Source organism: Equus przewalskii, chromosome 13 (genome assembly GCF_037783145.1).
Source record: "Equus przewalskii isolate Varuska chromosome 13, EquPr2, whole genome shotgun sequence".
Lineage (NCBI taxonomy): Eukaryota > Metazoa > Chordata > Mammalia > Perissodactyla > Equidae > Equus > Equus przewalskii.
Genome location: NC_091843.1, coordinates 5037822 through 5180148, shown reverse-complemented (window position 1 = coordinate 5180148; position 142327 = coordinate 5037822). Strand labels below are relative to the sequence as shown.

The 142327-nt window shown below is 51.7% G+C and overlaps 1 protein-coding gene and 2 long non-coding RNA genes across 5 annotated transcripts; 1 reads left to right on the top strand and 2 right to left on the bottom strand.

The window, feature by feature from the left end:
• Positions 1-5173: 5173 nt before the first annotated feature.
• LOC139075024 (uncharacterized) lies at positions 5174-16960 on the bottom strand. Its single transcript, XR_011525021.1, has 3 exons — positions 16837-16960; positions 5584-5693; positions 5174-5301 (listed from the first exon to the last, which is right to left on the bottom strand). It is a non-coding gene; the product is annotated as an uncharacterized lncRNA (long non-coding RNA).
• An 18844-nt stretch (positions 16961-35804) lies between these two features.
• Positions 35805-116374, top strand: CPLX2 (complexin 2). 3 transcript variants are annotated; one of them, XM_070570324.1, is made up of 6 exons: positions 35831-36170; positions 47183-47263; positions 47524-47585; positions 110966-111084; positions 111234-111409; positions 112176-116374. In XM_070570324.1, exons 4-6 carry the CDS (start codon positions 111054-111056, stop codon positions 112371-112373), a joined length of 405 nt encoding a protein of 134 aa, XP_070426425.1. In that variant the 5' UTR covers positions 35831-36170; positions 47183-47263; positions 47524-47585; positions 110966-111053; the 3' UTR covers positions 112374-116374. The 3 variants fall into 3 exon arrangements, with proteins under 3 accessions (XP_070426424.1, XP_070426425.1, XP_070426423.1); XM_070570323.1 differs by lacking the exon at positions 47524-47585 and having other exon boundaries at positions 35805-36170; XM_070570322.1 differs by lacking the exons at positions 35831-36170; positions 47183-47263; positions 47524-47585 and adding an exon at positions 103622-103981.
• Positions 97930-98621, bottom strand: LOC139075250 (uncharacterized). The gene is made up of 2 exons (XR_011525450.1): positions 98553-98621; positions 97930-98159 (listed from the first exon to the last, which is right to left on the bottom strand). It is a non-coding gene; the product is annotated as an uncharacterized lncRNA (long non-coding RNA).
• Positions 116375-142327: the final 25953 nt, after the last annotated feature.

Genomic DNA, 142327 nt, shown 5'->3' with positions numbered 1-142327 from the left:
CTGCCCTGTCCCCTGCAGGGAAAGTGGGACATATGACACCAGGGGACACAGCCATGGACGAGGGTCTAGAGGGGTCTGGCCCCTTGAAAAGACCAAGTAGGAAGACTGGAGTGTCCAGATACGGCACCGATGCGGCCTCCCTGCCGGAGGACTATCTGTTATTGGCAGAGCCTTATCAACATTTTCTTAGTGCTGTTATTAAGGGAGCCAGCTTGCCCCAAGCTGATGAATTTTAAAAGAAGCATAAAATAATTTTTTTAAAAACACCTTGAAGCCGAAAGAGTAATGAATGTTTAAAAACTTGGCTCGTTTGAAGCTTCTCTCTGCAACAGATTAACCCATTCAGTGGTTACTGGCTCCAAAAAGATGATTATTAGCAGATTCCAAAAACCATGTTAGACATTAAAATATCTCTGTCCGCTTAAATCTTAGAAGAACCCTGTGAGGCAGGAATTGCTGTCACACCCCCAACTCGGCCATAACCAGGGGAGCTGGACCCACACCCGGGCCCAAGAGCCTGTGCGGCTCCTACTCAGCTCTTCACGTGGGGCCCAGCCACGTTCTGGTCCTCCACCGCGGTCCAGGTCCTGGTGGCCCCAAGGGCACAGCTAGACACTTCAAAGAGGAAGCCCACGCAGAGGCAAGTCTGAGCTCCATAGAGGATCAGCTTCTAGCAGAGCTGTCCAACCAGGAAGGAGTGAGTCTCCTGTCCCTAGAGGTATGCAAGCAGAGGCTAAACTCCCACCTTCCAGGAAGACAGTATGAAGAACACCAGCCTCAGGTCATCTCCGTACTCAATGGCATCGAGATGACCCTCATTCCAAGAGAACTTACCACAAGCAGCATCATGTCAGCAGGCACGAGCACCGCTCTGCCAGGCCCTGCTCCAGGGGCCCGTCCAATCCCAACACCTCCGCAGGTGAGGCCATCAGCCCCATTCACAGATGCTCAGAGAAGGTAAGTGGCTTGTCCAAGGTCACACAGCCTGGCCCGCATCCAGCTGTCACCCACACTGTAGGTTTGCCACTCTGCATCCTGCTTGAAGTCAATTCCATTTGTGGAAAGCAATCTTCCCATAGGCTGGGGGATCTTGTCTCCACAATACTGAAAATCACTGCTATTTATTGAAACTGTGCTTCACGCCAGGCACTCTTCTACGTACATTGCAGATATGTGGGCATTGGCTCCCCTTGTTTCTTTATGATACCTCCTGTGCAGGCAGGGGGCAAGCCCAGCCCAAGGCACGTGGAAAAGAGGAGGGAGTGGGGATGGCCTGGGCAGCATGTGAGAGAGCAGAGCTCACAGCGCTGATGGGAGGCTGGGAGCACCCCCAGCAATGGCGCCTGGCTGCAGAACGGGGTAGGCTGCCCACGCTCAGGTGGTTTATATGGCTGGCTGTGTAGCCTTAGTCAAGTCATTGCCCCTCTCTGAGCTTGGGATAGTCCGTGGTTTAAAGCAGAGCTCCAAGCTCTGGATGACAGGGATGAGAGGACAATTTGGGAAACTGAGGCAATCAGGCAGAGTTATAAAACCCACGATTCCGTAAGCCCAGCACCTCCCAGGCCCACTCACCAGTTTCCCTGCTGGGAATGTTAATCTACCCTCCCTGCCTGGGGGATTTGGGAAGGGAGATCCCACCACTTGCAAAGTATTAGGTCCCGACGATTAAGAGCAGGAGGTAGCGGTCCTTGGAAGCTGCCGTCTCGGTCCCATTTGCACACTCAGATTCCATTTGCACACTTGGCCTTCTTCCAACCAGGACCTCCAAGGGGCCCAGTTTCCAGCCCATTTCCAGGGAGTTGATCCTCCACGTCCCTTCATCCATTGTTTCTTCATTCAACAAACATTTACTGGGCACCAGCAATGTACCCATCCCGGAGCTCAAGCACTTTCAGGTCCACGTACCCTTGCTACTCTGGGATGGTGCTAATTACCCACCATGGGCCTGGAGAGAGGACACAATCCAGCCACGGTCACATGGCTAGGAAGGGGCAGGGTCTGTACTCAAGCCCAATGCTTTGCTGCCAACCAGCCAGCCCTGACCCTCTGTGGCTGAGATAAACCCACAGCCCAGGGCCTGCCACCTGAGCCATGTGCATTCACGTCTGAAGGTCCTGGATTTCCCACCGTCCTGGCACCTGTCACAGTTTAGCAGGTTACCATGGTATCGCTCCCCAGCACCCTGGGCAGCGGGGACCACCATCTGTTTACACGGCTGTCAGAGGAATTGATGTCATGCGAAATTGTCAGCTCAGCAGGGTGGGAGGAGGAAGAGTGGGCGGCTCTGAAAGCTTCCAAGCCATCAAAACTCATCTGGATCAAATCCCTGAGCAAGTGGCTGCTCCCCTGTGGGGAGCGGAGGGGAAGGGGGTGGAGAGAAAAACAACCCTGAGGGAAGAAGCCGGGAGCAATAGTAATGGTTAGTATTATTCTTTCCATTTTCACAACCATTTACAGGTCACAAGCTCATTTCAGCCTCCCACAGCCCTGAGAGGTGAGCATCACCATTAGCTCCATTTTACAGATGTTCCAAAATAGAAAACTGAGGCTCAAAGATGGGAAGAGCCTGCTCGAGGTCATAGCAAACCCGACAGCAGGCCCAGTAGGAAACAGCCCCCTGCTCCTCAGCCTAAGAGGCTGGGAGTTGCTTTTGCCAAGAGGAGAGGCAGGCCTGCCCCAGGAGGTCCTGCCCAGGGACACACAAGCCAGTTTGAAAAGAGGGGGGGAAAGGACGTGAAGAGCACTGGGCTGAGGGCCGGGAGTCCCGGGTTCTAATTACAGCTCTGACATAAGCAATGCTGCAATAAGGAACAGAGCAGCTGGCAGCTGCCCAGGGCCCACTAAGACACCTGAATATCCTTGGCAATAGAACCAGAGAGTAGAAATCTGTTACCTGCCTACTCAGCAGCCATCCCCCTTCTTCAGTAACAGCCTACTGCTTCTCCTCTGGGAGCCCAGCTCCTCTAGTCTCACTCCTCTGCGGTTTGGGAGAGGCTGACCCACACCCAGATGACCTGGCGCTAATCCAACCAGTATATCTGAACTCCGGGCCATGGTGATTGGCTCAGGCCCAGGCACATGACCCAAAATGAGCCAATGAGAGTCAGAAAAGAGAGTATCTCCCTTCTGCTGGCCTGATAAAAGGAGACAATGCAGGCCAGAACTAGGTCTCCATCTTGCACCACAGGGGCAGAGCCCGTCCAAGAAGGGAGCCAACATCAGGGAAAGCAAGACCAGGGAGGGGAGAACCACAGATTTCCCCTGGATCCAACCGACCCTGAAGGAGAATGTATTGGACTTACATGGACCAATAACTTTCCCTTTTTGCTGAGATAAGTGAGCTGGGTTTTCTGTCACTTGCACCTGAAATAGTCCTGGTTGGTTCATCCCAACTCATCTCAGGAAAGAACCCTGTGGGATCGGGATGAGTCTCTGAAGCAGCAGTGTGGAGGAAGAATGAGACTCCCAGGGCAAACCGAATAATGAAAGGAGCTTGCTAAACCGCCGTCAGAGGAGAGTGTGCAGGCGACCGCAGGTTTCGGTCTGCTGGGTGCGTTATGCAAGTTGGAACCGACTGGAATTTCGAGAGTGGAGGACAGGCTGAGCTGCCACCAGAGTCCCCTTTCTACACCCTTCCCCGTGCAGCACCCACCTCACCTCTAAATAGATGTCCACCAAGTATTTAGAAAATGAAGGGACCTGAAGTATTAGCCTCCTTAGGTGGCCCACTTGTCTCCAGCTAGCCCAAGTCTATGAAGTCTGGGAATCTTGGACAAATCTCCTTTCCTCTCTGGTCTCAGTTTTCCCATCTGCAAAGTGAAGACTCTGCTTTGCATTCCGCTGGTGAGAAGAAGGCAGCAGCGAGGGGCGGGCCTGATTGACGTGCAGTGCGGAAGGGCCAGGCAGAGCTTGGAATCGCCCATCCCTCACTGTGGGGTCTTCCATTCCAAATAAGCACAAGGTTTTCAATTGGGAAACATTTCTTCCTTTAAAAATATATCTCTCCTTACTTCTTAAAGACACAAACTAAAATATTTATGGATGAAATGATACGATATCTGGGATTTGCTTCAAGATCCTATGGAAGAGAGGGTGGGTGGAGGTATAGATTAAATGAGCTCGGCCAGGAGCTGTTGAAACTGGGGTGATGGATGCACAAAAGTTTGCCTTCTCTACTTCTGTATAAGTTTGATATTTCTATAATAAAACATTAAAAAATAAAAATAAGACCTCTGGCCTTCTATCAGCGTGGGCTGCTCCAACACGATTCAACATGCTGCACCCAGAACCTGGGACAGGCCCAGCCGGAGGGAGGTGCAGAGAAGCGGTCCAGGATGATTGACGGAGACAATCATTCAAGCTTTGCGCTTCCTGTGTTTTCTCCCTTCCTGCATCTCAGACAAGTTGGCGGCTTTGTGCTCCCTGACTTGCAGGGGGGCTGAGGCAGGGCAGGAAGGCAAGGGTGCTTGAGTCTTCAGTGACGAGCAGGGAAAAGTTCACTGAAGGTGGCAGGAGAGGGGTGGGAGAGGCTCCCCCAACATGGGAAAGGGTCTCACCTTGGCAAAGCTGCTTCAGTCTTGAGAGTAGCGTAGAAAGCACAGAACCATCAGTTCTGCTGGAACCAAGACAGGGGACGTCTCCATGGTGATCAATGGGCCCCACCAACGCCCCATGCCAGACCGGACCTCTCAGAGCCTTTGGCAAGGCCTAAGAATTCGTGACCTTTGCCTTAAACCGGGGGGTAGCCTGCTCCCATAATGGCTGACCCTGACCTTCTGATCTGTCGGGCGGGATGGGGATTTGGATTTTAATTTAAGCCAATTTAAAGAAAATGAAGAACTATATACTGGTGGGCACATGACAGGGATGGGAAAAATAAGCAGCAGGCTCTGGAGTCTGAAGAACAGGATTCTGATCTGGGTTGTGCTGGTTACAAGTTTTGGGACCCTGGGCAAGTCATTTCACCTCCCAAGATTCAGCTTCTCCATTGTAAGAGGAGGATGACAGAACCTACATGATGGGCTTGCTGGGAGGAGGACTATGAGGGCAATGCCCGGCACAGCGCGCGGCACTTTCCACTTTCTTCTCTCTCTCTGTTCTCCACCCCCACCACCACCCTACATTCAGGAAAAAGTCCTTTAAATGGAACTGTAATTGATATGCAGTCAGCAAAGCCTAATTAAGAATTTATTTTTGTTCCTTGATTAAATGACAGTTTAAAGTCTGGTTTCTCACTTTCTTGCTTGGCTACACAGAGTGCCCTGGAGTCTTCTGCACACAGCGAGGAGGCCTCAGTTAAATCTACAAACAGAAATAGGTCATCTCGGAGCCAACAGCCAGTCCCTGATCCTCCTGCCCTCCAGCCCCCATGCTGCAGAAAGCATGAAACTCGCACTGACAACTCTTGACCTCCTCCAGACTCGCTCCTCTCCTAGTCTACTCTATCTCAGGAAACAGAACCCCAGCCGCCCTGGAATCCTTCTCGATTGTCTCTGTTCCCCACATCTCCCATCCCACCCATCACCGAGGCTGCGCTCCACCCTGCCCCCGCCACCTGCCCGTTTGTCCCCGTTTCCACCTCACCTCCCAATTCAGGCCACCATCTTCTATCATCCAGAGCTTCCTCACGGGTCTCGCTTCTGCCTGTTGCCCTCCGCCTCCTCCCTCCACATGACAGCCTGAGTGTGCCAAATCTAAAGCATAATATTTAAAATATTAATCAAAATCCTTCAATGGCTTTGTGCTGGGCTTAGAGCAGAAATTGGCTCCTTCTCCTAGCATGCACACCAGCGTCATCCAGCCCGGGGCCTGCCTCTGCCCTCGTCTCATTGATCATGGCCCCATCTTTGCTCACGCAGCTCCAGCTCCCTTGCTCTCTCTCTGTCTCTTGAGTACATACGCTTTCCTACCTCCTACTGTTGTCTTCCCACCGCTGCCTCCTCATTCCTCAGGTGTCAGCGCAAGTGTCACCTCTTCAGAGATGCTCTCCCTGACTGCCCCATGTAAAGTAGTCCTCTTACCACCGCCCCCCCCCCCGTAACTCTTTGTTATATAAATTAGCCAAGGATGGCCCCTGTATTTTGGCCCTTAGGTCATTTCTTCACAGCAGATTGAGACCCGTTGGTGCAAAAGCCCACCAGTGCCACACTCAGATTTTACACATTCAATTGTTTTAAAAGCAGCCCAGACAAGCTGATTTTTAGCCCCCGAGGGCCTGCCTACTTTGCCTATGACACAAAAGTACACCCAACCTCTGCTGGCCCCTGAGGAGATGGAGCCTGTGGTTATAAGAACCCCAGCCGCTACTGCTCTTCAGAGTTCTCTGCCCCAGAGGCTCACCCCACCGCCCCGTGCAGCTGAGCGAGACCAGCCAGATGTGGAAGCCTCGTTCTGCCCCGTCTCCCAGGAGTCCCCTCCTGGATGTGGCTCCTTCTCCAGAAGCCTCTGGACAGACTCTGCTGTGAGGGACTTTCCCCTCACGCAACCCTGTCCAAGCACCCCTCAATAAAGCTTCTGTGGTACCGCCTCTTGTGGTCATCTCTTCTTCCTTGACGAGCCCCAGAACCCCTTGAGCCCCCAGGACTCTTATTCATGACGCCGTTTTATTGTCTTCATCATATTTCTCGCTCTCTGAAATCACCTGGCTACCCGGCTTGCTTTTTGTCTCTCTCCCTCATTAGAACGCAAGGTCCATGTAATCAGTCAAGAAGTCCACAAAAAGGATATTTACCTTGCTAGTAATCAAAGAACTTGCAGAGTAAAATAATGAGATGCTATTTTCTCACCCACGTGGGTAAAATGTTACAGGGTTGACAAAGGTGTGTACTCAAGAGTGTGAGGGGGAAAGGCACGCTCACGCCCTGCTGGTGGCAGTGTAAGTGGGCACAGCATCCTGGAGGGTGTTTCAAAACACACACAGCTGATGACCAAGCAGCTCCACTTCTCAGTGTCTACCCTACAAAAGCATCCTCATGTCTGCACAAGGAGGGATGTTAAGAAATAAATCAATGTAAGAGGACTTGCTCTCCCAGGAAGATGGAGCAGACGTACTTTCCCCCGTTCCTCCTGCCAAATACAACTAAAACTCCTGGATGTTATATCAAGACAAACATTAAAAGATTCTGAAAGGCAGAGAGAAGGCGGCAGACTGGGGGGGGACATCAGGACCTAAGGAACAACACAATGGTGAGTCCCTGGGCTTTCTTTATGCCTCATACATCCCAGACTTGGAGCTAAAGAAGCCAGCAACCAAGAAACGCCAGAAGCACGGACAAAAAAAGGCCCAACAAAAGCCTGCTTTCTCTAGCCAAAGGACCAGGAAATGGGTAACCTAGAAAGGCAGAAAATTTTTAAACAATTACCACCCTACTCCAGAAAAACCATAGTCCCACCCTCACCCACACCAGTAAAAACCAAATGGGGAGCCCAGAACTCCATCCTCACCAGGCTATAAGAAGGTGCCCCAACCCCCACAGCATCCACCAGTTGACGTCAAAGAAGGCCAATCAGGGAGCAGAAATGATTGCCTCCTCTCCCTATGAAGTCAGTGGAGGCCACACAGGGAGCTGGAACCCCCACAGCCACCCAGCAGTAACAAGGAGTTCCCCCCGCTTCGGGCGTCAGAGAAGACTCCATGGGCCATCTGGACTTCCACTCCCATCTGGCAATAATAAGGCAGCATCCACTTTCCCTTCCCGGGGATGTTTCAGAAGAATCCAGCTAAAACAGAAGCCTTAAATAAGATGCAGAGTCTCATAACATAATACCCCAAAATGTCCAGGTTTTAATCAAGTCACTGTCATACCAAGAATGAGGAGGACCTCAAACTGAATGAGAAAAAGCATCAACAGATGCCAACACCAATGTGACATAGATATTAGAGCTATATGACAAGGATTTTAAAGCAACCATCCTAAAAATGCCTCAACAAGCAATCATGAACGTGCTTGAAACAAATGAAAAAATAGAGGGCCTCAGCAAAGAGATAGAAAAGCATAGAAAGAGAATCAAATGGAAATTTTAGAACTAAAAACATACAGCTGAAATTTTTCAAAAACTCAATGAATGGGCTCAGCAATAGAACGCGGAGGACAGAGGAGTCAGCGAACTAGAATAGAGAATAATAAAAATTGCCTAATCTGAACAATACAGAGAAAATAGATTGAAAAATAATTAATAAAACTGCAGGGACATATGAAACTATATCAAAGATCCAACACTCAGGTCACTGGAGTCCCAGAAGGAGAAGAAAAAGAGGGCGGGGCAAAAAAGTACTAGAAGAAACAGTGGCTGAAAGCTTCCCAAACCTGGCAAGAGACATTAACCTACAGATTCAAGAAGATGACCAAACCCCAAACAAGCCACAGGAATGAAATTGGGGATATCACTTTACCTATAGAGGAAAAACAATCTTAATGATAGCAGATTTCTCATCAGAAACTACGAATGCCAGAAAGAAGTGGCACGCAGTTTTCAAGAGCTGAAAGAAAAGAACTGTATGCATTGAAAATATTCTTCAGGAATGAAAGGGAAATCAAGATATTCTCAGATAGAGGAAAACTAAGAAATTGCCACCAACGAAACTACCCGAACAGAATGTCTAAATGTACCTCTCTAAACAGATAGGAAATGATAAAAGACATCTTGAAATATCAAGAAAGAACAGGGTAAGCAAAATATGGGTAAATACAACATATTTTCCTTCTCCTCTCGAGTTTTCTAAATTGTGCAGGAGTGGTGATAGGAATATCAGATAAAGTGACTTCAGAACAAAGAAAATTACCAGAGACAGAGAAGGGCATTATATAACGATAAAAGAGCCAGTCCATCAAGAAGACAGCCATCTTAAATGTGCATACACCAAAAAACGCAGCTGTGAAATATATGAAGCAAAACCTGATAGAACTGAAAGGAGAAAAAGACAAATCCAGATATATATTTGGAGATTTTAACACATCCTATCAATAACTGATAGAACAACGAGAAAGAAAATCAGCAAAGATATTAAAGAACTTACCACCAACAACAAACAAGATCTAACCAACATTTATGGAACACTCCACTCAACACATTCTTTGCAAGTGCCCACAGGACATATACTAAAGTAACCATATCCTAGGCCATTAAAAACAAACAAAACAAAACAAAACAAAAAACAACTTCCACAGATTTAAAACAATTGAAATCACACAGAGGATGCTCTCCAAACACAAAGGAGTAAAACTAGAAATCGATAACAGAAAGATCGAAAAATCTCTAAACATTTGGAAACTAAACAGCACACTTCTAAATAACCAATGAGTCAAAAAGGTAGTCTCGAAGATATAAAAAAATACAGAGTTGAGTGAAAACAAAATATATCAAAATTTGGGGCACAACTGAAATAGTGCTAAGAAGGAAATTTATAACACTAAATGCAGCTTAGGAAAGAAGAAAAGTCTCAAATCAATAATCAAACTCCCACCTCAAGAACTTAGAAGAGAGAAAAATAAACACAAAGCAAGCAGTGGAAAGGAAACAATAAAGATAAGAGAAGAAGTCAATGAAACTGAAAACAGTAAAACAATAGAGAAAAATCAATGAAACAAAGAGCTGGTTCCCTGAAAAGATCAACAAAATTGACAAACTACTGGGAAGACTAACAAAGGAAAGAAGAGAGAAGACACAAACTATTAATATCAGGAATGAAGCCAAGGCTATCACTACAGACATCGAAGGGATAAAAAGAGGATACTACAACAACTCTACACATATGAATTTGACAACTTAGATAAAATGGGTCATCTCCTTGAAGAACATAAACTACCTCCAACTCGCCAAATGTTTAATAAATCATTTAAATAGCTCTAAAAGTATTAAGGACATTGAATTCATAATTTTAAAACTTCCAAAAAAAGGAATCTCCAGGGCCAGATGGTGTCACTGGAAAATTCTACCAAATGTTTAGAGAAGAATTAACACCAATTCTACACAATCTCTTCCAGAAAATAGAAAAGGAGGAAAGATTTCTTAATTCATTTTATAAAGCCAGTATTATCCTGATACCAAAAGTAGATAAAGACAGTTGGAAATAAAAACCCTACAGACCAGTATCCCTCATGAATATAGACACAAAAAAACCTTAATAAAATATTAGCAAATAGAATTTGTGGTATATGAAAAAAATTATAGACCATAACCAAACGCTGGTTAATATTTGAAAAACAATTAACATAACCCACATTAACAAGCTAAAGAAGAAAAACCACACAATACACCAACTGATGCAAAAAAAGTATTTGACAAAGTTCAGCACCCGTTCATGACCAAAACTCCCAGAAAAATAGGAATAGGGAGAACTTCTCCAACTTGATAAAAGCTTCTACACAAAATCTACAGCTAACATTATGCTTAATGGTTAAAGGCCATTATACGTTTGCCCCCTAAGATCAGGAACAAGGCAAGGATGTCTGACCTCATCACTCTTCTTATTCAACACAGTGCTGGAAGTTCTGGCCAGTGGAGTAAGGCAAGAAAAGGAAATAAAAGGCATACAGATCAGAAAGCAATAAACAAAACTGTCAGTATTTGCAGATGACATGACTGTATACATAAAAAAATTCCTAGAAATCTACAAAAAAAACAAAAAACAAAAAAACCCCTAGACTTAATCAGTGAGTTCAGCAAGATCACAGGATACAAGATAAACATACAAAAATCAATTGTAATTCTATATACTAGCAATGTACACGTGGGTGCCAAAATTAAAAATACAATACCATTTTTCAGAACTCAAAAAAGAGAAATACTAAGGTATAAATCTAACAAAACATATATGGGACTTGCATGCTGAAAACTACAAAACGCTGATGAAAGACATCAAAGAAAATCTGAATAAATGGGAAGACATACTCTGTTAGTGGACTGCAAGACTCATCATAGTAAAGAGGTCAATTTTTCCCCAAATTAATATACGGGCTTAACACACTTACTGTCAAAATCCAAGCAATGTTTTTCGTGAATATAGATTAGTTTATTCTAAAATTTATGTAGAAAAGCAAAGGAACGAATAGCTAATGCAATTTTTAAAAAGAAAACTAAAGTGGGAGGAATCATTGCACCTGATTTCAAGACTTGCTCTATAGCTACAGTAATCAAGACTGTGGTACTGGTGGAGGGATAGACGTACAGATCAACGAAGCAGAATAGAGAATGCGAAACTAGACTCACGCAAATACACCCAATGGACTTTTGACAAAGGTGCAAAAGCAATCCAATGGATTTCAACAGATGAGGCTGACACAATCGGACATCGCTAGGCAAAAAAAAAAAAGAAGAAAAAGAATCTTAACCTAAACTTCACATCTTATACAAAAATTAACTCAAAATGAATCATGGCCTTAAATGTAAAACTTTTTGGAAGAAAACATAGGAGAAAATCTTCAGGGTCTATAGCTAGGCACGGAGTTCTTAAACTGAGTGCCAAAAGTCCAATCCCTAAAAAGAAAAATTGATTAATTAGGCGGATCTCATTAAAATTTTAAAAGTTCTTCTCTGTGAAAGACTCTGTTAATAGGATGAAAAGACAAGCTACACACTAGGAGGAAATATTGTCAACCATATATCATCCAACAAAGGACTAGTATCTGGAAATTCTGAGCACATACATTATAGATACAGGCTGCTCCTGTTACCCAAAAGTTCGCTTTATGCCACTGCTTTCACAAAAGGCCTACATTAGTACCTGTTTCTGCTAACCAAAAGAAATCTGAAGACGATTTCCACTCTTGCGAAAATAGGCGAAGAGTGAAAATAGCGTGCAGGAGACTCAGTTTGTTGCGCATGAGCCGTTCTAGAGGCAGCGCGCACCCTGAGCAGCGAGAGTGGCGCCACCAAGCGGCGTCCCCGGGAACTACTCCCAGCATCTCAGGGCCAAGCTGCCACAGCTTTGAACAGCGTCTGTGAGCATCCGTGCTTTAATCTTTAGTTATTTTGGTAGGTTATTTTCTGGGTGTGAGAACGGTCAAAAATTTTTCCCGTATAAGTTGATGGTAATTGCTTCTTCACCTTATCCCATTTCAGCTTACAAAAGGTTTCATAGGAACGCTCTACTTCCAAATAGTGTGGGGGACACCTGTATACATAGAGAGAGTGTATACATAATATATATGTATTCTAGATACTATATTGATACTATATAGATATTATTTGTATGTATACTATATACTAGATACTATGTATATACATATATAATTTATATATGCAGAGCTTCTCAAATTCATAATTTTGAGCAAAAGAAGCCAGACTTAAAAGGTTGCATGCTGTATGATTCCATTTATATGACTTTCTGGAAAAGGCAAAACTATACAGGTAGAAAACAGAGCAGTGGTTTCTGGGAGTGCAGCTGACTAAAAAGAGGCATGAGAGCATCTGGGGGTGACGGAAGCGTTTTATATGTCGACTGTGGAGTGATGGCTCTCCGATTGTAGGCGTTTGTGAAATTCATAGAACTGTACACCTTAAAAGGAGTGTATTTTATTGTATGAAAATTCTACCTCAATCAACCTAACAACAAAAAACTTGCCAGTAGTATCATAGAATGCTATTATCAATAAATAGTTTTACATAATGCAACATTACTCTCACATTCAGAAAAATTCTTTTAAATTAAATAAATCTCCATCTTTCCCTGATTTACTGGGAACAAAACCTCCCAGAATTTAACAGTAAAAGAACAAACGATCCAATTAGAAAACAGGCAGAAGACATGAAGAGGACTTACACATGGGAAATGAGCACCTGAAACAACGTTCAACATCATTAGCCATGAGGGAAATGCAAATGAAACCCACAAGGAGATAGCACTACACGCCCATCAGAACAGCTAAAATAAAAAATGATGACAATGCCAAGTGCTGATGAGGATGCAGAGAAACTGGGATCACTCGCTCATCACTGGCGGCAGCGGAAAATTGCACAGCCACTCTGGAAAACAATCTGGCAATTTCTTTTTAAGAACTAAGCATACAACTACCATATGACCCAGCAATCATACCCCATTTACCCCGGAGAAATTAAAACTTATATTTACACAAGAATCTGTACAGGAACGTTTATAGCAGTTTTGTTTATAATAGCCCAAAACTGCAAACAAGCAGACATCCCGCGATGGGTGAACGGTTTAAAGAACGGTGGCACATCCACCCCATGGAACCCTTCTCAGAGATAAAAAGGAGCCAGTATTGCTACACACAGCCACCTGGATGAATCTCCAGAGAATTTTGCCGAGTGCAAAAATTCAGTCCCCAAAGATTGCATAGTATGTGATCCCACTTAACGTAGCATCTTAGGAATGGCAAAATGTTACAGATGGTCAATAGTTTAGTGATTGCCGAGGGTCATGGGAGGGCAGAGGTAGGGAGGAAGCGGATGTGGCTATAAAAGGACCACATGAGGGACCCTGTGGTGATGGAGCGTTCTGCATCTCAACTGCATCAATGTCAGCATCCTGATTTTGATGTGGTACTATAGATATGCAAGACGTTACCGCTGGGGAAACTGGGCAAAGGGTACGCGGAGCCTCTCTGTATTGTTCTCACAAGCACACGCGACTCTACAATTATCTCAAAATTAATAGTTTAATTAAAAAATAATATAACGGTTTGCAGCATTGCTTGTACACAGTGGGGAAAAATTGGAAACAGCCTACATGTTTTTAGGTAGGGGAATGGTTGACTATAATGTCAGCTTCATAAAATGGAATCTTGTGCAGAAACAAAAAAAGAAAAGGTGCCTCTGCCCTTAAAAGCCACGTCGCCCATCTCTTCCCGCAGCGCGGTGCCGCTTACACTAAAATGCACATGCCCATGGGTGGGTCCCGTGTGAACACGGCGCCCTGCAGCCTCAGCGGTGGTGATATTGTCCCCAAGGGATCTGAGGTTGATTCTTGTGGGGCTAAGGCATCTACCGTCCTTGTGCGTGAAGCACAGATGTACACAGAGGGCGTAAGCAGATAATTTATCGACAGCGTTAGAATGCTTCCCGTGGGAAGAAGTGTGTTTAGGGAAAAAAAAATGTCTAAAAAAACTCTTTAGGAGGGAAATATTGGGGAAAAATGGTCAAGAACTCCTAGCCTAGACCAACATTTCTCAGCCTCAGGCTGTTGACATTTGCGGCTGGATAACCCTTCCACGTGGGCTGTCCTGTGTGCTGGGGGGTGAGGAGCAGCATCCTGGCCTCTGTCCATGCCATGCCAAGAGCCCCAACGCCCAGTTGTGACAATGAAACAATGTCTCCAGACACTGCCAAATGTCCCTGGAAGAAAAAAGCGCTCCCAGTTGAGAACCACCAGACAAAGGACTGGAAGTCGCACGCCAAGCCCCAACCGTGGGAATGATGGCTCCAAAGTGCTTTCATTTTTGACGAGAATAATATATTCGGGGCTTACTTGTGTCATTAAAAATTAATTTTTCACAAATTGCTCTAGCTGAGAAACACAGTCCTGGAGGGGGAAGAGACCTGGGACCTGGGTCTAATCCCAGCGCTTCCCCAGCCTGCTCCAGGACCACCAGCAGGCCCCACTCAGAGGGCCTCTGAGGTTCCCTTCTCTTGCACCCACCGCCCCCACCTCCGACCCTCCACCATCCCCCCCATTCTTCATGCTTCAGGCCCAAACCATCTCTGTTAGGAACACTGTCTGTCTCCCCCCGCCTGGAAAACTCTCACTCACCCCTGGACCCTGACGTCCTGTCCTCCGGGAAGGCCTCATCACCTCTCCCCAGTAAAAAGGGCCCTCTGCTGTGATCCCACAGAGTTGTCCTTCCACATAACCGCGCACACCGTACCTGGCCGTTTACAGGGCACGGCGGCCAGCCCACATCGATGCCCCTCCCCAGCCACCCCTCTCCACCTTGCTCTCAGCTGGACCCTTCGCCCTCTGAGTCTGCTTGGCTCAGTGAATGTCGGGCACCACAAGGGATAGAGTGGGGAGCAGAGCGAGGTGGTTGAGTCCCGGCTCTCCCTGCCCGTCCCCTTCGGCAGGGCCCGACTTCCTCGGCCAAAGCCCAGCTTCTGCAGGCAGCCTCTCTCCTCAGCCACAGATCAGGGTCAGTAACAGCTCCTTCCTCTTGTCCTCTGTCCCCTGAGGGCGGTAACGGCTTCCCTGGCGCTTCACCACCTCCTGTTAGTGCCTTAACCTGGTCCCCAAGTTCTAAAGGCTCCCTTCGCGGGACCCTGTCTGAACGGCTCCCGGCAGGTTCCTGACCTGATACGCACATCCGCCCTGCCGCTCAGATACGGGCTCCGTGAGCACAGCAGCCGTGTGCTTTAGTTTTAGTTTTGTTTTAAATCTCAGAACCCCAGTGGTCGGCACCGATAATACCTAGAACATAGACAGGGCTCAGCGAAAGCTCACAGAATAAATGGATGAATGAATGAAGAGTGGAGGGCTGGATGGACTTACCGACGGGTGGAAGGACAGATGGGCGGATGGACAGATGGATGAGTATACGCCTGGGTGGACTTCGAGACTCCACCTTTGCAAACATTAATAACAGCTGAAACTGCTTGGTGCTCACTGCTTGTCAGGCACAGCCCCAAGCCCTTGATCTATACCCGCCCCACCTCCACAGCCAGCCCGGGAGGCAGGAGCACTAGCACGAGGAGAGAGCAGCTCAGAGGGCCAGCGCCAGCCCCGCCAGCAGGACGCTCTCCTGTCCCACGGCCGCCCCCACCCCAGGCCCTGGGCGGCCCTTGCTCTTTTCTCAGCGGGCCTGGCTTCGGCTCGTTTCCCTCCGCGGCCAGCCCCACCCCTGTCCCGGGCGTGTGTCTGAGAGGAGGTCTGGTTTGCAGCGTGGGGCCCGGGGAGGCGCCAGGCCCCGCCCACTCCACATCCCGGGACCCTTGTCTGTCTGCAGCAGGCGGGGGCTGTGCGGTCCGCAGCCTTCTGCTCAAAGGCAAACCTTTGCTCAAAGGCAAACGCCTCCTGCCCGGAGGGAGGACCGCGGCCCTGTGAAGGACGCCTCGGGCCCCTGCTCTCCTGGGTTCCTCCGCGACGCAGAAGCACTGGCTTTGGAGGCAGAAGATCCGGCCGAGAGCCCAGCTCTGGGAAACCGCCCTTCCACTGAGTCTCCGCAAACCGGGACTCCTAGTGCTTCCTTGCTGGATTCTGGCGAGGAGCAGATGGACTGTCCCGTGACTAAGCCGCACGGGCCATCACCGCCTCGCCCTCGGCCTGCCGTGTTCGCCGCCTCACATTTTCCCAAAGAGTTCTGCAGAACTATCTGATCTGGCCATCTCTGGGGGCATTGCCAAACAGGTTTTCTCCCCATTTGACAAATTAGGAAATTGAAGCACAGAGAGCTTGAGAGGCCTGTGAGAGGTCACACAGCAGGACACAGGCAGAGCGGGCTCAAACCCCGGGAAATCTCTGCGACTTCCCGGCTTTGGCTTCCCCCACCGCGAGCTGTGTGGTAGAAACAGCAGGCATTATTTATTTCCTTCGTTATTTATGCACGGCACGTTTGGAACAGGGCCCTTGGTGATTAAAGCGCCTCGGGACAGAAAAGCTGAGCTGAAACATTAGTGAAAATACAAAAAGGAAAACACAACAACAGCATCCCCAGGGACATCTCAAGGCGGAAGGACAGGAGTGCTGTTGAGGCCCTGACCTCATCCCCGGGCTCAGGAGGGACTGCTCCAGCTGGGCCCTCCTTCTGGATTCCACCCCAGGACCAGGCCATTCGCCATCTTCATTATCAGCAGTCGGAGCATCATCCCTCACGTTTCGGGGTCAGGCACATCTGGCGCACATTCAGTTCTGCCACTTCCTGCTGTGTGATCTCGGACAGGTATACTAACCTCTCTGAGATGCGCTGTGCTGGGCCGTGGTTCGTGGGGCAGTTGGAGAGCATGTGGAACGATGCAGATCAAGCCACAAGCAGAAGACCTGGAACGTTATAGCTGTCATAAGCGGTAGATCTCTGTTCTTCCTCTATGTTCTAAAGGGCCCTTTGACCTGCCCTTTAGGGTAGGGGGAGCATTCAGGCGCTGGAGCAGGCTGTCTGCTGTGCAGCACAGCTCCGACTCGGACTTGCTGCGTGCCTGGGGAGAAAGTCACGTAACATTTACAGCCTCATTCTCCACGTCGTTTAGATGGGCTAACGATACCGCCTGCCCCTAGGTGAGGGTGAAGTTTAAACAGGATAATAGGTGCAGAGGCCACCACGGAAGCTGACACAGCAAGGGCTCTGTAACTGTTACTAATATTCCCCATCTTCCCAGCATGCCCACTTGGTCGTCAAGATGCGTATCATTGCCCCATTGTACAGATGATGGGAGCGAGGCTCGGGAAGGTGAAATGGCTTGACCAGGTCACACAGCCAGGAAGCAGGGACCTCCGCAGGGGCTCCTGACTAAGTCAGTACCTTTTCCGTTACAAGAGTCCTAAGGTTGTTCATTCAACGGGACCCTGAGGTCTTGGTCAGCTCTGCGCAAACAGAATGGACTGGAGGACACCTTGTGAAGAAAGCCTAGTCCACAGCTTCAGGCCAATCTGGTTTTAAACCCTCTTCCTAGCTGTGCGACCTTTGCTGGAACATTTAGCCTCTCTGGGCTTCTGTTTCGTGTATTTAACTTGGCTGTGTAATTACTGCCTTACTCCTCAGGGTGGAAGTGTAACAGTGCCCAGCACTGTGCCAAAACACAGCGAGTGCTTGGAGAATGCCGTCTTTCCCTCCCCTGCCCCCAGCAACACATCTGTCCTTGCCTCCCCTGGGCTCCTCCACCAGCTTCGTTCCCAGCCAGGGGGAGCTAACTGACTGATGGGGCCTGACATTCTGGCCGACAGGGTAGCTTCGTCCCTGCGAGCCCGCCCCGGCGTCCCAGACCCCTGCACAGCAGCTCCTTCCATCTGCACGATGCCGAGAGCTGACGAGGCCGCGAGGGGCGTGGGGGCCCAGCCCCAGACCCTCCAGGTCCTGCCCTTCTCTCTTTCCCTTCCCTGTTCTTCTCCCAATTCTGCCTCCTTCTCTCTCCTTCCCCTCATCTCCCCTGAAACTTTCAAGGAAGCAGCCCCAAGGCCCCTGAGCCAAAAATTGTTAACATCAGAAAAGTACAAGAGGATTTCATTTTACAGATGCTCAGTGCATTTTTACTCTGAGCGTGGGGCACTGAGAACACAAAGTTGAATAAGACACAGTCCTGCCCTGGAGGGTCTCCAGAGAAAAGTGATGCTCAACAGAAATGTACAAAACAATAGAATGGCCTGTAATAAACAAGAACTATAACAGCTGCCCTTTATTTATTCGGCGCATTATCTCCTGTTGAAGGTCACGGCTCAGGTTCAGAGGAGTCTTGAGTATTGCCCGAGGTCACACAGTCGGTAAGGCGTAGAGCTGAGATTCAAACCTAAGGCTGTCTGGTCTCAAAACTTGGCTCCTTCCCCTTCATCAAGTTTCTCTCTTAGGAAAGTCCAAAACAGAAACGAAATAGTCACCGTGCACTATGAGCAGTGAAATAAAAGCGCACAGACGACAGAGGGAATGGCTTTGCCTGGGGAAGGGGCAGGCAAACCTCACAGAGAGCTCCCACGAGCTGCGTGTGGAAGGATGGGGACTACACATGCTGTATCTGCAGCTCTGTCTCTGTTTCTGCTTCTCTGTCTGTCTCTCTGTCTGTGTCCGTACTCTAGTCTCCCAGCTCCCAGGTCCCTGAACAAGACCATCGCTCCGCTCTGCACTGTGATGGTGGCTATAACTGAATTCACACAACTGGGGCTGGGAGTTGACTGGTTAATCAAAAAAGTCAAAGTAGGAAATAATTTAAATAATGAAATATATGCTGAATCTTAGTCTGTGCAGGTTGCTATACACAACAGACTATAATATAAGCGTGGCTTGTAAACAACAGAAATTTATTCCTCCAGCTCCGGAGGCTGGAAGGCTGAGACCGGGGAGCCAGCACGGTCACGTCATGGTGAGGGCCCTCCTCCTGGATGGCAGCCAGCACCTTCCCGCCGTGTCCTCGCATGGCAGAAGGGCAAAGAAGTCTCTGGAGTCTCTTTCTAAGAGTATTGGTGCCATTTACGAGGGCTCCACCCTCGTGACCTAGTCACCTACCACAGGCCCCACCTCCTAACACCATCACATTGGGGGTTAGGATTTCAACATACGAATTTGAGGGGACACAAACATTCAGTCTAGAACACTGCCTGACCATCGTATTTTAACTTTAAGCATGGAAATTTGCATGTACCCGAACAACCTTTAGATGGAGGCCTCTGAGGCCCGTAAGAACAGGTCTGTTGACAGAATTCTGCCTTCTCTTTTCCCCATAAACCAGCCATAATATGTCTAGCATGTACGCTTCAGGCATCCTCAAAGCAGAACAAGAAAAAGCACCATGAGTGCTTCTGGATCTTCGTGCTTATTTTCCTACACTTTACAGGTCTGTCGCCCACACATAATTGGACAGAAGTTGTTTCAGCACTGACCTTTATGGAGAGTTTTCAAAGCATTCAACTTAGCTGTCACAGAAATAGAGCTTTCTTTCCAATATTTTACTTGTATTGGCCTTGCTATTGTAATTATATTATTTAGTTAAATATGATGTGGACTGATGAAATATGAGTGCAAAAAAGAGAGGTGGTCGCTCTGATGAAAGCTAGGTTGAACGCTCTGGAAACACTCTGTAAGAATGAGCTATTGCAAGGGAACAAATCCGCTGATTCCTGCTGAACAGCTGCTCAAGGTGGAGAATACAGAGGCGGGTCGGCCTGACCGGAGAGTACCCTGACGGCCTTGATTTTCGGCCCACTGCTGGCACCAGGGACCGGGGAAAGAATCGTCTATGCAGACAGATAGTTAAGGGGCCTTCAGAAAGAGACTATTTCGTATTTCTGAGCCCCCTCCCATGGCACCATATCGGCTGGGGACCTGGCCTGCTGCTCGTCCCCCTCCTCGTTCTCCTGGGAGGAGGGAAGGAACTAACCAGCAAGATCCCACAACACTGGGCAGACTATTTTTTCACCAGTGGGCAGGATCCCTGTGCCAGAAAGGGACAGCTCGTTGTCACAGTCAGCTCTCTCCTCTCTCCCTCTCAGGGATCTCAGCTCTTGTCTCCTGTCTCATAGGGGTGACAGGAAGTTGTAAGAGAGGATGTCCCGAGGGGATGACAAGAGAGAAGGACCCGGCCAAGGAAGAGGCGGGAAGCGGGCAGGTGCCAGGTTGCGAGGATCTGGGACACCAGGCTAAGTCACTGGGACTTTATCCCACAGGCAGTGAGGCCGATGAGGTTGCATCTGTGCTGAAGAAAGGTCCCTGGGGTGGTTGACATGAGAACAGAGGCAGGGGGACCATCGAGGAGGCTGCTGCATCACATGGCCCAGAGACGATGAGGCTGAAACGAATACGGGGACACAGGTGGGGGTGGCACCTGATCTAACAATGGACTAGACGTGAGGAATGAAAGAGGAAAGGTCTCTGGTGACCCCCAGGTTTCTGTCTTGACGCATTGGCCCGCCTGGTGAGATGCGGAGACAGGAGGGGGAGCAGGCCTGGCGTCAGGATGGTGAAACCTTCCGTGTTGGCCATTTAAGCTTGTGGTGCTTGAGAGGCAGCCAGAAGGAGAACTCCAGAGACATTAGACCTACTGAGGAGATGACATCTTAGAAAGGGAGCTGTTCCAGCTGCTTGAATCAGGTGAAAACTGCCCTCTGCCTTGAGGATGTCTCATTGCTCTTGCTCGATTCAATAATTGGCAGCAGGACAGCTGCAGTGGAAAAAGCCACGGCCTTCAGATGTGCCCAGTCTGGGTAGGAATTCCCAGCTCCGCTGCTAGCATCCTGGGGGGCTTTGGCTGTGTGATTTCGTGTCTCCAAGCCCCCATTCTTCATCTATGAAGTGGAAGTCAATACAAATATGTTCTTCATGGACCGTACAGAGAAGCAACTGAGACAATGGCTGCAGAGCACCAAGCTAGCGCCCGGCACATAGTAGGTGTTCAATGAGTGGTGCTCACTATCAGTTAGCAGGGGTATTCTATGTGTGACCTGTAAAATGCCATCCACTATTTTATCAACCCCACAGAAATCAAAGAATTATGATTCTGGAGTGGAAGGTCTGGTGACTCCAAGGGATTTGAGAAACAGACATCTATTCATCTCAGTTCAACAAGACTTTCCCGGGCTCCCCGGGTGCCCAGGCCTGGGAGAGGTGCTGGGAATTTAAGAGGACCTTCCCGAGTTTGTTCTGCTGTCCCCCTGCCATACACACACTCATCCAAGCTGACAGTCAAAGTCACCAAGGAGGGGTTCTCCCCACGCACATAGCAGCTCTCAAACAGACGTTCCACGCTGGGCACTGGGCACATGCACAAGAGTCGCGCCAAACCCGCGCCCTGGGGGCTTCGAGCCCAGTGCTGGGCATCAGTGAGTCTTGAATGAGCTTTTTCTCCAGGAACCAGTGTCCACCCCCGCCTCAGGCTCCCTGCCCATGCACAGGGCTGCCAGCCCATCTGTGTCCTTGAGAACACGCTGGGCTCCTGACCCAGGCAGCAGCTGCTCCTCTACCTGCTGCCCCCGACCCGGCACTGGTCCAACTCCGGGGCAGCGAGCAGAGAGATGGAATCTGAGAGCTGGGAAGGAACGTGGAGCTCGTCCAGGGCACAGCCTGTGCGACTCACTGAACCCGGAGCCAGAAGAAGCTTGATTGTCAGTGAGCCTGGCCCTCCGCCAGCTGTGTGGGTGGAGGCCGGTACTTGTCACTCTGAGCTTCAGCTTCCTTATCTGCAAAAAAAGGGAAAATAAATGCCTACTCCATAGGGTTGTTGTAAGGATTGTGCAGGAGATTAACCATTAGGACTCTTTTGACTGGAAATGACATTCATTGAATGTCAACTTAAGGGAAAAAAGAGAGAGTATCTATTGCTTCAAGGTGTGCCAGAAGTGCAGGAGCAGATCTAACTTCAGAAATCTGCTGCTCAAACTATGTTATCAGAAATATCTTTCTTTCTTTCTCTCTGTTCTACTGCCCTCCAGAATTGGTTTATTTCCTGATAAACCTTCTGTGAAGCAGCCTTAGGCTTATACTCCACCAGCAGAAAGACGATGCTTTCTTACCAATAGTCGTAAGACTGGCCCTACTGGGCTTTGCTTGGCCCCCTGCTGGTTGAATGTTCACTCGTCAACCATTGACTGTGGCCAGGGAGATGCCATATTCCCACTGGCCAATTTTGGGTCATGTGTCCACATTTGGAACCCTGGATTCTAGGTTAGTCCGACCCCATCCAGATAACAAGGACGGATTGTGGAGAAAGAAGTGTCCAAAGGAAAATCAGGATGCTACTAGACGTGTCAAAACAACACACATTGATGGACACGTGTAGGGGTTAATTTTCAACAAATGCTGTCGTCTCATCAGCATCGTCATTATTATCACTATCGTCATCATCAACACCATTGTCATCACCGTCCTGGTCACAGGTGAGTGCCAAACGGTGCCCGTGTGTTCCTGTGAGCCGCTGCTCCCGTGTGGCCTCTTCCACACCATTCCGCACCAAGAAGGGGACTCGTGGCGCTCAGGCAGGGCTTCTGAGGGCCCGAGGCTCCCCTGCTTGCCTGCCTCTTGCTTAGTCCAACCCCTGCCTTCACCCTTTCACTGTGTTCTGAGGTGGATCTCTCCAGATGTGGTCTCTGCCCTCACCTAGCATCAGACCCACCCTTTACACTCCTCATCTCCACATAGCTGAGGCCCCCTGACCACCACGCCGTGAACTCAGTTCTGCTCAAATTCTGCACAAAAGCAGGAAGTTTGGAAGAACTCCAGCCCCATTCTGTGAGGCACATCACACGCAGTACCATACTTCTGCTTCTGACATTAGGACCTGTTTTCATCGCTGGAATGTATCCTTGGCCTTATATCCTGAGTCCTTATGTGGTTATCTGCATTAAGTAAACATATCAGCAAACTTTTGGTTGAAAATAACAGAGAACCTCGCCTCACTCAAACTGACTTTTAAAAATAAAAGAACTTTTTCTGGCAGATGGGCATAAAAAATCCAGAAGTAGGTCAGGCTTCAGGCAAAGCTAGATCCAGCAGCTCAATAACGTCAGTAAGGATCTGGTGTCTTTCCCTCTGTTAGCTCTGTCTTCTGCAGTGTTGACTTCATCCCAAGGTTGTTTCCCTAGTGTTCCCACAATAGATTCAAGTAGCTCCCAGTGCTATATTTCCACTTTTATGGTCAGCAGGAAAAAATGACTTCTTGTCCCAGAATTCCTAGCATAATTCTAACAGATGCATTCTGATTGGACCAGCTTAGGTACCAAGCCCTTCCTTGGTTTGTTTAAGAGAACCATAGTGGGATCAATCTCAAGCAAACTGCATGTCTGAAAATGGGGGAGAGATGGTTTTCCAGGGAAAATATGGGATCCTATTACCATTGAGGAAGGATGAGGGTTCTTGGCCAGCAGTCAGAGATGTCCACTATTGACTATCCAGGGGAGTCACGCTGAGATTGTCCCCGGAGGTGAGCCCAATGTGAGGGGCACAGGAGATGAGTCCATGTTCTCAGAGGCATCCTGCCCTCCTTTCACTTAAACTCTCTTTTAGAATTGGGAGATGATTAGTTGAAGTTCTTCATCTTGGGTCTGGGTAAAGAGTTTTTTGTACTATTTTTGCTATTTTTCTGCAAGATTGAAATGATTTCCAAATAAAACATTAAAAATAATCTGTAGTGCGTGGTCTCCATCCTTTGCCCCCATAGACAAGATTCATGTAATTTGCCCTATTTTTGCTGCAGGGATGATGGAAAAGGGGAGAATTTAACCAACTGGCTCAAAATGTTGAGAATATCAGTCTGGAAAGGAACTTTTGAGCTTTGGTTGGCTGGATGTGCATAAAGTAACAAAAAATGTCAAAGCCTTCCAAACAAAGATTAAGGCACAGGACCTCGAAAATAAACACCGCTCACTGGAGCCAAATGTTATTTATCAGGATCACATCTCTTGTCTCAGTTACCCCATTGCTGAACATGGGCTGACTTGTTTTCTCCCTTTTGGACAGGAAGTGTTTGTAGCAATTATCCTGTGCTTGCCTCAGCATTTGGGTTGGGAGGTGGGGGGCATACAACACATCGGTTTAGTCCCTGGTCTTTCAGTCAAGAGGGAGGGTGCTCCTGGAACTCTATGAAGACTCTGCAGATGAGAAGCCTCATCCACACCTGAACCTGGTTAAATAACACGATCCTACACCTTGAGCCTACACCTGATAATGTAATAGATGCGATTTGGAGGAAGTACTAGTAGGAGTGAGTGTATTTTGCATAGGAGAAAAACATAAATAATTTCTGACCAGAGGGAGGACCGTGGTGGTTTTAAAACATGGCCCTGGCCCCGAAATTCTTTGACATTCTTACCTTCGAGAGGTTGGCTCTATGTCCATGCCTCTTGAATTAGGGCCAAATATACTGATGGGTTGACCAACAGAGTATGGCGAAAGTGATGCTATTTGATTTTTGAAGCTGAACTAGAAGAAGCCACATAGCTTCTGCCTTCTCTCTTGAAATGCTCACTTTCGGAATCCAGACAAGAGGAAGGATGACCAGCCCCTGAAGGGGCTCAAGTGGAGAGAAACGGAGGCACCCTGAGTTCCCAGTCCCAGCTCAGCTCCCGATTGACCGTCGGCACCAACTTACCAGCTGTGTGAGTGAGCAATCTTGGGGGTGAAGCCTCCAGCCCAGTCAAGCAGCATCCCCAGCTGCTGCCACACGGATCAGAGACCAGTCTTCCCCACCAACTCTGCCCAAATCGCAGATTTGTGACTTAAATAGATGATTGCTGTTTTTTCAAGCCATTAAGTTTTGGAGTGGTTTACCGTGTAGCAAAAGTAACTGTAACAGCATTCAAATGGTTGCAAAGACATTCCAAAGAGAGCAATTTTAGTATTAAAGTATTAAGAGACACCCTTGGGAAAGTTTTTCAAATCCATAAATGTTTGTGCAAAAATGAGCCTCTTGATAAATGTACTGCAAAATCAAATAAAAAATAAAGAATGTCATAATGAGCTGTCCAATTTTACTGAAAAAATATGCACCCTCCAAAAATTCAATACTTGATTTAATTCTTATTTTTCCTCAAAATCAGCACATAGTTTCAATTATGATCTATGTTTTGTTAAATTCAGGATATCATTAACTTTATTCATATTTTCACTCTTGACAAAGTCCAAATAAAATTTGCTAACTTGTGTTTACTACCAAACTTTGGTCCCTACTTGAAGTGGTTCATATTGAAAGGGGTTTTTTTTCTTGTCCCCAGTTATGCTTAGGACACCAAGATCCTCTTCTTTTTGCCTGGACCATACTGTGTCATTGTTGTGTCCCATGGCTGCCAGACTTGCTTTTTCTTTAGTGCCAAGAGAAGAGGATGCTCTTCGACCTCCCAGGATCTCCGCCCACCCCCAGCCTGCCCATCCTTCAGTAAAGACCCAGCCCCTCCTCGTACCCACAAAGGGCACCAGAGACAGCTGCCTCTTTCCACAGCCCCACCGTGCCCTGTGCCGCCTCATCCTGCTTCCACTCTGCTTTTCCACCTGTCTCCACCTCCTTGGTACTTCACCTTTCTTCATCCTCTTCCCTGCGCTGTCTTTGGCTCTCCTCTTCATTCCAGATGCATACTTGGATTATATCAGCCTCTTCCAGGAAATACCCCAGACCAATGCCTTCCAGTCCCCAACGCCAGCTGACGATGCTGACATTTCTGCGAGTCTGGCTTCAATTATAAACAAGCAGCGATGAACTCATACTCAAGGAAGACTGAGATTGACCAACCTTGTGCTGCCTGCCTTGGGGCTGGGTCTTGGAGCAGGAAGCGTGTGGATGGGACTTCACATCAGGAAATTTCAAATCCAACCTTTTTCCATCAAACTTTGGAGGCTCAGAACCCGCTATTTGGTGGTTAGAATTCTTTATGTTGAAAATATCAGAAAACCCAACTCAAACTGGTTTAAGCAATAAAGGGAATTTGTTGCCTCATAAGACTGAACAGGGCAGAGGTAGACCTAGCTTCAGGAAAGCTTGGTCCAGACACTCAGCGATGCTGCCAAACATCCAGTTTCATTCCATCTCTCCTCTCTGCTGTCTCAACAATACCCTCATCCTAAAGGCCTCATTCTGAAGCTGCCTCCTCTCTTGGTTGCAGGACATCTGTCAGTATCTCCAAAGACTAGTAAAGTCCACTCACCAACAGGTCAATATCAGTCTCAGAAATGAGTCTATCGATATAGTAGTTCAGCTCCATTTGAGAGGCCACGGTCCTTCCCCCAACACCCTCCCTGCCCCCCAGCACACACACACCCTGAAAAGCATAAAGCGATGAAAAGCAAAAAATAAACACTCGTCCCACCCCTCAGATAATCCTGGACATATTAATATATGTTTTTTCAGCCTTTCTTTAGATATCTATATATTTATATCTATATATGCTAGATTCAGAGAGAGATAGGTTATATGTATATATGTTTATACATAATAAAAATATTATACACAGTTTATACTTAAAAAATGTTTACCCTATACATTCATCTTGACCTTTTCTCAATGTTAATTAATATTCTTTTACAACATAATTTTTCATGGTACCATCTATGAACTACCTAATCCTGTCCCCTTTATCAGTACTTCTTTGCAGACGTCCTAACGGCCAGTGTTTTTATTTGGAATTGCTAGCCCATGCTTCAGTTTGCTATTGTCAAAAAAAGCTTTATAAAATTATTGTTAATTTTCTTTCTTGTGATAATGGAATTATGGTTATATTGAAAAGGAAGAAAAAGTCCTTATTGGTTAAGAGGTATGTGCTGAGAAGTCAAATGATAAGATGTCTGAGGTTTACTTTAAAATATTCCAGGAACAATTAAAAGCAGGGAGCAGGGGTTGGGGATTGCAAGACAAGAAAAAAAAGAATTGAGTCTCGTTGGCCCTGTTGGCTGACTTGGATTAAGTCATCGGCTGGTCCTCATGTCATCTCTGTGACCAGGGAGATGAGAGACACTGGTTGGTTTAAGCTAATTGGGCCCATTTTCTGGGGGTGGAGTCACCTCCAACCAAACCACAGGGATGACAAATGCGAGCTCCTCTTAGAAAGGGAGAAATGGATGCTGGAAGGCTAGAAACTGACTCCAGACCACAAGTCCCACATGCTTTCAGGATGGAGGGCACGTTAGATACTTAACTGTCCCCAAGATGGTGATAACACTGTGTGTCTACACCCCTTTCCACTCTGTACCGAGTTCCTTTTCATCCATGACCTCCTTGGAGCCTCACACTTTCTCTGAAATGTAGAGACCAGTAACCCCAATGTCCAGATGAGCAAACGAGTTTCAGGCCAAGAACATGTAACTGGTCAGTGGCGGGGATGGGACTTGAGCTCCTAAATTCTATATTTTTTCATGACACTGCCACTGACTTCCTAGGAGATGAGTTCCTAGAAAACCAAACTCAAAGCTGCCGCCAAATGGCAGATCATGGACTGAGCCCAAGGTCTTTGTCCTTCATTCAGCACACAAATATGCCCACCTGGACAGCCTGTTGTATGATGTTCATGGTTCTGGAAACCCTGAATTCCACCATCTGTGAGTCTAGGGGAGGACATGCCCACCCACAGGCCCCGGACATACTGCTATTTCTCACTGGGCGGGTTCCCTGCTATCCAAACCAGCTCCATTGGACTGCGAGTGCTTCCCTCTGTTCCTGCCTTTCTCCGTCCAATGTTTATCAAATGTCTGCTAAAACCCAGTGTCCTCACCTTAGCAATCAAGCCCCCACCTCTGTTTCCCAGAGCTTCCCTCCAAGCACTTTCCCTTCATTCACTCACTCCAGCCAACTGGCCTCTTCCCAGCTCCTCAAATATGCCAGGCACCCTCCCACCTCAGCCTCTACAGACCCTGTTCTCTATTCACACGGCTTGTTCCCTCGCTTCCTTCAAGCTTCTGCCTAAACATCCCCTTATGAGTGAGGTCTCCTCTGATCCTTCAGAAAAAATACCAACATCTCCAGCCCCAACTCTGTTTTAATTTTTTCCATAACAATTATCACAACAAATGTTGTACACATTTATGTGTTTGTTGTGTGTCTCCCTGCCTACAAGAAAGCAAATGCCTCAAAGGCAAGGATCTTTGTCTGTTTTGTTCACTGATGAGTTCTAAGTATCTGGAACTGTTCTTGGCACATAGTAGGTGTTCAATAAATATCTGTTGAACCGATGAATGCTATCAACGCAGCCAGTTAGCCATACTCTCTTGCCTTTAGGGATTTCCAGACATGGGTGACACCAGCCTCAGTGCACCCCAGGGTTAGGAGGCCCAGATGGGACTCTCCAGTGGAATCTCCTTGGAGTCCGTCTCTCTCAAGCTGCTCCCCTCCCTACCCCATGACAGTGGTGAGTAAGGAAACACCCAGAATGCCACTGAGCATTTCCAAAAAACCACTGAGGATTTCCAAAGAAACCCCCTCTCCTTCCCTCTTTAACTTCAACATTCTATGCCTTCAGGGCTGGTCAAACTTGCTTCAGAATCAATTAATATACCCTTCATCAGGGAGCCGGCACCTCACTTTGCCTGAGGGTGATTGGCACCTATATTTTATTTCTGGCCTCTGTGGCCTCAGCTGACACTGAGATAGAAAAACAGTCCATTTTAACACCCTGTTACACATACGCCCTATCAGTGAATATTCACAAGGACCCTGCAACACAGATGTCTTCATCTTCATTTTGCAGATAGGGAAACTGAGGTTCAGAGAGTCCCTCCTCTCTGGTCTGACTAGGTAAGTGCTCATGAAGTACTTGTCTCTCTTGCCCCAGAGAGCTATGGATATTTCTGCCCTCAGCCCCTGCATGCCACTCCAAGACAGTGAGTCAGGATCTGGTCATCCACTCTTTCCTCTGTGGGACTCTGCCTCCCACCCAGTCATTAGGACATACTCTACCCCCAACCAGGCAGCACCCAGAGAGTCTGCTGGCTCCAATCAGTTGGACCTCTTGTCCACCGCTGGGATAAGCAGCTTGGAGGGGAGATAAATGGATGTGATTATAAGCCTCAAATGAGGTTTAGAGATTATCTGTGGATTTTCCATATCCTTGTGGCAGACACAACGGAGAGGAAAGGGGCTATAATTTCTGAACCCAGAGGAGGGGACCACGTACCTTTGTGGCTTGAATTGCACCAAAGCTTGAGAGTCAAATGGGTTTGGGTTTGGAGTGAAGCTCTGTGACCCTGGACAAGTCTCTCTGAGCATGTTACATTGCTCTGTACAAGGAAGTAGAGACATGCTAAGAATGTTCTTCCCCATCAGAAGAGGATCACTCTCCAAAGTTCTGATTTGAAGCATTTCACATACAACCCTGAAGTTCTACATTAATTACCTCTAAGCATCTTATCTCCTATTGCAACTTCTCAGCAACATCTTGAAAGAGCAAACCGAATTACTATATAAACAACAGCAACAGCAAGAATAATAGAAGCCAATCTTTGCTAAGCTCTTCTTTTACACAAGCACTTCACAGGCATATTACCATTTAATCCTCTCAATAATTCTAAAAAGTAGATCCATTTTATCCTCATTTTACATAGGAGGAAATTTGATTGCTATGGCTCGCCTAATGTCGCAAAGTTGCTGAGGCGTAAGGCCAGACCTAGAACCCAAGTTCTATTCCCCAAGTTCTGTTCCCCAAAGCCAATATTTAAACCCACTGCTAAATGCCTCAATTGCATGATTTCTGTAGAATGTTCTGAAGTGGATTTGAACTGGCCTCATTAGAAGGATCTCTGTGCAACCGGCTTGAACTCCTTTTATGAGCACTTACTGTACCAGCCTCTCGGAGTCCCTGTTTCTTCATCTGTAAACTGGGGATGACAACGCTGCCCTTCAATGGCTGTTTTGAGGATTGAATGAGATACAATAAATGTTCAAGAAATATCAGTTTTCCTTCTTTTACTCTCCAAAATTAATATAAATTGATGTGCTGAAATGATGACTACTGGGATTTAAGAACATCAACAAAAATAGAAAAATACGTCAGGTGTGAAATTGATAATGTTGGAAATTGTCTACCTGCCTACTCTGTGTGTCACACAATGCTACAAATTTTGCTGTGCCGTGCATTGCACTGACACTAGAACTAGAAGATGTGGAAAAGCAAGTGGAGAAGGCGTCATTCTCACTGATTCAACATTTGTTGAGCCCCTTTTCCCTGTGCTGTGGGTTCAGAGATAAACACAACCGACATAGTCCTTGCTCTCATGGAGATGACATTCTGGTGAGAGAAATGGAAAATAACAAAGAAACAAATAAGGTGTTTCAAAGAGCGGCAAGTGCTATCAAAAATAAAACAAGGTAATCAGATAGAGTGTAACTTGGCATGAGAAGGGGCTGTTTTAGAGAATGTGGGCAGGTGAGCCTTCTCCAGGAAGACATTAGTACAAAGCCTGAATGTTGAAAAATACTTAGCTGAAGAAAGAGCTGAAGCCCCAAGCTGGAATGAGGAGTGTATATTCAAGGAATGAAAAGAAACTCTGTGGCTGGTGTGGAATGAGCAAGAGGAGAAGTGGTAGAATAGTAGGATCAGGAAGGTAAGTGGGGCTGGATCCTATAAGACCTTGAAGGCCACAATGGGAAGTTTGGGTTTTACTCTGAGCTCAACAGGAAAGATGCCATTAAGGGTTTTTAGCAGGAAGCTTTGATCTGTTTCATACTTTTAAAAGCCTTATTGGACCCAAACAAATGTGGACACTTCATTTATGACAAAGATAGCATGCAGAACAGTGTGTGTGTGTGTTGGGGGGGGTGTCTTTTTTTCAATAAATTGTGCTGTGTCCATAGGACAGCCAGCCATATGATCAAAAAAATATTAATCTTAATCAACTTCACACCATACAGAAAATCAATTCTATTTGGATTATAAATCTAAATATAAAAGGCAAAACAATAAAGATTCTCAAAGATAACAAGGAGAATGTTTTCATGACCTTGGTTGGACAAAAATTTCTTAAATAGACCACAAAAAGTACTAATGATAAAGAAAAAAATGATAAATTAAACTACAATAAAAATAGCAACTTTTATTCATCAAAATACACCATTAACAGGGGGAAAGGGCAAGCCGCAGGCTAGGCGAAGAACTTTATGATACTTATAACCTCAAAGGATTTCTATCCAGAATATATAAAGAATCCTTGTAAATCAGTAAGAAAAAGACAGATCTCTCAATAGGGAAATTGACAGACGACATGAACAAGCACCTCACAAAAGAAGTTTTGCAGGTAGCCAGTGAGCATGTGGAAAAGTATTTCATTAGTCATGAGGTAAACTTAAATGAAAACCACTACGTACTCACTACATACACAGAATGACTAAAAGTAAAAATTGGCAATACCAAGTGTTGGCGAAGATATGGAGCAACTAGAACTCTCAAACACAGCTTATAAGAGAGCAAATTGGTATCTCTGCTTTACAGAACTGTTTCAGAGTATCTACTAAAGCTTACCCATTTATTACGCTCTGGGGAATATACCCAACAAAAACGCTTACTATATGTATCAAAAGATCTTTACAAAACTTGGAAACAACTCTAAAATCCATTAACAAATTGAGATATATTCATATGGTGGAATACCATACAGCAATAAAAAGTAGCATATTGTTGACACAAGCAACAACATGGATGAATCTCACAAACATGACATTAAGCCAAAGAAGTCAAACACAAAAGAGTACACACTGCATGATTTCATAGATCAGTAACATTAATCTAACGTCAGAAGTCAGAATTGTGGTTACCTTTGAGGAGGAGTAAGAGGGTAATAACCAGGGTGTCATGATTGCCTTATTTCACTATCTGAGTGCTGGTTACACAGTTGTGCTCACTTTGTGATAATTAATTAAGCCGTTCACATGATTTGTGTTCTTTGCTATATGGGATATATATTTTAAAAATCACTTTAGGGAGCAAGAATGGAACTAGAGGGACCAGTTAAGAAGCTGTTGTAGTACTCCAGGCAAGAGAGAATGGTGGTGTGGATGAGAGAGAAGGTGGTAGAGAGGAGGAGATGTAGACAAATTGTGGATGAATTTTTGTGGAAGAGCTTAAATGACTTGCTGATAGATTGGATGCTTAGGGAAAGGAAGAACTCAACAGTGGCCCCTGGATCTGTGGCCCAAGCGGCTGGGCAGATGTGGAGCCAGTGGTCCAGATGAGGAAGACCAGAAAAGGAAACAGCACCGTTTAGATGCCTTCATACATCACCTCATTTATCCCCCAGCAACTTTCCTTCGAGGCTCATTTGATCCCCACATATGGAAAAGGAAACTGAGGCTCTCAGAGATGAAATGATTTGCCCAGGGTTACACAGGTCTGGAAGGAAACAGAATGGAAAGATGTCATCTGGAAGGCAGTCGCATGTGGTGTTGGAGTCTGCAGACTCAAGCCAAACACCCAGGGCTCGAGCCTGCCACTGGCAGAGTGTAAGGGTGGGCAGGTCTCTCGACTTCTTTTTTCTTTCTCTGTAAAGTGGGGATAAGAGTCATACCTACCTCATAGGGGTAATATATATCAAGGGCTTTAGAGGTGCCTGATACAAATCAGCCCTCTGGAATCAGCCATTACCAGGGCCCATGTGGACTTCCCAGAGAGGTGGAAAAACAGAAGGTAGATTTTAGTTCTTGAGCCAAGACTGAGTTTCATTAGCATGATGATTACCCTTTAAAACACTGAAATGAAACAAAAATGGCATGTAACGCTGTTGCTCCGTAATGGAGACCATCAGGACCAAAATCCAGGAGCCAAAAGACATAATGTGCATAAAACGGAAGAAATCCTGGCTTAGCTGGGTGTTGGCCGCCTGCGTACCAATATGCTTTTCTGTATGTTGGAGGGGGAAATTGTTGCCCTTATTTGGTGACCAGCTAAGATCCAGTCTCCTCAAGGTGCTCAGAGTTAGGGGGCATAGGTTTTTACTTCCCAGAGTCAGCAGTTTAAAGAATTCTGCACTCTTGGACTGAGCGATGCTTCTCCTCACTTCTCTCTTACTTGAATTATTGCAGCAGCCTCTGAACTAGATTCCTCCAGTTTCTTCCTCTTCAACAAATACTTACCGGGCACCTACATTGCTCCAGGTTCTCTGCTGGGTGCTAGGGAACAGTAAGAACAAGCCGCAGTCGTGATAGCTTCATGGAGATTCAGGTCCACGTCACTCCAGAGCGGTATTTCTGTTATTAGAAAGCACCCTCCCAATTGTCAAGGATGGACCCAGTGTTGCTGCCGTGGGGGATCCAGGTGATGACAGCAGTTGTGAAAGCAGAGCTCTGGACTTTCCCTGGCTCTCCACGCCTGTAGAATACAGCCAAGTCCAAACTGAATCCCAGCCTCATTTCCCATCCCCTTCCCCTTACATCAGCCTTGCACTCCATCCACACCAAACCGCTAACAGTCCCTTCATTTCCACACCCCAAGGTCCTTGAATATTCTGTTTCCTCTGACTGAAATACTCTCCACCTTTTGTCTGCCTGGAAACTCTCACTTAATCCTTCAAGATCTGGCTTCAATCTCCTGTAACTTCCCCCGACAGGTAGCGTTCATTCCTCTCTCCTTCCTCTCCTTTAGCAGTACTCTCCACCTAAGTATTTCTCAATAGGGGTTAAGATATAAGAGAATGACCTAAGAATCACCTTCAAATCCCAGGCCCATCCCTGATCACCAGACATTTAGATTCAGCAGGTCTGGGGTACAAAGCAGTTAAGAGTTCAGGCATTGAGTCTCACGAACTCAGGTTAAGCCCCAACTCAGCTGTTTACCAGCCTCATGACCTTGGCCAAGTTACTTAACCTACCCAAAGTTCTGTTAACCCTGTAAATGGGAATAGAAAGAGGCAAGAATGGTTAGTTGAGCCAAAGTGTATAAAACACTTAGTAGAGTACTAGACACCTGGGAAGTGCTGAACAAATTGTAATTGTTTTTGAAAAGAATTTCAGTTTATTCTGACCCTGGAAGCCGGTCCATTTCTTCCCCACCCCACCTATCTTCAGGTTGAGAATCACTGCTGACTATTCAGCAAATTGTATTACGGTCCATTGTCTCTGTGCCTGTGTCTCTTACTAATACGAAATCCTGGAGGGCAGGAGCCATGTTCTTGGTTCTAGATTCCCAGCATGTAGCACAGTTCCGGGAGCAGCGTCACCACTTACAAGCCATGAGTCCTCTGTAAAGTCAGGCTGCCTCTTTCAACCTCAGATGTTTTCTGTCTTGGGGAGAATAACATCTACCAGATAAGGTTGTTATGAATATCAAATGAGATCGTGGACATGAAAGTGCTTTGTATGGTGTGCAGAAGTGCGTTGTTGTGTTTTTGCCATCCAGGGTTAAAAGGGCTGGGATTCAGGCCTGTCACCTCACAGTCACGTGGAATATCACTGTGACCCTCTTTCCTGAAACATTCTTAGTTGATTTATACCCAGAGGAAGATTCCACAGTGACCTGCACAATAGCTCAAGCCTTTCCAGGGAAAAAAGGGGCCATGGATGCACCGGTGCAAGGGAAGTTCCTTTCAGAATGCTAAGCAGTGAGAATGCCGCAATGAGCAGGACAGACATGACCCCTGTCCCAGAAGAGTTTCACTTCTAGTTGAGAAAAAGCCAGTGACAAACAAGTAAACACACAAGTAAATTCATTTCAGAGAGTAGTAATTACTAAGAAAAATGAAATAGGCAATGTCATAGGGGAAGCAAACATTAGATAGGGGGGCCAGAGAATGTCTCTTTAGGAGATATTTGAGCTGAAAGGACGAGAAGGACTCAGCCATGTGAAGCTCAAGGTTATGAGGGCCCAGGTAGAGAAAACAGAAAAAAAAAAAAAACCTTAGAATTTTAAAGAGCAACTTGGTATAAAATGGAGGTCACCATGGATGGAACGACTGAGTCAGGACAGAGTTGGTAGTGATGAGGCAGGAGGGTTGGGCAGGGTTGCTGCCATGTGGGGCTTGCAGGATGTGATAAGCATATATATACATGTATACATATATATACATATATATATATTTGTATGTATGTATATGTATGTGTATATATATAAATCAAATGAACAAACACACAAAGAAAAGGAAGTTACTTTGACCTCTGCTTCTCACTTGTACATTCATTCAGCAGATATAATTCAATATCTAAAGTGTGCCAGTCATTATGCTAGGAGGTGGAGATACAGAGAAACATAAAATATGGAACCAGTTTTTCTGAGCCTGGTAACTGAAGACATAGATGCATAAGTAATCATAATACAATGTGATAAGAAGTCTAGTAGAGGAATATAAAGACTGAAGGAGCCTAAAGGAGGAAGTGATTATGCCTTAAGGATCAGGGAAATTTTCATTGAGAATTAGGACACTTGCATAAAAAGCATAAGTACTAAGGGAGAAGAATGTTCCAGCCAAAGAGAGCAGCAGGTGCTAAGGTACTGGGGTGAACCTGTTCGGAATGAGTGGCCATCTGTCCTAGTGGGAACACAGCTTGACAGGAGGCCCTGAATCTTTCTGGTGAAGGAAATTAAATGCCACACCAAAGAGTTTGCATTTTATAGATGCACTATATATATGGAAGGTTTAGAAAGCTGTCTCTAGGGCATGGTAGATGATGGACTGGAATGGGGTACTACAGGCAGTGAGTGGAGTTTGCAACAGAGCAGGTACCAGACCTGTATTTGGTTATTGGTCACAGAAATGGAGAGAGAGCGAGAGATATCTCCAAGGCAGGAAGCCCTTTGCCCCCTAAGTAGCAGGACTCTTAAAGTCTTCAAACTTCAAGGCAGAATTCACTGTATAGGGAACTCCCCCATGTCTCCCTCTTGGTTTCAGAGACACCTCTGCTGGCGCCCTCTCTCGTCCCCGTCGCTAGCCCCCGCCTTCTTTCTCAGGAAGCTTGGGTCTCCCTGGGAGCGGGTCTGCCCTTGGGGGAGGGCTCTCGGCTCTGTGCCCTACCGCTCGGCTGACATTCGAGGCGGACCTAAGAGGGGCTCGGCACCCCCCGCGTGCACATGTGCTAGCCCAGGCGGGAGGGAGCGCCTCCGCGGAGGAGTCCAGGAAGAGGGGGAGGGAGAGGCGCGCCAGAATCTCGGTCCCGGGCGCCCTGGTCGGCCGCGGAGGAGCTGCAGCCTCCAACAGGTTCGTAGAACGCGCGCTCGCTCTCTGTTGCTGAGCCGGCACCTCCTCCGCTGGAGCAGGTTCGCCGGAGAGACCCTAGCCATAGGCCCCGCGCTGCGGAGCTCCCTGAGGGCGGCTTCCTCCCTCCTTCCTTCTCCCGGTAGCTCTCAGCCGCCGCCGGCTCTTCCGGGGCGAGGCGAAGGGCGCCGGGGCTCCTTCTCGCTTCAGCACCGCCCTGGGGACAGCTCCCGCTCCCGGCGGGGTCCTCTCCCCGGTCAGCACTGCACAGGCGGACAGCGGCCGCCCGGCCGGCTCCTCTCCTCGTTGGGTCCGGGTTCAGTACCACGGCCCGGCCGCCGAGGACAGTCCCTCTCCCCCGCGGGCTCCGCTCCCCGCGTCAGCACCGCGGCGGCGGACAGCTCTTGCAGACAACCTGCTTCCCCGCGAGCCGCGAACAAAGCCGAGGGGCTGGGGCCTCCCGCGTTGCTCGGGAGTGGGTGGTTGCATCCATGGGGGATTTCGGCTTCCCCCAGAGCGGTGTCGGGACGAGCTGGGGAGGGGGGCCTAGTCACAACCGCGCGTCTCTGGCTTGGGTCTGCAGTTCGCAAGGCCTGGCCGTGCAATGGCGGGTCCCAGCTGGAAGTCAGAAAGAGGGTGGGAGGGGAGACAGGCTCAGAAGGGTCCCGGGCTCCAGTTGGGCGGGCTGGGCCTAGGCTAGAAAGAAGGAATGCGCCTCCTCCTCTACCCTCCAGACCCCTACCTCCACCCTAGCTCAGGACCACGGGCTTCCTTGGATAGCCTAACACAGATGCCCGAGGCTGGTAGCTGCAATCACTGACTCTGGCTGTCCCCGGAACATCCCTAGAAAGTGTGAGGCTGAGTTTCCGAGAGGGGAGGGCGCCGAGAAACCGCAGGGAAGCGGCACGAACGGGGCAGCTCCATGTTCCCCCTCCCTCGTGTCCAGGGTTCCGCCCCCACCTCCGGGATGAAGCCCGAAAGGGGAGAAGCGGGTGAGGGGGAACTGGGTAGCAGGTTGTGAACAGGTTTGGCTCTGGGAGGTTACAATTAACAAGAAAAGAGGTTGAATGAATATAAGAAGCTGACAGGTTCCCAAACGGGGAAGCTAGTTTAGCGGCAGGAAACCAAATGTGGAAGAGGAAACCTTTTCTCTTGGAGCTGAAGCTGGGAGGGCCCTTGCGTCATGTGATACTCTCACTCAATGACAGTCTCACCAGGAGATGGGGCCTAAGGGGCAGAGGTGATTTGCCCAAGGTCACTCAGCAGTTTAGTAGTAGATTGGATCTAAAAGCCCAAGCTCCCAAACTCCTGGGCCTGTTGCATAACATTCACAGAAAAGTCTTTTAAAATCCTAGATGCAGGGAGAAGAGCAGAGTGGTTACTGTTCTGAGTCCAAATCTCAGCTCTGTCACTTACTAGCACGTGACCTTGGGCGAGCAACCTTCTGAGAAGGCAGGTTAGTAGTACCCGTGGTGGTGAGGGTTTAATGAAATACCTGTACTATGAGCTTAGTGCAATGCCTGGCACCTAATAAGTGCTCAAACAATGGTAGCTATCGTTCCTGCTATTATTCCCTCTGTAAACATGCACTGAGGACCACACATGTGTACTGGCTGTGCCCTGGGGAGACAGAGAAGTGTCCTGAGGAGGACACAGACTAGCAGAGGAAGCAGACAAGAAAACAGTTGCAACATGATGTGATAAGTGCTATGATCAAGGTGCGTATACAAGGCTGTGGGGTCTCAGAGACAGGAGTGATGAACCGTGGGGAAAGCAGAGGAAGAGTACCTCAGACAGATGGAACTGGAGGTGTGAAATCACAGCCACTAGGGTGATGTCACTGTGCCAGAGGGTCCTCGAGATGAGGACTGTGAAATGAGACTGCAGAGAAAGGCTGGAGCCAGTCTCCAAAGGGCTTTTTGTGATGAAATATTTCAAGCACATTTTTTTAAAATAGAAAGAATAGTATAATAAACCCCCACGTACCCATCAACCAGCTTCAACAGTTGGCCAATTTTGTTTCATCTATACCCACACCCACACTCATCTCACACATACGCACACACACACACACACACACAAATTTATTTTGAAGCAAACCCAAGACATCATATCACTCAGTGCAGAAGGATTTTAACATCAATAACAACTTCTGCCATTCAAATGTTGTTCCATCTTGGAAGTCACTAACTCAGTGATGCTTTCACTCCTCAGTCTGTTCTGAACATTCCTATCTTTAGCAGAAAGTTTTGAGAGAGGCCGCACTACAGTGATGAGCCACATGCATTAGAGACACTATTTCAGAAAAAACAAGGGGTACATCAACCCTCAAGAGGTTTTACCAAGCTAGAATTATTTATCTCCACTACCTACACTGCGGCCAGAGGCCAGCGACTATTTGCAAGGCTAACCAAAAGACAAAATGAGCCCGGTGAAGAAAAAGAAAAAAGTGAGAGCTTCCCTTTCAAAGTAGTCTGAACCATGAGCTCAGAGGCTAGAAGACTTGAAGTCATGGAAATCATTGACTTGGAAATCAACAAACCCAACAGGCACATCCAACAGGTGAGGAAGGCAAGAGTCAGAGATGGAGAGGGATGTAGCCAAAGCTCCACAGGCTGAGACCAGAGCCAAGACCTTTGCACCCATAATCCAGAGTCCTTTTCAGTTTGCCATTTTGCCTGGAAGATCAGGCCTTAGAGTTTCTCAGCTCATGAACTTAGCAAGCGATTTCCTTCTCTGCTCAAAGTGGCTGGAAGGAGGAGGGGGAAGTGGGGCAAGGAACATCCTTTCTGGTTCTCAAGAGGATGACCGTGTATGGCAGTTGGTCTTTGAGATGCTTTGACACATTTCCCTTTCATGTCCTTTTGAAGAAAGTCGATGCTGGTAGTACCTATATTCTGGCCTCTGCATGCATCTCCTGGCTGGCCCCTTGGTTCTCTTTAGCAAAGGCTCTGCAGTTGGACACCCAGACCTTATTTCTGCACATGTTTGCCCTTCTGGTTGCCTTCATGTGAAGCCTCTCTTTTCCCATTTGCCCTGAATTTGGCTGCATATCCCTCTCGGCTACAGACCGCCATTCTTTTGAGGTGTTAAATGAGTAGTGTTTGGCCCAGGCTCTGGCAGGACTCAGCTCTTGTGCCTTTCTGGAGCAATGAAGTTTCTCCTGTTACTGATGAAATGTGACGGCCCTGACTGCTGTGTGTGCTCCCATCAGGCTCTGGACACTCATAAGTCAGCATTTTCGCTTTTCAGGGATGTCCCTGCCTGAAAGATGGGGAGGGCAGTATCTCACAAGTGTCCCTGAGACTTAGGTGGACAAAGTAAAACACACGTGAGGAGTTCTAAGCATCCCTGGTGAAGGGGAGTCAGTAGAGAGTGGTCAACAAAATTGCCTTACTTTTGGGAGCATGATTGCAGGCAGGACATAGGAGCGTGATAAAGATAGTGAATTTCAGCTTGTGAAATTATCCCAGCTTTTAGCCTGAGATGAGACCGATTTAGATATATTCTATTATATTATCTGGCCTAGTTGAATTGTAACACGTAGGATCCCAAAAGGACCTTGGTGAGCATCTACTCTTCCTCCAACACTAACTCATTGAGTGGCTATTCTGTGTCAGGCGCTGTTCCAGGTGCTGAACAAGACATCCCAGACCCCTGCTCCCGTGGGGCTTACAGACTTGCAACGGAAACAGTCATTAATAACAAGTAAAAAGCCAATATGAAAACATTTAAGGATACAAACAAACAATAGGGTGGTCTGTCTGAAATGGCGACATGGAACTGAGGCCTGAATAACAAGAAGTCAGTCATGTGAGGCAGAACATTCTAGAGAGAAAATAGCTCTGGCAGAGGCCCTAATGTGAGCCTGGACTGTTTGGGAACAGACAGGAGGCCAGTGTGACTGGAGCAGAGTGAGCGAGGGGAACAGTGGCAGCAGATGAGGGCAGAGAGGGTGCAGAGCTGGGTCATGCCTAGAAGGCTAGGTCACGTTCAGGATTTGGGATTTTATTCTAAATGAAATGGATTGTCGATGGATGATTTTAAGAAGGGGAGTGATAAAAACTGGTTTTGCTTTTAAAAGATGTCTCTGGTTGCTGCGTGGAGAGTGGATGATATGAGGATGCTGGGCTGGACACAGAGGAGACAGAAAGGGTCAGACTCAGCCTCCTCCTCCCCCAACCTGAGGTGCTCAGCATCCGGCAGAGGAGACGATACACAAACCAGAACAATAGCACCTCGTGGGAAGGGCTACCAGGGGGAGGGACATGCAAGGCATTGCGGGAACACAGAGACAAGAAGAATTCATTCAGCCTGGGAAGCATCAGGGAGGGCTTCATGGAAGTGGGCAATGGCTGTTGAATTGTACCTGGAAAAGGAACTTAGTAGGGCCAGTGCCCAGAACAGACAGAGAGGCAAAACAGCAGCAGTGGAGTGCATGCACTGGGAGCCAGGCGGCCTGGGTTCAAATCCCATCCATGCCATTTAGCATCTGTGTGGACTTAGGCAATTTACTTACTTCTCTGCCTCAATGTCCTCATCTTTAAAATAGAGGCGATGAGAGTCACAGTACTTAGTTCAAGGGGTTTCTGTGAGAATTAAACAAGTGACAATTTGTGAAGCACTTAGACAGTGCCTGGCACTTAGAAAGTGACACACAAATGTTGGTTAAATAAAAATGGAGCAAAATTGGGATGGGAGAGCAGGAAGCATGTGCTGAGAAGGTGGACTAGAGCCCAACTCTGAGGGGCCTTGAAGATCAGGCCACCGAAGATGCCCATAATGCTCTGTAAGCAAAGAGGGCCCATCAAAGGCTTTTAAGCAGGGGGATAAGGGATGGAGAGTAAGCCAAAACGCAAAGGACCAGAGAGGGAAAGGGACTTACCCACCATCACACAGTCAGTCCCTGGCCGGACGCTCTTGTCTGTCTTCCCTACTGATCCAATATTGTAGGAGGACGAGGGCAGGATATATTTTGTTCCCCCGTTGCATCCTCAGGGCTAGAAGAATGCCTAGGATATTCTCAGTAAATATTTGTGGATACATTGCTGAATCAATGACCAGACAGGGCAGGAAAAGTCAGAAACCTTGAATCCTTGAGGTCAGAGCATTTTGGACAATGGAGAAACGGCTCTCAGGAAAATTGACCAAACTCCTAGAGATGTTGACTTGGGGGCCTCAAGCCCTTCCGAACCTCAGCTTCTCCTATGACAGAAGACACTGACGCCCACACTCCCCCAGACACCACCTTGTGCTGCAACAACATTGCTGCAGAGGGTTCAGAAGTTAATCTTGGTAAAGTGCCTGGAAGATGGAAACTGTTCCCTAGACAGAGAGCGTGGTAACTGCCGATGTGGAGAAAATGTACCTCCACGTTTGCAAGAGGCAGGCCTTTATGCCCAACGAAAGCCAGCCATCAGAGTCCCTGTCTCTGACTGTCCAGAAGTTGTGACAGCCAGGCAGGCAAGTGGGGTCTTGGAGTTCAGGCAGCAGATGGCAAGAGACCCAGAGGAACTCAGATCCAGCTCTCCCACTGCTGAACGCCTACTCCGAGCAGGGCATGGGGCCAGGCGCTTCTCCAAACCGGAGAGAATCCCAACCCGGAACTTCCTGGCTGGGTGACCTTGGGCAAGTCCCATCAACTCTCTGAGCTTCAAGGTCATCATCTATAAAATACGGATAATGCTGCCGGCCCCACTGGGTTATTTTGGTTTTGATTCTGGCAGTGCAGAGTTAGGGTGCTCATCCCATCTCACAAATGTGGATACTGAAGCCCAGGGTATGGCTTATTGATTCCTCAGTACTCACTAAGTACCTAGGATGGGCCAGTAACTGTTTCAGGAGCTGGAGAGACAATGAAGAATAAAACAGGCGAGACATGGTCTGTGCTCTCGCAGAGCTCGCATTCAGTGGGAGACAGAAAAGAAGCGAGTAAACAAACAAAATAATCCCACCCAGTATATAAGTGCTAGGAGGGAGACAAAAGAGGGGTTGCTAAGGAGGGCAGGGGCTGCTTACGTAAGGCAGGCAGGGGAGACTTGAAGGAAGAGGCACTGAAGCTGACATCTGGATGGGAAGAAGCAGCTGGCCCTGGGTAAGTGTCCAGACAGAAAGCGCAAAGGTCCTGGGGTAGGAAGAAGCCTGGCAAAGTCACAGGACAGAAACCGAGTGAGCGAAGGGGAGGGTGGCAGAGATGAGGGCAGAGAGGTTGACAGGGGCCAGAGCAGGCAGAACCTTGAAGACTGGGTGAAGCAGGGGGTGGCATAATCTACACTGCGGTTGGGTCTCTTCCCTTCATCACCCACCAGCAAGGAGCCTGATGGGGCAAAGCCCGTGTCAGAGTGATCCCCTGAACCCGCCTTCAGGCCCGCAGTTGCTGCTGCCATCTCTAGAGCAGGTCAGCCAAAGGGCAAGTCAGGGGATGCATTCCCCTGCTGGGAAATAAATCCATTGGCTGGCTGGCTGCCGGGTGGGCACCACAGCGCCTTGTGGGCAGCATTCTAATGCCCTGAGGTGGGAGGGCGAGGGCCAGCGGGGCTGGGGTGAGGGAGGAAGGGAGGCACCTGCTTCCGGTGCAAAATGTAACAGGGCACTAAAAAAACTCAGGCATCAAGGTATATAACATTTTATGCAGTACTTTTTTATGAAATGAAAGCAATGAAAAAAAATCCATGATGAATAAAATATCAAAATTTTCGCATAAACACAAGATTCCAAAACAGCCAGGTTGAGGGTGAAGCAAATGGGGTGTTTTACACATGCAGGATCTAATCCTGGCGCTGAGACGTTCACTCAACTGTGGGACACCTCCTGGGCCAGGGCCCTGGTCCTGCTGGGAACCAGCAGCCAGAGCCAGTCTGCTTATGACAAACTGAAAGTACAAACGAGTTTCTAGTCGGGGCCTCTGAGACCACTGCCAGCCTCGGAAGTGGAGACAGACGCCCAGCAGGGACCACACAGCCAGGAGGGGTGCTTGGCCTGCAAGCTGGGTGCTGTGTAATGTCAGCGGGCCTAGGTTCAAACACCTCTTGTATGCTGTGGGACCCTGAGTAAGGTGCACTGCCTCTCAAGCCTCAGTTTCCCCATCTGTGACCCTGGGGCTAATAAGACTTAGACCCCAGGATTCAGTAAGATGATTCTTGAAGTCCTTTAGCACCTAGCTACTCAAAATGTGGTCCACAGACCAGCACCTTCTGGAAGCTGATTAGACATGCAGACTCCCAGCTGCCTCCCAGGCCCACTGAATCAGAACCTGCATTTTAACAAGACCCCCCCGGGGAGTGGCGTGCACGTGAGAGTCTGAGGAGCTGGTAACACTTGGCACACAGAAGATGCTCAATAAACGATAGTGCTGCCCCTGTGCCACCAAACCCGAGTTGGAGAAAACTTTAGGCCAAAGGAAAAACCCAGGATGGAGAGAAGACATCTGAGGTGACCACTGCATTGCATTTTAAATGCTCAAGTTTTGAAGCCAGGGGCCCTAGCTGAGCTTTTTCTATTCATAGCCATACAGGCCCTCCATTGTGCTCATCTGGAAAATGGAAATAATATTAGCAAGTGGGGTTGTTGTGAAGATAAGATGAGATAATATGAGTAAAACTCTCAGCACAATGCTTCCGCCCAGTAAGTGTTGGGGTGCTGGCTGTAGCTGCTGGCGGGGGTGGCCGCAGGAGGGTTGATGAATTGTCAGTGAGCACAGCCCATGGGACAAAATAGGTAGCATTTGTATAGCTCTTTGCCCTTCATAAAGCACTTCCATTTATACCATTTCACCTGACTCCCATAACTCTTTGGGTGAGACAACACAAGATACACTCATTTTACAGAGAAACAAATGTAGGCTCAGAGAGGTGGAGTGACTTGTCTAAGCAAACCAGGATTTAAACCCCTGGAGTCTGACACTAAAATCTGTGTCAGCAACAGAGCATCCAACCAATAACTCTGGAAAGGATCAAGAATGGAATAAGACAATGTTAGACTCCAGAGAGGGTGCTGTCCCACCTCCATATTTCACAGAAGGGAAAACTGAGGCCCATGGAGGGGAAGAGACTCATCCAAGCTCATTCAGACAGAGTGTCGGCTCACAGGCTCCCAGGCCAGACCCACCTCCCTCGTCTGATTGGCCAGCCTCTACCAGATGAGCCCAGGGGCACAGGCTGCGGGAGCCCAGGCTGGCTCTCAGGGCGGGTCTACAGACAGGATGCATCCCAGCTCCACCTTCCCTTGCAGCCCAAGCAGAGGAGGAGCCTGCAGAGCCGGCGTTGCCAAGGTGCGGGCTGTGAGGTTGCTAGGACACAGTTTGGGAGCAGCCAGGTGGCAGAGGAGGCCTTGGCTGGGGCCAGGACTGGGCAGAGACAGGGACCTGCCACAGTGATCTTCTTAGGGCCTGGGGGAGGGCCTCCAACTCCACTAGGGGGTCAGCCAATGGAGGGTTGACTCTCACAGACCCCGCATCTCCATACTCCACCCAAACCAGCCCACCCTCTACCCCACACCTCACCAAGCACAGCTCCTAGTCCTCCTCCTGCCTCCCCCATCCCTGCCTCCAGAAGGGGCTCTCCAGGGCACGAAGCCAAGCCCTGCAGTGCCCCCCATCACTCTCAGGGGGAAGCCCACACTCTGCTAAAGTCCCTCATAACAGCCCCGACAACCTCCCAGCCTCATCTTTGTCCCCAAGGCTCCAGCCGAACCAAATTCCTCCGAGTTCCTGCATAGACGTGCTCCCTCCCTCCACGCCTTTGCAGATGCTGTTCCTTTTACCTGGAAAGCCCTTCCCGCTCCACTGCCCTCTCAGCCCCCACCTGAGACTCACCTGCTCAGGGAAGCCCTCCCTGCTGCCTCCTGGCAGTGAGACACCCTGGAGAGACCCACATTCTCGTGGATGCCACGTCATGTTTTCACTATCTGCCTTCACCTTTGTGGCCCCATTAGGCTGTGAGATTTTTACATTTCACTCCTCGAGTAAGACCTGGTTCCATGTGTGCCAGATCAAGACATCTCCGAGCCTCCGTGCTCCTCTGTGTGGCGAGGACCATGACCTTGGCCCTGCCAGGCTAGTCGGGTACTAGAGACTGTAGGTGTGAAGGGCTCGGCGCGCCGCAGAGGCACTGAAAGCACTGCCGTGCCATCGTTTCTGTTGAGGCCACCAGTGCCCAACCCAGGGTGCTCCCCAGTACATGTGTGCAGAATGTCCCTCACCTGCACGGTGAGAATGAGAACCGGTGTGAGTAAGGGCTCTGCAAACAGTGGGCTCCATTCGGGTGCACGTCGTCATCACTCTGATGTTAACACCCTGATTCCCACAAGCCTCTAGACTTGAGTCTGCCATGTTCACTGCCCACCTGCATTCCCTGAACAAAATCCATTAAGTACCTACTATGTGCCAGGCGATGCACTGGCTCTTGGGGCTCAGCAGAAGGTAGACGTTAAAGACTTCCTCGCACCACTCTTTTCTTTCCTTGCCTTCTTAAAGGTCAGCCTCCCGACCCCGCTCCCAGGTGGTCCTGCCTGAGGCCGGGGTGGTAGCGGGCACATTTGCTCTAGATGCCCACTCCCCGGTGGTCCACAGGCTCCACCCGCATGCACACCCTCCCCCAGGTGCCCGCCCAGCCAGTCAGGAAACAATCACATCTGCCCTGTTTCCAGTCCAGTTGCTAGTTTTAAACTCAAATATAGTTGGCTCCCTGAGCACAGGGAGCCTGCCTGCCCTTTTCACTGTCACCAGCATAGAACATGGTCTGGCACAGTCACTCAGCCACTTATTTACTCACTCATTCACTCACTCAGCAGATATTTGTCATGTTCTGCTAAGCACCAGGCTCTGGGGAATCGGTGGGGCCCTGCCTCTCTGAGCTCCTGTTGTAGCGGAGGGACCAGGGGGAGGAGATTGTGTCAGGAGCGAATAGTGCCATGGAGCAGCCAAGAGCCAGGGTTAGGCGCTACCCAGGGGGTCCCAGAAGACTGGGTCACGTAAAGGACCCTGAGTCGGCTGATCTGTTGGAATCCCTGCTTTCCCTAAACCATCTCTGTGATCTGGGCCAAATCCTCAGCACCCCCCTCTCTAAATGACACAATAATCTCAGCTTCCTTGAGGCACGGTGAGCAAGACTATGGTTGTTGAAGGAAGAGATGATCGAGGAGGCGACAGGCCCTGCTGTGGTCGAGGCCTTGGCATCCAACCAGGAGGGCCCTGCAGTCAGCGGGGTAGGCAGGTTGAGGACTGTGGGCTCTGATCCGGCTCCGCTCTCGCCTCTGTGGGACGCTGAGCGATCATTTCCCCTCTCTGCACGTGCTCTCATCTATGAAACGGGAGTGCAACAGCAGCCTCACTAATCATGACTATGTGAATGCAAATCTAGCAAATTCTCCAAGCCTGGCTCAGTCAATAAATATTTCCTGGGTACCCACCTTCTACCAGGCCTTGTGCAAGACTCTAGAAACAGCCATGTCAGACCCAACCTTTGCCTTTTAAGGAATGCTGGTGCCTCCTGGGAGAAAGCAGAGAAGGTAACTAAAATTTGAGGGGCTACAATGTGACAGATATCTTCACAGACATGATCTTCTTTAACACCATGACAATAATAGTAACGAGCACTTACACGGTGCTTAATAGGTGAGGCTGGTGCTATTTGTGGCCCCATTGTGCACATGAGGAAACTGAGGCTCAGAGCGGTGTAATGGATTTCCCCAAACCCGGAATTCAAACCCAGATATGACTGACAGTAAATCCTGTTCATTGACACAGGTCAGAAAGCACATTTAAGCCAAAAAGCAGTGTGGTCAGTGGTACCAAAAGAATGTTGCCTGAACCAGGGGCCGTGATGGGCAGCTGCTATCAGGAGAGTAAGTGAGGTGGGGCCAGGGGTTGGGCCAGATGCCAGGCCCTTTGCTGGAACCCAGAGGATCAGTGGTGACCTCAGCCTTCAGTGGAGTCTGGGGTTCAGTGCCCGCTCAGGAAGCCAGCTCCTCTAGAAGCTCTCTCCTCTCACTCCTCAACACCTTCTCCCCTCCTCCAGGAAGCTGTGCGTCTCTGGCACACCGTCTGCTCTGCTCATTGACTGAAGGCCCCTACATCCCAGCTCGGCCAGGAAGCAAAGGTAAGGTGACGCCCAGGATCACACCCATGGGTGGTGTTCAGAGTTTCCCCTCACTCCTGGGGGGTCATGATGACATTTCCCCTCCCATGATCGCCAAGGACGCTCCTAAGTGGGAATGAGATGGATCGATTGGGCAATATGGTGGAAGGGTGTTAGCTTGCGTTTTCAGAGCCATTGACAACAGAGAAGGACTTTCCTGTGTGTTATCTTATTCATTCATACTCCCCCCAGAAACCTTAGGTGGGTATTATTGTTCCCAGCTAACAGATGAGAAAACTGAAGCTCAGAGAGAGAAACGGATTTGCCTGAAAACAAATGGCTGGTAGGTGGCTAAGCCTGAATTCCAACCTCCTTTTTCTTGTCTGTATCCTCAAGTGGCCTAGGAATATTGTAGGTGCTTGGTGCATGTTTGATGAATGAATGAGTAAATTAATGAACTGCTCAAGGTCAATGGCAGGGCAGAGCAAGGTTGGAACCTGGCTCTCTTGTGACTCCCAGTTCCTATGCTCTTTCTGCAAACTGTGGCTTTCTGTGCTGATAAGCATTCTCCCACCCCAGGATCTCAAGCATCTCAGGTGTGTGGTGTCCGTTGCCCCCTCCTGCTACAAACAGAAGGAAGAAGGGGTAGCTCTTCCAGGGCGCCCCCAAGCTCAGATCGGACCCAGCATCCCTTCATCCACATGGCCTCTTCCCCAGCACCCACTTCCAGTAATCCGACGTGCATAGTTGTAAACTTGTTTCTTTAAATAAATAGTCTTGAGTTTCATACCAAATAGTCTTTTAAGAGGAGGAACGTCTCCAGGCCACCTCGTATTTAGCATACAGTGAGCCACATATTTGCATAGAGAGAGTGTGTGTGAACATAGAGATCGCTCAATCACTATAGATATCATTGCTCATCCAGATGGGAGCTATTTATGATGCTGAGTCACCCACAGCGAATGCCACTGAGGGATTCCAGGCTGGGCTCGGAGCCCCAGCATCACAGACCTCATGGCTCTCTGCCTCATCCTCACCGTTCACAAATGAGAGAGACAGAGATGTCCCCCGTCGCAGTGCAGGGACAGAAGGGGACATATTGGCCACAGGAAATGGAGACTTTCTCATAACCAGGTCCTGTTTCAAGTCATTTTCCTCCATCCAGAGCACCGCGCCCTTACAGATCATGTAGTCCAATCCCTTCATTGTATAGGACAGAAAACTGGGGCCCAGAGAGGGAAGCGACTTGCCCAGTGTCTCACAGCAAGTCAGTGACAGAGCTGGTCCTAAAGCTCCAATCTTCTGATTGCTGTCTGGGGCTCTTTCCAATCCCGCAGCCACCTTTTTCCATCTTACCTCCAATGTCTTGGGCTTTCAGCCCCTCAGGAGCTTCCCGTCCTCTGAAAACTTGGAGATGTCCCTGAGCTCTTCCTTCCTTGTCCTCCTCCAGGAGGGGAGCTGAGTCTGACTTGTTCGGGTATCCCTCATGCTTACTGCAGGCCTGCACACACTGGGCGCTCAATGCATGTGCACTGGGTGTCACAGGAGACCTGACCCAGTACCAATTCCTGGGGAACCCTAGTTCTTCATTTGAAAAAGCACCCATTTCTCTCCACCCTCTCTTTCTTGTCTCTAAGAGAGTTTTCTATCCAGGCAAAAATAGACTCCCTCCCACTCCCCACCCACCCCTGCCCAATCCTATAATGAATCGATTTTATTAATAGGCTTTGGGATAAAAACTTGACAAAGGCTTTTTGTGCCATCACCCTTTATCTCCCTGTGTGGTTCACTCTTCAAAGAATTCCAATAAACTGGTCAGGTGGGATTACGCCTTACATAAAATATTCATTAATTCACTCTTTCCCTCCACATAGGATGTGTTTAAGCATTTGGTGATCTCTATCCCTTATTATGGATTCTGTTCAATTGTTCTAAGAGTTGGTGGGATGAGACAGAAAGAGCACGGGCCTTGGAATCAGGGCTGGGCGAAATTCTAGCTGGCCGCGCACTGGTTCTGCGTCCATCCTGACTGCTGTGAGAATTAAATGGCATAAAGTCTGTAAGGTGTCTGGCACAAAGGAAGTGCTCAATGTCCATTTGTGAATGAATGAATGACTCAGGACCCACAGGAACTGGATCCTGAAGAGTGAGGGCCCAACAGGCTCTGCGGTCTGGTCTTGGAGTCGTCCCGTCCCGGGAGGGTAGTTTAAGAAGTCTTAGCGAGCAGACCCCTGGGGTTAGGCTGCTGGTGGGGGTCAGGTGCAGGTCAGAAGGGGAAGCACTTTCTCCAGCCCCTTGTGCAAGGGATTCCCTCAGCTCAAGGAAAACTTTGAGTCTGGAATCTAAGTGCAAAACAGAAAACTCCTTGAGAGTAAAGATTGTGGCTTGTTAACTGTTAGAGTTTCACTTTCCCTGGCCAGAGCCTGGCTCAGGCTAGTATGGAATCAGCAAAGAGAGACACAGAAAGTATATGTCGAGTTGAGTTGACTTGACTTGGCTTGAATCGACTTGAGTTATTTAGAATTTGCTAATAGACCCAACTCCAGGGCCTACCGAGGGAGAAGCTTCCTGGAACTTGAGCTTAGCCCCAAACTAAGGTCCCACAGCACAGGGGAGACCTCAAGAGTGACGTTCTGCAGACACTCAGTGCCTTCCAAAGATGGAGGCATCTCAGGGGGGACCAGGGCCATAGCCAGGACTGAGAGAAAAGGGTAGCAGTGTTGGCTTAGTCGGAGGCACCACAAAGCTTTGGGCATGTCCTTTAAGAATCTTTAAGACTTCTTGGAACTCAGCCAGGATCTTTCCATACTTTTAGAGCAACATATTCTTCTCTTCCTGGCAGAGAAGAGTCCTTCGGGGGTGCTCATTTCAGTGGAAGATGATCTCTAGATTTGAGGGGTCAAGTAGACTCCGCCATGAGGGGAGAAGGCAAGCTGAGGCCAGGAGTCAGGAAGAACTTCATACTGCAGATGCCGGCACAGTTGTAAATTGGTCCTTTTATTGGAGTGAAGGTTGGGGGTTCTGAGTAGGTATGACTCTAACTCCAGACTTTCATCAGGCAGTGGTTGCTGAAGAAAACAGTGACCCAGGAACCAGAGTGGGAAATCAGACAGGACACCTGGCCCCACAAAATGGAGGGTGGCCAGTATCACCAGGGTCCCTCAGCTGCCCCTGTGTCAGGCCTGCCTATCACAGGATACAACCAGGCCCCTGAGAGAGGCAGGGACTGAGAGATTCAGGGGGCAGTGGCTGCTCAAACCCTCATTGTATTTGGCTGCGTTTGTGTGTGTGTCTCCTGTGTTGGCTTGGGAATCCTTCAAAGGCACTGTATCTGTTCCTTTCAGTCCCCCCCTGGTGCCCTCTAAAAATCTGGGTATAGGTTAGACCTCAGTGTTCAATGAACGAATAATTAGGTCAGAGTAAGGCTTACAATGCCAGTGGAAGATTTCAAGACGGCAAGATGGAAAATTTGAAGATTTCAAGATGGCAAAGGTCCAAGATGGAGAAGCCCAACCAGAAAGGATAACAGACCCAGAAGTTGGCCCTCAGGAGTTTGGCTCACAGGAAAAATTGGACTAAATGGAGTCAAGAGACAGGGTGGTGCCATGTGGGTTTAAAATAATGTTCCTCAGAGTCTCAGGTGTCTGAGATGAGTTCTCAAGGGCTGTTACACAATGGGTTTGGACAAGAGAAGTCCCCCCAAAAAGAAGCTCTGAACCCAACAACACCATTTAAATTTTAAAAGTTCCAGTTTTATCTATTTTATGTATTGGATTTTCACACACATTTTCATTTTTAAAGGATTTTTTCAGTTTAAAAAAATGCATTTGGAGAGCACTAGTGTTGAAAGAGCCTAGGCGTTTAGAGTGAGGCTGTCTGACCGAAATCTCAGCCCCAAGCCTTTCTACCTGTGGGACTTCGGGCAGGGAGCCTTCTGAGCCGCCGCGTTCTTGCCTATAAACCATCCTCCCAGGGACGTGTAAACATTCCCTAAGATGCTCCAGTATTTCCCCAAGGCTGGCACGTGTGTGATTGATGGTGTGCACGATGATTTTCTGTGGTACATGGATGAACATTATTATTTTAATAGCTCACAATTGATGCATGTTAGAAAACTATAACTGGCACACAAAACTCTGTGATTTATGAAAATAATATAGCATTTCACTTTAAAATAAAATTCTATGCTTTTTTAAAAGCAAATCAATTTAAAGAAAAAGACCAAGTAAATGAATAGTACTCATATAGCAGAAATCAAGAAGGTGGTACATGAATGACTGAAATATGGGAAAAATTGAGAGAATCTACGTAAAACATCTTTTGCAGTGTCTGTCACTCAGGAAGGGGCTCAGAAGGTGAGTTCTTGCATCTTTCTCTCTATTTTAACTCCCTGAGATGCCTGGACCTAGAACCAAGCTCATCCACTGAGCTGAAGTAGCTGCCCAGGCCTGGTCGGTCTGGAATACAGTGTATGGTGGGCGTGGGGCGGGCAGCAGTGGTCAAGCCTGGGCAACAGTGATCAAGTCCAGGTGGGCAGCTGGCCACAGGATCTTGGAGCAGGCAGAGGCTGCTAAGGCAGCATTTTCCACAAAGTGGGCAACAACCATCAGTGGTCCATGAGACCATTTGAAGAGTTGCTCAGGCAAGTTAATACCATGGGGAGAGAATTCCCCCTTGAATTCATCAAGGAGAAAGTCTCGATCAGAGGTTAGCATCTGCTTAACCCCTCTACAGCACTTGTTGATCTTCCTTTTCAACAAAGATGCCCAGCCTTCAGGTGGTGACAGTATCTAGCTGAAACTGAATAACAATGTTGTATTTTCCATGTATTTATTTTTACCATTACCTACCATTTATAGAACATGATACAGACTTTCTGTTTATGAGAATGATCTCATGTTCCCTTTTCAAATATATGTATTAAAAGTTAAAAAGCAAGTATGTTACTTTTGTTCAGTACAAAGTCAATAACAGTACAAGTGAGGGGTACACATGGGAAAAGATAAAGGTGATCCTTGACTGACGGGAAAGCCAGCCTGGCAGAGGCACCACAAGGTGTCCCGTGGCTCCAGAGTCCCGGCTGGGCCCACAAGCAGGACGTCTGCAGGCCCGGCCACAGGCTGTGGGGCAAGCCTTGTCCTTGGGAGGGCACAGGAGGCCGCATCCTGAAAAGGAGCCAGATTGATGGGCAGGTGACCCAGAGCCTCCATACTGAGCCGGGAACCCAGGGACCAGGACAGAGGCCGGTGGCAGTGAGTCTGATCAGGGCTGCCCCTAGAGGGTGGGTCTGGAAGAGATCCCAGGCCTCTGGTTTCTGGCGAGGCTGGGCCTGCAGAGGATGACCTGGCAGAGGGGGCTCCAGCAGAGGGAGAGGAAGGAGCTAAGGGGTGGGAACAGGCAAGCCCCCACTCTGCAGCCTGTGCCTGCTTGGAATTCAGGGGAATCTGGTGTGAATCCACAGTTCACACCAGCCTTCGAGAGGGGTTGTGTGTGAGTTAGGGTGTGTTGGCAGCCAGCAAAAGAAACCAAATCTGCCCACTCAAACAGAAGCGGGGATTACTGAGAGCTCATCAGAGGGCACCCAGAATTAAAGGGCAGGCTGGCAATCAGGCTCAGGGAAGAGCAGGAACCAGACCAGGGGTCTGGGAGCAGGATCTGAGGCCAGTTTTTCCTAGGTGTCTCTTCAGGATGCATCAGCCACAACTGTTTGTCCCTCGTTGCATCACTCTGGTTGTGATTCAAAGCCCCGGGAGGGACACCAGTGGGCCTGGCTTGGGTCCCATGTCCTCCTCTTGGCCAGCAGAAAGCATGCAGTCTTGATGAGACTCCCTCCCAGCTTGAACACTGAGGAAGGGGTGGTTCCCATGAAGAAAGCCAGAGGGATGTTACTAAAAGGAGGAGGAGTGAGTTCCAGGCAGCCAGGACCAGCAAATGTCTGCTAAGAGGAGCCAAGGCAGGACCAGGCGATGTGGTCCCCTGGGCCTGACTCCCTGGGACCGTCCCTGGGGCTTCCTTTCTCCCACCCTGGCTGGACCAGGGTCTCCATCCCAGGCTGGGCCCAGCAGCCAGCTGCAGCTGAGCAGGGTCCCCTCAGGCCTCTGATCAGCTGGGGAAGGGAGACGGCTCGACAAACCTGATCCTCTGCCCCATAGCTGAAAAGGACCCGCGGAGATGAGGAGGCCTAATGAGGATTACTCACTCAGGGGTTACAAACCCATCTGTCTGCTGGGCTGGCGGGGAAGGGAACTGCGATGACCTGGAATATGCATGCCACTGCCAGCTCCAGCCAATTGTTGCCACACAGGCATATGGCCCCAGTGTTGATCAACATCCCTGGTTTTTTAAGTGAAGCCCCACATCCAGATTTTTATATGAGACTCCTTGCTTTCAAACATTAACTACCAGGAAACATTTTAAATATTGTGGCTCACCAAACAATAGATACCACAAGTTCGTGGTCGCTAGACTGACTTCTATCCACCCGCTACAACTCAGCTGTGGAATCACTTCCTCCAGGAAGCCTTCTGTGGCTTGCCCCTCTCTCTGCCTTGTTACCCTTTCATTGGACTCCCACAGGCCCAGTGTTTTTCCCCTTATCACGGCACTGACACTCTGCATTACAAAAGCTCATGTTTTCGTCTGCTGCTCTTTGTGCCTCCTCAGGGGCCCCCACTGCATCTTACGTCTGCCCCACACGGTGCCTGACGTACACGAGGCACTGTGGCATCGATGAAAGGGGGTTAGAGAGACTGCACTTGTCAAGACGGCTAGGTTATACAATGGTCGCAAATTAATCCTGAAATCTCATTGGCTTGATACAACTAAGGTCTGTTTCTCCCTCGTGTGAGGTCCGCTGTGGGGCTGGCGGCTCTCCAGGCAGCTTCCTTCCAAGTGCTGACTCAGGGATCCAGGCTGGCTCCACCATTAGGCAGCAGGGGAAGAGAGCAAGTGGAGAACTCACTCCCACTCTTAAGTACCTCAGTCTAGAAGTGACATTTGTCGGCTCTCTGTTCAGCCCATTGGCCAGAACTATTCCCATGACCCATCTCACTATAAGGGGCTGGAAACATGGAGGGAGCTCATGGCATTCACTGAGTCCACGTCTCTGCAGCACAGCCCCTGAGCTGCAGCTGGCAGTGCTGGGAGCCCCAGGGTCCAAGAGGTGCACTCGGGCTGCTGGTAGGGCACAGGCAGCCAGGACTCGGTGTCTACAGGTAGCCATGGGACTCTTCATGGTCAGCGCGTGGAAGCACCTCTTCATTTGTACATTTAACTCAAGACATCCAGAAAAGTGGGCAAGGAGGGGGGAGAGAATTTCATTAGCTTGAACTTTCCACCTTTCTTTATTTTTCCAATCAGTAAACACTAGGAAATGAAAATCAAGTTGCAGAAAATAGAGGTCAAATGCTAATGAGCAAACCGTTCAGAGTGAAAGGAGCGCCTAGACCCTTGGCCCCTCAGTCGAGGCCCCCGGTGACCTGCGAGTGACTGCAGCTGCTCAAAGGGCCTCTCTTGGGTGATCAAATGCCAGGGCGCTCAGGGGTCCTGACCCTCGCTGTCAGCCTTAGCCAGGAACTTGGCCAACGGCGAGTCAATGGGCACCTCCAAGGGGACTCGCCATGCCTTCCTTAAGCTGGGCGCAGTGCAACAGCAGAAATTTCCTTGGAATAGAATCACAGGATCTTAGATGTGCTCTGGAAAGAGGGCAAGATTAGGAGCCAGAAAGACCTGGGCTCAAATTCCAGCTCTTTTCTAATAAGTCAAGTTCCTAACAAGACCCTTCACTTCTCTGAGCCTCAGTTTCTTCATCTCTAAAATGGGGGAAAATAATAACACCTTCCTCCCAGAACAATCATGCAAAGTCTATGAGATTACACATTTCAAGGGCCTGGTGCACAGTAGGACCTCAGTTGATGTCATTTCTCTTCCTCTTTACCATTGGGCTGGAGGGACTGACACCCATGACTGTAGTCAGCAAATTCCCAATTGCGTGCCTCTGGTGACAAGAAGCTCACTACCCACCTCCCAAGCATCCTGCTCCGTTTTAGAACCACTCCTATGGTGTTTGTGGTGAGAGGACCTGAGGTCCCTAGGGACTTGGGTCGGAGGGAAAAGTCACCTGGCCTGGCTCTCCCCTCTGGCTGACCAGTCACTGCCTTGGCCCCAGGTGCTATCTGGGGGGATTGAGAGTGGTGAGAATGGAGGAGGTGAGGGGTTCAGGGCCGGGGAATATGTGTCTATTTCTGGTTCATACACAAGAGCCAGAGAAACCCATCACATGGGAGACAGGATCAGAACTGGAGACATTTATCCCAGAGAGGAGAAATCTTCGGAAGACTGTCATAAGACAATGATGGAGGTCCAGCCTGGGATGAAATGAGGGAAGCTACAGAGGGGTAAATAAGAGCCCAAAGTAAGAATGAGTGTTTCTTCACTCATTCCACAGACACTCACTGTTGGTCCGCCATGCCAGGTCCCATGCTGAGCCCTACGGACAGAGAGATGAATCAGCCACAGGACCTGGTGGGGTGGGGCAGCATGTGATGATAATGTTAAAGACACATGGGGATTGTTGAGATAGAGGGAAGTGTGGAATGGGGCCTGTGGGAGCTCAGAAGAGGGGTACCTGGCCCAGCTGGGGATGGGGTGTTCAGGAAAGGATGAGGAGGTGGACAAAAGTGGGATGAGAAAAGGATGCCAGGCAGAGAGGTGAGAAACAGCCTGGTGTGTGGGAAGACCTACCCACTGTCCTCTGTTGCTTAAGGCAGGCTGTGTTGACAGGGGGAACAGAGCAGGCAGCAGAGGGCCTCGAATGACAGCCACAGAGCTGGGACCCAGTCTCAGGTAGGAGGGAGCCATAGAAGGGTGGGAGTTTTGCAGAAAAATTGTATTGAAATATAACCTGCTTCATAAAAGGGCTCACGTCATAAGTTTACAGCCCAGTGAATTTTTACAAAGTGAACATATCCATGTAACCAGCCCCAAATCAGGAAACAGAAACTTACCAACGTCACGCAAAGCCCTCTCTGCTCCCGTTCCCAGTCACCACTCCCCTAGGAAGGAACCAGTGTCTCAACCTGTAACACCATCCATGAGTTGGCTTGTTCCTGAACTTCACGTCAATGATGTCGTGCAGTGTCATACTCTTTAGTGTTTGTCTTCCTTCACTCAAGATTATGTTTGAGATTCTTTCATGTTGCATCACGTTGTTGCGGTTTTTCATGTTGTGCATTCTCATTGCTAAATTATATTCCATTGTGTGACTACACCAAAAGGTATTCATCCCTTCTGTACTCATTCTTTCTGGTGTTTACGGACACTTGGGTTGGCTGTGTTCAGCTTGGGGTTCTCATGAAAAGCACCACCATGAAGATTCCTGGATGTGTCTTTGGATGAACACATGTACACATTCCTGTTGGGTTTATGCAGAGGAGTAGAACCAATGAGTCATAGGGGTTACAGGGTTAGCCTTAGCAGATACTGTCAAATGTTTTTTCCAAGATGGTAGTCCTGATTTATGTTCCCTAGGTACTGTATGAAAGTTCCAGCAGCTCCACGTCCTCTCCAACATCTGGCATCTTCTGTCATTTCCATTTTAGCCATTCTGGCGAGCATGTCGTGGTTACTGTTGTAATTTATGTTTCCCTGATGACTAATGAGGTTGAACACCTTTGCCTATGCTGACCGGTCCACTGGACATCCTCTTTCCTGAATTGCTTATTCATGTCCCTGGAAGAGGAGGGACAAAGTCTCCATTTCATTTTAGAAAATCATCTCGGGCAGCCAAGTGGGGTGCCTGGGAGAGCACAAGCGGATTCTCTGGAATCTCTGGCTGATCCCAACGGCACCTCACTTAGGTGCTGGGCTTCATTTGATCTTCTGCCCGTTTAAACCTCACAGCCTCTTTGAAAGGTCAAGATTGTTATCAACATCTCACAGGTGAGGGGATGGGGCTCAGAGATGGGGAATGACTCCCCCAAGACCTCACGGTTGGAGCTGGGAGTGGAGCCCAAGAGTGGAGGCCTCAGACTGTGGATTCATTTCCTCAACAATCTCGGGCCAGAGCGCGAGGGCTGGGATGGAACAGAACAGAGGGGAACAGACGGGAAGATAAAGAGCAGCTTCCAGGACATTTCTCTCACTCCTTACTTTACCCAAGAGGAAATTCTCCCTCCCTTTCTCTTTCCCTGCCTCTTCCCTCCCCTCTCCCCACATCTCACCAAAACTCCTAGCCGAGGTGAGCGGCCATCAGAGGCCTAGTGCCCACCAACTCTGATATCGTGCTGGATGCCCAGCGATGTGAAGGGAGGAGTTGGGCCAACCTGAGTCAGATCCTGGCCTGCCACCACTGGCTGTGTGGCTCCAGACCAGTCACTTTACCTCTCTGGGCCTTACACTCTTTGTCGTTCTCAATAATGCCTTCCTCAGAGCCTCGTGGAGAGCCAGTGAGCTGGCACCGTGCCTGGTACCACATAGCCCCTAGTTTAGCCGGCACGTGCTCATTCCTTCCGCTGACCCTTCTAAGACTGGCAGGGCTCCCTGTCCTGCCCAGGGCCTGGTCTTCCGGCTCCCTCTTCCCTGAGCATCAGGGCCAGCATCTTTTTGTCTCCTGCAGCCAGGGCAGGCCCCTAGCGGGGTTTCCTCCCTGCCAGAGAGCGGGTGTTGGGGGCAGCAGGAGTGCCCTCCCCCAGCACTCCATCCCCGCAGCTGCCGCACTCAGGCTGACAGCCACACAATTAGCCCTAGAAGGGCCTTTCTCTTCTCGAGGGCTCTCATCTCAGAGCCCAGACGCCTTTATTTTGGGAGCCTTGCTTGGTGAAGCGCTCTGTCAATGCCACCTCCAAGCAATGCCGCCACCCCCATCACACGCACGCCAGGCACTGCCATCCTGCCCGTCCTTCCATTCATTAATCCACTCAGTGTTCGGTGAGCACGCCAGGCACCTACTGTGCTGGGCACTGGGAGACCCACAAGGTCCCAGTCCCTGCGGTGTTTTCCCTGCAGGGGGAGAGATGGATAAGATACAAGCAAATGGGTACAACAGATAGGATCACTTTGGAGGGTGCTCAGGGCCATGGAGAGGGTGAAGGGTGAAGCTGTGACGGAGAGAGGCAGCTGGTCGACCACCTGGTCACGGAGCAGAGTGGGGACACGCACAGGCCTGCTGCCTGCGAGGGTGTGTCTTCTGGTTTGGGCTCTGAAGTCAGCTCCTGGAGCGAAGGGTGGCGCCACAGCCAGCACTGGCCGAGAGGTCCCAGGGCGTGGCAGCAGGAGGTCCTGGTGCTGCTGACCCCCAGCTCTTTTGTCCCCTCCCTTCCCTCGTCGTGAAGTCCCACCAGCTCCTTCAGGTCCGCTGGCTCCTCTCAGTTGTCGTGCCTCTTCTGCCCCCAGCCGCAGGGAGGGGGTTGCAGGAAGTCTTCTTTGGTCCACCAGCTTCTCCCCACCCGCGTCGTAGGGTTTACCCCTCCAGCTCTACCGGATTCTGAGCAGACAGAATCCTTTCCAGACGCTTCCCCCACAAAGCGCCAGGGGCAAGGTCAACCCCAGGCACGGCTGGCAGGGCCTCCCCGATACCTGCAGCCAGGGCTCCGTTTCCATCTCTCCTTCTCAGCCTCCCCTCCCTCTGCTCTACCCCTCACTGACTCATCCTCTCTTTCTCTGCACGTCTCCGTCTCTGTGTCTCATCTCAATTTTCCCCTCTCTGTTTTCCCCTGTCACTTTAATTCACATCCTAAATGTACTTCTTATCTGGGCATCAATTTACTTCAAATACTTATTTTTTTAAAAAATGCATTGAGCCCCCCTACTGGGTGACAGGCGTGGGGCAAGGAGCCTCGGCCCAATGGAAGATGAGTAAAGCCTGGCCCTTCCTGAAAGGAAGATGAGTCAGGCACTTAAATGAGCAAGACAAGGAGGCTGAAAGTGACCGAGGTGATAAAGGAGACACTGAGGGGGACCGAAGAGCATCAAGGAGGGGGGTTCCTGGGGCTTCATGGTGGAGGTGACTTTTTAGTCAGACCTTGAAACGTGGTCATCCAGCAGCATGTGGGCTGACTGTGAGGACGAAGGTCCTCTCCTGGGGACCAGTTGCTCAGTGCCTTCTCTTCTCCAATCTAAATCCCACTCTCCAGCATCCTGCTTATTTAACCCCCGAGATATCCTGAATAAAGCACAGACGTCGGCGTTGGACTTCGGTGTCTGACAGACCCCGGGCCGAGTCCCACTGATGCAACTCTCTGAGCTTTCATTTCATCATCTGTAAACAGCCTCCCAGGGCTGTTGTGAAAATCAAATAAGACAAAGGATGTGAAAATGCTTTCCTCCTGTTAATGAGCCTCTTTACTGTTAATGAGGGCTCTTTTGACTTCAAGTGACAGAAACTCAATTCAAAATGGCTTAAAGTAAAAAAGGAAAGTCTGACATTGCAGGCCTCAGGCATACCTGGATCCAGGGGTCCAAGGATGGCCCCAAGACTCTGCACCTCCCACTCCCACTCCCCTCTACACTGGCGCCGCCCTCATGCAGGCTCTCCCCTCAGAGGGTCAACACAGCAGCCACCTTTCCAACAGCTAAGCAACCCTAATGGAGATAGGATACCCCATTCTCAACGGCCTCAGCAAAGTTCTGGGGTTGAATCTCAGGGGACTGATCCCTAACCTATGCCAGGCCTGGGTCACATGCTCACCCCTGGAACTGGTAATGACGTGATCCTCCCACCCAATCCATAAGGACCACGAGAGGGAAAGGAGTAGGTCCTCTCAAAGAGGTGCTGTTACAAGAAGTTACAAGAAGTCGGGGGAATGGGTGCTGGGTGTTAATCCCCTTAGGCAGTGGAGGGCAATCCCTTCTTTTCCTCCATAGGGGAAAAGAAGTTTCACTCCTTCTTATCTCTTAGCCTAGCTGTCATCTCCTCCAAAAAAGTCTTCGTTGGTACCCCAAGGCTGTGTTGGGTACCCCACTCTGCACTCCTGCAGCACCTTAATCTTCCCTTATCATCATACTCATCACATTTATTATAACTTTCTAGTTATTGTCTGTTTCCTTCACAGCACTCTACATATTGGGAGGGCAAAGGCAATGCTGTCTTGCATTTTGCCCTACCCCCAATGTTGACAAATGCTAGACACTTAGTAAATGGTGGGTGGATGGACGGATGGATGGATTTATGAAGAATGGATGGATGAGTGATTGAATGTAGAGATCATGGATGGATGACTGGATGTTTAGATGGATGAATAATAGATAGATGGGTGGATAAAGGAATGAATGGATGGATGGATAGATGTTTAAATCAATGGATGGTTTGATGGATAGATGGACGTTTAAATGGATGGCTGGATGGTTTGGGAGAAACTGGTGACATCAGTTTAGGATGTGCTAAGCCTAGGCTGCCTGTGAACAGACAAACAGATCTGTCCCTCAAGCTGTTGACAGATGGACCTGGAGTTCAGGACAGAAGTCTGAGCTGGAAACAGAAGTTCAGGAGCTATTAGCATGGAGACTGTAAGGGAAGCCACGGGAGTGAATCAAGATCACCGGGGAGAGGGCAAAGTGGTACACTCAAGGTCACACATCACATAAGTGACCCTTGAGCCCAGGGCTGTGTCATGTCAAAGTCTGCTCTCATTCCCTCATTCTGCAGCCTATTGGCCACTATTTGAGGCGGCAGCACAGAGTTAACATCTCTCCCTTCTCCCCTCCCTTCCCCTCCTCAAACCGCTCAGCCAGGAGGGAGCAGCTGCCAGGGGAGGACAGAGAGACAGATTATGTAAACTGTGATTGCCACCCACAGGAGGAGGAGGAGCGTGAATAGGTATTGAAATGCGCTTTCAATAATGCATGTCCTCCTCCGCAGAGGCCTGGGGCTTGGTGGGGGGAGAGGAGCCTTAAAGGGACCAGGCCTACAGGACCTAGTGGCAGCACCCACCAGGCCCCCAGCTACACGGGTCCTCTGTCCACAACTGGAGGCTTCCATGGACACCCACACCAGGGGCTCTCAACCTTTCGCCATCAAGGACATCTTTTTTCCCGCCTGGCCCCAGTGGATTTGAATTTTTAAGGATTCTGTTTCCCAAACATACTGCATTTAAGTCATGATTAATTCATTTCCCCCATTTTTTATTAATCAAAGACACTTAACTGCCAGTCAGAGCTTTGATCAGCAAGAGATAAGCCACAAGGTGATATCACTCCAACCCAAAGCTAAGAAATATGACAACATTGCGAACTGGCCCTCCTTGCTGCTGAAAGACGCCCTCTCTCCCTATCTCCCACCCATCACTGTCTTTGGAAAACCCCACTGATACCAAACTCCGGGTTGGGGGACAAGAATCCTGCCCAGCACTCTCATTTCATAGAGGAAAAAGGTGAGATGCTGAAGGATGAAGGGACTTGCCTGAGGTCACAGGATCGGTGGGATCTGAAGGCTGAGACCTGACTTCTCCAATTTCAACTGACTTAGAACTTGGCGCTGAGATAGGTCATCCAAGGGATCCGAAAGTCAAGAGCAGGGCAGGAAGAAAAGTGATCATAGCCAGCGCCTCCATTGTGCCCCTACTATGCGCTAGACCCAGTAGATATATTCTCCCACTTTGTTCTCATACACCGGCCCTGAGAGGTGGGATTATCATCCCCTTTGAGCATAGGAGGAAATTGAGCATCAAAGAGGCTCCATGGGTTACATAATCCACTGGGCTGGAAAGCGAAGGACCGGGATTCCCGCAGGTTTGCCAACTGACTGTGAAACTCGCACTCTTTCTACCTCACTGGCCTGGCTGGGCTGAAGGTGAGACAGTCATTCAGACCAGATCTGAAGTTCTGCTCACCACTTCCAAGCTGTGTGAATTTGGCTCATGATCTCACCTTCTCTGAGCCTCCGTTCCCTCACATGGGGAACTAGGATAGCATCTTATTCCTTGGAGGATGAGAAGAGACAATGAGTTTCAAGCCCCCAGCACAGAGCTCGGGGCACAGTGTTTAGAGATGGCATCCTCTCTCTCCCTTCTCCCCTTTCCTGCTTGAAAACCCTCCATGTCAGCAGAAGCCAGGGTGAGAGATCTGATTGCTTATGTCTTTGGGGGATCTCCTGGGCTGTAAATTAGGAAAGCGTTGCCCTGTTCTCCCTCCGTTTATCAATTAAATGGCCTGTCCTCCTCTGGTTCAGTAACTCTGAGACGAGAGCTGAGAGTGAGACTAGGCTCTCTCCAGCATGAATGCTCTCCTGGTCATCGCCATCTGCTTCCACCTCTGCTTCTGTTGGCACTGGGTCGAGGACGACTTGAAAATTCCCACCACTCTTCTGGGAACCCCATTTATTTCCCCAAGGCAGCCTAATGAAGGTGCAATGGAAATCTCAGCTCCCAGCACCTGGGGTGGATGACCCTTCTGGACCTGCCACAGTTGCTCCTCTGGACAATGTGGAGGTTGAATAATTGACTTTCTGGTCCGCACTTCCTCCCCGGAAGTGGTTTTAAATGAATAAGTACAAGGAACTTGGTAACTGGGCAGCAGCACTAAGCAATTCTGTGGGCAGATGCAATGTATCAGAGGGTTGTAAGGCACCTCCCTGTGCCAGGCGTGAGCTGGGTGCTGAGGACTCAGGGATGGGGCTGGCCCTGCCCTCCAGGAGCTCCCAGCCTGGGGGGAGAGACAGACATGAAGACAGACTAGGACAACAGACAGTTCAGGGACTGTGATAGAAGGATGTGCAGCCTGCTGCAGGAGCCCAGGGGACGCTGGGGCTAACTGGGTGGGGGGAGAAGCATGGGGAGGCTTCATAGAAGATGAGCCTTTACACAGCGCCTGATAAGAAAAGGCAATTTCAGATAGTGGGACAGATGGAAAGATAGGACCACGTGAGAGCATTTTAAGGAGGACTCTAGGCTGTCCGAATGCAAGGGATGGACAAAAGGAAAGGCTAGGTTGGGTCACATGGTGAAAGGTCTTGAAGGCCATTGCCAAAGGGAATAGACTCCAGCTGTTGGCCATGGAGAGCCATGAAACAAGAGTGTCCGTGGTCAGACTAGCTTTTGAGAAAGATCTCTCTGTAGAAAAAAGATTCACAAGGACAAAACTGGAGGCAAACATTCCAAAGCAGGAGTAACAGTCCATGCAAGAATCAGAGGGGCCCTGACCAGGCTGGAGAGGTTGTATGGAGAGCGGATTGAATTTGGTGGCTGACTGGATGTAGGGATGAGAGCGAGGAAGGGATCTCCCAGGATGGCAGCCTGCTTGTTGGACCCTACCAGCCCCTCTATTCTGCTCAGGGTGGGAGAGAGGATCCACCAATGTCCAGGACAAAGCAGGGCCCCAGGAGAGCTTGGAGAAGGAGGGCTTTCTATCAGCCATCTCCCTCAAAACTGGAGAGGAAGTTTACCTCTCGTACTACCGTACTGGCCAACACACTTCCAGTTGCAAGTGAAAGAAGCTCACCGCGAACGACTTTAGCAAAAGGAGGAATTTACTGGCGTATGTGATGAGAAGCTCAAGGAACGGTTAGTTTCCACCACGGCTGGATCAGGCAGCTCAAATGATGAGAGCAGATCTCAGTTTCTCTCCATGTCTCAGCTCTGACTTCCTCGATGTTGGTTTCTCTTCTCCTCGTGGCCCCTACAGACTTAGATCCTGCTAGCTCAGCACCCCATCACAAAAGAAGGCTCCCCAACAGCTCCAGCAAGAGTTCCAGAACTGAATCTCATTGGCCTCTTTGAGTCACATGCCCATCCCTGAGCCAATCACTGTAGCCAGAGGAATGGAACACACTGATTGGTCAAACCCTGGTCATGTGCCCTCTACTGGAGTCTCAGGCTGGGGGTTCAGCGCCACCTCAACCCTATGGAAGGAGACTGGGGGAGGAGCAGTCACCCCGAGGGAAATGGAGGTGTTTACTAAAAGAAAGGGAAATAGATGTTTGGAATGCAAAACCACCAGCTATCCTCTTGATCTCTCTCCATGGCAGCCTGGGGCTATCCAGAGCCCAGTATACCTTCCAGCATTTGGCATCCATGTCTTGGTCTTATACCCAGGCCTGCTCAACACACCTCCGAGGTCCAAGACATAAATGAGCAGGGAGTTCCACTTGACCTTTTGCACATTCAAAATAACAACTGAAACTACTCATTCATGTACTCGCTGGTCTCCTGTGTGCCCTCGTCAGCTCTGGCTGCCATGAGTGATAGAAAGACCCAGCCTCTGCTCCAAGGAGTCCACAGCCAGTAGAGTCTATTTTAGGTACAATTCTCTGATAATTTAGTAGAGTCAGACTTACCCTCCAAAAAATACATTTCACTGCATATTTTTCCTGGCACTTGGATGCTTTTATTTGCTTTTTGATTAACTGCTTCACATGAAAAGCACGAATTGAAAAGGCCTTTAAAATTCCCTTTACTTCTGAGTCAATTTTGTCTTCACTAATAAAAATACCTAATTGTTATTATATTTATTGAACATCCTCATTGGGGCAGCCTCTGGCGTTTCCATGATTTATTCTTTAGCAATCTGGATCGGAGTGCTGGAAGGTGTGGCAGTTCCCTCACTGACTAGGAGCGTGAGAGTCCATCCTGTTAAGATAGGAAACTGCAAAACTGGAGAAGACTTGAGGCGTCTGATCCTATCGTCAAGCGTCCAGCTGTGGACAATGCAACGCATGTTGATCCTGAGGGCAGAGGTTGGAGTAACTGGAAACAGATTTTTAGCTCAATATGAAAGAGAAATATCTAAGGACCAGAGCTATTACAAAACGAATAAGCTGCCCTATAAGGTAGTGAGCTCCTCACCCCTGGAGGTGCATAAGTGTCCCCGCTAGGATGGGGAGTTGGGCAAATGATCTCAGCCTTTTCCAACCAGGAGATTCCTGGACCATGGGTTGTAGTTCTAGCTCAGTCACCATCTTGCTGTGTGGCCTTGGGTGAAGCCCTGCCCCACTCTGAGCCTCAGTGACCTAGATACCCCAGTAGCTTCTTCCTCCTCTACGTGCCTCACCTCAGGCATTCACACCTGCCTCTGCACACTCTGGCGATTTTTGTCCCATGCACATTCTGAGGCTCCCAGTGCCTGAGCAAAGCAACCCAGCAAACCCACAGGTGTGAGGCACCTTCTGTTCCTAGAGACACTGTGACTCATAGCCATGGGGATGCCTCCCCCATCTAACAGGTGGAGACAGTGAGGTCTGGGGGAGGAAACCAGCCACTGGGGCAGAATGCACCCCACACACCTGATCGGGCTCCTCACGCTGCATCATCTCCCTGCCCCATGACTGGCCCGCAACGCACAGCCAGTCTGGGGCTTGGCCTCACCTTAGCAGGTCAGGCAAAGCGCGGCAGAGGCCGACACAGACGCCAGCACCGTGCAGGTGAAGTTTGGTTCCTGCAGGTCTCTTAGTGAGCGGCCTTAGAGCTTCTCTCATGTGATTTTTACAACAGCCCTGCAAGGGAGGCATTACCATCCCCAGCTTGTTGGAGATCTGAAGCTTAGAGAGGCTGATGATTGTCAGAGGCCAGCCAGGAAATAAGCAGCTGAGAGGGTGTTGGACCAGGCCCCCTGCCCACACCACACTTCTTCCCTGAGGATGCTCAGAAGCTCACCTTCCAGAGGAGGCCCACCCCCTCCTAGGAAGAGCCAGACCAGACCCTCAAGTCTCTCTGTCAGTGTTTGACAAAGGACAGAGAGGATGAGGCGAGCCTGAATCTCCACCTGCCCACTGAACTCTGCTTTCGGAGAGTCTCCTTGCCCTCTCTGGGCCTCCACCTCCATCCCTGTAAGTGGAGAGACTTGGTCTCCCCGGCACTGACATTCTAGCGTTCCTTCATCCTCAGTCTCTTCACTCCCAGGTCTCCGTCTGGGCAGGGATGATGCTTTCTGGCCAGACACAGGCTGACAAAGCATCTTCCACGGCCTGTCCACCCTGAGACGAGCCTGAGAAGTGGGCGATAGAGGTCCCATTGTACAGGTGAAGAAAGGAGAAGCCGCGTCTTGTGCCCAAGGGCACACAGTCAAGAAGGCACAGAGCCAGGGACAGGGCCCAGACCCTTAGCTTTCTGATGGCACCTGCCCAGAACTCAGGGACTCTTAGCCTAGGACCTGAGGCTGCAGGCTTCACAAATGCGAGGTTCAGCTGGTGACACGCTTGTCAGCCCCGGGCCCCACCAGCTGCCAGCTGCCCCTTCCTAACAGTGGCTGAAGTCTGATTCCTGCACCATCAAAGCTGCTGAGCCAGTCCCAGGTCACTGCCTGGTGGTCCCTCTGACCCCAACCTCCAGGGCATATCTCCCTCTGTGCAATCTAAGTTTCTGAAAGCAGAAATATGCGGTGCTGATGGTCCAGAAGAGAGGCAGTGTGGGCAGAGGAGGCTGAGGAAGAGGGAGGAGAAGGCAGAGCAGGCCTGGGGATGCCCCGTGAACCACGCCTGCCCCCACCCTGGCGGGGAGGGGGCGCAGGTGGGCTGCACAGCCAAGAGGGAGAAAGATGACTGGACCTACCTTTTGTGGCTCAATCTTCACAACTCATGAGACAGGGAGAGGTGACTAGCCCCATTTTTCAGCAGAAAACACTCATGCTCAGAACTTGTCCCAGGTCCCAAAGCCAGGGAGTGGCAGAGCCCCGGTATAAACCACTCACTCTATCGTGCTGCCCCCAGGAGGTCGTGACGCCCCCACCCAGGATTGTGGAGCCAGCAGCCTTCCTCCAGGATGAGCTTTGGCAGTGAAGCACACCCCCAGCCATCCAGCCACACTCAGCCTCTTCCTCTTTGCCACCGGCCACAGGGCACGTCCGGAGAGTCTGGGCACACGTGAATGGTCTCTTGCAAGGACCCTTGCACATAGCTCCACAGGGAGGCCAGGGACCAGCAAAATCCAATCTCTGGAGTCCTCATTCCCTAGAGCGTTCCTGGAAGCAGCAGGAAGCTATTTTTAAAAGCTGCATCCGTAGGCAGTAACCTGGGAGATGAGTCCCCAGCCAACCCTCACCTCTGTGGGCTGAGGGCGGCATTCCCCCTGCTCACCCCTCCGCCAAGAGGCCGCCATCTCCTCTGCCGGCCCAGGTCTGGGAGAGAGAGCAGGGGGACGTGTCACCTGCTGGGGAAGAGATGAGTGACTGCTTCCAGTCACCCCCACTCTGCCAGCTGGAAGGGGTCTTAGTTTCTCAGAGAGAATGTGGGTGCCAATGAGGCTGAGTATCTTTGTGTGTCGTAAAGTCGAGTCTTGTGTATCGGGGCAGGAGGCGGGGGGAAGGACGTTTGTGGCAGCCTGATTGTCTCCATATCGTGTGCAAGTGTGACATTTAGGCACATGTGTCTCTGTGTCTCTGAAAGTCAGCATGTTGATGTCAGTTTGTGTGTGTGTGTGTCTGTCTGTCTATCTGGGTCAGCTGCGTCTGTTTGTTCCTGTGTGTAGGTGTGTGTACACATGAATGTTTATGTGCATCTGTCAGTCTCTAAGAAGCCCAGAAAACAAATGTATAGCATTTTAGAAGTAGGAGGAGCATTAGCTTTCTCTGGAGCTCGGTCCCTTTTCCCCTACTCCTCAAGTCACAGAGGGGAAATTGCGGCTTAGAGAGGGGAAGTGACTGGCCCAAGCTCAGCCAGCAGCAGAGAGGACTGGACCCCAGTTTGCTTTTGGGCTGTCAAAGTCCGTCTACCCAGTCAGCCCGTACAAGCTGCATTTCCAAGGCTGGCAGTGGCTCCCTTCCTGCCTCCATGCAAGTGAGGCCAGCGAGGCCCAGCATCCTGCCTGGGCTTTGAATTGGCTGCCAAGAAGGAGAAGGTGTCTGGACACGAGTGCAGCTGCTCTGGCCTCTGGCTAGAACATTCAGTAGTTCAATGCACCTTTGCTGTGGGGGAAGAGTCAAGGCCGAACCTGCTGGCTGCCGAGCCCTGGGCCCACGGAGAACCCAGAGAGGCTGGCCATGGTCCCTGCTCTCAAGGAGCCCACTGCCTGGCAAGAGGTCAGGCAGGTAAACCAAGAACTATGACAAGGAGTTAAAAGTGCCTACAGGAGGCATGAACAGAGTTCCTGAAGGATTCTGCACAAAGGCAGGGGCAACTGATTCGGCCCAGAGGGTTGAACAAAGCTGGTGAGGAGGTGACAATTGAGTTGGGATTTAAGAGACAAGTAGGCATGTCAGACATTGAGGAGAAAGGGCATTCCAAGTTGGGGGCACAGTTTATGCAAAGGCATCTTATCCACTTCCTGACAGTTTGTTCTAGAGAGATTCAGCTCCTCCCTGGTCTACCCTAACACTCTGCTTAGTCTGCCCTCCTGTTATTCCCACCATCTGGAATCTCCTCATTCCTTTAGCAAGTCTGTCCTAGGCACCAAAAAGGTACCCGGCCCCGAGAGCGGTACAGGAGATACCAATGGGAGCCGAGCAGGGCCTCAGCCCCCGAGGGCAGGTGGGGGGAGTAGTTCTGAGTCAGCCACTGCAGCTCCTTCTTTCCTGTGTGCTGGCCCTGTGCTCAGCACAGTGAGGGATAAGAAGGTGGTGAGGAAGAGGAGAGAAGCTCACTGAGTGCCTTGCTATGCCAGGGGTGTCCTTACAACAACGCAGAAAGTTAAGTCCTGGTGGCCCCATTTCCGGAAAAGAAAGTTGAGGCTCAGAGAGGTGAACTGACTTACCTGAGGTTGCTCACAGCGCTAAGAGCTGAACCAGGTCTGTGGGACTCCGGAGTCTGGGTTCTTTCTGCCAGCCCAGCTAACTGCCTGCACGACCCGAAACACGGGCTTTGGAAACTGCTGCTTCTGTGGTTCTTCCGCCTCTAGCCGTCTCCTCACTGGTCCTTGAAGCTTTCAGCTATGTTCCTTTTGGAAATGCCAGCTAAGCTGTGGGACCCAAGGCAGGAGGGGGCTTGTTTGTCCTTGGGCTGAAAGAAAGTGGAGTGAAACATCTCCACTCCGAGGAACCAGTGTGGGCCCCATACATGTGAGGTCAGAGTGGGGGGATCTTGGGGGGACATGGCTCCACCCCTTAGTCTTCCATACCTTCCAAAATGCATCTCTGCCCAGAGCTCTTTGCTGCTCAGACCAACAGAAGGAAGCGCACTGAGAGGACCCTGCGAGGCCACACAGAGGAAACCCTCAGTACTCCGCTGCCCCGGAGTAAACTCTCTTTAACATTAACTAAGAAAAAAATGACTCGTCTACCTTGCATGCCAGCTACACGTCTGGGAGGTTTTTGAAATCTCATTTATGACTGAATCTTCACAATCCACCCCATAATTAGGAGCTGCCACCTCCATTTTACAGATGAGAAGCACTGCCTCCTACGGATGTGGAGATGAGCAAAACACAGTCCCTGCCCTCAAAGACCTGTGGTCAAGAGACACGAACACACCGTGAGGCTCTCGGGTGCTCAGTCTGTGATAAAAAGAAGTGTAGAGTGTAGAGGGGTGGGGGCACAGGAAGGACTCCTTTTCCAACATGGAGAATCAGAAAAGGCTTCTGGAGGAGGGGACTTCTAAGCTGAGACGCAAGGATGAGCCAAAGTTAGGCAGGCACATGGAAATGGGAAGGAATAGTAAGCAATAGATCAAGGCTTCGAGCCCAAGGCTCAAACCACACCCTGTGGACTCTTTTAGAAGCCCTGGTTTGACACATCTGTTTGATCAGTGTGTTCTGGAAAGGTTTGGCAACAAGGATTTGGTGTGGGGACGGGAGGCTGAAGGGTGGATAACTGATCCCACGTCCAAAGTCTGTTGGTCCCCAGACTGGAGAGAACTCTCTCCACCCCTTTCTGCTGTAGCCACGCCCCTTCTTTGGAAACCCTGCCCAGACCCTGCCCGCCTTCTGCTGCTCGTCTCCCTGCCTGCGGACCCATCTAAGTAGAAGGCCAGGCTTCTGCAGGGCCCTCAGCTGCAGCCGCATCACGGCCCAGCCCTCCTCCTGGAGCACCCTCTCTGGCTGCAGTTTCAGCACAAGATTTTGCTTACGGGTAAAGCCTACAACATTTCCCAAACCAATCATCTTGGCGTGTGACTCAGACGGAGGGAGAATTGCTGGATCTGGAGTCAGGAAGACCTGCCTTGGAATGCCAGCTCTGCCACTTAGGCAGCTTGGCAAGTCACTGTGTCTTTCTGGGCCTCAATGTCCACAAATATAAAATGGAGCAATGACACCCTCTCCAGAGAACTGCTGTGAAGATTCAAATGAGACGACGCACGTTACAACTGCTCGTAAACTGTTCAGAAGTGTGCGCGTGGAGGCGGTTATTATGGCTATCACTGAGGTCATGAACAGCAATAAATGTTCATTCACTCAGCAAGCATTCAGCAAGGGCTCATGTCCGGGCTCTCTGCTCAGAGCTCGAATCTCACAGTGAAAGGAGTAGAGAAGGGTCTACCCTCAAGGACTCAAGCCAGGAGAGGCACCTAGTCCAGCCTGGGAAGCCAGAAAAGTTTTGCAGAAGCGATATGCCCATGGAGGAGCCAGGGCGGGGTCGGGGAAGAGAGCTCCAGAGAGAGGCAACAGCATGGGCAAAGGCTGCGAGGCGGGACCCAGGGGCCAATGTGCAGCCCCGCGAAGGGTGAGAGATGAGGCTAAAAATCAAGGAGGGCACAGCAACTTTAGGAGAAGAATCAAAGTTAACCGTATTATGTTCTCTTCTTTTAAACAGATTGCAAGCAATTTGTTGATTTTTTTTAAAAAGTAAAAACCACAAAACCATGACAGATACATTTAGACCATATTCCAGTTACAGGAGCCGAGTGCAGCCCCAAACAAGAGTCAGGTCACAAAATGTTGGGAAATAGTTCAATCAATACATAAGACAGGAATAGTAAGCAAAATGGCTCTTTTTTTTTTTTAAGTAATTTATATCATCAAAAATCTGCATCCTGCTACACCGGTGAATTCTACTAAACATTTAAGGAGGAAATAATACCAATTCTACACAAAATCTTTCAGAAAACAGGAAGAAATCTTCCCAACTCATTTTAAGAGGCCAGCATTTGCTTGATATCAAAACCAAAGACATTACAAGAAAACCGCGGACCAACAGCCCTCATGAACAAGACGCAAACGTTTTCACAGAACATTAGCGAATTGAGCCCAAACATCTGCTCTTTAGCCCCAGATGCTCAAGTCTGAACTATCCCCATTGCTGAAACCAAAGGTTTGTTAGAATCAAATTATTTACTGTAGGTGAGTTAGCCAAAAAAATTCTCAGTTGCAAGTGGTTTTTTGAAAACTCAAACTGACTCAGGTAAAAAGAAAGACGTGGAATAGTAGTTCGTGTCACTGAAAGCAGGCACAGCTGGCCCCGGGCTCCTAACAACGTCCCCAAGAAGCCAGCTCTCTCCCTCTCCCAGCCCTGCTCTCCTCCGGGTTGGCCCATCCTCAGGCGGACTCGCCCCACGGGTGGCAAAATGTTGCCATCAGCGCTAGGTGTTTGTCCAAGGCTCCAAGTCAGCTGGAAAGGAGGACCCCTTTCCCGGCAATGCCCACGGAAGTCCCAGGTCATGTGGCCTCTGTGAACTAGAGGAATCCCATGGGCGTGACTTGTGGAGGGCAGGGCTGTGGAAGTTCCTCAAACAGTAAAACTAGGGGCTGTTACCAGAAGAAGGGCAACAGAATACAGGGAGGTGAAGATGGCGGCAGGCAAGGATGAGTCACCCAATTGTGGTGCTTCTCCGTCTATTCTCCTCTGAGAAAGCTCAAAGTCATCCAGGAGGCATTACGACTTTGGGTTCCATATTTTCTCTCATTTGATTTGACTCTTGTTGTGGCCCTTCTAGAAGGGTATTATCATTTCCATTTGATAGATTACGAAGCTGCGGCTTGGAGAGGTAAAACCCCTTGCCCAGGGTCCCAGAAAAAAGAAGGGGCAGATTCCAGATGTGAGCCCAGATCGGCCTAACCCCAAAGCCCCTCCCCTTGCACACCAGCAGCCGGCCCCGTGGGTGCCCCCAGTGCTCCAGGCATCTGAAGCCTCTTCCCAGCCCTGAGGTGAGCTTGGGTGCCACAGCGTTCTTGGCTGCACTGCTCTGTCCACACAGGGTAGCTCCTCTGCTCTTGGGAATCCAGAGCCCACTTGCGGACTCTCCTGTTCTGGGTTCTGGTCTCCTAATTGAACGGGGGCTAGAGGAGAGGCAAGGACGGCGCCCAGAACTGAGGTGCAGCCAGGGCGGATTACATGTGGATTTTGTCCAAGCATCCTACCTCCTACCACCCCCGAAAGGCAACGGGGTTGTGGTAGTTCCCAGAGAGCCGGAAAGCCAGAGACCCGGGGCCGACGACAGGCAGGAAACAGCAGCAATGCCGCCCATCTGTACTGCCCTCTACAGTTTACTAAGCCACCATCTCAGCTGGTGTCCACCCCGCAAGGCAGGCAGAGCCGGTGCCAATGTCATGCCCATTTTGCAGATAAGAAACCCGAGATCCGGAGTGAAGGCGATCACACAAGAGGTGGCCCAGGGCTTGTGTGCAGGTCTGCAAGGTTCCAGGTCCCAGGGTATTTTCGGTTCTCAGCAAACCTCTCCAGAGGAAACCAGACCCAAGCTTGGGTGTCGGAAGGAGTCAGGCAGGAAGGCGGGGCGCGGGGGCTTTCTCAGCTGGGTCTCCGTCCCTCCCCATGCCAGCCCTGCAAGGCAGGCATCGCTGCTCCGAGGCTCTGAGAGAAGCTGTGACCTGGCCAAGGTCACACAGCCAGGAAGGGGAATTCAGACCCTAAGCTGTGCTTTCCCCTGACCTTCACGGGGTCTTTACAGGACAGGCCTCCCGCAACCCACCGCGAGTCACCCCGGGCCCCCACCTCAGGCAGGAGCTAATTGGGAGCCCGAGAAAACATCCCGCTTGGCAGCGCTGAGCGCCCCGCCCTCCCCCCTCCACCTGGAGCCAGGGCCATCTGTTCCCTTTTGTCAGGATGCAGGGGAAAATGAAACTAAATTTAAATACTAATAATACTTAACATTTGTCTGGAAAGTGTTTTGCACACTAATTGCTGATTAATCCTCCCCAGGCCCCAGAGAGATCCTGTCTTTGTGTCCTCATTCTGTAGACACACTGATGGGACCCAGACCAGGAGGCTGGAGGGTGGATTCGGGGCTCACTGGGCGAGAGCCTAGTTAATCTCCCTCCCTACTCAGAGGGATGGGAGTGGGGTGAACAAATTCATCCGATTCATTGTTGCTCCACAGCTAACGCTAAAGCCGGCAGCTGGATCCAAACTGTGACTTGGCTGTCCACCAGCTACTTAACCACCGGTAGCCCCTAAACCTCTCTGAGCCTTGGTTTCCTTGTCTGTAAAATGGGAATAATGTTCCCGTCGGTTTGGTACGTTGTTCACCAGTGTTTACCTACGCCCGCCATGTGCTGGCCCCTGGGCCGGGCCCTGGGGTCCTCATCCACCACGACAGCAAGGTTCCCGTTCCCTCATGGCTCGTAGTCTACAGTAGGGAGAAATAGCAAGAAAATAAACAAGATCATCACAGCTGGTGATAGTGAGGTTGTTGAGAAACTATTTGTAAACGTATTTTTTGAATCACGATGCACCTCAAAAATGCTTCTGGGTGGTAAAGGGACTCCTACTCTTCTTGCAACATTCATCTAGAAATCAGAGATATGCTCCCAAAGTGGAGGAAATGTCTGCAGTGGACAGAATCACAGGCCGAGGAATTTTGGGGGGATCAGAGCACTCTACCATCTTCTGGCAGATACGGGGCCCGAGCAGCTCCCCGCCCTCCCATCCCAGCATGGGAGGCAGCTGCTTCTGGCATTTTTCACATCCCTCTTTTTTTTTTTTTTTTTTTAAGATTTTTTTTTTTTAAGATTTTATTTTATTTCCTTTTTTCTCCCCAAAGCCCTCAGTACATAGTTGTATATTCTTCGTTGTGGGTTCTTCTAGTTGTGGCATGTGGGACGCTGCCTCAGCGTGACTTTGATGAGCAGTGCCGTGTCCGCGCCCAGGATTCGAACCAACGAAACACTGGGCCGCCTGCAGTGGAGCGCGGCAACTTAACCACTAGGCCACGGGGCCAGCCCCTTTCACATCCCTCTTTGATTGGTCACCTTGCCCCTTCCTCGGGGTTTCCAGGGCTGCCCACCCTCCCAGGCCACAGAGCCAGGCCGGTCCTGCGGAGCCCAGGTCTGTGGACGCGTGGTTTTCCAGCTCTGTTCTTGGAAGCCCCGAGATTCCTCAACAGGCCGGGGGCCACCTTGGGGATGAGAGGGGCCCACACAGGGAGCTCCAAGCTCCCTACCACCTCAGCCACGCAGCTTCATTCTAACCTTCCTACCCATTTGGCTTCCACATCGAATTCATCTGAAAACAGGATTCCATTTCTTTAAAGAGATTGAAAAATAGCGGTCTTCATGGAGAGGGCTTGGAGTTAGGAGACCAAGACTTAAATTCTGACTCTATCGCTTAATAGCAAGTGACCCTGAGCAGGCTGAGTGCCGCGCCTGTCATACGGGGCTACCGTCTGACCAGAGGAAATGAGACCACACAGCGACAAACCCAGGGCAATGCTTGGCTTGGTGGAGACACTCGATAAGCACTTTATAATCTGAATCTTTTCCCCTGGGTACTTAACAAAGTAGAGTAGAGCTGGATTGCAATGTCCGACTCACCACCAGGCAAACCCTGCCCGAGAAGCCGTAAGATCTGAAAACACACTCACACCTTAGTTTATCAAGCCCACGGCTTCAAAAATGCCTTGTACTGCATTCATTTTAAAATAGGAGATGCCTCTCTGTTTAGTTTAAGAGCTTAATGTCTAGCCTTCCGCAGAGGGCGAAAACCAGCGCAGCTCAACACAGGGCAGTCTAGAAAGCCCCACGAGCCACGTCAGCCCAGTGCCAGGTGTGCAGTTATTCTGAGTGACGCAGCTGGTCTGAAGGGGTCTCGTCTCTTCTGCACGAGTTGGTGCCAGAGAAAAGGATGAGGACGGCCAGGAAGCAGGAGATTGTCTTGCAATGATGTCAGGGAAATTTCCCCTGCTTACACACACATGGGGAAGCCAGAGGGACTGCACCCACTCTGACAAGACTTCTTCTTATAGCACGTTCAGCTCGAAGAACCTCCTCTGCGGTGGGGACATGGGTGCCATCTCCGCTCGTCACGTTAGTCCAACAGAGGAAACCGGGGCCTGGAAGAGAGGGTAACTCACGAGGCTCCCGCACAGCAGATGGAGCTGGAATTCGCACTGAGAACTCTCTAACTACAAATGCTGTGCCAGAAACGTTTGAAGGGAGAGACAGGGACAGCACTGAACTATGTTGCTGGATTATGCTATTATGTGAATGATTCAAGAAGCAGGGACCTTGAACGGGGAAGGTGAAGCTGTGTGGCTCGTGGAAGCCCCTCTTCTCACGCACACCCTCTGACGGCTTCTCACCTTATGTCCCAGCCCCCCTCACAGCCACACACATCCCCGCAAACTGCACATTTGCACATGGATGTGCACGCTCAGATGCGCAGTCGGGACTCACGGCTGCACAGGTGCACACTTCGTGCAAACTGCCAGCAGGTGCACACAGAAGCTGACACTCGAGCCTGTGTGGGTACAAACACGGTGACGCACAGGGGCCCACCCAGGGAGCAGTCACACGTGTGGAGACGGCACACACACAGGAGACACATACCAGGAACACACAACCTGAGCCTGCTAGTGGAGACCACCTGATCAGGGAGCCTGTCCGTGCTGCAGGCACCCCAGGCCCCTACTCCTGCTGCTGGGGGAAGCCCATTTCCAATCCCTAGATTCCAGGGCCCCCAAGGCTCCTCCATCCTGCAGGCTCCAGAGGCTCGAGGTCTGGGCCCAGCAGGGACATGTGGCACCTCTGAGGCAGAGGCGTCCTCTGAAGCGGCAGGCGTGTGGAAGCACCTCGGTGCCCCAGGCATGGGGCCAAGGCACGGCTCTCCCTTCTTTGCCTTAGACCAGAATGGCAATGATTCAAGCATAGACTGGGTGGGAATCCAGCTCCTCTCCCGCCCAGCTGTGAGTGACCTTGAACTAGTCTCTCTTGTCTCGGAGCCTCCATTTTCTCATCAGCAAAACGGGGGTATGATAGCCACCTTGCAAGATTTAATGAGAAATGAGATAAAGTACGTAGAACATCTAGTAGGAACTGAATCAACGTTGATTACTCCCCCTTGACCTTGCCCTTCCAATGCTCACTGCTCAGTGCCGCAGACAGACAGACTGATACCATGCAATCAGCCTCGAGCTCCCCTCCCATGCTCCCCCGCTCCCGGAGCTCAGAGAGCTACAGAGAGGACAGAGACATGGACAGACAGTGAGTGTCCAGCAGGCAGTGCTGTGAAGGACGGGGCCCCGGGGCACTGTAGGGGCCGGAGGAGGCCGGGCAGAGCGGGCTGCCCACAGGGAGGACTCCAGAGCCACCTTGAGGCTGGGGCCACATTTCCGTGGAGAACATAGGCCTCCTGGGGCCCTTGATAATCGCTTCCTCAGATGCTCTGCGCCTGTGAGAGGGTGGCCCTGGGGGCAGTGCTCCTGGTGCCCCAGCTCTCCTCCCAGGCCCAGAGGGCCCCCGGCCCCTGTGGCCCTGCTTGCCCACCTGCAGTGGCACGCCGGCTCTGTGGTGGCCTGGCTCAGGTCTGACCTCGGAGAGTTGAGGCAGCGTTTCCCAAGCCTCTGCTAGCCCTGCCCTTCTTAGGTGTTCTCACTACACATCCAACCTGTGACACCATTTCACAGAGGGGGACCCTGAGGGAAGGAAGACCAGAGGCCCCAGAGGTGAAGGCTGGAGGCCGTGGGGACGCTGACCCTAAGGGTCTAAGGACCCTTCTCCCCACTGCGTCTGCGCAGTCAAGAGTCAGGCTCAGACAGCAAACAGCCAGCAGGCTGAGCCAGGACTGGGCAGGCTTTCCAGAGACTGGGCTGCAGAGGGAGATGAGTCACCAGCCTCGCAGGGTCAGCCGGCCAGCGCCTGGGAGGGTCAGTCGGCCAGGCAGACAGTATCAGCCACCCAGCGTCCGGCGGGCCGCCTCTGAGTCAGCCAGGCAGGGGCAGCTCGTCAGACTACAACAAGCTGGCCCCGGCTCACACCCTCCTCAGAGCCTCTCTCTTCATCTCCACCTTCCCCGCCAGCCTTGCGGGGACCCACGGAGCTCAGATGCATTGCTTGACGGCCTGACCTTCCTCAACCTCTAATGGGGCCTCAGAGCATCAGCCAGAAAGCCCCTGGGCTGTAAACCATGGCCCCAGGGGCACACACTGTGTTCTGTCTCTCACACACACGTGTGTGCTTATTGTGTCATGTTGCACACATGCACATACTCACAGAGAGGCATGCACAGCCACACACGCACACACTCAGACACACATATGCACACACACCCTCACCATGGCACACTCACCACCTGCTTCTTGCTCACATTTTTGTGTGGAAGACACTCAGGTTTCCCGCCTAAATCCATCACCTAGAGGGCTGAGGAAGCCTTGTGAGGGGTCAAAGGAGGCCTCTCCTCACCAGCAAATGGTTAACGAGGGAGCGGGTGACATTCTGTGGGGCCCAGGGTCGTGCTCCTTGTGCGCTAAGCGGTGACCCTTCAAGATATTGCAGGTGGCCCCTCCTCTCGAGGAGCAGGCTCCAAGCCCTGGGCCCGGGGACAGGCCAGCAGTGCTGGGGAGGGGCTGTGGGGGGCAGAGCAGGCCTGGGGAGGCCCCACCCACCCTCCACTGCTGAGACCCCCTCCCCGACCGCACAGACATCTCTGCTTCCCTGAGGTCCCCTCAGAGGTATTGGGGCAGATCTGAGGGCAAAAGACCTGTGTGCCCCCCAGAGCTGACCTTCCCCGCCCTCCTGACCTCGGGTACGCCTGCATCTCTCTTGACCCCGATGTCCTGGTCTGAAGGACGAGGTTGAGGCACCTTGCTGACAGGAGTGTGCATTGTCCGCAGTGCCTCTCGGGAGCAATTTGCAGGCCGAAAGCACTGCCAGAGGGCAGTGACCAAAGGCCAGCCAGAGTTCGGGGGTGGGGGACAAGGAGGAACAGCCGATGGTTGTGCCACAGTTTTGAATCTTAGTAGGGGGAAACACTAACAGAAATGGGGCAGCCAGAGAGGCCAGAAGCTTCTGTTTCTTCCTTAGGAAAACAAGTGTCCATCTTACACAACTGGCCCTTCATTCATTCCACAAACCTTTATTGAGCTGCTGCTGTGTCCCAGGCGTTGGGGGGTCAGAGGCCGACGGGGCCGGACCAGGGCCTGCGGCCACGAGGCTTCTGTCTCGTGGGAAGAGATGGTCAAAAAGCAGGCTGATGATGGTCCCAAGGACACTAAGTGCCGCAGAAAAAATAAAATAGAGACGTTATCGACCATGACCAGGAGGGTGGCATGTTGACTAAGAAAAGTCAGAGAGGCCTCTCTAAGGGTGGCTTGTCTTTCCATCTGAATGGGACGCCCCCTGCCAGGTGAAGAAAGAGGAGAGGGACAGCCCAGGCAGAGAGGACAGCAGGTGAGGCGTCCCCAAGGTGGCAATGGACGTCTCCCACCTGGAGGAACAGAACGAACCCCCAGGCCGAAATAGAGTGAATGAATCAAAGGTGGGGGGGAAGTGCCTTTGCAGACGGGGAATGGGACAGACTGTGTGGGTGGGCGAGAGGAGGCCCAAACGGTGTTTGTCAGCTGCAGGGGCTGGGAGGCGAGGCTGTTTGGGGCTGGGTTGTGCTTTAGGAAAGTGTTTCAGTGTTTCAGAGCAGGAGCTCCTAGGAGAGAAGGAAGAGACTGGCACAGCCACAGGGACAAGGCTCGGTGGGCCTCCAGCCACCCCTCTGCCCAGCACATCCCCTAAGAGGATCATCCCTGAGACCCTGAGACGGCCTCCCAGGCGGTCTGGGACAACGGCTCCCGCGACAGGGCACGGCTGCGGGTTCCACGGACAATAGCTCAGCTTCCTGTATGGTTCCACATTTTATCTTCACAACCGCCCTGTGTGGCTGTCAAAGGCAGTCACCTTTTCCAGACCACAAAGCACAAGCTCTGAGACGCTAAGAGGCTGAACGCTTCTGGATGCTCCACCGTCCACTGTCTCTCACAGGGAGCAGCAAGAGCCTTCAAACCCATCTCCCCGCGCTCCCACCCCCTCCCCCAATCTGCCCTCCACACAGCAGCCAGAGGGGTGGTCTTAAAGGGCCCCTGGTCTGTGAGTTGGGCCTTCTTCCTTCTCTGTCTGCAAAACTGGCTTTTGTGGGGAACCCCTCCAGGGCTGCTGGGGTGACCTGCTGCCTGACAGCTGGAGGTCCTCAGAGCAGCGAGGCTGGCTCCACCCTGCAGGCCTCTCTGAGCTCAGTGGCCTCAGAGTTGTCCAAGAGCAGCTAGACTCCAGCTGGGCAAACTTGGTCAAGCCGGTCAACCTCTCTGAGCCTCAGCTTCCTCATATCTAACTACAGAGGCTACTTCTTATCTTTGGGGGACATTGAGATGAATCAATGAAGCACGAAGGACACAGAAGGGAGACTCCAGACTGGACCCCGAGTTCGTAAACAGAGAGGGTGGGGCTGTGGAGGGCTTGGATGCCAGCGAAGGAGTTGGGCTCATGCGGGCGACGTGAGGCCGCTGCAGGAAGTTTCCGAGCAGGGGAGTGATGCTGTGAGGAGTATTTTGGGAAGGTTCTTCTGGCAGTACAGCGCAGGTTGGGCTGGAGGAGCTGTGGAGGAGTGTGAGCAGCACGTAAGCCTGGAAAACACTTGCAAATGAGGCCCCTCTCTCTGCCAGCCTCCAGCATCTGAGGCAACCTGAGAAGCAGGGCCAGTCCAGAGGTCCCCTCTTACCTGACCCAGAGGGCATCCAGGACCCCAGGGCCACCAGCATGCTCCAGGGAAACTCAGATCAGTTCCCCTTCCGGGCTGCATGAGCCCCTTTGCAATTGTAAAGCGCTTTCTTGCGCATCCCTTTGGGCCATGCCGGGCCAGTTCAGGGCAGCAGCTAAAGCTGGGGAGCTGGGATTTGAACCCAGGTCTGTAGGACACTGAGTCCAGTGCCCCTCCACGCAGCGTCACAGATACCCCAGGGGAAATGGACCAGTCCCGGAACCCTGTCTGAGCCTCTGATGGGCGTCCCCTGCCCTCACCTCAGTCCTCAGCAGGATGAGAGAGGGAAGCCTTGCTCAGCCAAACCCCTGGGCCAGGGAGGAGCGTGAGCAGGTGGCTGCAGAGCTTGACAGGCCCCATTACTCGGTACCAATCACAACAGAGTTAACCCCGGCTTCCCCAGGCCCCGCTAGTCGGCAGGGAGAAGAGAAGGCCACAGGCAACCACCTGGAGGAGGGGGTGCTGCCAGCCCCCCGGGTCCCCATCCCTGTGGCTGGCAGTGCCCTGCGAGGTGCAGACCTTCCTGCTGCAGAGGGCTTTCCTGCCATGGGTGCCAGCGGCACAGCTCCCCGTCGCACCAGGAGCTGCCTCGCAGGGTGAGGATGGTGCTCTTCATTCAGCACCCTGTTTCCAGTGCTTGCTTTGTGCCAGGCCGTGGGCGTGGTCCCGGGGCCATTCAGACACGCCCTCAAACAGCCCCCAGGCAGGCGGTGGAGGTGGGAAGGCGCAGTGCGGTGGTGGTGCTGCTGAGACGGAGGCCCACACGGCCACCGCAGGAGGACGGGCATCTTGTCCAGCTGGGGACTGGGAAGGCTCCCCAGAGCCCGCATACCCACTCAGGGACCTGGGCGTCAGAGTGGCAGGTACAGGGGTGGGGAGGAAGAGCGAGGAGTGTCCCGGGATGTATGGGATGTAGGAAGGCTGAGGCACGAGGAGGGGAGGACGGATTGCTTGGGGCTGAAACCCCCTGGGGGCTGAGGCAGTGCCAGCTGAGTCTGGCCAGGGTGTGAGCGTCAGCCAGGGGACAAGAGGGTGCAAAGGTGCTCCAGGCAAAGGCGCACAGACACAGGGGTGAGAACCCACGGGGTGTTTTCTGGAAACTGCAAGTATTTCACGAGGGAGGCATGGGGGCAGCAAGGCCCTACTGGGTTGCAGGGAGCAGACCGCAGAGATCCTTGTCCACCGTGTGAGGAGGCGAGATCTCATCCGGAAGGCAGAGCCAGAGGAGCTCTGAGGACTTCTGTGCAACCGTGGGGCAGTGATCGGCTCTGGGGCGCTGGGGTATGGGGGGGACAGGAGGGAGCAAAGTGCAGCAGGAAGTCCAGCCCAGCCGGGAAGCCAGGACAATGGTCCCAGAGGGTCTGCAGAGGGCCTGGTCACATGGGGGGGCCTAGTGACAAGTTGGATGGTGAGTGAAGTAGCTGGTGACTTAAGGGGACCCTAGTGAGAGAAAAGCAACAAACACGTAAAAAAACATATTTAAACAAACAATTTCAGACAGCGGCAAGTGCTGTGAAGACCATTAAACAGAGACATCTCATTAAATGAGGTGGGAAGTGATGTCGTCATTTAAATAGAATTTAAATAGAGTAAAAGAGGGATGGTCATTTTGAGGAAGGGATATTTGAGCCCAAAAGTGAATGCCAGGAAGGAGCCAGTCAAGTAAGGATGTGGGGGAAATGTGTTCTAGGCAGAGGAAAGAGCAAGTGCAAAGGTCCTGGGGCAGCAACCAGCTTGGCACGTCAAGGAAGACAAAGAGTCCGTGTGGCTGGAGTGGGGCTAGCGACAGGAGAGCAGTGGGCAAGGAGGGCAGAGGGGAGAGAGGCTTGTCTCACAGGCGGCCTTGGAGACCCAGGAAATGACTGGATTTCATGTTGAGAGTGGTAGTTTTATCCTAAGCTAATGAAGGGTTTTAAACAGAGGAGTGCCATGATCTAATTTGCATTTTCTCAGGATTCCCCCACATGCCGGGGGAGACTGTGTTGGTGTGTGTTTTAATGCCAGTTGGAGTTGCTGTGCATGCTGTAACGACATCCACGTTTCAGTGGGTGTCAACAGAGAACAGAAGTTAGCCAGTTTGCTTGTTTGGGTGGTGCTGACCTGTCCGTCGTCACCAGCCACTCTTGGGGGGTGTTTGCAGCTCGAAGAGATGTTCTTCGTCGTCTAGCAGGCCAGCCACCCTTGAGCAAGAAGAGAGGGACTGCACTTGCCGATTCCACGGGGGCTCCTGATGGTGAGCTGCAGAGCCCAGGACCTCAGCCCCCATCTCCCTGGGACTCCGCACAGAGGCCCAGAATCTTCCGCAGGCTGAGACGCGTTTCTGTCTCACCTCATGCACACGACATGCATGCCGTGGAACCCCAGCTAGATGCTGGAGGTGTGAAAACAAGTAGCACTTGACCCTGTGGGGCTCCCAGGCTGCTTGGGGAGGTGACATGCGAGCAGAGGCTCTGCCTGAGCTGGGAGTGGCGCGGGACGGGGCACCGCCCCTGCCGGGAGCCTCATCCGAGGGGAGGGCGGCTCCCAGAGGAGCTGACCTCTGGGTGGGCTCCTATAGGGGAAGCTGGGCTTTGGCCCTGGACCCGGCTGAGTTCACGTCATAGGTCAGGTCGGTCGTGGCAGGTCCCTCAACCCCTCCCGGGCTCCAGCTCCTCCTCGGGGCTCCCATCCCGCCCATCTCTGGCCATCAAGTGACATCACCTGGATAAAGCCCCGAATTCAGTGCCCTGCACCAAGCGGACTCTCAGTAAATGTTAGTCCCTTCCTGGAATAGTAATGGAATTGGTCCTTTGGGGAACGAACATGTGATCCTGAGCATGAGAGACATGGTTTTGCGTGTGATCTCTTTGCCCCGAACCGGGGGCTCAGCACTCACACACATGCGTGTTTCCTGGGAGGATGTGCAGTCTGTGCGGCGGCCACAGCCCCTGCATAGGGATGCACAGCCGTGTCAGCAATGAGACGCATTGTGACAGAGGGACCTGCAGTGATGCTGATTAAAATACTGTGGTTGGCAAGTGATTTTTTTTTTCAGCAAATTAGAGTGGATGCAAAGATTTCCCAATAATAACTCACACTCAGAATGACCCATGTCAGCCAGATTTGAGGTCGTGGGCTCTCGGAGGTCCCCCACACCGTCGGCACCTTGGGAAGCCTTTGGGAGGGATGACACTCGGGCTGGGCCAGGAAGGCAAGGCAGCTTTGAGAGCGCAGAGTGAGTCTGGCAGGAGGACGAGTGGGCGGCAGACAGAGGCAGGACGGCAGGCACAGCGAGCATCGCAGGTTCTTTTTGGCTGGAACTTTCTGGATGTTGGCAGACTGGCCGGAGCAGCAGTTGGAAAGGTCGGCTCAGGTCATGTCGTGAAGGACCTTGACCGCCAAGGTCAGGACTTTAGGCTCTGGCCAACACACCAGCATTCCCCACAGTGCATTCCTCAGAATGCCCCTTCCCCTGATGGTCCACCCTGGAAGCTTCCGTGATCAAATAGCTTCTAGAAATGCCACACGCTGTGTTACCTCTCTGGGAATCATAATCCACAATAGCACATTAAAGGTTCTGAGAATTCCTGCGGGGAAAAAATCTGTTTGACTTCATTTAGCCCAGAAATCCCCACTCTCTTGACCAAGGGCCCCCTTATTCACAGAACCCCTCTGAATACCTGCACAGTCCACTTTGAAAAACACCAGCAGGGAAGGGAGTGAGCTGTCGACCGTTCTGAGCAGGGTCAGAGCTGCGTGGTCAGAGCTGAGCTCGCAGAGGATCTATGAGTCAGCCCCATGTGAGGGATGTGAATGCAGATGGGGCCCAGGGAGCCAGGTGCAGGCGGGGAGGCGCGACTAGGAGGGGGGCCGTGGTCCAGAGAGGAGCTGGGAAGGCCTGAGGAACGCACAGGCAGCGACGGGGAGGGAGGGAGGCAAGAGATGTCCTGGGGTGAGTAGTCCGACGTGGACCTGGACAGCCACGTTGACCAGGGCTCTGAGCTTGAGGAACCAGGGAGGTGGCAAAGCCACCACCTTCGGCAGTCCTGGTGAGAGATGAACGAGTCCAGTTCAGGGTGCCTTGTGTGGGGGAGCCTGTGGGCAGGTGGCTGTACGCTCTGGGGCCATGAGCCTGTTTCCTTGCCTCCCTGGGATACCCTCGGGTGAGGGAGCCTGCAAGAGGTGCTGTAGCCTCTCTTCCCTGGCTGAGCCCCCTCAGTCCCCTGGGTTTGCGTTGGGGAGCCCCTCAGTGAAACACTCCAGCACCATTCACCCCTTCAGCAAACACATGTCAGGGCCTCCCTGGGCCCCGGCTTGGCCCAGCCCCTCAGAGATGACTCTGCACTCTCCAAGACAAGCAGCTGTGCCAAGTCACTGGGCAGCCAAATAAGGGCCACTTTGAAGCCTGCACAAAGTCCCAATGAGGCAGGGACTGACTCTGTCCAGGGAGGTGATGTGTGTCCTGGGTTGTGAGCAATCACAAGAGGAGGAGGGGCATCCCAGGCAGAGGTCACAGCAGTCAAAGGTGCAGAGGAGAGGAAACACATGGCTGGAGTGAGGGCTCACCACAAGAAGTCACTGTGTGGCCTGGGCCTCAGCTTTCCCATCTGTGAAATGGGTGTGAGAACTCCCACTGCAGCCTCCCCTGCAAGGTCCACAGAGGAAGGGCTGCGGACACTCGTCATCCACTCGCCAGACCCTCCAGGCCCTTTGCCAGCCGTGGGGGCCACAGGGATCAATAAGCCTCGAGACCAAGGTGGGCTCCTTCATGTCACTGGTCTAGGCTATCTCTCTCTTGCCCTCCCATGCTCAGTAGGTGGTTATTGCTGGCCTCGAGGCCGGGGCTGTCAGCCCCCAGGGGCCGGGTTCCAGATGTGCACGTCTGGCGGCCGCACTTCGATCCTGGCGCGCGTCTGAGGATCCGTGGGCCGCTCGAGAAGAGGCAGATGTATTTTGACAAGGCTGCCACAGCTTCCGCAGCATCCTGAGTCAAAATAAGCCCTTCTCTTGGGCAGCCCCTGGGACCGACTATTTTCTGCCTTTTTTCCACACGGGGGGCTGAGCGGCAAAGATTCCAGCTAAAAACAGAGCTGCCTCAGCTGGAGCCCACAACGTTACCCCCAACAACAGAGACATCAGCACGCAGCCTGTTGTGAACTCCGGAAGTGTGGGCTCAAACTCACAGAATTTCTGCTCAGAGAACAGGCTGGCCAACCCGGGAACACTCCGATAACCCCCATTCCGGAGAGTTACAAACCATAAAAAGAAGTCTTTATATGTGTACAAAACTTTACCAGTGGCAAACTATTTTCTTGCCCATCCAGTAACTTGGTGAGGTAGCTGCTGTGACCCCCAATTTAAAGATGAGCAAACTGAGGCCCAGAGAGGTGACCCGACCCTGGAGAGGATACAGGAGAGAACTGAGTTCGAGGCTGTCAGACTCTCCAGGGGAAAAGAAAGAGCCTGCAAGAGAGGAAGTGGAAATAAGGTAATGGTGGCTGCCGACAGTGTCTAAATTTGCTCAGGTCAGGTTCAAAGGGCAGGAAGACATGTTCCCGGAGACCCTGCTCACTGTGCCAGGTGCCACGTCACTTGAACACATAGCATCTCGTTTAGTCTTCCAAACAGCCCTGGCAATGGGAATTGTGGTCCCCATTTTCAAGATGGAGGAACTGAGGATCAGAGAGACAAAGGGCCCTCCCCCTGGGCTGCAAGGAGAGCCATTTCCACCTGGGTGTCACACCCAGCCCCCGGGGCCGCAGGCCTTCGCTCCCTTCGTGCAGAGGAGCTGAGGCCAAGGAGAGCTCAGGCGGGCGGGGAAGTGACAATGGCCCCAGAGAAAGCAGGGTGGGCAGTTCGGGGGTCTGCCGGCATCAGGGACGGCAGGGTTCAGGGGGCACCTCTTTGAACAGCGAGTGGAAGGCTGAGGAAGTTATCCCTCGCTTCAGTCCTGTTTCACTGCCTCAGTGGCACCCATGAGAAAGGCTCTGGCTGGCGCCAGAGCGTCCCCAACCCCTCTGTAAATCCAGCACCACCCATCCAATGGCAGGGCCAGCCTCAGCCCCCAGAGCAGGAGGTGGAGGAGCCCGGCCAGCACGTGCTTCCTTCTCATCGCACTAATGTGCATTGTTGCTAACGTGCTTTCCCAGTGTGAAGTGGCAAGATGAGGTTTTCTTTTTAAATAAGCGCAAGGAAGGGTTTTATTTTTGCAAGCGAGTGAAGTTAGAGGGCAACGTGAAGTAAACGGCAGAGGTGGTAAGTAGCTGTGGCAGAAATGATGCAGGTGTCACTCCAGAGAGTGAGGCTGGCACGCTGGCTGCCCACAGCCCTGCACGGCATCTCTGGACGTCGCAGGTGGGACCCCTGAGAAACCCGCCCGTTGTCCCCCATCCCGCTCCTGCTGAACCCGCCTTGTTTGTCTCTGGGCCCCGGTGCCAGCACAGGCTGCCACGGATTTGCTGACAAATGTCTGTCTACTGACCCCTGAGATGAGCTGGGGAGAAGGGGAATTGTCCCTCAAGGCTAAAACCATGAAAACAGAAACTTGGAACCCAAAAGAGGCAACAATGGTACAAAGTAAGCAACTGCTCAGCCAGGCCCTCCTCTCCCCGGCCTCCAGGCTCAGACCTTCCTGAGAAGACTGGACGTGAAGCGGAGGTTCTGGAGCCGCACAGCTGAGCTCAGATCCGGCGGCCTCGTCCGTGCCGAGTGATCCTGAGCAGAGGCCGCACAGCCTCCTCCCGTCTCCTCCTCTGCAGAGTGGGATCATCAAGGGCCCCCTTCCTAGGGTTGTTGGGAGGCTCACCTGAGTTCGTGCAGGTAAAGAACTTACAGCAGCTCCGGCTGGTGCCTGTGCCCATACGCAGTGCCTGTCACTTGTGTCAGACACTGGCTAGGCAATGTCCGGGCATTATGTCAAGCCTGCCATCATCAGCCCTGCAAAGGAGGCTCAGAGAGGTGCAGTGCCTTGCCCCAAGTCACACAGCCAGGAAATGCTGGGGCTGGGGGAGGAACCCAGGCTCCCTAGCTTCATGTCAGTGCCCTTTCTCCAGCGCCCCTGCATTCTCCCCCACCCCCACTCCCAAGCCCTGAGGCTCCCCCTCTCTTCTCACTGCTCCTCCCTCCTTTGACCTTCACAATGAAGACTCTTGTCCTTTCAACAGGGTGCAGTCAGGCCTCCATCTGGTGGGTCAACCTGTTAGCTCCCCTTTGGCCTTTCTGCTACTCTTGGTGCCTTCCAACCCAGCCTGGCATTCCCCCATTAAAATCACTGGGAAAATAGGCTCTCTTTTGATTGCATGAGACAGAACCCCAACTCAGACTGCTGAAGCAAAGAGCCCACCTCACCTGTCTGAGCCTCAGTTTGCCCTTAAGTATAATGGGGTCTTCCTAGTACATACACATACAATGGGTGTAAGGATGACATGAGTGAATGCGTGCAGAGCCTCAGAGCTGCGCCTGTCAGAGAGCAGGTGCTCGTTATCAGTGTTAGTCCTTGTACAGTTGGTGCTATTATTACTACGGAGACTGCGCCTGTCTTCAAGACCTCACTGTGTGGTAGGGAAAGCCATCCACATGCACACAAATATAAGTCAGCGTCCAAGAGCACAGGTGCCCTACGACGCAGCAGAGGACGAGCAAACTCCGCAGGATCAGGATGATCCCACGCTGCAGGCAAACAGGTGCACAGCGATCCAGGGCCATGGTGGGAGCAAAACAACGGCACGATTCACTATTCAGCCCACATTTATGAAGTGCCCACCAGGGGCCAGGCACCGTGCCAGGCGTCAGCCCTGCAAGACGTCATCCCTGCCCCCGTGGGACTCCCCCCGGCAGAAGAGATAAACCTGGAACAAATCATTATTAAAGTTCAGTCGAGCTAAGAAGAAAAAGTACACTGTGCCATAAAAATGTCAACTGGAAACAGAGCTTCGGCTGAGGGTGCAGCGGGGAAGGCTGCTTCCCCAGGAAGCAGGGATTAAACGGGCGAGAGCGGGTGGGGGGGCGGGGAGGACAGTCGGATGAGATCTGGAGAGCAGACATTTCACTGTTTCAGGGCTAAAACCAGCCTTTTATCAGAAAGCAGAGTGATCAAGGTGCAATCTAGAGTGAAAACGCCCGGGGTCTGATCCCAGCTCTGCCACATAGTAGCTGACACCTTAGCCAATATAATAGCTCTCTGATCCCCAGTTCCCTCATCTGCATAACAGTCACCGTGTCAACTATCTCTCTGGATTAAGTGTAATAATATATGTGGAGCAGTGAGCACAATAACAGTCAATCCTATTTTAGATGCAAGTGATAGGAAAATCAATCAAAATGGTTTAAGGGCAAAGAAAAGGATGTATTTGTTTGTGTAACTGAAAAATTCAAGGGCAGATTTTGGATTTCAGGAAGGGCTTGATCCAGGAGTCATGCAGTATCATCAGGGCTCAGTCTCTCTCTCTGTCCATCAGTTCTGTTTCTCTCTGGCATGGCTTCCCTCTTGGGCAGGCTCTTTCCACACCATGGCCCTGCAGCTCCAGGTTCACACTTTCTCAGCTCAGTAACTCCAACAGAAGGAGAATTTTTCTCACATTTCCAGAACAAGCTCCAGGACTGAGTCTCACTGGACCATCTTGAGTCACGTGTCCACCCCTTAACTTATTTAACCAGGCCTGGCTTATGTGCCATCCCCTAGAGCTTAAGGCAAAGAGGATTGGAGGACTCTATCCAAACCACATGGCCAGAGAACGAGGGAACAGTGGATCCCCAAAGGAACATGAAGGTACCATACGGAGGAAAGGCTCTAGAACAAAATTAGACAACCTGTGTCCACCATGGCCATCACGCAGAGACACCAGGCGACCGTGCTGCAGCAGACAGTGACAGACTGACAGTGCTGACTAATCCCTCAGTGTCTTCTCCCCCTGCACCCAGCTATGGAGTGAGCCCCATCTCCCACTCAGACATCCTGGTCCCAGAAGAGCAGAGAGGTGAGTGCAGACTCCAGGGCCAGACAGCCCGGACACAAATCCTCAGTGGCACCTTCTAGCTGTGTGACCTTGACAAATTTCCTGTCCTCTCTCTGCCTTTCTTCATCTGTGAAATGGGTATAATACTTACAGCCGCCTCCTCAGGTCGCTGGGCAGCTTAGACAAGGCAGTATAGACAAAGCACATGGACCAGCAGCCAGCACAGAGCAGCTCCGGGAACTTAGCTCCTGCTGTCATCTTCACTCCAGTCTCGGAACCTTGGGGATCATGTCGGTTCACCCTCCCCACAGGCAAAGCCCCTGCCCTCTTCTTCCAGAACATCCACCCAATCCAGCGGAAGGTCACAGTCTACTCCCTTGCACTTGGTGAGATTAAGCGTAAATGTGAAACTTAGGGACGGCAGGAAAACTAAGTGAGCGGATCCTGCAGTCTGGGGGGCCACAGCCAGCCCTGAGTTGGAGGGAACCCTCAGAAGGGGCATGAGAGGCCCCTGGACAACTCAGGCCACGTCCTCTCCGTGACCAGCATCCCCCAGGGTTCAGGCTCCTGCCCAAACTGCTCTCCAGCCTGACACTTCTGAGGAGTCGAGCGGCGTCCCCTGTTGGTCAAGGCCTGACCCTGCAGGCATCTGAGTGTGCCGTCCTCCCCCAAAGTACCTGGGAGGCAGAACTGATAAGAGAAGGAAAAGAAGGACAGGAGGATGAGGGAAGGAAGAAAAGAAGAAACTCACTTTCATGAAGCCCCTGAGTGTGTCCCACATTTAATCTCCATCACGGACATGAGTTACTATCCTACCCCCCCTCCACCCGCCCTGTGCTTCAGGTGAGGAAACTGAGGCTCAGAGGGGTGAAGTGACTTGCCTAAAGTCACCCAGCTAGTGAACGACAGAGCCAGTGCCGGTGCCCAGGCCTTCAGATGCTCCTGAGAGCTCCTGCCACGCTCCGCGCTGAGCCAAGCCGGGGAATCTTACAACCAGCAGCCCGAGTCCAAAGAGAGAGCATGTTTCCAAGGAGAAGGAGGAGAGGTGTTGGGAACATGCAGTTATTTACAGGATGCCGTGTGGGCTGTCGCATGCGAGAGGGAGATGTCCTGAGGTGAGGAGGCAGTGGGAGATGCTGGGTCCTCAGGTTCCTCATCTACAGAACAGAGAAGATAACGCCAGCCTCCCCGGGAGAACGCGCGTGTGTGCAGGGCCAGCACCACGCTTGCAGTACAACAGGTTCTCAGGGCGGGAGTTGGAGCGGCGGGGGTCTCCCTCAGTGGGAGGGGACTGACCCCGGGGACTATGGGCCTCAGTTTCCCCAGAACTGAGAGAAGAACAAGGTTGGATCCTTAACAGAGGCTCTCAGTTCTCCAAAAATGGCAATTTGTTAGAGAAATTTGCAGATGAGGCCTGAGAACTTGGGACTGAGGACCGGAGAATTCAACCAGGGATTGCTGCCGGTTTCGCCTCCAGGTGGATGGACCCATCTGGGTTCAGTAACATCCAGGCCCCTCACCCTGGCTGCTAAGGACCCACAGGACCTGGACCGCCAGCCTCTCTGACCTCAGTGGGTCCCACTGCTCTACTCGCTGCCCCCACCTGGCCTCTATCCTGTCCCAGGTCTGGCCAAGCTCACGCCCAGCTCCGGGGAGTGTCCTTCAGGCCAAACCTGCTGGCCCAGGTCTTCACTCAGACCTCTTCCACTCATTCAGTTCAAGCTCAGTGTCATCTCCACGACACCACTGCCCCATCTGTCTCACTCACATCGCCCAGTTCCCCTTCTGCAGAGCACTCGCCACTCTCTGAATGATCTGTTTTTCTATTTATGTGTTAATTGCGTGTCCACTCCCATCAGAGACACTCCAGGAGGCAGGGACCTCCTCTGTCTCAGTCACCCCATCTTTCAGCACCGAGACACGCCCAGCCCAGAGCAGGCACTCAGGGAACAGAGTTAAATGAGTGTATAGACCCCGGTCTTTCCAAGGCAGGGATGTGATGGTTAATTCTAGCTGCCATTTCCTGCGACCCTCCCACATGCCACGGCCTGTGCGTGTACTGTCTCAGCCCTGCAGTGTGCTTGCAAGGAAAGTGGCAATACCCACTATGCAAATGAGGAAACTTAGGCTCAGAGAGGGTGGTTGACTTGCCCAAAGTCACACAGTGAGGACCTGGCCAAGTCAGGACAGGAACCCAAAGCTCCTTCCTTCTGCCATGCCCTGGGAGCAGAGCTGTGACGAGCAGTAGGCCACAGCAGGTGTGAGGACTCATTTGCGAAGACCTTCCTGGGGTCCCGAGTGCACCATGCCGAGGACTGGAGCTGTGTGCCTGTGGTGGAGGTGGCCAGAGCACACCCACGCCCGGCTCACCGCTCTCCCTGAGCTCAAGCAGCACACACTTGCCAGTCCCTTGCAGTCGGCCTGTCCAAGGCACTAGGTCTGGCCAATGAATGGTGAGCAGAAGTGTGGATATCAGTGAGAATCCTGGCAGGAAACATGGAACGCTCCATGTGGTCCATTAGAGGAGAGCTCCCTGATGGCCCGGGCTAGGCGGGCAGGTCCCATGAGGGACAGGGCAGTTGCCCAGGGCCAGCATCAGTGGGAGCCATTGCCATCGCTAAGCCTGAAGGGTAAGGAGGGAGGGCTTGCCAAGCCTGGAGAGGGCGCAAGTGAGAGAAGGACCACTTGACAGGAGTGGTGGCCTTCAGCCAAGGGACACGCTCATCCTGCTCTCCTGCCTCTACTCCCTGCCCATGCCTCCCATTGATAAAACCCACCCAGGAGCCCAAGGATGAGGGGAACCTGTGAATTGGCCCATACGGGTCAGCCTCCTGGGCACAGAGCAGGGCCAGGAGGGGGCAGTGGATCTGGAGGAGCAAACAGAAGCTAGCCCACGAGATCACCTCCCAGCTGGGCCCATGGGGACCTCTCTTCCTACCACAGTGACCCTGGAAGCCACACGTTGAGATGGCGGCATCAGAAGAGAGCACAGAACCACCTCCCTCCAACCACAGCCCAGCATGGTCTGACGAGTAGAGTGAGAAACAAAACAAAATAAAACAAAACAACAGGCTAAGGAGAGACATCTGAGAGGCTGTCACAAGGAAAAGGGCAGCTTTTGGAAACCTTTAAAAACTGATGCCTTAGAATCAGGAAGCCCACCTGGGCAGTGAGGCCTTGAAACGATGCAGTCTGGAGACACCCTGGAAGTCACCTTGAGAAGGACTGTCGGACCAAAAATCAGAGGCCTTTCAAATCCATCAGATGGAAAGAGGTCAGATAAAGGGCCGGCGAGATGCTTGATGATCACAGCTCTGGGAAAGCTCAGAGATGAGAAAGAGGTACCTGGAGCATCTGAGGGAGGAGGACCTCAGGGCAATTCCTGCTCCCAAACTGTCTCTTAGAAGCAGGGGCTCCAAAGGCGCTGCTCTGATGGGCAAATGTTCCAACTCCAACTGACAAACGAGATGCAGACAAATCGCCAGGAACGGATGGCACCCGCCCAAGCACGCTGATGCCACTCAAGGGTGAAATTGCAGAGCTGTGGACCAAAAATATGTGCATTTTTGAGGGGATGTGGATATATGAACTGGGAGCTGTGGACGTGAAGTTCGAGCTTGGGCAAAGCTCCGAGTGAGGACCCAAGTGAAGTCAGCGTGTCCGTGGGGACCGTGTCACATGGGTGAGGAGGTGGCTTAGAGACGGACAGCTGAGTCCAGGAGGATCAGCTCCTTCTTGGAAGGTGAGAACAGTAAACGGGCGTCCGGCCAGGGCCAGGGCCGGCTTGATCAGAAGTTTTCTGGAGGAGGGGGACACACAGCTCCAAAGTTACAGATCCCCAGACGGCAGAGACGGAACCCTCGTTCAAACAAACTCGGGAGAAAGGCAGCATTTATCGGTCACATGAGGGAAAAGTACGAGAGCAGATGAGGCTGAAAGGCACATCAGGATCTGGGCACTCAAACACTGTCGAGAATTTGTCTCCTTCCCTTCTCTTGGCTCTGCTCTTCCCTGTGCTGGCGTCACCCTCGGGCAGGCTCTCCCGGGGTGGTGGCAAAACTGTCCAGCTGCTCAGGCTGAGATTCTGCCAGCCCCACAAATCCCATAGAAATAGAAAGCCTCTTTCCCATTGGCTCAAGCTAAAGTCCCAGGGCTCACTCTCATTGGCTTAGCTTATGGCCAGTCACTGTGGCCAGAACTAACAGTGCTCTAATTGGCTGGCTACGGATCTAACGCCCACCCATGGAAGTGGGGTGTGGAGTCAGCTCCACCCAGACCATAAAGCCTGAGAGTAGGGGAGGACAGGGACTCTAGAGAGAGACCAAACAGGCCAAAAATGTGTCACCACAGCAAATGACACCAAAAACATCCCAATGACAAAATGCCACAGTGATGGGGCTAAGCTTGGAAGGAAATCGTGGGGTTATGCGTATGGACTGAGAATGCAAAAAAAAAAAAAAGAGACAAGTACAAGATTTAAATAAGGATGCCAGCACTGTTCTTGTGGTCTGTGGCCCAGCAAGGGCCTATGTCTGCAAGTCCCACTCCTGAGGTGGGGACCTCAAGGCCCATGGGCTAGGACAAGCCATTTCACCCCCAAACAGGTGGGGCAATGCCATGCACAGATTTCACTTCTGGAAATATTCGTCAAGCTTCCCAACAGGGAAGGCCTTGGGTTTGATGTTGGGGATTCAGGGAAAGCAAGACACAGTCCTTGTCCTCAAGCAGCTTGTGATCTAGCGGGAGGAGACAACTGGACATGCAAATTAACAAAAGAACGAAATTAACGTCAGTGATGCTGGGTGCTCTGTAGCAGTGAGTGCTGGGAGGAGACGAGTCGTGGTAAACAGGCTGCAAAGGGGGCAGAAGGCGGGTCAAGGGAGGCCCTCGTGGGTCTGGACATGATGCATAGGCAACAGTGAGTCATCGAAGGCTTCTGAGCATGGGAGTGACACAAGCAAGAAGGAGCTTCATTGTCCTAATGGAGCCAGATAAAGCTCAGAGGAGAGTCACAGAGATGATCAAAGGGCTGGCAACGGGCCTGTGGAGGGAGATGGAGGAGTGAGGACTGGGAAGATGAAGGCCAAGGAAGCCTTGATCAAAGTCAGGCAGAGGAGCACACTGCTTCCTCAGCTGGACCGAGGCGAGGATGGAGCTGCATCGTGCAAAGAGAATGTTACCTTGCTCAACTCCCATTGGGAAAGGTGAGTGTCCCACCCACCAAAAATGCCCTTTATATAACCATGAACCCCAAGACGGGGTGCAGCCTGGAAATGGGGAATACATCACTGAGAGGCTCTGGGCGAGTCCTGAGTGGCAGTCATAAAGACACCAGGGCGTCGGGGGATGTTCCTTCGTCGTTCATTAAAGGGCCGCTTACCGAGGGCCTGCTTTGAGCCTCGCTCTCCTCTCAGCCTGAGCCCAGAGACGTGAAGCAGGCACGCCCTTGTCTTAGTTCGCCACAGCCCTGCCCCCGTCTGAAATGACCCGGCCCCACGTGTGTCTACTCGAGCGGCGTCTGCCTCCCTCCAGACACGCCAGGAATTTGCATATTTGTTCACTCCTGCCCCAGCACCCAGAGGAGGCCCTGGCTTGTGGTGGATCTCAGGACGTGTTACTGACAGAATGGATCCCTCCTCGTCCGTGAGTCCCCATCGCCAAGGGCTCAAACCTAGAGAGGAAGCCAGGCGAGGAAACCTACCTTCAGTGTCAGGCTTAGCGTCGTCGGTGCCACGATGAAGAGGTCCACGTGGGAGCACAGAGGAAAGCCCTGGTTCAGCCCCGTCTCCCAGAAGAGATTTCTCCTGCTTTAGCTGAGCCGTGATGGTCCAGATGAAGAGTGGCCAAGTGAGCAGAGCAGACAAGGCCACTCCTCCAGGAGCAAACAGCATGCGCAGAGGCTCAGCATCGCCAGAGGACAACGTGTCCAGCACGACATGGAGCGCTATTAATGGAACTGGAGACAGCGGTCAGGGACTATGGAGGGCCTCAAAGGCCAGTTTAAAGGACTTGAACTTTCTCCTGAAGGCAATGGGAAGACATTAAAGGATTTTTGTATCAGCTAAGATCCTTTTGGTTGGGAATAAAAGAAAAAATGACTTAAAGTGGCTTTAACAAGAACAAAATGGAAAGGGCAGTTATTGGCTCATAAAAATGACAAGACCGGGGGCTGGCCCCGTGGCCGAGTGGTTAAGTTCGCGCGCTCCGCTGCAGGCGGCCCAGTGTTTCGTTGGTTCGAATCCTGGGCGCGGACATGACACTGCTCAACAAACCACGCTGAAGCAGCGTCCCACATGCCACAACTAGAAGGACCCACAGCGAAGAATATACAACTATGTACCAGGGGGCTTTGGGGAGAAAAAAAAGGAAAAAAATAAAAAAATCTTTAAAAAAAAAAAAAAAAAAAATGACAAGACCTAGAAGAGCTGCAGGCACAGCTTGATCAAGGTGTAAACAATGTCATGAGGCTAGGATTTCCTGCTCTTCTTTTCTTGGCTCTGCTGACGCTGAGCTGGTCCTCATTCTGAGGCTCCGTGTGGTAGCTCCTGGGAACCCCAATTCACATCACAGTGGAGTTAAAAGGAAGTTCTGCTTCCCTTAGCTCAAGCAGAAGTCCCAGAATTGAGTCTCTCTGGCCCCAGTTGGTCTGATTTTGGCGGTGTGCCTATCCCTTAACTGACCTGTGGGGACGGGGGACCACACGTGCTGATTGGCTTAGCCCAGGTCTTGTGATCCACCCATGGGTCCAAAGGATATCCACAGGCTGGCTCCTCCAAAGCTGATGCCACACGAGTGAGGAGTGGGTGCCGGGTGGCAAAATAAGCTGTGACCACAGTGTTTCCAGGAGGGGAATGATGCAGTCAGACCCGTGTCTCAGAAAGCTAAGATGCTCCCACAGATCTGGACGCCAGTCAGGAAGTCAAGCCGAAGGCAGGGGCAGAGGCAGGAGCAACGGGTAGGTGGCTGGTATTAAGAGCCAGGCTGAGCCAAACAGAGCAGAAGTGAGCGAAGAGCTGCCACAGACGGGGTTTCTTATTTAAATCCTTGGGGCAGAGTTCCGGGGCCCTGACCTACAGCCCCCCTCAGTTTTGATCATCTTCCGGTCTGGAATACTCAGCCCGTTAAGGACCAGCCTATGGCAAGGTTCCCATGCAGGTTCCCTAGCAGAGTCACCCAAACTCTGGGACCCGTTGCCCTGAAGCTGCAGACGCAGGTTCAGCTTCCCGAAACCCACCTAATTCCCCTCTGGAAATGGGGCCACCCATAGAGACACACCAAGTTCAAATGCTCCTGATGCCACTGCTTCTTGGCTGTGTTGCCCTGAACGAGGCATTTAACCTCTCTGAGTCTGAATATCCCTATCTGAATATAAAGTGGAGGTGACGACATGTAAGGTAACGGAGGCGCTGGTGTGGGGATTAAATCAGATAAAGACTATGAATCAGCCGCCGCAGTGAGAGGCTCAGTCAATGAACATGCCTTCCTCTTCAGCCCTTTCAGCTTCCCCTGGCTCCACCTTCCCCAGACCTCTCCAACCCCTTGTTTGTTTGCCAAATAAAGGGTGGTTTTGTTTTATTTTGTGCTTCTGCCAGAAAGAAACACCAGAGGTTGAGCGGTGCGGAGCAGCCACGTTCAGATTTGTGGGTGGAAAATTCCTCCTGCTCTTGGCCTGCGGTCTCAGCCCCCTCTGGGCTTCCCTTGAGCGGCTCCCATCTGGGGACACAATCTCCCAGCCCCTTGTGAGTGGGAGAGGAAGTGAGGAAGCCCAAAAGGGGAGTGAAGAAGTGGAAGAAACATCTCCATTTTCCTCTAAGCTTTCCATTCTTTCATTTCTGATTCGAGCTTAGAGGAAGCTGGGGGAATCACAAGGCAGTGTTCCTTGACCGAGAAGCTAGAAAAGGAGGTTCTGTCTAAGGGTCCCACTGGCCCAAACTCCATAAGAAACCCCGCCTTGCTCGGGTGTTGGAGGGAAAGAGAAGCAGTGCCTCCTGAGACGGTGCTGCTGTGTCCCAGACGCCACGTTATCTGAGCCTCATGGTCGCCACGGGAGGTCAGGGTCGCTCCCCCGTTTCATCGAGGAGGAAACTGAGTCTCGAAGTCATACTGTCTGGACGGAGCAGAGGCTGCTGAGACATAACCCACATCTCTATGTGGCCAGAGCCCCACCGGCACCCCGCCCCGTCCCTGCTTTGGGCTTCCAATCCCATCTGGCTTGCAAGCTGTGTGTATCGACTCTGCTCCTCAGAGCTGCCTCTTCAACAGGACAGCACTCTGAGTGTTGTTTTACCGTGGACTGCGGGCGTCTCTCCCCCGCTTGCCTTCTGAGAGCTTCGAACCAGAGGCTCCAACCTGAAGGGATCTTGAGCGCATGAATTGGTCCACATGTCATCTCTCTATGGAGTATTTGCATCTCTCGCTGTGGAGTAAAGAGAGGAAAAGAAACGCCAAAACTTCCTAGATATCTTTGCATGGGAGAATGCGTGGCGTGTCCTCGGCCCTCCATACATGCTTGATAAGTGACTAGTTGAGTGAAAAACTCCCCGTCACATAGGGTTGTGGTGAAGCTTAAAGGGCCGACAGCTGTAACATCCCTAGACCAAGGCCTGGCCCTCGGGAGGCATGTTAAGAAGTGCGCAGTCGTGTGCCGCGTGTAACTGGGAAGCCCTTGCCCAGGAGAGACGAGGCCACTATCTCGCTGTGTGGCGTTGAGAAGGTCCCTTCCCCTTTCCGAGACTCTGTTCCCCATCTGTAAATTGAGGACACTGGCTTAGATGATCAGAAAGGCCATTGCTTTTCATGGTCATTGCATTTTCATCGCTTTGTATGCATGTTTCATCTCCCTTCACTCCACTCCTCCCCAACACACACACACACACCAATCTCCAAAATAGCATCGTGCTGCCCCTGGGCGCTCTCTCTCTTTCATTTCCTTGACCAGAAGCTCCATGAGCTTATTAACCTCTGTTGTCCACGTTCCTCAGATACGCCTGCTTTAATAAAACAGCAATAATGTCCCCTCAGATTTATTTTATCGAAGAGCGTGATCTGCTCTGTGGGCCGGGTGTGCTGGTCCTAAATGGAAAGAAGTCATTTCCACCTCGCTCGCTCCCTAAATGCCAAGATGGAAAGAACATTTATCTTCACAAATGTAGGCGACACCATAGAGGCAGCCCTTCAAGGGACCAGGGAAAAAGCCTTCCTTTCCAGAAGAAGCAGCGAGGCTGAAAAAGAAAAATTCCTCCTAGAACAGGAACAAAATCACACTCCAGGGTCATTTACAAACCCACAAGTCTAGACATGAAGGTTCGTGGAATTTAAGATTCTAAAGTTGTGAGTGAATGTGTGCAATTAGTTGAGTCTCAGCTTCTGTTAATCCTAACATGTCCTCTGATTCCATGATTCAGATTTTCTATAAAATGAGGGCCCAGGATCACATGATTCTCAGATTCTATTGACCTAAAGGCTAGGGGTTTTCAACCAGTGGGGGTACAAAAGCACCTTGGGGCTTGGTAAGCCATTTCTGGGCTACATTCCTGGGCTCCTGGCTCAGGGATTTCGGTTCACTGCGTGTGGGATGAGAACCAAGAATCTGCAACTTTTTTAACATCTCCCACCCCAGTGGTTCTGAGTAGACGTGGGCCCCTCTTGGACATACAGTGTCGTAGAGAGCCTGTCATTCTAAATGTGATTCTAAACGTGATTCTAAAATGGCCTTCTGCTTATGAGTCTAGCATTCTGGAACTCTGTCATTCTGTCTCCATGTGCCTAAGGAGAGGATTCTAACGTGTAAAGACTATATTTCTGAGCATGGGTTTCACATGGGGAGGGGAAAAGGGACGAAGTATCATGAGGGTGGAGGGACATTCTGGAAGCGGAGCTTCCTGAGGGCGCAAAAATCAAACTTTGACGCCACACCAATTGCTCTTGAGCAGGTCAGCGCTAGGACTCAGAAATGAGGAGGCTTGGTGGGGTGCGTTAGCTGGCTCAGGGGTGACATGAGCATCTGGGGTCATCAGAGAAGAATTCCTGATGGACAGGGAGGTCCAACCACCTCCTGAAGAGTTGGAAGGGCTGAGGTTATAGGAGGGAAGGCAGAAGTCACAGCAGAGAGCTCAAAAAGGAACCAGAGGCAAGGGAGAAGCGATTTATTAACAGAACATCCTCCCTGTGCCGGGTGGTGGGGGATGCAGACTGGTGTGGCAGACATGAAAATGCCAGGTTTCAGGAAAGCTCAAGATGAGAGCGAGCTAACTGTGCGGGGATATCCTGGGGTACAATGCGTGGGCTGGAAGAGGACGGCTTTGACATGCTAATAAGTGCCTGGATCTGGGAGGGTGGGAATGGGAGGAAGGGCAGCAGAGGACCTCTGAAAGGCTGGTGGGCAGATGCTGGGCTGGGGAGGGGCTCTGGGATTGAGAGGGGCTCCCCAGGAGGGTCCCACGCACACACTTCATGCACCATCAATGAGTAAGGTTCAGATGGGGAACCTGGGACGCTCTTTGTGAGAAACAAAAGTGGAGAATGGAGAAGCGAAAGGTTTCTGCAGCTTCCTAGGTGGGGCAGGAGCCAGCAGATTGATTGCCAAGGGCCTCTCTGGTGGGGGGAGAATGGAAAAGGAGGGATCAGTCACTCTTGGTGACACATTTAGCCTGTATGCCTGCACAGTGGTGATGACACACTCTTGGCTGCACATAAACACCCTTTCTGCCTCACAAAATGACAGTGAGACATGTGCCAGTTCATCATGACACACTTACACCTGCACCCTTACCACCAATAGTGGCACCATTTCATATTGATGGTAACACCCTATCACCTATGTCACCTCTCATTGACAGCAACAATTAGACATACATCGTTACACAGAAATGGCAACATATTCCCAGAGCCTTTGCGTCTGACACAGTCTATGTAAATGGCGCCCTCTGTGGTTGTACACTGCACAACCTGCACAGCTGTACGTGGTACCTTTGCCTTACGCCCAAACCATCACAAACTGCCATTGACATTCCACTGTGACAACAACCACTTAGCTCTACACCTGACGATACACTCACATCAGAGTCACTTCACATCAGGAGGGATACACCAGCAAACACTGAGAGTCACATGGTGACAGACACATACCTGCCCTACCAGCACCTGTGTCCCTCCACATGGATGCTGCATGGTCCGGCACTGGTGGGCACACACACAAACGCACCACTGCGCTCCAACAGGTTTGCCTTCACACTGTCATTCCATGTTGAAGGAGACAGACTGGGACCCTGACCTCATACCTTGACAGTCATGGCACCCTAGCCATTATCAGTGACAAGAGGAGAGGCATTCATCAGGTGAGCAAGGTGGCCTAGAACCCTTACCTGTTCACCACCTCCACGATTCTGTTTCTGGCCCTAGCACGTGCCCGCTCCCTCAAACCGAGACCAGCTCTGCCCTCCAGGCTCAAGCTAGAATGGTAGGATGTGGAGCGGGCGTCTGGAGCCCTCAGGGCCTCCCTGCACCCGCCACCTCAGCTCCCACCTGAGGTCAGCCCCGCAGCAGCTTCCACGTGGCTTGCAGCATGCCCTCTGGATGGAGGCAAGGCAGGGAAGAAGTGGGCTGACCTTTGTACGAGCACCATTCTCGCTGATCACTACATTTATGGTCTGTGACAGTTGTCATTCCTCACACACTGTTCCCTGATCCTCACACAGAGTACCGACATTAGCTCTCTCGATTGGCTTCCTAGTGAACATTCAAGGCATGTACATATCATTTAAAAATCTGTTCAAATATGGCCCCCTGCCCCAGCCTCCGGCTCATAAATAAAAGTGGAAATTCAGCACCAACCGGGGTAAGACACCTTAAGCAGAGCCACATCCATATTTTACCAGGTGACTCGTAGAAGCTGTCTGCAGAGCAGGTTCTGCAAGGACCCGAGCTGGGGTAGGGGGACTTGCAGCTGGGTTAGAGATGCAGGAGATGAAGGAAATGCTGACAACCCACATGACATGAGGACCCCGATCTGGTGTGAATTCATGGTAGGCTTTTTTTTTAGTGAGAAACTGGAGAACAGGGAAGATGATAAATGTCAATATAAAAAAAATCTGCAGAGCAAAAGTTACATTTCCATAGGCCGTGGGATGTGTCAGAAGAGAAGCAGCCCGGCGTGGCGGAAGGACCCCAGAGCTCAGGGTCAGGCAGCCCTGGGCTGGAATCGTGGTTCTTTCACTGTATCTCCCTGGGCCTTTCCTTTCTCATCATGAAAATAGGGGTTTATGTGAACTAAAGGGGAGAAGGTACTTCATGCAAAGCACCAAAGTGAGTGCCTAAGACACGATGGGGGCCCAATGGTTGCTACGTTTAGTAATATTACAATCATTAAGAAATGTGTATAATATTTAGTGACTTTGCAATGATAATAGAGTATTTTGGAATCATGTCCAGGCTGGTAACACTGAACAGGGAGCAAGTACTCATCTCCCCATCATCTTTCTTCAACAGGAAGCATCAATGACTTAAGTGTCATGATTTACCCCTAATCATTCAAAAGGATGAAGCCACCAAAACTTGACTGAGCTGTCTTTTCATTCACCAGTAAGATTTTCTGCAGCTAGACACAATTCATGTCAGCTCATGCAGTTTTTTATAGACTCATAGAAGCTTGGGTTCAAAAGGGGCTTCCGCTGTCACCTATCACCCAACTGCCATCTTCCAGGGATGGAAATTCACCTCCTCAGACGAGGCACTCCATACTAGGGCTGGACAGCTCCAATTGGTAGAAGGTTCTTCCTCTTAGAGCTTCTGTCTGCCTCCCTTTACCTTTCCCCCATTGCCCTAATTCTGTCTTCAGCACTGGTAAAACAATAGTACTCCTCTTTCCTTGCAATGGACATTTACTCACTCAACAAGCATTTCCTTAGCACCTACTTTGCAGGCACCAAGCTAAGTGCTGGAAGTACAAGTTGAGAAAACTTGCCAGCCCTCCAAAGGTTAATGCCCCTTCAGCATCCTCTCCTCCAGGTGAAATATCCTCAAATCCTTCAACCTTCCCTCTTTTGACCTGATTTCCAGATGCCCACCACCAAACCACTCCTTTCTCTTCTAGACATACTCAAGCTTATTAAATTCTTAAACTCTGGTGCCCAGAACTGAGCCCAGTATTTTTCTGAAGGCCAAGTTGGGTTTCGACGTCCATGTCAAAGGCAAGGCCCATTGTGGAAAAAACCCAAATGTACTGAGAGTGCTGCCAGCCAGGCCCCATTCACAGAGCTTCTGTTCTAGAAACAAGGAGAAAGGAGAGAGAAGGAGAGGGAGAGGAGGACCGTGATTTTTGAAATGGCACGACGTCAGGTTTTCCTGCCCAGAACTCCCCTCAGGCATGAGTGGCGAGTCCAAGTCCCTCTAATCAAACAGCCTCCCTTCTGCCCGCCTCCATTAGTGTCTGCTTCAGGAAAGAGAAGAAAAACAAAGAATGAGCATGCTGACAGGCCAAGACAGCATGAAACAGAGAACTCAGACATAAAGGAAAGGCCTTCCCAATCCCAAGCCCCACTGCCTGTACGGGAAGATCAGAGATGAGCCTCAGAAGGTGACTCTCTAGGTGAGGAGGGTGGGTTCACCAATGGCTCGTGACTGCTGGGGGTCCCCCACTTTGAGGCCTCTGCTGTGAACATATGTAAAGGAATAGTCTCCCCTGGCTGGAACAAAATCACGCCTCCTTCCTCTTCCAGATCCTGTCCTTCTGCAGCTCTTGCTGCTCCCTTCTTGGAAGGAAGCCATCCCCCTACAGAAGCAGAAGTCATCTCCACTCTGACATAACCCTGATTGATGCATAAGCTCCTGCAAATCTTTCAAAGGCCTGGTACAAGGTCCCTTCTCTCCGAAGCCATTTTCCTACACATCAGGCTGGATTAAAGGAAGTATTTTAGAGCCCAAAGGTGGCAGGCAGAATGGAGAGGCTCATTAGGAGAGAGTAATAAAGTGAAAAATGAGTATGAGAAGAGGAGGAAAGGCAGGGGTGGGGGTAGATGTTGCCTTGCCTCTCAGTGTTCCTTTTTATTCCCTGGCCATAGGAGAGAAAGAAATGGCCTTCTAGAATAAAGTTTGCTAAAGGACTCCTTATTCGTCACAGAATATCAGATCTAGAAGGGATTGTCAAGTGACTCATCTAAGCCCCACGGCACTTTTGCAGCAGTCTTCTCCCTCCGGGTCCACATGGAGGTCTCCTTACCCACTACCAGGCCTTACTCACACGAGTGCTCCATCAGTGTTTCTTGAGTGCTCCTGTGGCAGGACACGATGCTGAGGGCCTCAAAGATGATCTGATGGTGATCCCATTCTGTAGGGGCTCACAGGCAAGAGGCATGCAGCAGAGGAACAGGCGCCCCTGAAACATGGGTTTGTCTAGGGGCAGTGGGAGCTCTGAGGAGAATGTGATCAGTCCTGCCTGGAGGAATCAAATAGGGGGCTTTCCTGAGCAGGTGACCTTACATTTCTGCTTTAAAGAACCCTTCCTCCATCCCCTGAGCCCCAGTGCCCCTCAGCGCATTGAAGCAGCAAGCTCATGGTCCTAAGAGCTGTGGCCAGGACAGACGGTTGTGGGGGCTGGAGGGGTTGTCAGGGTGGAAGGGGACAGTGAAAGGTGGAGGAAGAAGGGGAGTGGAGAGAGAAAAGAGGAGGGGAAAGAAGGGAGAATAGGAAAAGGAGAGGGAGGGGGAGGAGGAAGAGACGAAGAGAAGGGGAGAGGGGAAGAGGGGGGGAGGGGAGAAAGAGAGACAGAGAGAGAGAGCGAGAGCGAGAGCGAAAGAGAGAGAGAGAGAGAGAGAGAGAGAGAGAGATTTGAATTTCCCATCTGGAAGGGGAGCGGTAGCACGTCAGGGCCTGGCTGAGGGGCGTGATTGGAGGGCGCCTCCGGCAGCCGCCCGCGGCAGCAGCCACGGCCCCAGCTCGCCCGGCGGAGTTGCACGAGGCGGCGGCGGGAGCTGGAATAGCAGAAGGAACCGCCTCGCTGAGTCGGCCGGAGCCCTGCAGTGGCTCAGACGGTTGCGGGAACCGCCAGGTCGGTGCTGGCCGCGGGCTGGGAGGACGGAGCCGGGTTGTGGGCAACAGGGTCCTGGGTCTCTCCTCGAGGCCACAGGACAGCCCGGGAAGCTGGGGAGTACCGCTTTCGGGGAGACAGCTTCCCAAGACTGCCCCGGGCGCGGGAATGGGAGGCAGCGCGGCAGCGGCGGGGACCCTCCCGGGCGCGCTCGCCGTGGTGCTGAAAGGACAGCTCCCCGCGAGGGAGGAGCGGGCCCCAGCCGGAGAACCGCGGACAGAAACCCGAAACAGCGCGGCTCCCGGGAAGCGAGGACCGCCCCGAGGGCGGCGGGAGACTCAAGTCTGAACCTAGAGAACAACTCCGAGCTCTCGGGGGTGGGGGTGGGGGGACGTCGATCTAAGCTACCTCAGGCTGTAGTTAACCCGGAGCCACCAGGGCGCTCTTCGCCCCAGAGGAGGGAGCTGCCCCCGAGGGGTACAGTCGGCCTCCAGGAGTGAGTCAGAGGATGGCGGGAGGGGGGCGGACAGACCGAAGGTGGAGGGGAGGAGAAGAACCTAAACGTCGATTGGGAGTAGGGGGCCAGGGAGAGTATTTGTCCTCGGAGGACAGGGAGCCAGGTTTGGGCAGCTCACGTCCGCTGCCTGGGGTCATTAGGAACGATCTCTTTTATACCCTCGCCCTACCCACTCTGCCCCCTCCCCCGGCAAAGTTTGAGACAGGGCTGGGTCTTGGGGTTGGAGCTCTGTGGTTGGGGGGAGGGGAGCTCTCAGTGGCCAACCGACAGCTCCGGGGCAGAGCTGCTGGCTGTGTTGGTCTCCGCGGGGGACCGGGAGAGGGGAGTCAGAATTCCTGTCCCCTCTTCAGCAAGGGAAACGGCAAAGCCCCCGCCACTTCCGCTCTTCTGCGGGAGCCGGTTCCCTACCTCTTCCCATCCTCCACTGTCCCTTCCCCTCCCCCAGTTCTTCTCCCTTCCAGGGGCGTGCTGGGGGGTGGGGTGGGGGTAGAGGGACATCCCCTGTCTCTGCCACCGCCATTAGCGTAGGGTCCCCTGCAAAAAGCAAATGAGTGTTAAATTGAGTTGCAGTGAATATAGCCCGGACTTGAGCGATAAAAAACAGGAAAACAGCCACAAGGACAAACACTGCAGGTGCCCCAGTCTGCTTGTCAGATGGTGGGGCCCAGTCCTGAAAACCACCTGGGGCTCAGACAGCCGAGCCTGAGGAGGTGCCTCCGCTGCTTTCAGGCTGGGATGGGCTGGGAGAGAGTCTGGGAGAAGAAGCTGAAGACGCGCCCTGAGTCCCTGGCACGCCGAAGGCAAGGAAACCTGGTGCCGCTGCAGCATCCCTCCCCCGCCCACTCTCCGTCTCCCCGCCCCCAACCCAGCATCCCCACCAACACCACCACCACCACCACCACCCTTCCCGCGCAGGGATAGACCAAGTCTTCCCGCAGACCCGCTGAGGAGCGCCTCCTGGCGGTCTGGCCAAAATCCTCAACTGCATGCAACCTGCCGGCCCTCAGCACTCCTACAGCCATATGGCAAAATATCTACACACACGCCTGCACACACGCTCACGCAGACTCACACGATGCCTAAGTTCAGTTAGGCACGCAGGATCACACTTTGAATGCGTACACTCTCACATACTCGCTGACATACATTAAATTCAATCCAGCAAATATGTCCTGAGGATCTACCAGGAACCAAGAATATTGTAGACTCTGGGATAGGAGAAATGCACCAGATACAGGCCCTGCCCAGGAGGGAGCTCAGAGTGACCAAGAAAGGAAAGACACATAGTTGGACAGAGCAAAGGAGCTGAAGGCAGGCAAGGATGCTCTAGAAAGTGCCATGGGTCTCAGAAGAGGAGGGCACCATCACATCTCATGGAGGAGATCCCTGAAATTTCATGCAGGGAGTGATGTTTGAGAGAAATCTTGGAAAATTAATACTGCTGCTGCTGCCGATAATGATAACAATGATGATGATGACAATAGTTAATAGGTACTGAACACCTACTATGTGTCAAACACTGGGCTGAGCGTTCTCTCACTTAATGCATTCTCTCCTTTAATGCTCACACACACCTTGGGCATAGCGTTATTGTCTCCATTTTACAGGTGAGAAATGATTAAGTCACTTGCTCAAGGTCACTTAGTAAGTAGTGGAGCCAGGATTTCAACTGGCAGAGATGAGGTTAAGAAGTTCCAAGGCTGTTGAAATAGCATGAACAAATACCCAGGGGTTTTTGGAAAGAATATGTGTTGAGGTGTAGCTGAAGCAGAGCCACGGGCCAGGGATGGGAAATGAATGGCAAGGCAGGCAGGTGCTAGACTGTGCAGAACTTGAAGGTCAGCACAAGGGCTCTAGCTGGTTTAACAAGGCCACGGGGAGCCATTGCAGGGCGTGTTTGCATGAGCAGTTCTGCCCTTTAGGAAGATTAATCGGACAGCCACGTGGAGGATGGATGAGAGCTAAAGGAGGGACAGAGTTAGAGGTTACGCACAAATCCAGAACCTCGAGGCCCTGAACGAAGGCATCAGCAGCTGTAGGAGAGTGAGGTGTGAATGCAGGAAGCACTGTGAAGCTACAGTCTCCAGACTTCTCCCCCAGCACCCCGGATGAATTGTAACTCACCAATTCCTTGTGTGGTTTTTGTACAGTGTCTGCCTCCCAGCTCACTGACTGCTGTGAAAGCAAATGCTGGGACCGACAGAGAGCAGGTGCTCAAAGAATACTGGCAGTGTGAGTGAGTGAATGAATGAATGAATGAAGAATTCGCTGACTCTGGAGTTTCTGGTTGAGGCAATTGGAACAAGCCATGCTGGAGGAAAAGACAGTTGGGTAGGGGAGGCAAGGATGAAATTGATCTTTGGACAGATTTAGTTTGAGATTATCCATGTAACAGTATCCTTCAGAGTTAAATGTGCAGGTTTGGGGAGACAGAGAGAGCTGTCTATGGCTAAAGAAGGGCACTAAACCAATAGCGGTAGGCGAGGTTCCCAAGGGAGACAATGGGAGAGGGAGGGGCAGCAGAAGGGGCAGGAGAGGGAAAGATTGCTTGGGGGACACCTACATTTTGGAAAGGAGTCAGCCAAGGAGAGAGAGAGGATGTGTCTGAAAAGTAGGATGAAGCCCACAGAGTGCTATGTAATGGAAGTCAAGAAGTTCAAGAAGCAGGCTGAAAAAAGCAGGAAGGCCTGGGATGGGGGTTGGATGGTGGAAGGGGTGGGGGTAGGGGTCATCATCAGCATCCAATGCCACAGAGGGATGGAGGACGAGGAGGCTGCGAAACGCTCCTTGGTCTGGCGTTCAGGAGCCTCTGGCAGCTCTGACTAGGGCAGTTTCAGTGGCAGTGCAGAGGCAGCAGATCTCTGATCTCACAGGGCTGGAGGGCTTGACTGGGAGGCGAAGGAGTGGAGGCACCAAGTGGAAACCCCTCCATCATGAAGTTGGAGGGCAGAGATTAAGGGAAAGGTGGGGTCCAGAGCAGGAGTTGGAGAAGGAAGGGGATAAAAGAGACCTATGGAGAAGAAATTGAAGACGTGAGGAAGAGGAAGTGATGATGGGTCAAGGAGGAGGCATGAGGAAAGAAAATCTGGAGCACAAGCAGAGGATTGGCTTCAACAGGAAGAAAGGAGACCTCTTCCTTGGGAGCTAGGAGGGGAGGTCCCAGGAGCTCACACTAGCTGGCATTAATCCTTTTGATAACGACAATAGCCACCATTTATTGAGCCCCTATCATGTGCCAAACACATTCCACAGATTACTTCTAACCCTTCAAAGTAGTATTCTAATCCTCACTTTGTAAAGAAGACCAAGACACAGAGAGGTTAAGTGAATTACTATCACACAGCTAAAAAGTAGCAGATTCAGGATCCGAGTCAGACGTGCCTGACCCCCTAGCTCATGAGCCTTCCAATGCACCACATGAAGTGGGAGGGAACTCACCTGCTGAAAGGGATGGGACTGGAGTAGGTCCGGCCTTGAGAAACTGGTTAGGGCAGTCTTGACAGGATGAACAAATTGCTTAAGAGCTGAGGGGCCCATGTTGGGAGTCAGCAGCAGGACTTTGGGGTGGGCCCAGGAAGCTCGGCCAAAGAATCCCAGCGGGCCCCGAGTAGGAGGCACCTAGAGCAAGAGGGATGTAAGGGTGTGAGCACTGAGAAGACTCAGCCCTTGAGTAGATGTACTCTGCCTACGGGGGCGGTGGTGGTAATCAGCGTGTGCTGAATGAATGCATGGAAGCAGGGAAGTCTGGAGAAGGAGGTGGTTTGGTGATAGAGAGATATCATGCTGAGTTTGAGTGGTGCCCATGGGACGTTCAGGGGGAGGTGTGCAAGGGGAAGGCAAGTGTACTTCTTGACTTATTTATTGCCTATTTCCTTACACACACTCACACTACATACACCCAGGAATGTAATCTGCATGAGGGGAGGACTTTGTCTGTCTTGCTTACTAGTATATCCCCAGCGTGTTACTAGCCTAACACAGTGCCTGACACATAGTAGGTGCTCAACTACTACTTACTGGATGAATGAATATAGGAGCCAGGAGCCCAGATAAGACATCTAGGTGTCATCAGTGTCAGCGGCCATTAAAGCCCTTAGAAAGGATGCGTTCCCCCAAGGAAAGGTTAGTGTGGAAAGAGAGGCAGGGGCTGAGGTCAGTGTCCTGGGGAACACATTTATTGAAGAGACAAGAGAAGAAAAGGAGCCAGCAAAGCAAAGCGGGTTGGGGGGGGAGGGGGGGAGGGAGAGAGAGGAAGAGGAGGGGAGAGGAAGCAGCAGGAGAGGAGAGAGAACAATAGGAGATGGGGAAGTGAAAGAACTAGTCACAGAACCAGGAGAGGAGAGGCATTTGAGGATACAGTGGGGCGGCTAGCAGTTCAAGAGCTGCAGAACTGCTCTAACACAAGTGCTGCAGAAAGGGCCCAGAAGATCATCTGGCCCAGCAGAGACTTGTCAGAGCAGCAAGTCAGGGAGGAGGCTGGACCTAAAAGCCAGGTGCCCCGTGGACCAATTTGAAACATCTCAAATTAGAGTCCTGCATCCTCCACCACCACCTGGCAATTCCTTGAGCTGCGTGTACACACAGAGGAGAAACCCAATAGTTCCTGAAATCATTTGATTATTAAATGGTTCATTTCCTGTTCTTAGAAATGCAGTCTCTTTGCAACGTTCTGAATCAAATGAAAACATCTTGATTGACTGAGCTGAGCCGCCTTCAAACTCAGAATTCTGGGTCAGAGTGGGTTCTCTTGCATTTCCTGGAAATCCTGTTCCCTTTTGGCGTGTCCTCATAAAAATGCAGTCAGCAACAGCTAACAGTAATGAGCACTGCTACACACCAGGCACTTGACCAGTCTCTTCCCTTCTCCTTCAAACATCAACACGAGGGTCGGCTTACTACTCCCCATTTGCAGGGAAGAAACTGAAGCTTTCCCAGGGAGCCACAGCCACGGGAGTATCGAAGCCAGGTGTCTGACGTCAAAGTCCCTGGAGATGCTTTTCTCTTCCATCATGACTTTTCCTCCTCAAAACAACCTATCACGTGGTCTGATGGTTTAGAAGTCCTCAAATAAATATCAGAATAAATAAATATTTATCAATAGAATCAATAGAATCAAATGAGTAGAATCAAATAAACTATTGGAACCCATTTTATGAAAAGATCTCAGTCTGCCAATGTATTTTCTCATTTTGAAAGAAATGAGGAAAAATCCATCAACAAACACCCAGTGACCTTGAACTCAACCTAGCTGCAATATCTGGCCTGGCTTCTGTGCCCCCATTTCCCAGGACCCCCTTTTCCTCCTCCCAAATCATAAAGACCCCAGGACTGTGTGGAATGAAAGGCCTTGGGGAGTAGGCCTGGCCTCAGTTGACCATCAAGCCACGTCACACTTTGGATAGCTTATGGCTGTCCCCATCCACAGCTGAGAAGGGATTTGTGGTGGCTTTGCCTGTGAGAGAACCAGTGAAACTGAATGGTTAAAATAAAAAGGAAATCTCTAAGAGTCAGACATCATGGTTCAAATTCTCAGGGATGGGGAAGAGGGGAAGAAGGAAGCTGGGGGGAGGGAGGCTCCGGGCTCTCTGCCCTCCTCCCCCCAACACTGGAATAGTGCCACGGTTATGCATTTTGCATATTGAGATTTCCATTAAGATTTTATTTGAAGAGAATCTTCAGAGGCAAAAAAATAATAAAAATACAATAAAAACGGAAAGTCAGTGATTTAGGGAGAGGGAAGGAGAACTAACATAAGCTGAGTGCTTCTAAGGCGCGAGCTTGGGACTTTAAAGGCCCTAAGCCCCAAGAACATTATCACGTCTCCAACCCCTCCCCCATGTGTAATTCAAAATAAAAATCAATATTAAGCTATAAAACACAAAACTTACAGTACGCTGCAATAAAAATAACTGATTTCTCCCTTTGTCTAATTTCGGAGTCTGGATGTGCTCCTGCACGCTGGCTGTTCTCATTTCCCCACCCCCCGCGCCGATGTGCGTGGGCCCTGAGCACAGGCTGGTCCTCTCCAGGGGCTCGTCCAGCGGCCCAGGCTGGATTCTCTCCAGTCTGCACAGCAGCCCTGGGAACGGAGGCACTGCCATTTCTACCTTAGAGAGGAGGAAACTGGGGCTCGGGGGAGGCTCACTAACGGGCTGAAGGTCACATGGCAAACAAGCAGCGAGGGTGGCATTAGAACCCAGCTCAGCCTGACTCCAATTCCAGGTTCTTTCTAACGCTGCTGGCTTCAATCCAGTTAAAGCAGTACGGTCAAGACGAAGGTTTTAAACTCAGACGCCGTTTGGCAGCACGTACGTGCCTGGACATAGCGGCTGCTCAGGAAACAGCCCCCTGCTGTCTCGTTTCCTGGGTCTTGGCCCCAGACTGAGGGTGCCGGTGCCTGAAGCACGGTGCGGCTGCCGTCTGTGTAACTCCACAGCCCTGACTGCGCAGAGGCCTCTCCCACCTGACCCCCAACTCCTCTTTTGCAGGTTGCCACATCTCCCTGAGGCAGGCCTGCCGGGAGCGCTGCATGCAAATTTGGTTGCAGGCTAGGGGACACTAACCGGAGTCGTAGGCATGGACTTCGTCATGAAGCAGGCCCTCGGAGGTGAGACCCGCGCCCCGCGCCCCGCACCCCTCACCCGCAAGTGGGGTTCCAACCCAGGTGGAAGGAGGCCCCAGGGCACCAGTCCCCTCTATCCCCAGCCCTGGCCCACCGTGACCCCGCCCTCTCCCTTCCCAACCCATCCGGCGCAGGGGCCACCAAGGACATGGGGAAGATGCTGGGAGGAGAGGAGGAGAAGGACCCGGATGCGCAGAAGAAGGAGGAGGAACGGCAGGAGGCGCTGCGGCAGCAGGAGGAAGAGCGCAAGGCCAAGCACGCGCGCATGGAGGCCGAGCGGGAGAAGGTCCGGCAGCAGATCCGAGACAAGGTCAGCACCGCCTGCCCTCGCCAGAGAGTGGGGAGCACCGGGGTAGAACGGGTCCCCCCAGCCCGGGCCTCGGGCTGCTCTGAATCCCAGCCCTCACATTATACCTAGCTCTCTCCGAGCCTCACTCTTCTCATCAGAAAAATGGGTGTCGCAGGAACACCTCGCTCAAGAATGGTTGTGGGATTAAATAAGATGATGCACATAGGAAGTGCTCCCTCATGTTTGCGGCTCCGGGTCCACGATCACATACCCGAAACCCTAGAGACCAAATATGTTTAGAGTCCAGAATTTGGGGACTTTTGGAAAGTACCATAGTGCCCTGAGCACCCGTTACAGTTACGCGTCACTCCCGGTGAGTCTGGGGCTGCCGCGCTGTGCCACACAGTTCAGTGCGTGTCTGGTCCCAGCACTGCCATAAATCACGGCTATAAGTAGCCTTCCATCGGTTCGTGTCGTGTTTTGTCACCGAAATTTGGCCCCAAACATATGGGAGAACTTTCAGCTTTCAGATCTCAGGGGATTTCAAAAGTGCAGAGAAGTTATTATGAGCAGGCGTCAATTTTAAAGGAAACGCTATGTGCTGTCTCTCTGACTGAGCGCCTCCTGAGGACGGGGCAGTCCTACAAGGAAGGGGTTCCTGTCCCCATTTTATGATGAGAGGACTGATGCTCCAGAGTTCCCATGAGCTGCCCCAGCCAAGTCTGCATGAGCTTGAAACCCAGCTGTCTGCCCCCGCTCATGCTCCTCTCTGCCCTCCCCTCCTCAGTATGGGCTGAAGAAGAAGGAGGAGAAGGAGGCTGAGGAGAAGGCCGCCCTGGAGCAGCCCTGCGAGGGGAGCCTGACTCGGCCCAAGAAGGCCATCCCTGCGGGCTGCGGGGACGAGGAGGAGGAGGAGGAGGAGAGCATCCTGGACACGGTGCTCAAGTACCTGCCCGGGCCGCTGCAGGACATGTTCAAGAAGTAACTGGCCCTCCTGCCCCGACCCACTCTACTTGTTACTAATTTTTTTTTTTTGGTTCTTTCTTTTCTTTTTATTCAGTTAAGTCTCAGTTCTGAAGGGGAAAACCTCAGTTGGCCTCCGCCCTCCTTCCCGGGCCAGGGGCTCCCCCCCTGAGCACTCCCTCATACCCCCTTCATCCCAGGGTATCCAGCCCCCACCTCACTCCCAAGTCGCTAGAAAAAGTGAAGACAGCTTTTCCCCAGAAGGGGGCGTGGAACCCAAAGCGGGAGGCACAGGGGGCCCCCTCCAGAAGCCTAAGGTCTATGCTAGTGCGGTAACCCCCCTACATTCCTTCATGCACCCCACTGCCAGGAGGACCACTGTCCCCAGCCAGCCAAAGTAATGACACATTCCAGCCCTGCCCAGCATGCTGACCTTGGGCCTCTGACCCTCAGGTCAGGGCAGGGGCGTTGAATGGCCTGGCTCTGAGGAAGGGAGTCAGGGCAAGCCTGCACTGTGAGGGCCCCGGCCTGAGAGGCCCCACTGTATTCTGGCCAGGCCTGGGTCTGGGCAGAAGGCTGGGGCTCTTATTCTTCCGTCCCCCTGAAGACACCCAGTCCAGGAGCACCCCTCCCCCAGCTGACGAGGCATAGCCCCTGCCAAGCCAGTCCCTCCAAATGGATCCTCTTTGGACTTTAACTCATCTGTGGAGGGGCCCCAGGGTAGGGCAGCCCCTTGTTCCCCCCAACTCCACTTAGGTCCTGGGACCCCACTGCCAGGCTGGGCCCAGCTTGCCCAGCCAAGGGGCTGCCCAGGCCCCCCAGAAAACACTCGGAGCCATTGGGCAGCAATGGCCCATGCCGTGGGATCCTCCCATTGGTGCAGCCAAGCTGCCCCCATTCCTATCCACCCCTCTTTCCTACCCTGTCCTATCCATGTGTTTCCAGAGCCCCGTGGTCCCCAGGAGGACCCTACCTGCCCAAAACCCCAAGCCTTTGGGGAGAAGCCAGTTCCCACTCAGCAGAGGCATCTGTCCATTCATCTCCTTGGCCAAGAACAAACTCTCCTCTGGGATGTGTGAGACTAGCATTTGTCCCCCACCCCAAAAATTCTCAAGGCCTCCTGCTCAGTCAGTTGTGTGAGAACTGGGGGGCCATGGAGCACATGAGAGAGGAAAGTGTGTGTCCATGCATGCACAAGTCTGTAGTGCATAGACTGCATCAGCAATTGTGTGTCCAGAGATTGTACATATATGTGTATGTTTAGAGTGTGTGTATGTCTTGAGATGGTGTATGTGTGTTGGTCATCATATCCCTGTGTTAGAGACTGTGTACGCTAGGTAGCCTTGTGTATGTGGGCTTGTTCAAGGTGGTGTGTATGAGTCGAGACTGTGTCATACATGTGTGCTAGGCATCTCATGTGTATTTTAGCTTGTATCTACATGTGTTTGCAAAACAGCATGTGTGTCAGGAGTGATGGGTATGTGTTAGATGTTGTAGATGTGTGTATTTGAGAGAGTTGTGAGATGTGCTGAGACTGTCGTGTGCATGCGTGTGGGTCTGAAAAGGCAGTTGTGTGGAAGGACATGTGCTTGGGGAGAAAGAACTTGAGTAAGATGCCCCCTCTGGGCCCCAAGACCATTGGTCACAGGTTGCCACATCCAACAGGAGACCTTGTCCTTGGCCTAGAGTCCTCCTGCCCTTGAGGGGTTCCTGCCTGGGTCCTCAGAAATCTACTGGGACAGACCCAGGCAGTGCCCCAAGAAGCCATGCTGGGCCCCCGCCAGGGCCCACCCCAAAAGCAGGGGCCAGGGAGGGGGCGACTTGCCTGCCCCCAGAGCCCCTGCTCCATTGGCACCAGTTTGCATTCTGCAGGTTTTCCATTTTAGTGGATTTATGCTTTTATTTCAGAGAGAGACGTGTGTCTCCTCTGTCCGTTTCCAATAGTTAAAGCCATATCAGTTAGACTGCAATACTTCAAAGACGAGACAAAACAATCCATATGTTTAGGGAACCAGAAAAGTCCCCTGGTCTATCCCTTCTCAGGGAGCAGGGCCTCAACAGCGCCAGCTCCCTAGACCTGCCCTTCTCCCCCGCCCCGTCCCCTCCCCTGTGCCCCTGTGTCCTGCCCCGCAGGGGGCCTGTGTCTGTGCCTGTGTCTGTGATGGGGAGCCACCTTGCACCCCTGTTGTCTGCTTGTCTCTTTGTGTCTGTTATCCTGGGCAGGATGGTCATTCTCTAGAGCCCTGGGGCAGAGACAGGCAGGGCCTAGTTTAGGGACCCCAGACCTCCCCAGACCCTGTATGTGAGCCCCACCTGGACACAGGAGTGAATTGCAAGTGTTCAGAAAGGTCTCCCCCTTGACAAGGGCCCACAAACCTCGAAGGTGGTGCCAGGGCACAGAGAGTGCCAGATGGGCAGCAGAGACTAAGGCCCAGGGAGCTTCAGGTGATCAGGGGAACCTAGCCATACAAGATATCCCAGGTGGGCCTGAGGGACCCCAGACCCTCAGAGGGCATCCCTGGTGGTCGTCTCCACAGTTCCTCTGCACCCTCAGAGCAGGCTCAGGGCTTTTCCCATGTGAGAGTGCCCTCCAGACTGACTGGCTTAGTCTGGTGCAAGTCCCAGACTCCTCCAGACTCTTCCAGCCTACTCTCAAGCAGCAGGACTGGCGGTCTTCCTGGAGGTGGGAACAGGGGAGGAATTTCTGCCTGGAGCATACCTGGCTCCAACCACTGCCAGGTGATCATTCTTGGGTCCAGGGGGACACGATGACTGTCATTCCTGACACAGACCTGGCTGTGGAGAGAAGCTAATGTATGGCCCAGAGAGGATGTCGTGTGCAGCACATTTGAGGGGGGCACAAAATATGTGTGGGATGCTCTAGCAGGGAAGGGATGTTCACAGGACGTACCTGGGGTGGGAGGAGTGTGATCCACTGGGTGGGAGGGGGGTGAGTGTGTCACCCACAAATGGGGCAACATGCACATGACACACTTAGGAGTCAGGGGCAGGGAGGGAGCGAGCCCAGAAGTCAGCATGCACATACACACACACAACACATAGGGAGACATCCCCCGGCTAGGGAGAGAGGAAGGAGCAGTCATTGTGCATGGGTGAAAACAGGCAAGGGAGTGCGCACCACCCAGTGTGGGCGTGTGAGCTTGCCAGGAAGGCCACTGCCGTGCTTGTGTGCCTGGAGTTCACCGCCAGAGCAAAGGGACAGGACCTCTCTGGATCTCCCACGCTGGGCACTGGCAACAGGCCAGGATTTCCACACGTGGACATTCTCCACTCCAGGTCTAGAAGCTCCTGGAAGGTCCTTACCGGCAAAGCTGTGTGGGGTCTCCTCCAAACGCAGGAAGTCAAGAGGTGTGTGTGTGTGTGTGTGTGTGTGTGTGTGTGAAAGAAAGAGAGCAGAGGGGAAAGAGACAGAACAGAAGTATTTCGGCCCAGGCCCCCTCAGGTGGGGCAGCTGGTGGGCAAGGCAGCCTCCCCGAAGGCTTGTGGCTAGAGTAAAATGGGGCAGACCCTTAGCCCAAGAGCCCCCGGCACCCAGCTGGCAGGGTTGCCTACCCCCACCACTCAACTGCTCCATCTTTCTGGGGTCCCACAGGCCTTTACTAGACAGGGGACCTGGGGGTCCGACTGGCTCAGACAAGGGCACGTCTCCCAGGCCTGAGGACGTACCTCCCTGCACCTGGTCCCCACTCCTGTTGCCCACCCTCTTTGCTGGGGACAGAATGGGAGGTGCTCGGGCAGGCCTGGGGTAGGGTGGGGGTCCTAGAGAGACTCAGGTGAGGACGACCATCCTGCTCCTGCGGGGGAATCCCTTTCCTACACCTGTGCCGTGTCCTTGTTGCTCTGCTTCCTTTCAATGTGTCAGTGCCTGGGGGAGGGGAGGGACACTCCCTCACGCCCCCTGAACCTGACCAAAAGCCATGGCTGTCGCTCCCCCTTTGTATGACGCAGATGCTAAGATGTACCAAACCAATCATGACAACAAAGAAAACACCTTGTACAGCAGCCCTCTGTCTGTCTGTCCTCTTCTGTCCGTCAGCACCACCACAGCTACATGGGGCACCAACTGGCGGTGGGGGGGCACAACCCATAGAGCTCAAGAGGCCCCAGAGAACCTTCAGTTTTACCCTCACTGCTGGCCAGGACGCTGTGGAAACAACCCCAAGAATCAGTCAAGGCTAGAGTGGGAGCTGGCTCCAGAGGCTGAGGCCCACTTACCTCCCACCCTCCAAAGCCAATAGTACACCCCAGGAGCTGGTGGTCCAGCCTGGTCACAACACCCCACACCCCATCTCTGGCCACCTTCCCCCCAAGCTCCTCAGGGTGTGGCATCCTGACATGCTGCCAAGTGACATGGATGTGCAAAGGCCTGTCACTGGTCATTCCCACAAACGTCAGTGGAGTTCCTGCTCTGCCAGGTAGTGTGCAGCAGGCTGGGGACACAAAGAGAGGACACCACTCAGCATTGGTCCTGACACAGACACTTCCCAGGCCTTGCTAAGGAGTCAGGACCAGACCAGAATACCCATCCTCTCTTGGCTGCCCCACACCATTGCCCTGCCTTAAGCTGGGGCTCATCTTCCCTCTGTTTGGCTAGGTAGTCCCCACTCCCCACACACTAGTCTCCCAGCCTCCACCTCTTCCCTTCCATGCTCTCCCCACCCCACCCATTCCCCATCACCCCACCTCTCCTAAAAGATTCAGCTAAAACACAAACTTAACCACCTCACTCCCCGGCCAGCACCCTTCAATGACCTATGGGATAACATCAAAACTGTCCAAATGGCCTTATGTGACATGACCCCAGCCTGCTAGGTCAGACCCACACCCAACTCTGCTCCAAGTGCCCCTGGTCCCCACACATACCATGCTGTTTCGTGATGCATATTCTGTCCCCTCTGCCTGGAACGAATGTCGCCCTCCCCCTCCCTGGTACACCCCTCTAACTTCTCAGGGTTCAGCTCAGCATCAGCTCCTGTGTGAAGCCCACCCCAACACAGCCCCCAGCCCCTGCCCACAGCAGTTTGTTGCTGTGCTTATATGACAAAGAGCACCACGGCTGAGCGCTAGGATAGCGCTGGGTTTGCTGGTGGGTTCCAGCACCTATCAGAGTGAACAAGCGGTCTTGAACAAGGCACTTAACCCCTCTGAGTGTTTGCTCCCAACTGAAATGGGATAGTAGTCATTGCTCTGACCTCTGCAGCTGTGGGGAGGCAGCGGGGTCCTGCACGCACCCTCTTAGGACTGCCTGCCAAGCATTCGGTGAGTGGCCCTCTGCAGATTCTACTGTGAGTTACATCTCTGCACAGACCCTCGCTAACTTGAGGGCTCTGTAAGGGTGGGGCTGGCTGGTGCCCCCTGCCTCCCAGCATCACCACACAGTCGAGCCCACACTGAGTGGCTGCTCAGGACCCCAGTGCTGACTCAGGGCCCAAGCAGTCAGTCTCCATTTCATCTACAGAGTGGCCACAGTCACTTTCCCTTCAGCTCTCTGCGCCTACGGATGGTGCGGGGAAGAGAGGCAGAAGCTGACCCCTCCCTCTTCTGTGCCCTAACATCGCCCTTCCTGCCTGTTCTCCCAGAGCTGCCCATGGCCCTGGCCCAGTGCACCCCTGGGGCAGCAGGTCCCCAGACTCTTGGAGTCAGGGAGCTCCGTGTGCAAAGGGAGGAGTGAGGCTGTGGAGAAGGAGGGTACTCCGGGCAGAAGGGCTGGAGGAGACGAAAGTAGTCTAACATGGGAGGCAGGAGTGGGGAGGGAGAAGCTGGGGATGTCTGCAGGAACTGACTGAGTTCTTGGTGAAAAGCCGAGAGGTTGGGCACATCAACCAGGGTGCCAGGCAATGGAGCTCAGGCTCTACTTGCAGGCAATGGGGAGCCACTGAAGGCTCTTGAGCAGAGGTGTAACATGATCAGATGTGCAGATTGAGGAAGATTGTTAGGGCTATGAGGAAGATGAGCTGGGAGTAAGAGGCTAGAAGCCGGGAGCCCAGGAAGGAGCTGGTGCAAGGTCAAGGTTGGAGGTGGTGAGGCCTGACTTCAGGCAGTGGTGAAGGGACTGGGAGAAGTAGGTGGACTGGAGAGCTATACAGGGGGGCAAACCGGCAGGAGCTGAGGAGGAGGGAGAGGGCCACTGCCTTTGTCCCCATCAGGCTCGGTTCTCCCAGATCCGGAACACTGGTGGGAGACAGGTTCGGCAGAAGATAATGAGTGGGACTGAGGTGCCTGGAGAGAGTCCAGTGGGCTGTCTTCTCTCCACACTGGAGAAGGACAGAAGAGCACAATCCATGCTTTGCGTGGGCTAGCCCCCAAATGGAGCGGTGTCTTGACCATTTACTTCACCACAGGGATCAAAGCACAGGAAATCAAGATGCCTGGAATGGGGAGAGGATTTGAAGTCGAATCCACCCTCCCATGCAGCCCAGGAGCCCCTTCTGCGCCGTCTTTGGTGGACGACACTCTGCTTGGATTCCCCACAGTGCGGGGGCGCTCCTGGCCATCGGACGGGTCCTTCTGACTCCTACAGCAAAAGCTGCCAGGAGGCAGGGGGTTAATGAAGCCTCCTCCAGCATCTCTTTAATTGACTGCAAAACCTTGCTTCCAGACCACTCACTTAGCACTTCTAATTAATTGGGGCTTCTTGCCTGATCTAAGAGATGATTTGATACCCCTCCGAGGACAGTGTTTTCTCAGCTAGGATCCTCCAGCAGGAGCCATCGCTACACACCAGCCTCTCTGTGGGCACTGACCTGAGTGTGAATGCAGACTCCTGCCTCCTTTCCTCTCCATGTGTGCTCGGGCACAGAGATGGAACATGGTACAGACTTGCTGGGTGGGGCCAGAGCTGATGTTACCCTCTTCTTGGATCCAGGTCCAGGGTGCCCACCCCATCCCGGGGCAGGCCCAGTGGTCTCCAGCTCTCAGCCACATCAACCCCTGGCTGCTCTCGGAATGAGAGGCACTGGGCACGACCCTGCCTCCATGAGGGTCAAGAGGCCCACCCTAAAGTCCATAAGTTGGGGAGCAAAGGGAAGAAGGGCAAGGGGGCCTCCACTTACTAGGCCCCCACAATAGGCCATCCACAGGGCTGTTGCTTGAAAGGCCCCACCTCTGTCCATCCTGACAGGAATCTGTGAAGTCAGGATTATGCCCGTTTTACACATGAGAACACCGAGGCTCAGAATTAGAGGCATAAAATGGGAATGAGCATAAGCTTTGGTTTTCAGACAAACCTGTCTTTGAATCCTGATTCTTTCTGTCTGGTCTTGGGCAGATGACTCAGCTGCTCTGAATCTTGGTTTCCTTATCTTTTTAAAAAGCACTGATATAATAATGTCTAACCCCAGCACCACCACCAAGGTCGTTGAGGTTATTAAATAAAATAATGTCTGTAGATCCCCTAGCACAGTGCCTGGCACATAGCAGGTACTTAAAACATGACTGCCATTACTATGAAATGCTGCTATTACTATGGCAAGATTGAAGACCAGATGAGTAGAGGAAAGGAGAGAGAAGATGTGGAAAGGATAAGGAGAAGATTAGTTTCAATAAAAATCCTCAAGTCATCCAAACAGTAAATTGGGAAGCCTGAATTTAAAACCAAATCTGTCTCCTGTCTTTTCGCTGTGACACAAGGCAAGCTGAGAGGCAAGGGTTGCAAGACAGAAGGGGGACAGAAGGGAATAACTGTCTCTTCCAGGAAGCTCTCTTCAGCTCAAAAGAGACTTAGCAATGCCTATTAGGTATCTGTTGCTGCATAACAAATTACCCCAAGACTTAGCGGCTTAAAGCCATAAACATTTCTTTTCTCTCACAGTTTCTGAGGGTCAGAAATTCTGGAGTGGCTTGACTGGGTAGTTCTGGATTGGGCTTTCTCATGAAGTTGCCATCAAGATGTCAGCTGGGGCTGCAGTCTCATCCGAAGCCTTGACTGGGGCTGGAGGATCCACCTCCAGGATGGCCTGGTCACATTGCTGGCAAGCTGGTGCCAGCTGCTAGCAGGAGGCTCTCTTCCTGGAGGGCGTCTCTGGAGGCCTTCTTGAGAGTCCTCACAATATGGCAGCAAGCCTGCCCCAGACTGAGCAATCCAAGAGAGCAAGGTGGAAGCTGCAACATCTTTTAAGAGCTAGCCTCAGAAGCCACACGCCATCACCTCCACACAGTGTTCTGTTGGTTAACAGACCAGGTCTCATTAAATGTGGGAGGACACTACACAGGGCATTAACACCAGGAGGGAAGATCATTGGGGGTTGGAGGCCATCGTGGAGGCTGCCACCTCACAATGCCTACCTCAGCCCACCTGCAGCCCCTACTCAGCAAACACTCCTCCACTCATCTATGCACATCCTCTTTCCCTCCAGCCTTCAGCAAACCCTTCCCAAAAGCCATCCCCACCCCAAACCCTGGGTGAGGTGCTGCTTTTCAGACCTGGGTGTGACATGGTCATGGGAGCTCAGAGTCCAGACATGCAAACCAACGCACAGCAGGGCATCAGGAGCAAACATTTGGATTTTTCCCCAGACCCGGTTCCAACCCTGCCTTGTTACCTTGAAGCCATTTGACCTGGAGCATATTATTTTCCCCTCAGGGCCTCCGTACAAAAGGATAATAATACCTGCACTGCCTACTTATTGCAACCAGTGCATTAAAGGGCCCAGCACATAGCAAGTTAGAAATAAATGACGACTAATACTATTAATATTACAGCTCTAAATAAATGGAGATCGCACTCCCAAACCTGGCCAGCAGTCGCCTTTAGGCTTCCTCTGCCCCATAAGAGAAGGCTGGGTTCTTGGGCCCCAAGGCCAGACCCGGCTCCTGCCTGCCACCTCCTCCAAGGCCTGGCCGAGCCTTGCTATGGCTCCAACAGCCAGAGGCTCCCTGGCTGCCAGCCCTAATCAGCAGCTCCAGCCGAGACCTCAAATTGATTTGCCGTCGTTTAGCTGGGAAGCAAGAGCTCTTCTTGACTCGCAGCCAAAATCCATTTTGTGAAAGCAAAGTAATCACCTCCGTGGCAGGTGTCCAGAGGATGTGATAGAGATCGAGGACAAAAAGTCTCCATCCTACCACCAGAGCCCAAGCCTCACTGCCGCTGTCTTAGGGCCCCCTCCCTCCTCCTGCTCATGTGTGGGCTGCTGGGTGGGTCCTTTCGAGGCGGCCCGTGCGCCTCACGTGCTCTAATGCAGTGAGTGGCTCTCAAACTCTGCAGCAAGTGGAACAACCTGGGGATGCTTAAAAGATACCACTGCCTGGCCAGGCCCCTCGACATTCTGATTCAGTTGGTAAGGGGTGCACCCTGGGCATCGGGGTTCTTACAGGCTCTCCGGGTGGTTCCAATGGGAGCAAAGTCGGGGAACTGCTAGTCTAATGCACAGAGCGTTGGCCTCCCCTGGCTGCGTGCAGCGCTGCATTACTCAGCCCTCAGCAATGTCTCCTGAGTGCGTACAGGTGCCAGGCACTCTTAGGAGCTGGAGACATCACAGAGAACAAAGAGGTTGCCCTCATGGAGTTGACGTTCCAGCAAAGGACACGGACCAGGAACAAAAGGATAAGTAAAATATATAATATGATAGATAAGAACAAGTGTTTGAGAAGTCACATGTGGCCAAAGTCACTTTTGTTTGCCTCCTGGGTCACCCACACACCAGCACCTGCACCGTCTGTCTACTGCTGTCAGTTTCTGGTCCCCAGCCCAGATCCAGACAGAGTCTTCACTTCAGCCATTCAGTGACCCAGCTCACACAATGACCCCCACCCGGGCCACACCCTGAGCCCAACACCAAGCCCAGAGTGAGGCAGACATGCCCTCAGTCTTGATAGTCCCTGGTCATTTGCTCAGGCCTCAAATTCTCCCGGAAACCCAGCACTTCGTGTGGGAAACGAAGCCTCTCTAGGCCTGCACAGCTCTCTTCTCTGCAGCTTCTCTACAGAACCCACTGGGCTTTCTAAGGATTTTTACTACTAGGATCTAGAGGCACAAGAAAACAGATGAACTAAACAGATGGGAAAGGCCCGAGTGGTAAGGTTGTTGACGCTGGAAGGCCCCTTAGAAAACATCCCATCTCACCCCCTCACTTCACAGCCAGGCCCGGAGAAGTTAATAATTAACTTGCTCAAGGTCACACAGCAAATCAGCAGCAGAACCAGAATCAGAGTCCGGCCCCCTGTCATCCAGTCCTCTCTGCTGCCCCATACTGCCTCCCTAAGAGAGTGCAGGGAGAGCTACCCACTGGGGAAAACAGCCCCCAGGATTTCCCTCGGGAATCCACTCTTCCCTGTTCTCTCCCCACAATTTGGGTGAAATCCAGTCAGCTCAGCACCAGGTCTCCCTCAGCCCCAGGATCGGGTGGGGCTCGACTGCAGACCCAGGGGAGGCAGGGCAGGCAGTGAGACTTGCTGAGACCCAGCAGTTGCTCTGGTGTATTTAATCTGGGGACCAGGGGGCAGGAGTGGCTGCTGCCATGTTGCCATCTCATGTGGGCTGAGGATGAAGCCAACCCGGATGGAGAGGAGATTTGAGAGATGAAAAGAAATGGAGTTGTGGGACATCCTTTGATCCTCCACCACCTGGAGGAACTCTTACCTTGGGGCTTTTGGTTTCATCAGTCAATAAATCCCCCTTGTGCTTAAAGCCAGTTTGGGTTGGGTTTCTGTCACCTGTAGCTCTGACCATGACAGACAGGAGTCCCTTTCTGGCTCTCCCAGCACCTTTCGTACCCGCTCACTGACCCCCACTGTCCTTTTGCCCCTGGTGTCCTCTCTTCTTAGAGGTTCACAGAGCACGGTCCCTCTCCCCACATGGCACTGCTTCTCCAGCTCCCTGCACCCGCCCTCGAAGATGCCCATGTCCTAATCCGTGGACCTTGGGAACATGCTGTTAGTTGACATGGCAAAGAGGAACCCAGGCTGCAGAAGAAATTAAGGCTGCTATTAACTGATCTGAAAATAGGAAGATCATCCTGGATTATCTGGTTGGGCTCAATGTAATCCCCAGGGTCCTTAAACCCTGGAGGGAGGCAGAAGGGCGAGCCAGAGAAATGGTAGAGTGAGAAAGACTCAGCCCAATATTGCCAGCTTTGAAGACGGAGAAAGTCAAGCCAAGGAAAGCGGAAATGGTCCCAGAAGTTGGAAAAAGCAAGGAAATAGATGTTCCTGTAGAGCTTCCAGGAGGAGCCCAGCCTGCCCACACTTTGACATTAGCCCAGCAAGACTGAACCCCGTCAGATTTCTGATCTCCAGAATTGTAGGAGAAGAAGTTTGTGAAAACAAAGCCACTATGCTTGTGGTCATTTGTTACAGCAGCAACAGGAAACTAGTACCCACATCAAAAGACCCACACGTGGGCATTTGGGAGACTGGTCGACATTTCACTTCTTCCTCAGCCCCGGCTGAGCATCTACCACATACCGGACTCCGAGCTGGATGCTGGAAACAGCAAGCCCAACAAGGCAGCCACGCCCGGCTCTCCAGGCTCCCACTGCCAGCTAGGGGCAGGGGACAGATCTGCAGTCAACTCTGATATAGAGTGCCACGTGCCGTGACGCAGAAGCGCGTGGGTTGCTACAAGAGCCCACAGCAGAGACACCTAAACCTGCTGAAGTCAAGGAGGGTGCCATGTTCAGGAAGCATTTCCTGGAGGAGTCAAAAGCTGAGCTTACTTGGCTGAAATTTACATCCAAAGGTGGGGAAAGGCATTCCAGGGAGAGGGAACAGCATAAGCAAAGGCTCAGAGTGTGAGGGAGCATGGCATTTTGTGGGAACTGGAGCATGCCAAGGGTTGGAGGGGATGCAGAAGCAGAAGTTGCAGCAGGGGCCAGGCCACACAGAGCCCAGACTGCAAGGATATGGAGCGTAGACTTCATCCACAAGTACTGAGGAGCCATGGAGAACTTTAAGCAGGAGAGAACGGGACAGGCAGCATGGAGGGTCAACCAGCGGCTCAGGGACCAATGTGGAGACTCCAGAAAAGAAGGAAAAGTGTGTGAACGCGGGCACAGCAGTGGGGAAGAGAGTGGAGGGAGACAGTGGAGAGCTAATGAAGGAGGAACAGGCCGGGTGTGGCTCGCCCACCGGGGTCAGGGAGGGAACAGAGCTGGCAACGACTCTGCGTTTTCTGGCCTGGGCTCGTGGGCGGACAGTGGAGCATTTCTCTGAGAGGGGGTGCCATGGAGGCGGGGCGAGTTGGAGGTGGGAAGAGGCAGAGGCTCCAGGGCCCGGGAGCATCCCCAGGGTAGTCCTGGAGGCAGCTGCTCAGCAGAGTCTCGGGTAGAGATGGGACTTTGAGTCATCACTGCTCAGCTTTAAGGCCCTACAAGCTGAGAGCCAAGGGGCTGGTGGGAAGGGAGAGGAGAAGAGGCCTGGGGAACTCATCGCTCCACAGATCTCTCTACACAAGAAAAGAGAAAATGATGCAGCCCACAGTCGAGGAGCAGGAGGACGCCTCAGCACCACGGCAGAATCGGCAGGATTCCCAGAGACAGACAGGACAGGGAGTGAGCGTCCCGTGGACACCACAGCTCCCAGCCCTGCCACCACGGTAGCCAAGGAGTCCCCAGGGTGGGGGCGCAGCTTGGAGGGGCCCAGGGATGATCCAGCTCCCTGTCTGCGTCCAGGGATACCCAGGACACCATCCCTGCTGCCAGGGAGGGGCCTGCACCATGGTGACCTCAGCCCTCCCCTCATATAATGAGAAGGGGCTCCCTGGTCCAGACAGAGGCAGAGCCAACCCCACCCCACCCCCCTACTCCCACAGTTGTTTTCTTCCCCGCCCGCCCAGCTCACCATCCTAGGGAGCATTTAATAACTAGCTGCCAAGTCCCCCTGGGGACAGACTAATGAAGCCGCCTCCCGCAGCTTGGGCTCTGAGCCTCGCCCCTCCCCGCCTACTCCCACCCTCCTGTCCCTCTCTTGAAAACTCCCACCGTCCCCATTGGAGCTTGGGGGCCTCCATCTGGGCCCCAAATTGCTTGGCTTGAGAGGAGAAAGGGAGCCCCACACCCTGGGAAAGGCCACAAGATGAGGGAACTGTCTGGGGCAGGAAATCCTGGGGCTAGAAAGTGAAGCCCCTGCCTGGGCCTCATATGTGAGTGTCCTCAGAACATTTGCGGAGTGGCTGCAGGTGACAAGCAGCATGGCCCACCTGCCATTGTTTCTCAGGGGCATAGGGCTGCAACTGGGTCTCTGGCCCGAGGGCCAAAGGGACCCCAGCTTGGAAGAACTGGGGCTTGGATGTCAAATGGACATCACTACCTTCCACAGTGTGTGACCTTGGGAGAAGCTTCCTAACTTCCTGGAGCCTTGGTTCTCTCGTCTGTAAAATGGGGGCGATGATACCCCCTCACGCAGGGAGGATGAAAGGAGGTCACGTATGTAAAGTCTTGACACGGGGCCTGGGGCACAGAATGTTCACAGTAAATTATGTGCCAGAATGTTTCCAATTGCACTCCTTGGCAAGATGAGGTGTCCAATCAGGATGTGGCGGTTGCCCTGGAAACACAAATTTCTCTGTACAAAGGGTCAGCAGATGCCATGGGGGCTGGACTCCCCTCTCTGGCTTCCCCTAGGCTGGTTCTGTCCCTCTAGGGGTTGGTACTGTTTTGTAAAACCTTTTCCTCCTCTTGCTTAATCACTGCAGGTCCCTGGAGGGCCTCCTCAGGTGAGTGGATTGTTGCGCCCATACACGCGGAAGCTCAGACCCTTCCATTACACCTCCTTACTCCAAACCACAATCAGGACCGCACCAGGGAGAGACAGTGCTGCCCCTCCACCCACAGGGCTGACCCGGACCACGCCCGGATCCTGGCCCAGCTCCCCCACAGTCAGGGGCTATTGTGCTCCCATGCATGCTGCCGCCCGGCTGGATGCCCTTCCCTAAAGGGCTCCACCAGGACTTTGCTGATGGCCCAGCGCAGGTGCCCAGGCTCCCCTCAGCCCCCGGTCATAAGAGACCAATGGACAGGTCTGTCTCCTCAGACCAGGCAGGGGCTCCTCTGGGGTTCGATGAGGAACCCCAGTCAAGTTTGCTAGCCAGCCATCTCCCCTTCTTCTGGGTGCAGGACCCTAATATTACTTTGGGGACCACCCTCTTCCACTCTCAGCCCTTGCAGTTCTGGCTCCCCCGCCTCCAGGTGTGGCATTGACCCAGATTTGATCCATGAGAGGGCCACACTGCCCAGCCGCTTGATTGGTTCAGGCATGGTCACAGGACCCAGGTGTGACCAGTGGGAGGACCACATTCCCCTAGCCACAGTGATTGGCTTAGCAAAGCCCTCGTGACACAGGTCTGACCAGTGAGAAGACTACCTGGGACTTCAGCTGGAAGCACTGGGAAGGAGGCTCCCGCACTCCTGTGCAGTGGCAGAGCTGGCCCGATGAGGGCCTGGAGCAGCCAGCAGCCAGCTATTTTGTCACCCTATGGGGAAAACCCACCTGGGAGGGAATCCCGCACAGAGGAAAGCAGAGCTGAGTGATGGTGAGAGATGCAGGTTTGAGCCCTTGAGCACCAGGCAATCTTCTCTCCTCCTTGCCAGGGCAAGGCCACCCCACATTCACAGCAACCCGACTTATCAGCCCTGAGGGACAACATGGATGAATCTTGGGGGCAAGAGCACTCGCATTTTGAGGTGAATGTTAACCACTGGGCTCAGAGTCGGACAGAACTGGGTGTGGGTCACAGCTCTGCACTCCTGCATGCTTGACCTTGGGCAGGCTACAGCTTCTGTAGGAAACTCAGTTATATCCTCTTTGAAATGGAGTTAGCACCTGAAAGCAAGCCAGGAGACTCTATGCTCTTTCCTGTGTTAGAATGTACTCCCACTTCTCCAATTTGTGAACTCCTACTAAGCCTTCAAAACCCCACTCAGCATCACCTCCAAGCAGTCTTATTCCCTCCACTATGCCCCCGCAGAAATAATACATATTGAGTGCTTACTATATGCCAGGCATTGTGCTGTTGTATTTAACCTGTGCAATAACCCTAAAAGGTAGAGACTAAAATATCCCTGTTTTGTAAATGAGACATCAAAACTCAAAGAGTTTAATTAACTTACCCAAGATCATGCCCTCCACTCTCTTCTTATACTTGTTATATACATGACAAGACTCTGAACTCCTGAACCTTGTTCATCCCTGTGTCCCTATCCCCTCACCAAAGAGCCTTTTTGCCAGACTGAAGCATCCACGCACGTGCTGACGAAGAGAAACTTGTAAATACTTCTCCGACCCATCTTGTCCCCTTGCCTCCAACCTGCTTGTCCCCACCCTAATGCCTTAGGCCCTGGCATTCACTGAGTGTCCCCAGGATATAGTGGCAGGGCTGAAATCAATTGCTCCCAGATGCCCACTGGGTATGCAAAGAGGAAGCTGGACTTCAGTTAATGGAGAGCCCAGCCCCTCTGGAGGGCCAACGTCTCTGCAGATTTGGAAATATCTGCTAGACACATCATTAGGTGATCAAAGCAAATGCAGAGCCTATTATAAATGAAGTAGTGTTGAAGGTGTATCTATTCATATTTGTTTGTATCTGCATTAAAAAAAGCTGGAAGGATACACAAGAATCTAATACAAGGGTTTATTTGTGGAGAGGGGTTGAGAACAGAGTGGATGGCGACAAGTGTGGGAGTTAAACTATTCATTTTATACTGTTTTGTATTGTTTTGATTTTTGAACCATAAGAATCTATTATCTATTTAAAATAAACAAATACAAGATTTTTAAATAACAAAAGATGAAAGCCCCACTCATCTCCATCTAACTATTGCCATGCAAAGATGTGGGCTCTGTGTTGCTGGAGTTTGCAATTATTCAGAAGAAACCAGAATACAGGAGTTTAAGATGAAATAGCCCAATTTTTAAATGTTGGTAATTACTATATTTCATCAATACTAACCAACCCATATTTTCACATATTAATGTCACTGAAGATGGGGTTCATCTTACAACTGCAGGCATGTCAGAGTTTGTGAGCTTTTTCCCCTTAATGGTGCATAAAAGAGAGATGCACCTTGCAATCAGCCTCATAGTACAGTTGATGAAATAATACAATAATAGTAGCGTAAACAAGTGTTTTCAAACATCTTCCAGCCAAAGAGAACACACGTGAGAGCCAGGTAGCCTCAGAGGCTGCTGGGCTTGCCCCTCAGCCGTCCAGCTCCTGGCTGCCTTGTCCCGTGGAAGACAACATGGCCAGGTCCTCAGCCCCTCTGGGTCCTCACTGGGGCGGGGCCATCAGACACCACCCAGGGCCCAGCACTGCAGCTAGCAAAAGGAAATGCTAATAAATATGCATTGAATGGATGCAAGACAGGCAGAGGAAATGATCTAGAGACAAACTGGAGTTGGAGATGACCTCTCAGTCCACCTGGACTTGGCCTCAGTCCCTGGACCCACCCTGATGCACCCTGATGCAAGAGGAGGAAAAGGTTTTACAAAACAGTACCAACCCCTAGGGACAGAACCAGCCTAGGGGAAACCAGAGAGGGGAGTCCAGCCCCCATGGCATCTGCTGACCCTTTGTACAGAGAAATTTGTGTTTCCAGGGCAACCGCCACATCCTGATTGGCCTGTGGCCAGGAAGCCACTTGTAGACATATGAGACATTCTTGAACTTAGCACATGCCTCCACATAGGCAAGACAAGTCCCTGCCCTTCCACCTCTAGATGGAATGGAAGAGGTCTTCCAAGGTGGAGATGCCACGGAGATCTGTTTTTTACTAGCGTCTGCTCTCCTTTATTTTGCTCACAGCATCTAGACTTTCCTGTGGGAAACCTCCTCTCCTCAACTTCCCTCCAAGAGAGGCTGACCTCATCCCCTCAGCTCTAGGGATAGACAAGTGACTCAGGCCTGGCCAATGAGTGTCAGCCCTGGAATTTATCACTGTGGGGTTTTGGGCCCACTCTTTCTGCCAGTGTTGCTTAACTGTCGGGATGTAGGCCTGGAGCTGGTGGGGGCCATCTTTAGCTTCACAAGGGCTGACCACCTGAGACTGAAGTAACACAGAGAAAATTAGGACTTTGAGGTAGAGAGACAGGTGTGTGTGTGTGGAGAGAGAGAGAGACTGAGACTCATCCTGATGATACACTTTGAGATTCTGGATCCAGACATTCCTGAAGTCTAATCCCACCTTCCAAATTATGTGAACAAGTAAATTCCTTTGATTACTTACATTATTTTTTTAGTTAAGGTTTTATCACTTGTAAATATCCTCAAATAACCAGTATCTGGTTAAAGTAGTATCTAAACATAAATAATATATAAATAATTTATGTAAATAATATAAATATAAATAAATGTAATAGCTACCATTTATGGAATCCTTATCAGTATTCAAGCACTAGCTAAGGACTTTTTATCCGTATCTTGCAGATAGTGAACTCATAGGTTTTGGGGTGGATACTGTGCTACCCCACCAGGTCCCCCTTCAGGAATAAAGGACCTATTACTCCAGCCACAGGATGTGCCACCATCAGACAGCTCTCAGCCACAGTACCTTCAGGGATTGCCTCAGCAGAAGAGGACCACCTCACCCAAGGTGAGACCTTGTTCCCAGGGCTGCCTACATTCAGTAAGTTATCAACACAGGGGTATAAAGGCCAGGGCCTTTTGCCGCAACTCAGAACAGTTCTAAAACATCATAACTCACCTCAGGGTCAGCTGAAGCTTCAATTGGCAGTGTTTGGCAACTTGACTTCCTCTGCTCGGTCCTGCTTCTGTCCCTTCCCTCCCACAGGTGTTGATCCTGAGAAAATTCTGAATAAGTATCCGGCACACTGACTTCTGTCAGTCTGCTTTCCGGGAACCCAACCTCTTACGTACAGTTGGTACCAAAAGTGGGTCAGGAAAGCAGACACGGATGAGAGCTGGGAGCTGAATCACCTGCTGCCCAGCTGGCAAGGAGGCCCCCATCACAGAGAGCCCCTGGCACGGGGGATGGACTAGGACGGCAGACTGGTGAAAGAGAATCCATAACTGGGAAGATGTATTTGAGAAATATGGAGGAAACAGTAACTATGAGGACAATTGAATTGAGTGGATATTGTTCAACCCAATTGCTCTGGAGACAGGTAACAAAGAGCTGAGCGTAATTAATCAGCAATTAGAAGCTAGATGTGGAAGCCAGAGAGGCTGTCATCTCCTGCCTCAGGAGGGCACAGCAAGTGGAAACTCGGCCCAGGCTCCAAAGAGGGTTCAGCTCCAGCCAAGGCAGGTCTGCTGTGCCAGGGTCAGGGCTCTGGCCAGTAAGGAGTGGAACCCTGACACAGGGCGTGGGGACGTGTGGGTGGAAGTCCCACAAATGACTGACTCTCCAGGTTCCCCCGAACCTCTGAGCCTGCTGGGGGCTAGCACTCCCTCCTTGCCTGAAGACTGCAGAGCTTCTCCCGCTCAAGACAATGGATCCCCACCCAGGATCTGTCACATTTCTCCTGCTGCCGTCGGGCCAATAACTAGGGTTAAGTCACAACGTGAACCAGCTGTGGGCCTGTAGGGCCTGATGTCAAAAGATGGGGGCTATACCCCAAAGGAGCTGCAGGCCCTCGTCAACACGGGACCGGAATCAGAGGGTGTTTGATCAAGGGGGCCAGAAGGTCAGGTTGGAGGAGGGAGCGTGTATCAACTTGGGAGCACCCCCCAGGACACGGGCTTTAATGCCCTCACCAGTTCCCCAGGAGATAGTGTGGACACACTACTGCAATGGCACCTAGAAGCAGGGAAAAAGCAGTGGCCCACGCCAAGGGAGAAGTGCCACGGCAGATGGCAGAAGAAGGGACTGAAAAACTCCGGAGTGGGCACATGGGAGGAAGTGTACTAGGTGAGGCTGGAACCTGCCCCCAGAGGCCGACAGTGCACACAGGACCCAGAGGACACACCACTCAGCAAGGCCCCCAGCATCACTTGGAAGTTCAATAATGGCTCTTCTCGTAGGCCAGGCTGGTGGTAGGAGACGCCGCCGTAGAATTGAGCTGACTCTTAACAGTGGGGGGATAGGGCTCTGAGAACAGAGAAGCCATCTGAAAGCAGGAAGATGCAATTTTGTGATGAGTGGTAAGATGACGGAGCACCGGGGGAGCCTGACCTGCAGAGAGCTACGGAGTTACTAAAACATGGCATCCCTACAGAAAACAGAGATGGGCGGCCAACCAGGGTCCTACTCCATCTACACAATCAGAAAATCAAGGATGGTAGTCAGGAGGCTGAAGAGAGTCCCCCCAATATTAAGTAATACTCCCTTCCCCAGTGTCACACCTGAGCAGGGTTTGAACCTAGAACTCAATGGTTGAAGGAAAGCCCAAGAGGAAGGACCCTGCAATGATACACAGCAGTGATCCCCTAGTCCTCCCCAAAATCACTCAGGCACTGAAGACTGGGGAAAGAGGAATGCCCAAGTATTCTAGAACAGTTAGACACAGAATTGAAGTTCACATTGATCCCTGGAAACCCAAAACATTATCATGACCCCTGCTAAGGGGACGAGGTGAGAAATGGAATTCTGGCCCAGGCCCAGCTCACAGTGGGTCCAGTGGGCCCTACCTGTGGTCTCCAAATGTATGGTCCGAACAGACATACTTAGTAACTCCCCCCCGCCCCATCCAGTGAGGTAAGATCTGTCATAGTGGGAAGACTGAGTGGAGGTCTCTGACACGGCCCCTTCTGGCCAAGATGGTAAAACAAAAGCACCATGACATCCCCAGGGAATGGCAGAGATTAGCGCTGTTCTCAAAAATCTGAAAGATGCAGGGGCGGGAATTCTTATCATAGCTCCATGTGATTCACCAATCTGACCTCCATGGAGACCAGATGAATCCCATGAGAATCGATGGGACCACAGACTCCCAGAAATGCAACACAGAGCAGCCCCAACTGCAGCCACCTTGCCAGGTGTGGTCTTGCTGCTAGAGCAGATTAACATGAGCTCAGGTAGGCATTATGAAGCCATGAATTTGCTAAACGTATTTTCTTCCATCCCAACCAAGGAAGAGAATCAGAAACAGTACACATTCACAAGGGATAGATGACAATATACATTCCCCCAATGGGGATAGTCTGATATCCGAGGAGATCAGGACCATCGGGACATCCCACAGAGCATCACACTGACCCATTACACTGACGACATCGTGCCGATCGGGCAGGTGAACAGAGGTACCTAGCATGCTGAAGGCCGAAGGGTGAGAGAAAAAAACAATGAAGATCCAGGGGCCCACCAGATCAGTACAATGTCTAGGAATCCAGTGGTCTGGTGAGTACTAGGACATACCTCCAAAGTAAAGACAAATTATTTCATATTTCATCTCCCGTCATGAGGAAGAGAGCACGTCTGACAGGTGGGTCTGGAGGCAACGTATCCAAACCCGGGAGTATTGCTCTAACCCCATGTGCCAGATGACATGAAGGGCTGCCAAGGGCCAGAGCGAGGAAGCACACTGCAGAAGGTTCAGGCTACCGGGACCATCAGCCCTGTCGCTTGGGCCATACGACTCAGCAAAGCCTGTAGAATTGGACATATGAGTGATAGGAAAGGATGCTGTGTGAAGCAGGGCACGATCCAAGGAAAGAATCACAATGGAGACCGCAAGGATTTGGGAACAAGTGCATATAATTTGCAGCAAAGAATTATACACCTTTTATTATACACACAGGCTGTGGTGTGCTCCCGGCACTGGTAGAGACAGAGCACCCTGCCATGAGACACCGAGGGGTCATGCACCCAGAACTGCCCATCATGAGCTGGATCTGTCAGACCCACCAAGTCAGAAAGTGGATACATCCTGGACTGAGCGTGAGCAGGACTCGAGTTAACCAGCAAGCTGCACCAGCAGGTAGCCCAGACCCCTCGCCGCCTACCACTGATGCACCAGCACCTTCAGCTCATATAAATGGCCATGCTGGGGGATCCTGTGCCGCTGGCTGAGGCGGAAGATAAAACCTGAGATTAGTTTGGCTCAGTATGTGGCAGATGACTACGGTGGACCCCTCCACCCCGGGAAAACCAGGAAGAGAGACATGTTCCAGATATAGATTTGTCTTTCCTGCCGCTATGGCCTGAAAAGGGCATGGTGTGCAGGGTCTCAGTCCCCATAGAGATGTCACCTGAGAATGAGGGGCGTCCATGGTGGGCAGTAGAGGCGGGAGCTGAGGAGTGTCTGCTGCAGCCCTGAGACCACAAAAGCTTCAGCCGTGGGGGCTGGAGTTCACGTACCAGCCTTCCTCTTCAACTTCCCTCCAAGAGGGGCCTCTCCTGGAAGTGGCCCAAGGGGTGGACTCTGTGAGGCACCACCAGGCCCTGCTGTAGGAATAAAGGACTTATTCCCCCAGCTGCAGGGCGTGCTGCTAGCAGACAGGTGTCGGCCCCTCATGCTCCATTCCCAGGGTGACCTACAGCCAATGGCTGATCAACGTGTGTGCAAAGGCCCAGCCCTATTGGGTCAACTCAGGACAGCCCCAAAGGGTCATCTTGTTCTCAGAACTACCCACAGGGCCAGCTGAACTTCCACTGAGACAGCACCATAAGTCAGCTTCTCCCTTTCCCAATCCTGTGTCTGTCCTCTCCCTTCTAAAGATAGGGATCTCAAGAGCATCCCCTAATAAACCCCCACAGGCTGCATCTCAGAGACTTGCCCAAGACCATACACTGAGCGCGAGTGGCAGAGACAAGCCACACACCCACTGCTGTCCTGATCCAAAGCCCGTGCTCCTTCCTCTAGAGCATCAGGCCTCCTTTACCCAGAGACTCCAAAAGTCAGCAGTGCAGGATCCTCTGGATGGTATTCACAGCAGCCAGATTTGGGCTCCATACAGGGGATGTCAGTCCAATTACCTGGCTGCTCCATGGGACTGGTGACTGCTGATGTTGCTGAGTCCCTGCTCATGGGATGGGGAAAGAACAGCAGCCCCAGACCCATCCGAGGCTTCGGGGTCATTCAGATCTGAGCCTCAGCTTCCTAGCTGGGGGCCTTGAACAAGTCGCTCCACCTCCTTGAGCTTCCATTTCCCCAATTCCAAAGTAAAGGGAAAAGAAAAGGTGCACCTGTGCATCTTGCGCAGCTTCAAGGTTTGCATGTGCGCATGGCTCCTGCACGCAGACGCCTCTCTGTGAATGCGGCCATTATTATTCAGGAGCCGTGGAGCTAATTAGCCTCGCTGCTGATGCAACAGGAATTCACAGCGCGGCAACTGGCCTGCGAGGGAAGGAGAGGCTGGAACATCTCATTCTGACAAATGGCTTTTGTTTACCCACGACTGGCAAACAAACACTCCACGACGTGTGGCTAATCACCTAAAAATAACAGCACATATGTTCCCTCAGAGGAGTGTTCCTTGCTAACAAGCACAGTGGCCATGGGGTGCTGGGGGTGGGTGGGGAGGTTCTGCGCTCCTCTCCCTGCCCCCCACGGCCCTGCAAGAGCCACCCGAAGGCTCTGGACACTCATCTTCCTGCTCTCCACATCCAGCCTGCCCCCAGCCCCATCAGTCCCACACAAGTCCGCCCTCCCTTCTGTAGCCCCGACCCCAGCCCCACCCCCAACTGCTGTCCTGGGTCCGGCCTCACTGCTTCTTGCCAGTGCTGGCACCCCAGTCTCCTCACTGCCTTCCCAGCTCCACTCTTCCCACCTCCGCCCCCGCCCCCGCAGAGGCACCCCTGTAACACACAGATCCGACCACGGCTCTCCTTTGCTTAGAACCCTCACGGCTTCCAGTCCTCAAGGCATGCCGATCTCAGTTTCCACACCAACATGGCCTAGCCATCAGCACCCATCCCCTCCTGGCACCCAGAGCACACCTCGAACCCTCCAGCCTCCAGGCCTTTGCAGATGCCGGCAGCAGAGCCGCTTCCATCTACCCACTGCCTCGGTGCTCTCACCCAGCACACGGCTTTCAATGACATCTGTACTGGTAGCAGACAAGTGGAGTCCTCTCCCAGACTCCAGGCCCAAGTGCCCAACTGCATACTTGATATCTCCTCCTGGTTGTGGAGTAGGCCTCACAACTGTGTGTCCAAAACCTAATCATACACACGCACACGCACAGGCTTCTCCTGCCATCCTCTCAACGTTTGCACTTGCTCAGGCCAAAAGCCCTGGAGTCCTCCTGGAACCCTCTCCTTCTCTCCCACCCCACAATGACCCATTAGCAAATGGGGTCAGCTCTATCTTCCAGACACAGGCAGATTCCCCGTCAGCACCTCCACACTGCTGCCCACGCACACCCGGCCCATCCCTGGCCTCTGACAGGCCCCCTGGGTGCTGCCGCTGCCCACTGCAGTCTGCTCACAACACAGTGCCCAGCCAGAGGATCCCTCTAAACCTGCTCAGTCCTATCTCTCCTCCATTCCAGACCTGCAGTGGCTTCTGTTTCAGAGTCAAGCCAAAGTCTTCTGGAAGCCCACAACTACAGTGGTCAAATTCAGCAAATAAAAATACAGGACACCCACTTAAATTTGAATTTCAGAGAAAGGCAAATTTGCATGAGACATACTCATACTAAAAACAATATTTGTTGGGGCTGGCCTGGTAGCACAGCAGTTAAGTTCATACATTCCATTTCGGCGGCCTGGGATTCACTGGTTTGGATCCCGGGTGTGGACCTACGCATCACTTGTCAAGCCATGCTCTGGCAGGCATCCCACATATAAAGTAGAGGAAGATGGGCACGGATGTTAGCTCAGGGTCTGTCTTCCTCAGCAAAAGGAGGAGGATTGGCAGATGTTAGCTCAGGGCTAATTTTCCTCAAAAAAAAAAAATTTTGATGTTTATCTGAAATTCAAACTTAACTAGGCATCCTGTATTTTTCCAGGAGCCAGACCCACAAGGCCCAAGATGGTCTGGGCCTGCCCCCGGCCCCACTATCCACATGGCCCACCACCCTCCCCTGCCCCTGGGCCTCATGCTTTCCCTAGGGCCCAGCAAGCATTCTTGTGCTTCAGGGTCTGCGCACATGTTCCCTCTGCCTGCCAAGCTCTCCCCCAATCACCCATGTGGCTCATTCCCTGCCTCCTTCAGGTTTCTGCTCAAATGGCACCTGTCACCTGCTCTATCCTTCTCCACGGCACTCACCACTCCCACCAGAAAGTCATCTCCCTAAAGGCAGAGATTTTTGTCTGTTTGTTCCCAGCTGTGTCCCCACACTTAGAACAGTGCCTGGAACTTAATAGGTACTCAATAATGTTTTTGTTTTGTTGTGTTTACTGGGAAAGAGTCACTCTGAGCTAACATCTCTTGCCAATCTTCCTCTCTCTCTTTCCTTTTCCTCCCCAAAGCCCCAGTACATACTTGTATATTCCAGTTGTAGGTCCTTCTAGTTCTATGTGAGCCCCTGCCACAGCATGGCTGCTGACAGACGAGGGGTGCAGTTCCATGGGTGGAAACCAACCCCAGGCCGCTGAAGCGGAGCATGCCAAACTTTAACCACTAGGCCATCAGGGCTGGCTCTCAAATGAATAATTGATGCCCCTGCTGTCCCACCCCAGGCCACCTGGCAACTCCTCAGACCACAGGGCCAGCTGCACGTCCTCTCCTCTGTAAGGCTCCGCTGATCACACACATGTGCTCCAGGCAGAGAACGTCACCCCCCGCTGGAGCTCCCAGGGCTGGGGTTGCCCATTCCCACAGCACTGTCTGGCTCTCCTGGTTCATGCCACTCCCACAGCAGCAAAGAACTGCAGGTACGCTGGCCACGTTTCCTAAATTAAAAAGGAAAAAATGTGACAGGGAGAAGCACTGTGTTAATGAGGCCCGTGAGACTGTAGATTTGAGATCAGAATATCTGGAGAGAATCCAGGCTGCAGAGTGCCTGCCATGAACAGCCCGCCTGACTCTGTGTTAGAGCCATTCTCTCTCCCTTTACTGGCATCCCCACTAGACTAGCGGCCCCTCAGAGGTGGGAATCGTGTCCCATTCACCTCTTTCTCCCCAGTGCCTAGTGGATGCCGGCGTTAGGAAACAAACAGAATTCCATTTCTACAAGCAAGGCTCCTTGTAGGGGCTGGTTTGATTCCCACTGTCCCAAAGGTAAAGAGGCTTCCTGTTTAGCACTAGTGGGGAAAGAATGATGAAGGAGAAGCTTTCAAAAGGAGAAGATGAATATGCCACACCCTCCCTCTGGTTCACATTCCACAGAGCACGTCCACGTCCCCATCCTCTCACCAGCCCAGACAGGCCACTATTACCCCTGGTCCAGATGAAGAGACTGAGGCCCAGGGAGATGAACCCACGTGCGGAAGGCTGAGCGGTGAGAGGCGAGAGCAGATGGAGCTGGCATTCGGCCACCACACGGCGCTGCCTCTCCAACTGGCCCAGGGTTAAAATGACAGGGGGAACAAGGTGTGATGTGTCCTGGATTCCTTTTGTGCCCAGTCTGCGAAGGCCTCCTGAGCAGAGAGGAGGGACAGTCAGACTGCACAAGAGGACACTGTCCACGTTAGAGTTGCCTTGCTCCTCCCTTCCCACCGGGCATCTTGGGGGCCTGGCCCAGCTCTCCTCCCACGTCTCCTTTGTTCCCTCTCTGCCTCTTACCATGGTTCCTTTGCCCACACCAGCTTCTGAGCCAGCCCTACACAGGCGCCTGCCCTGAATCATTGCATTTGTCTCCAAATCTTTTTGATATTAATGTCATTCTGTACTAATGAGTCCGGCCCACTTGGTCCCAGCTGGAGCCTCGGATGTCGGCTGATTAATTGGTACAGAGCTCTTGGAAGGAGGCGAGGGGAGGGGCAGGGGAGAGAGGCGAGGCGAGGGGAAGGGAGAGAAGAACGGTTTCCCAAGTAGACGCAGGGTTCCTCTGCTCACCAGTGATGTTGTTCCCCCTACCCTTAAGCCTTCAGCTGGTTATGGGGCAGAAAGCAGAGGACCACTCCCTCCTCGGCCACTTACTGTCGCCAGTTCAGGAGGCACGAGATGCGTGGAGACTGCTCCATGCTGCAAAGGGCTGGCCTGGAGGAGAGCGCGGGTCAGGGGTTGGAAGACCTGGCTTCTGTCTCATCCCAGCCCTGCCCAGAGTTGCCTGGGGCAAGTCATTGGCCTCCCTGAGCCTCATTTTCCTCGTCCATAAAGTGGGGACAAAAATCCACTAGAGCACAGTTTAAAACTCTCAGGTCTGACAGCCTGGCTTCTAATTCTGACTCCCACATTTATGGGCCGTGTGGCCTGGGACCAGCTGCTTCATCTCATCCGCAAAATGGGAGAGTTAACAGCAGCTGCCTGAGTCGCAGTGAGGACTGAACAAGCTAAGGCAGGTGCAGCGCTCGGCCTGGACCCCGAGGACCCAGGCTCAATGACGGGTGGCTACTGTCACCATGTCACCACATAGTCAGCTGATCGAGCAAAGCCTGTGACTCCACTCAGGAGAATATAACACGCTTACCGAAAAGGATGCACAGAAGACGGTGCAGCCCAGGAAATGCCCGTGTGAGGACGCCTCTGCACTATACCTGTGTGAGGGCCTCTTATCTCCATTTTACAGAAGGGCTGGCCAGGCCTCAGAGAAGGGGCTCGATTTGTCCCAGGTCACAGAGTAAGCAAACAGCCGAGCGGGGAATTGAACGCGAGGAAGGCCTGCCTCCAAACTCACTCTCTCCTTGTTGCCACGACTCCTGCACATCGAATTTTAATAATGTATTTATTGAAGTCCTGAGCCTGCGGGCACTTCATCCTGGTTTCTGTCGTGTGACCGTGATGTTTTTGTGCCGTACATCATCAGGTTTAGGGCAGATAATCCCTGTCCTGCGCTCCCCACCAGGCTGATGCGCAGATCAAAGGAGCTCACAGCTGTGTAAGGGCTTTGGAAACAGGAGAAGGCTGGGCCCAGGGGAGCAGCAGTCAGCATCATCTCAGACCCGTGATATCACAGTCACTCATTTGTTCATTCATTCATTCATTCAAAAAGCTTTCATGGAGCCTAAAGCTACATGTCCTAGGCTTAGAAGATACAGCAGTGAACCAAAGAGACGGCATTCCTGACCTCCTGGAGCTGATGTCCCTGCAGAGGAGACAGACGATAGGCAAACAGATACACGTGTTACAGAGAAAAGCAGAGCAGGATCAGGGGCTTGGGAAGGGGCTCTCTTGTCTACGGGGTCATGGAGGGCCTCTCTGGTAAGACATTTCAACAGAGTAAGGAAATAATCAGGATATCCAAGGCAAAAGCATTCCAGACCAAGGAAACAGCAAGTGCAAAGGCCCTGGGGTTGGAGTATACCTTTGGTGTTCAAGAAATAGCAAGGCCAGTGTGGCTGGGAGGAGCGAGGACAGAATGACTGGAATGGGGGTGCTGTGGGGACAGAAGATGATGAGGGGCCTTGCAGGCCATTGTAAGAACTTCAGGATTTATACTGTGCAGTTTGAAGGATCCAGTTTATCATCTTCTCATTTGTTGTATTATTTATATTTCCTTTGCTTTCCAACAATTTCCCACTTCTGATTAGATAAAACCAAACTGGTTGGCATGGCATTCAAGGTCTTTCAGAGTCCAGCCCCTGAATCAGTCCAGTCTCTTCGTCCCCACTTCCCTCTCGACCCCCCATCCCATGCTTCGCTGGGCAGTTCCCTCTGCCTGGCTTCCCTCAGGCTAACACTTAACAGGTGTTTGATGAGCACCTACCAGGAGCCAGGCCCTATGCGAGGTGCTACGGAAACAGTGGGTCCCGAAACTGCCTCTGTCCCTGTTCTTCTGGCCTCTAGTAGAGAAGACAAACCAGGAAAGTGTTGGGGAGATGAGCTGTGGGGCCAGGGCAGCAGCTAACAGGACGCCTACACTCCAGGATGGGAGGTGGTCAGGGAGACCCCAGAACGAGCAGGAGTCAGCCCCGGGCAGAGTTGGGGAAGACGGACGCACTGGCGAGCAGTGAATGGGAAGGCTGCAAGAGGAGGGGGAAGAAGCCAGTCTCCTCGAGCCTGGGGACCAGGTGGATTCTATACTGAGGCTGCGCAGGGCTCGGCTGCCAGGGAGGCGCCCCGCCCCGCACGGCTCCTGGCACATCCTCCACTGCCCCAGCTCCCTCCCAAGCTCCCGAGCCAGGCTGGGCAGGCAGCTCAGCAAACAGGCGGCGCCCGCTCAGCGCTGGGTAAACAGGACTCTAGCCCGCACCTGCGGCCCCTGCTCACCCACAGCTGCACAGGGATAAATATTTACCTACAGACCTATCTCGCCTAACGAAGGCTGGGGCGTCCGCCAGGCAGGCCTGGCCAGAGGAGAGTTGGCAGGAAGGGGGCCAGCCCTGGGGGACCCCAGCTCCTCACTCTTTGGGGCCCTGGGGTGCAGGACTCAGACCTGGAAGACCCACAGCCAGGCATCCCTGAAGGTCTGTGCCAGCGCTTCCGTGGGGTCTCAGGAGGCCTGATGCCGGGAGGCCAAGGACAGAGAGTGACCCCAAGAAGGGCAGCCCACCCTACACCTGGCCACAGCACAGATAGCATCGTGTCACACTTCCTGTTCTCCCCTCCTGATACGGTCGCCCCTGGACCCCTTTCCACACATCCAGGGCCGCCTCCCTCTTCCTAGCCGCTGAAATTGATTCCAGAGTTGGGATGTACTGTGATTCATTGAGACAGCCCCCTTTGGAGGAGCATTTGTTTCCAGTTTTTTCTATTACAAATAATACTGTACTGAACGGCCTTTTACCCACATCTTTGCAAATTAGTTGGAGTTTACTTGTAGAATAAGCTTCGAGCAGGAGGTCAAGTGGCTTATGCATTTTCACATTTAACAGACATTGCCAAATTACTCTCCAAAAAGGCTGTGCCATCTTACCCTCCCACCACCAGCTCATGGAAGTGTCTACTTCCCCATCCATCCCCAGGTACCAGGCAACCTTAGCTCTCTGACAAACTTGTGGGTGAGAAACAGTATCTCATTTTTATTTGTAATTCTGAATCATTAGTGAGGTTAGACCATCTTTCAGACATCTGTCATTTGTATTTCTTTTTCTGTGAACCGCCCCTTCATACACCTTGCACATTTTTTTGTAGGGGTGTTCTTTCTTTCTTTCATTTCAACAGTGTTTTAGCACCTGCTCTGTGGTGGATATTATTTTCAAGAACCCCTCATGAAACTTCGCATAAAGTGTGTCCACACTGGGCAGGGGCTGGAAGCAACGAAGAGTTCATGTATGGAACATTTCCAAGACAAAAGGGAGTCACCAAACCCTGAATCTTGCGAAACTTGAAGCACCTGATTACAAGTGGACTCGGCTTCTATTTCCTTATAATTAAAATAGAAAAATACAGTAATTCTTGTGTGTTCATTAAAAAAAAAGCACAAAACAGTTTGCATAAGGCTGAGTAACTTCAGGTGTGAGTGACAAAGTCAATCAAACCTGGCATAAACAAAAAAGGAAATTTATTGGCTCATGTGACTAAAAGCTCAGGCTTCAGGTATTGCTGGATCCAGGTGCTCAAACAACATCATCAAGCTCATCTGTCTCTCCACCTTTCGGCTCTGCTTTACCCTGAATTAGCTTCATTCTCAACCTAGATGTACTGAGATGGCCCTCAGCAGCTTGAGATTTATATCCTATTGGTTCAACAATCCATGAAGAGTGACTATTTTTAGCAGCTCCAGCAAAAATCCAGGGATTAGTTTTGATTGGTCCAGACTGGGTCATATGTTCATCATCAGACTAATCATTGAGGCCTGAGTAATAGATTACATAGATTAGCCAGGCCTGGAGATGAAGGCCGAGGATGAGTCTTACATGACGCATATGGCCTGAGCATGTGGATGGGGAAAATTCGACTGCCACTACCAACAGAAAGGGCAGGCTAAAGCTACAGACGTCAGATGTCCCTACACTGGATTCTAGCTCTGCCTCTTCTGTGTGACCCCGGACAAGTCACTGTTCCTCTCTGGCCTTTCAGTTCCTCACCTGTAATGTTCACACATTAAACATAATCACAGATTTCTATATCTTTTCCAGCAGCAGAACCTTTTACTTTTCAATAAATAATGCTTGGAGCCCAACATAGAAGAGTTAA

What these genes read in the sequence shown, in the direction of transcription:
- CPLX2 (XM_070570323.1), top strand. Translation starts at nt 111,054, where the DNA reads ATGGACTTCGTCATGAAGCAGGCCCTCGGAG. An exon ending in CATGAAGCAGGCCCTCGGAG is followed by an intron (nt 111,085 to 111,233) that starts GTGAGACCCGCG and finishes CATCCGGCGCAG; the next exon opens with GGGCCACCAAGGACATGGGG. An exon ending in GGCAGCAGATCCGAGACAAG is followed by an intron (nt 111,410 to 112,175) that starts GTCAGCACCGCC and finishes TCCCCTCCTCAG; the next exon opens with TATGGGCTGAAGAAGAAGGA.